The sequence below is a fragment of the Megalobrama amblycephala genome, linkage group LG3 (genome assembly GCF_018812025.1).
Source record: "Megalobrama amblycephala isolate DHTTF-2021 linkage group LG3, ASM1881202v1, whole genome shotgun sequence".
In the NCBI taxonomy this organism is placed as follows: domain Eukaryota; kingdom Metazoa; phylum Chordata; class Actinopteri; order Cypriniformes; family Xenocyprididae; genus Megalobrama; species Megalobrama amblycephala.
In genome coordinates this window covers 23,140,971-23,271,845 of record NC_063046.1, presented here as the reverse complement: position 1 = coordinate 23,271,845, position 130,875 = coordinate 23,140,971, and the positions used below count along the sequence as shown (strand labels likewise).

General features: G+C 37.8%; 7 protein-coding genes and 1 long non-coding RNA gene across 13 annotated transcripts; 3 read left to right on the top strand and 5 right to left on the bottom strand.

Moving 5' to 3' along the window:
* Positions 1 to 36,717: 36,717 nt before the first annotated feature.
* si:dkey-56m19.5 (proteoglycan 4) lies at positions 36,718 to 42,049 on the bottom strand. Its single transcript, XM_048184671.1, has 2 exons — positions 41,839 to 42,049; positions 36,718 to 39,436 (listed from the first exon to the last, which is right to left on the bottom strand). Exon 2 carries the CDS (start codon positions 39,428 to 39,430, stop codon positions 37,529 to 37,531), a length of 1,902 nt encoding a protein of 633 aa, XP_048040628.1. The 5' UTR covers positions 39,431 to 39,436; positions 41,839 to 42,049; the 3' UTR covers positions 36,718 to 37,528.
* Positions 42,050 to 45,767: 3,718 nt separating this feature from the next.
* Positions 45,768 to 72,939, top strand: dync1li2 (dynein, cytoplasmic 1, light intermediate chain 2). Of its 2 annotated transcripts, none has more exons than XM_048184664.1 (13): positions 45,768 to 45,929; positions 46,574 to 46,647; positions 47,259 to 47,375; positions 48,063 to 48,293; positions 58,517 to 58,683; positions 60,452 to 60,545; positions 62,817 to 62,952; positions 63,111 to 63,222; positions 63,318 to 63,377; positions 64,339 to 64,380; positions 64,644 to 64,761; positions 66,581 to 66,715; positions 69,583 to 72,939. In XM_048184664.1, exons 1-13 carry the CDS (start codon positions 45,835 to 45,837, stop codon positions 69,597 to 69,599), a joined length of 1,398 nt encoding a protein of 465 aa, XP_048040621.1. In that variant the 5' UTR covers positions 45,768 to 45,834; the 3' UTR covers positions 69,600 to 72,939. The 2 variants fall into 2 exon arrangements, with proteins under 2 accessions (XP_048040621.1, XP_048040620.1); XM_048184663.1 differs by having other exon boundaries at positions 69,578 to 72,939.
* Positions 72,940 to 74,384: 1,445 nt separating this feature from the next.
* Positions 74,385 to 97,492, top strand: cmtm4 (CKLF-like MARVEL transmembrane domain containing 4). Of its 2 annotated transcripts, XM_048184667.1 has the most exons (5): positions 74,385 to 74,738; positions 74,832 to 75,093; positions 83,522 to 83,698; positions 91,875 to 91,973; positions 95,730 to 97,492. In XM_048184667.1, exons 2-5 carry the CDS (start codon positions 74,908 to 74,910, stop codon positions 95,892 to 95,894), a joined length of 627 nt encoding a protein of 208 aa, XP_048040624.1. In that variant the 5' UTR covers positions 74,385 to 74,738; positions 74,832 to 74,907; the 3' UTR covers positions 95,895 to 97,492. The 2 variants fall into 2 exon arrangements, with proteins under 2 accessions (XP_048040624.1, XP_048040623.1); XM_048184666.1 differs by having other exon boundaries at positions 74,385 to 75,093.
* LOC125264874 lies at positions 94,030 to 94,682 on the bottom strand. Its single transcript, XR_007184151.1, has 2 exons — positions 94,622 to 94,682; positions 94,030 to 94,465 (listed from the first exon to the last, which is right to left on the bottom strand). It is a non-coding gene; the product is annotated as an uncharacterized LOC125264874 (long non-coding RNA).
* Positions 97,493 to 98,020: 528 nt separating the features above from the next.
* cmtm3 (CKLF-like MARVEL transmembrane domain containing 3) lies at positions 98,021 to 103,528 on the bottom strand. Its single transcript, XM_048184668.1, has 5 exons — positions 103,398 to 103,528; positions 100,919 to 101,074; positions 100,711 to 100,806; positions 100,458 to 100,572; positions 98,021 to 99,005 (listed from the first exon to the last, which is right to left on the bottom strand). The coding sequence occupies exons 1-5, from the start codon at positions 103,512 to 103,514 to the stop codon at positions 98,977 to 98,979; spliced, it is 513 nt and encodes a 170-aa protein (XP_048040625.1). The 5' UTR covers positions 103,515 to 103,528; the 3' UTR covers positions 98,021 to 98,976.
* Positions 102,480 to 105,456, bottom strand: LOC125264873 (chemokine-like factor). Of its 2 annotated transcripts, none has more exons than XM_048184669.1 (4): positions 105,279 to 105,456; positions 104,866 to 105,021; positions 104,608 to 104,757; positions 102,480 to 104,513 (listed from the first exon to the last, which is right to left on the bottom strand). In XM_048184669.1, exons 1-4 carry the CDS (start codon positions 105,363 to 105,365, stop codon positions 104,400 to 104,402), a joined length of 507 nt encoding a protein of 168 aa, XP_048040626.1. In that variant the 5' UTR covers positions 105,366 to 105,456; the 3' UTR covers positions 102,480 to 104,399. The 2 variants fall into 2 exon arrangements, with proteins under 2 accessions (XP_048040626.1, XP_048040627.1); XM_048184670.1 differs by having other exon boundaries at positions 104,662 to 104,757; positions 105,279 to 105,449.
* Positions 105,457 to 107,721: 2,265 nt separating this feature from the next.
* On the top strand, positions 107,722 to 111,475 carry tk2 (thymidine kinase 2). 3 transcript variants are annotated; one of them, XM_048184659.1, is made up of 10 exons: positions 107,722 to 107,971; positions 108,218 to 108,255; positions 108,368 to 108,442; positions 108,556 to 108,609; positions 109,570 to 109,659; positions 109,822 to 109,895; positions 110,016 to 110,104; positions 110,214 to 110,293; positions 110,494 to 110,574; positions 110,746 to 111,475. In XM_048184659.1, exons 1-10 carry the CDS (start codon positions 107,815 to 107,817, stop codon positions 110,830 to 110,832), a joined length of 825 nt encoding a protein of 274 aa, XP_048040616.1. In that variant the 5' UTR covers positions 107,722 to 107,814; the 3' UTR covers positions 110,833 to 111,475. The 3 variants fall into 3 exon arrangements, with proteins under 3 accessions (XP_048040616.1, XP_048040618.1, XP_048040619.1); XM_048184661.1 differs by having other exon boundaries at positions 107,726 to 107,971; positions 108,172 to 108,255; XM_048184662.1 differs by having other exon boundaries at positions 107,831 to 107,971; positions 108,051 to 108,255.
* On the bottom strand, positions 111,466 to 114,977 carry si:ch211-189a15.5. Its single transcript, XM_048184658.1, has 2 exons — positions 114,209 to 114,977; positions 111,466 to 113,428 (listed from the first exon to the last, which is right to left on the bottom strand). The coding sequence occupies exons 1-2, from the start codon at positions 114,542 to 114,544 to the stop codon at positions 112,184 to 112,186; spliced, it is 1,581 nt and encodes a 526-aa protein (XP_048040615.1). The 5' UTR covers positions 114,545 to 114,977; the 3' UTR covers positions 111,466 to 112,183.
* Positions 114,978 to 130,875: the final 15,898 nt, after the last annotated feature.

Sequence of the window (130,875 nt, the reverse complement as noted above, 5' to 3'; positions counted from 1 at the left end):
TCATTCAGGCTCCAAACACAGGTTTGTTTAGTAGATTCATAACCAATGCATTGCTCCTTCACAGGCCACACTCCAATGCAAATGGAATGTGCTAGTCAGTCTGTGGACACAGGAAAAAAACACCAAATCAGTTGTGCACTTCAAAAGGAAGAGACTTGATTGAACAAAATATACAAGTGCAAGAATGATTTGTTCACGTGAATGATTCATTTAACACAGAGATTCATTCATGAACAGTTAATATAGCACAGTTCTTAACAGTGATGCTGGCCTTAACAGACACCACTGCACATTTATAGATCAGTGCCCGGTTGCATAAAGCACCTTAAGTTTTTCCCTTAAGTATGACACTTAAGGCGTGATTTCCCCTTAACTAAGGGAATGACTTAAGGGTGTTGCATATAATCTCTTAAACTGTTCACTTAGGTAAGGGAAACCTCTAAGTGTTTAACGACAGCATCCCAGGTTTTGCCGTTAAAAAATTCTACTGTTGCCATGGACACGTTATTTGTTAATACGTATCGTGGTAAGTTTTCACAGAAAACACTGTTAAAAAATTACTGTAAATTTTACAGTAAAATACTGGCAGCAGGGTTGCCAGCCAGTTACTGTAATTTTTACAGTAGTGTTTCTGTAATTTAATTTACAGAATTTTACTGTAATCGAGAATACAGTAAAATTCTGTAAATTAAATTACAGAAACACTACTGTAAAAATTACAGTAACTGGCTGGCAACCCTGCTGCCAGTATTTTACTGTAAAATTTACAGTAATTTATATATTTTGTATACTGCATTTTTACAAAAAAATATATTGTATACTGCATTTAACATACTTCTTTAAATAGCAAATACACACATTCAAGTAGTTTAGTCAAGTAGAATATGTAAAATGCAGTATACAATATATTTTCCCTATTGCTCACTTAATGACTGGGAGCTGAATTTTAAATTTAATCTATTAACTGCATAAACTTTAAACAAATTTTAACTGCATAAAGTGTTGTATAATGCATAACTTAATTCACCCCCCTCCCAAAAAAATGATGCTTCTTAATCTTGAAACAGGTCAAAATGTAATAAATATATCTTTCAAATTTACATAAAAAAATGCATAAAAGGTGTATTATTTTGAATTTATTTTTTATTTAGAAAATCATTCATTCATCTTTGGATAACAAATAAAGATATTTTTAATATTCTCTCATCATTTATGTCCATTTATTGAAAGACATCCATATGATTACGGCTGTGTCGGAAGCTCAAATGTGCGCGCAAGAACCAATGAGGTTTGTTTTTGCGTGTGATGCACGCACGTTTGCGCTTCCGTTGACCATATAAGATATGTTATAGATATGTTATATTTCATCAATGTTTATGTGAATAAACCGCTAAAGTACAATTTGTCTATCCCCAAGACTTTTGGGAAAGTACTCTGTGGACTGACGAGACAAAAGTTGAACTTTTTGGAAAGTGTGTGTCCCATTACGTCTGGTGTAAAAGTAACACAGCATTTCAGAAAAAGAACATCATACCAACAGTAAAATATGGTGGTGGTAGTGTGATGGTCTGGGGCTGTTTTGCTGCTTCAGGACCATGAAGACTTGCTGTGATAAATGGAACCATGAATTCTGCTGTTTACCAAAAAATCCTGAAGGACAATGTCCGGCCGTCTGTTCGTGACCTCAAGCTGAAGCAAACTTGGGTTCTGCAGCAAGACAATGATCCAAAACACTCCAGCAAGTCCACCTCTGAATGGCTGAAGAAAAACGAAATGAAGACTTTGGAGTGGCCTAGTCAAAGTCCTGACCTCAATCCTATTGAGATGCTGTGGCATGACCTTAAAAAGGCGGTTCATGCTCGAAAACCCTCCAATGTGGCTGAATTACAACAATTCTGCAAAGACGAGTGGGCCAAAATTCCTCCAAAGCACTGTAACAGACTCATTGCAAGTTATCGCAAACGCTTGATTGCAGTTGTTGCTGCTAAGGGTGGCCCAACCAGTTATTAGGTTTAGGGGGCAAGCATTTTTTCACACAGGGCCATGTGGGTTTGGTTTTTGTTTTCCCTTCATAATAAAAATCTTCATTTAAAAACTGCATGTTCACTTGTGTTATTTTTGATTCATAATTAAATTTGTTTGATGATCTGAAACATTAAAGTGTGACAAACATGGAAAAAAAATAAAAAAAAATCAGGAAGGGGGCCAGGACTTTTTCACACCACTGTATGTGTGTAAATGAAATGATGATGATAATAGAGAAGCATAGTAAATGTAACAGAGCTCTAAATGACTTACAGTTGATCAAGTTTTGTTTACATTTAAATAAGCCTCAACATGTCAGTATGGCAGCGTGAGTTGATATTTGAAATCAACACAACTGCCCTATTCTTGCAACTGTACAATTTGCTAAATCTCATAAATTTGTCCAATTTGGAAAGTTATTCTTGATTCATCATCATGGAGCAAAGTTGCATGAGAAGAACCAGGGCTTTTCCCACACACCTGAGGGGATTGGTGGAGGGCGTCTCTTCCATTCCAGACCCCTGTGAGCTTTCACAGCTGGCAGCTGTAATCAGATCAGGCTGAAAAAGCCTGTCTTTATCCACGGCTGCACTGTGCAGAGCTTCCAGGACATCTACCGATCTGTGGCGGAGCCCATGATGAGGACATGCTGTGCTCGGCACTGTCCCTACAGCCTTGAGCTGGGCCTGACGATCAAGCAATGGCTGTGGGAGACACTCAACTGCCCTTCACTGGTGGAGATGGAGCAGCCTGATGGATGCATCCTAATCACTGAGAGCTTCTCCACAAACAGCAGAAGCTTCGCTCCTCGAATCCACGTGGACATCAGTGAAGAGCCCCTCAGCTCTGAACCATTTTTAGCGCTTTGCTTCATGGTTGTCAGGATATTTTGGATGGTTTCTTGTGCAGTGACATGCATTTTCCAATGTTTTCTGTGCGGTTGTTAGGCACCTTGTTTGCACCTTGACATGCTGTGAGGGCTTGTGTGCATCAGTGATGCTGGGAGCTACGCCACTGGTACTTCACAACTACTGGTAGGGTCACCCATAGTGACAGGTCTCAGTTGAGATACCAAACAAAGACAAACCACCTAATCTTCTGAACAGCAGCAGATTGGCATGATGCTCCTGTCAGCAGAAGATCACTATCTTGTGACAACAACAGAATTACCCGAATGGAAGAAAACTCTGATTATGTGTGGAAGTCATCGATGGATTGATGGAAGCAACCTTTTGAACAGAACAAGGTAATCCAGAATGGTTTCATATTAGCAAAGGTGTACGACAAGGCGTTTCATCAGCATTTTTGTAACAGTGTTTAGCCAATCAAATCTGAGGACCGCTAATTATATTTTATTCTAATTTCTTAAATGCTTAATACATGTGGTAAATTTTAAATAAATCACTTCTAAACTTCTAAACGCACATGATCACATAAATACAGGTGAGCAGTGAAAATGATTAAAATACAATTACTGTTTATAACAGGTAAACACTATCACAGTAATCTTAACTTTGTAAACTGAGGATTAACAAAACAGACACTCTGTAATATGTTTCTTTGTGCATCAATAATCAAAATGTGCAAGTTAAACATAAAAACAAGTGCTGTGAGTTGATTAAAATAATTAATCATGATTAATCACAGATTTTGAAAGTGCTGAAAATAGATAATATGCACAGTGAAGAGAGAGAGGGGAAAAAAAAACATTTGTTAACTAACTATTGCAAATATAAGCTAATTAAAACCACATTTGGTTTGTTCTACATCATGGATGACCAATCCTGCTCCTGGAGGGCCACTGTCCTGTTTGGAGTTTAGCTCCAACCCCAATTAAACACACCTGAACCAGCTAATCAAGGTTTTTAGGCATACAGGAAACTTCCAGGCAGGTGTGTTTTGGTAAGTTGGAGCTGAACTCTGCAGGACAGTGGCCCTCCAAGACCAAGTTTGGACACCCCTGCTCTACATGGTTCTTTGGTCATGTTGACACAGCTGCATGACATGCTGAACTCCAGACCTTTTTCTTTACACATGTAAGACATCAGGAGAATCATCAGGAGACATGTTCATCCATTCAACAGCAAGATTTTAGTTTCAAAAAGACACTATATTAGAAACCAGGTTACTTTGTGATACTATAATATTAGTCTGAAAAAATCAGAATAAAATCGGAATAATTAAATTTACCTTTTTTTCCCCAAGAAGAATCAGTGTGGTTACTGTTAACTAAAATTAAAGCAGGCTATTAAAAATTGTTACTGTAATTGAAATAAAGCTGAAATAAAATAAAACACACATATAACTGAGTAGTTTAAGTTGAAGTACTGAAATAAAAAAATTAAAGCTATATAATTATACCAGATTTTGACATGTTCTTCTGTCACACAGGATGCAGCAAAGACGAGGAAGAGGATCTAATCGCAGCAGAATCAAAGTTTATAAAACAAAAAACTAAAAAAACTAGGAAACAGAACAACCGGTATAACACAACGTAGAATGGACAACTGAACAGAGGAAACCGAAGACTTGTGCTGTCTTTATGTGCTATCTAAATTATAGTAAAGTTTCCTAGATAAAAATTTGCACATGAATGACCTTGATGTCATGTTTACCACTGGGAAGTACGGAAATTTCCTAATAGGCTGCCACTCACATTTTATGTGCAATTTTAATCTTAACAACACTACAATTACACTATCTTGAGTTATGGTGGCTTTAAGGCATGGAAGGAATGACATGTTTTATGCATTGCTGTGCCCTATTCATCCCCAGCGATTACATGGTTGACATAATGTTCTTTCTGAAATCTGCAGTAAAGCACTTTATGTCTTCACATTAGGCTGTATAGAATCTGAATATCCATGTCCAGAATCCATTCCCTTTAGTAGAACTGCTGAACAGGGCAGCTCTTCTTCATTAATATGGATGACTGAGGCCAGAAACATCCAGAGGCGACACACGGTCTTTCATAAACATGCCTGCTCTAGAGATAAAGAGACAGTGATGGAGCAGTACTATCACCGCATTCATTCACATACATACTGCATTCTTTCTCTATCTGCCATGTGAGCGGGAAAGTCCAGGACTCACACAAATAGAGGAATATAAAGCTGACATGTGAGAACAAATTGAATAGTAATCCATTTTTCTGTAGAAAATTAAAATGAGAAAACTCTGAATCTGAGACTTTTGATATCCTTTAACCCTCACATTCTGTTTTGGTCTTTTTGACCTGGAGAGGGGGGTGGGGTTTCGGGCCTACAAATATTGCTTATAAATCTCTCATTATGCTATATCTCTAAATATTGGATGCAGTTTTTATCTACTTGTTTTGTTGTTGTTGTTGTTGTAGTTTTTTTTTCTTTCAATTAGCACAGATTTTGTATTTCCTTTTGGAACTGTTTGATCATAGGTCTGATTTATCTGAGCTTATGTGCCTCAGTTTTTTGAGGTGAATGAACTTTTTTCACTCAAATCCTGAGGTGCAGAAGCTCAAATCAGTGAGGCCTATGATAAATCAGTTCCAAATAGAAATGCAACATATAATATAGTGATAATATAGCATAATGAGAGATTTACAAGCAATTTAAAAGGCAGGCCATTTTTTACTCAGAACACTAAATTAGGTAAAGTATTTTCAACCCACCACAAGGGTTTAAAGTGCCCCTATTATGGATATTTGAAAATTACCTTTCATGTAGTGTGTAACAGCTCTAAGTGAATGAAAACATCCTGCAAAGTTTTAAATCTGAAAGTGCATAAGTACGTATATAAAGTTATTGTCAATCCAAAGTAAGAGTCGACTCAGAGTCAATTAAACGAGTCATTTGTAAAACGAATCCCAAGCTGTTTCGTTGTGACATCACAATGAAACATTAGCATATTGCCCGCCCACTTATTGCGCGCGCAGACGTCATGGGAAATTATTTTTTTTCAACAATACCACATCATTACAATCTTTTGTTGTGTTCCAGTTTAACGCAGGATTCACAAACGCTTAAAATATGGATCAATGCCCAGTTTATTTGGACCAGCTTGCTCATCTGAATCTCAACCTGTAAGTATGATTAATATTTGATGTTTATATTTTCTAGCGTTCAAAATTTGTTAGTTTTGTATGTTATGTTGTGTCTCATGCTAACCGGCTAACTTACGTTTCTGTAGTTCTGCTATGGGTCCAATATTGTCTAAAAATGTGTCGATTAATGCAGCTTGTCTGTAGGCTACTTGGAGTAATGTTCAAGGATGGAGCACGACTTTTGTTTACAAAGTCTGATGCATTATCAGCTATTCACGTTTGTGCTCGGCTAACGTCTGACTTTACACAAAACAAACAGTTTTTTTCCCTCTGCGTTTTTATTATTACAGTAGAGTGGAGCTCTATTTGTATTGTAATAGGATGTGAAGATGCTAGTCCAGTTGAAGTATTCTCTCTGTAAACAGTTAACACCCCTTGTAATGTCAAACATGATATAGCCTTTTTTTTTTTTTTTTTTTTAATAGTTATGACGAAAAAGTCTGTACACATCTGGCCTAAATGTTTATCTTATGTTAGAGGTTTTCAGCTTCGCTTGGCATTCTGATACAGTTCCCACAAGTGGACTACATAAAGTGCACATGACGCTGCTATCACGTCTTATAAATAATGCAAACTAAGTCGTGATTGCGAATCAGTTTCTGGTTGATCGAATAATTCAGACGTGTTATCATCGGACTCAGGCTCGAATTAATATGGTAAAATTGATGCTATCTTGATAGCTGTCATTCCATGGACATAATAAATACATCTGTGTGTCATTCAGTTATAGCAATGGGCGCGGGTGCAAAGGATTGGGCCATCTGACCAATCAGAGCAGTGTAAGCTCATGTAAAGGAGGGGTTTAGAGAGACTGATTCTTTGAACTGCTTCAAACGAATCGTTTACAAAAGATTGAAAACTCAGGTGAAATTAAATGTACATTGTGAGAAAACGAAAGTGTTTTTTGACCTTGCATGCATGTAAATCTGTTGTAGGAGACTCCCAAAACAATATTAGGAACCTTAAAAAAGGCATAGGGGCACTTTAAGGTGATTCATATTTCTACTTATATATTATTTTACTAATATATATTCGTTTTCTGTTTTAATATGTTTTAAAATTGTAATTTATTTATTTATTTATTTATTACTTTGATGGCAAGGCTGAATTTTCAGCATCATTACTCCAGTCTTCAGTGTCACATGATATTTCAGAAATCATTCTAATACGCTGATTTGATGCTCAAAGTGCTGAAATCAGTTGTTCTGCTTACATTTTTGTGGAAATCGTGATGCATTTTTTTTGTCAGAATTCTTTAGTGAATATAAAGTTCAACTCTTGTTGAGTATAATTTTCACTGTAAATTGTATGGTCGTTTATACTTTTTACTCTTAAAAACTATAATTCACTTACAGTATTTTATAGTAAAAATGTTATTGTACTGTATACAGTACAATAACATACAGTTAACCATTGAACGTTTTTACTGTAGCATTTCAACATTCTTTACTTTTTTTGTGCAGGAACATGATCTTATGGAGTAAAGGACCAGTACACAATGCAATATGTATGTATAACCTCTATACGTATATTCATTAACCTGAATAGTTGAACAAACAGTCATATCATATGTAGGGCTGTAACGATATGCGATATGAAATCGAAATCGCGATACGCAGGTCCACGAACCTGTATCGCGATGTGAGAAGGCAGAATCGCGACACACCCCTTCCAACTCCCAGAGTTATCCTTCCTGTCCAGATCCAATGCTACCACATTTTTAAATTACTATAAGTATTAGGGGTGTAACGATTTATCGTAGATGGTGTGTCTCAATCAGCTCTCTAGTTCAGTAAGTGTTTCGGGCACACATTGAATCTTGCAAGCAGGTTTAAACGTTTCTCATGTCAGTCTCATACATGGTCGCGTGAGAAAAGTCGTGGCTTTCTTTCACCGCAGTGCACAGGAACAGCTGTGCTCACAGAAAAGCAAAAGACGCTTGCGATGCTTTGCTTTAAGAAGTTCTGTGGGGCCGTTCACATATTGCGTCTTTTCCGCGTGCAAGTCAGTTATTATTATAAAAAATGTAGCCGCGCGGCAGACGCGCTCATAATGGGATCAACGCGGTCGCGACGCGCATGCAATTCTCAACTTCTCAGAATGCCGCCAGCGCACCGCAGGTCGTGTGACAAGAATCAACCGATCAGCTATGGCCTTTCCGTAACAAAACATCAAAAGCTCAGCCGAACAGCTGATCATAGCTGTACATGGTGGTTTTTATATCTTATCTCCATCAATATATCTCGTAGTAAAACTAATGCAAGGGCTAGAAATCATTTATCCTTTGCAGAAACATCCTGATCCTCTTGGAGAGCTCAGTTCATGGTTGCATAGCAACGACCGACGCCACGGGAGCGCAAGCGCTTTGGAAAGAAGGAGAAGCGGTGCGGCCGCGCCTTCCACGCGTTTTTAGACGCGATATGTGAACGGCCCCTGTTCATAATTCTAAGTTCATGTTAAATTTAACATTTTTTTTCAGTGACAGACAGCCCTATTCAACTGTTAATTTGAATACAGAAGGTTTTTATTAAAATTTTATATTTATTTATTTTATTGAAATGTTGTATGTACAACATGTATGTACAACAAGGAAAATTATTGAAATTTGTTCATGTTTTTTTAATAAATCTTGTTTGAATTTCAGTTTCATTTTGTTCAAAATATCGTGATACGTATCGTATCGTGAACTCTGTATCGAGATACGTACCGTATCGTGACCTGAGCGTATCGTTACACCCCTAATCATATGCATACACATACATAGTGTCTTTTGTTCCATTCACACATTATCAGGATCTGGGCAAAGGATGCTAGGTGGTGCATTATCTGCACACACAGGAGGAGGTGGTGAACAATAGATGAGTTGGCCATGTTTGTGCATGCGGGCAGTCCTGTAATGTGAAAATCAATGGTCCAATCTTGAGCACTGACACAGCACAAGTGGTTCTTTTCTATCCATTTTCTGTGTACTAATTTCCCATGCTGTTCAGTGAACGCTTATATAAATCAACACATCCGTCCATACACTGCACATATTTGTATAAATCAGATCTATGTCTATAAACAGACAAAGGGTAAAGTAAGTGCGAGAGGTGGGGGTAAGGGGCTGGGAAGAGGCAGGGAGGTTGCTGAAATCTGCTGATTATTATTTTGGATATTTGCCTGGCTGTCTGCCAGCACTGCGCTATGTCTCTCCATCTCTCCTGGGGTCTGGTGGAGCTGGGATGGATTAATAAAGCAAAACATTCCCTGAACATGCTGAGGCCCTTAGAAAAAGAAAAAAATACTGAGGCAGTACTATAATGGAAGAATGGTAAATCCATGGAACTTTGATATATACCATAATATAAAATTATTACCGTTTTCATACTATGGTATTTAAGTGATACTTCAAAGAATTACATGTCTAAAACACATGGTACTAACCCAAAAGCATGGTGATATCCTGATACATGTTTTGTTAGTTCACTCCAAGAGTATTATGGCAAAGTGAGAGTCTTTGAAGAGTCAATTAACATTCTGTGTGGTCACTAACTCACTATGCAGATTGGATTTTAAAGAGCATGTGCAGTAGGAGGCATGAATCAGCCTATAGTGCCTTAACAGTTAGCTTTCAGACTGCATTTGCAGTTAATCAGGTTGGTAAAAAGGGCCGTATTTAAGTACAAAGCGAGGCTCTGCAGTGCCTGTGATGGGATCTTCAGGCTCATCCGTGACAGACAGGCTAGTTTATGGTGTGTTTATGTAACACAGCTGCGGTTACAGACACCCAGGCCCCTTTTCTCAGCTCTATGCTCAGGGTCAGAGGTTGGGAGGCCCAATTTAGATCAATTCCTACAGACTCAAACCGGACCAGAGGATTACAGTAACTGTTAGCTTGTTCAAAAGTTTTCAGTGCTGGTATGCAGAGAGATACAACAGCTGTACTGTTATTACAAGGCCAATATCCAGTAATGAAATATGCTGTTGGTTTCCTGGTGGAGGATTTATTAAGCTTGTCTGAACAATGGGACAGATCATGAACAGACTGTCCTTGAAATTCTAGATTATATAAATCTGAGATGTTCTCTTTATTCATTTTTATAGTACCTTTGATTAGCACTTTCATTGGACAGATGGGTCTCCTTTAATGTGAACTCTTGTGAGTTTGCCCGTTTATTGTTTATTTATCATACCATTTTTGTTTCTCGTTTTAAAGACTTCTGTACATTCATTCCAGTTGGTATAAATTTAAGTGTTTTGCACATTTTGTGCAGAAATTATGTGTACTGTTCAAAGTTTTAGGGTCAGTAAGATTTTTTTTTTTAGTTTTTTAAAGAGAACTCTCTTATGCTCACCAAGACTGCATTTATTTGATCAAAAATATTGTAAAAACAGTAATTTTTTGAAAAATTATTACAGTTTTCTTTTTACAGTTTTTCCAACTGTTTTCTTTTTGTAATATATTGAAGAAAAAATGTAATTTATACCTGTGATGTAAAGCTGAATTTTTCATCAGCTATTACTCCAGTCTTCAGTGTCCTGTAAGATCTGACAGAAATCATTTTTTCATTCTGGACAAGCTCAGAAAGTTTTAGACCATGTTTACACCTGTATTTAGAGCAGTCCACTTGTGATTGGATCGACAAAAACATCGATACTAGGTTTTCACACCTGTAGATCGATTTCGTTGTTCCGAAACAGAGACTTCATTTGTTACAATGTTGTCTTTTCTTCTTGGTTCAGTTCGCTTTCACAAGGAGTACATCAGGAATGACGTGTTTTTGTAGGCAAAACTGAAGCGAGTTAGCATTTTAGGACTTCCGGTTCCATCGCCCTGAAGTCTATGGGTTTTTTGAATGGGTTTTTGCTAAATCGCCTGAAATAAGGTCTGTGGTTAACAAAGCCTCTAAATATTTTCACGTTTTGATCTTGACATAAAACACACCAGTTATAACCCGCTTGTGATTTTTTAAACCTTTATTGTGTCTTAAAAACGGACTACTTCCTTTGGCGGGGACTTTAGACATCATCATGACAAACAGGACATTTGGACAGCATTTCTCGTGAAAATGTGGATAAGTATTCATACACAGCGCAGATCATAATCAGCGAGCATGTTTTTAAATAAAGTTGTTTTTTAAATAAAGTTTGAGGAAGCTTGGTGGTGATGACGTTGATCCGCGACCATGGTGTGCTGTAGTCCGTTTATAGCCTATACTGTTAGCTTTTTATATCTGACTACTTTATTTAGGCTTCAAAATGTATAAATGTTGTGTTAACTTGTAAAGATTATCTTGATAGACAAAACCTGTAAGTGTCATAACCCCTTTGTTAAACACACAGCTTATTTTTTGCGATTTTCCAAAAGTCTATGGGAAAAATGCATAGGCTTTTGATCGAGGGAACCCGTGCGTCGCTAACTTCCGGGTTGGCCTACAAAAACACGTCATCCCTGAGGTACTCTATATTTCAAAGCGTACCAAAATGTGTTTATGCAAGTCACATGCGTGTACAACTGTCCTCTTAATGGTCAGAGTTTCCTCTGCGTCATCCATCTAGATTATTGACAAGGTCGCTTTATAAGCCTATTGTGGCTTTTTTTTAAATTGTTGAGACACACGCAATCACCATACGAATGTAGCCGTCATTCCCACTGTTAAAGGGTTAGTTCACCCAAAAATGAAAATTCTGTCATTTATTACTCATGTTCATGCCGTTCCACACAAGTAAGACATTCGTTAATCTTCGGAACACAAATTAAGATATTTTAGTTGAAATCAGATGGCTCCGTGAGGCCTCCATAGGGAGCAATGACATTTCCTCTCTCAAGATCCATTAATTTACTAAAAACATATTTAAATCAGTTCATGTGAGTACAGTCATTCAATATTAATATTATAAAGCGACGAGAATATTTTTGGTGTGCCAAAAAAAACAAAATAACAACTTATTTAGTGATGGCTGATTTGAAAACACTGCTTCAGGAAGCATCGGAGCGGCTGGAACGGCATGAGGGTAAGTAATAAATGACAGAATTTTCAATATTGGGTGAACTAACCCTTTAACTTATATACTACATTTGTATTAAATTAAGGTGCTAACTGTGTCGAGACGCAAATACTATACGAATGTTATAATGCAGCAGAGCAGGAATCAAGGCTTCGTCGGGACCACATTCTTGCACAGAGAAGCACGATTACAAAACATTTTAAGATGAAAAGGTGCTCTTTGTTTTTTAACTGCAGTAAATAATAGTAATACTAACAGTAATAACTCACAGAATCGGACACTGCTGCATATAACACATTTCCCATTATGAAATAGTATGATATTGTTTGGTCTGTTGGGTCGGATTGCTTTCACACCACAAGCGGACCGCACCAGAGTTTGTTTGCAATCAGGTCGAGACCACGTCGTTCAGGAGGTTTTGGTGCGGATCCGAGCGCAATTGTCGAGCCAAGGGAGAAAACGCACCAGGTTCTGAAACAAACGCTCAGGTGTGAAAGCTGATTTGGTGCTCAGATAAACATTTATTTTCAAAACAGGCTACTGCTTTGATGAATAAAAAGTTCAAAAGAACCACATTTAATAGTAATAGAAATCTTCAGTGTAAAAGTCTTTACTGTCCCTTTTTAACAATTTAATGCATTCTTGCTGAACACTTTTCAATGGTAATGTATATTAAGCAGAATGTGTATATTATTTTAATTGTGCAAATTTTAATTGTGCATTAAAGGGTTAGTTCACCCAAAAATAAAAATTCTGTCAGTAATTACTCACCAACATGTCGTTCCACACCTGTAAGACCTTCGTCCATCTTCGGAACACAAATTAAGATATTTTTGATGAAATACAAGAGGTATATGAGCCACTGCAGTCACGTTGGACCTTGAAAGTGTCAGTTAAATTGCTGTCTATGGACAAGTCAGATACCTCTCGCTCAGATTTCTTCAAAAATATCTTAATTTGTGTTCTGAAGATGAACGAATTCATCACAAACTCAAGATTTTCACAAATCATTACACTTGTATACAGTAAAGTGACCAATTATGCGATCCTATAACCATTTTTCCCCCCTTTATAACTCCCTCACATCCTGATAACTACATTTCAGTGCTCTCCTGTATGTTCTGTCTCTCTCTTTTACAAGGGCCCTCTCCTCAGCCAACTCTCTGTCTGGCCCCAGGTGCTTCCTCTTATCTCCCCCTCTATGGGACTCTGCTCTAGTGTGTCTTGTTACTCTATTCATACAAACTCACATTCATCAGCTCCAGCTCACACTGAGACCAAACATGTAACACACCCTTAACTGGCCACCAGAACCCCGTGTTCATTTTATCTGCGTGTTTCTGTAAACAATGGCTCTTGAGAAGCCATACATTGTAAGCCCTCCAAAGCAAACTACAGCTAGACTATGATAGATCTCAGAGTGTGGAGAAACCCTCAGCATCACGAAGACCCTCATTCTTCAGAGATGTTATCCATGTGGAAATATTTATTTTTCCATGACAGAGCTTTGAAAGTGGAACCGCCATATCTCTAATTTTACAAAATGACTTGCTATTTACAATACTGTATACTATTTAAAAAATAGCAGATTAACATTTGTGCTACAGTTGTAATATGCAAAAATACATTTACATAGTAAAATATTATTCTTGCTGTCTAATCTTGTTGGCCTATGTATTTGCATTTATTGCGGTTTACAGTGAGTGGTAAACACACAGAGAGGGATACATGCACTTCAAATTAAGTCAAACTAAAGCAATCATTTTTCTTTTTAAAAAGTCATATAAAGCTTAAATCTGACTGAAAAATGCAAAGTCAGTTATTGTGATTGTAGATCAGCTTCGTCCAGCATGTATACATATTCAGACAACAGCATGTAAATGTATTTAGTTTAACATAGAGTTTCAAATATTTTTTCTGAACACTAAATATCTGTGAAATCATAATGTGGAATGTGCACAAGCGTTCAAAGGTTAGGGGTTGGTAAGAAGTCTCTTGAGCTCACTAATGCTGCAATTATTTGATCAAAATACAGTAAAAACAGTAATATTGTGAAATATGATTACAATTTAAAATAACTCTTTTCTAGTTTAATGTATTTTAAAATGTAATTTATTCCTGTGATGAAAATCGGATTTAAAGGTGCTCTAAGCGATCCTGGGCGGAGTAACTTCCTGTTGACGTTCGAAGTGTTGTCAAACAAAACAGAGGCTAGCTAGACCCTCCCTTCTCCTCCCCCTCCCCTCCGTGCTTCCTGAAACAGTCATGAACGCGCATTTAAAATCATTCTTGTCGGTTATTGGCTGGAGCATGTTTATTATGATTCGTGGTCCAGGCTGCATCAGTTTGTTTTTAGTGCCGTTTTCGGAGCTTGTGGCGACTACAGAGACCGAGTTTTTTTACAGTGTGTTCAGGCGACAGGCAGCTAGCGGATAGTGAGGAGATGTTTGCTGTATGTGACAAAAAATGTTTTGGCCTAACAATGCGTGACATCACTTAGAGCACCTTTAATAACAGCCATTATTCCAGTGTTACATGATCCTTCAGAAATCATTCTAATCTGCTGATTTGGAAACATTTGTTGTTATTATCAGTGTTGAAAACAGTTGTTCTAGATTCTATGATGAATATAAATGAATATAAAGTAAATTTATTTGAAATTGTTGGTTTTTTTTGGTAACAATATAAAACTCTTTACTGTCACTTTTGATCAATTTAACACATCCTTGCTGAATAAAAGTATTATTTTCTTTTAAAAAATCGTACTGAGTTTTGAACAGTAGTGTATGTAAAGGTTTGATGAATGGAAGCATGTGCGTCATATATATATGCAAAACATTTTTTTTTTTGCATTCCCTTCCTCTGCCATGACTCTTATCTCTTTAAAGTCAAAGGCACACACACACACACACACACACACACACACACACACACACACACACACACACACCTGTGCTCAGTCACACACTTCCTGTTACTCAAACATGCTGTTTGAATTAATCATTCATAATTCACGTGCTGATAGTGAAGCTGTCTGTATTTCATCCTTGAGGCTGAGAGCAGTGTGGAGTGTGTGAGAGTGTGTGTATCGAGAGAGGTGGGGGAAAGTTATCCGAAGCGCAAACCCAGTGACCCATACTGCAGGACGTACCTCCCCACTGGGTGGAAACTTTCTGGAGGCCATGCTGGGAAAACAAGAGCCAGAGATGGAAAAGACTTCAAGAGAAAGGGGCTACAGAGAGAATTCACAAATTCACATGAATTGTCTTTTTCTCTTCCCTTCGAAAGTGGGGCCTCTTATCTTTACTTCAGTAGACTACGGCCTGGGTCAAACTGCCAAATTAGATTAAAAAATCTCACCAATCCCAGCTATGCATGGAATTTCTTCTAATAACCAATGGCACATTCTTGAGGAAACAGTGAGCTTGACAGTGTGCTTCGCTGGGACAGCATCTTCTCCCTCTCCCTGAACCTGTCAGGCTCTACAGTGAGGTGTTGATGAACATGGAGAGACACCGAGAATTCCACAGATAAGTGGTGTGGCCTGCTCTTCTGAGGGTCATGGATGGAGCACGGTTGTTGCTATTCCTTCTTTTGCAACTAAGAGAAATCATAGTCGCAAAACAAGAGATAAAGTAGCTGATAATGAGGCACAACTACCTATACAGAAAGGCAGAAAATAAAAGAGTGCAAAAGAGCATCATGAGGATAGGAAAAAATGGGTAATGAAATTCATTTGAACATTTGAGCATATATGAGCATATTAACGTCTCAGTATAGCACTGAGAGCCCAGGTTATGACTGAGTCATATGGAAACCCGAAGGCTTCATGACATTTTTGTCATCATAGATCAAATAAGCTTGTGGTCTTCCTGCATTCATTCCTACTATGATTACTTTGCCATTGCTGATTTCGTTTCTTTTTTCTTTGAAAAGCACAAGGAAAGACATTTATCATATCTAGATCCTTATCATTTTCTGTAAAAAATCTTAGGTATTTCCTGTGCAAAATTCACGGTCATGATGCTGTTGTGTTGTGTTTGTTTGCAAGGGCATTGCTGTATGGATATTAGCTGTTTAACAAAATTGTTTGCCCATATAATATTTAGGGTATTAGGTTAGCTAATTTGGCTTGCTGTCCACTGATGAGGGGCTCGATGAAGCAGCTTAAACTCGAGCTCTGATAATACCCCCCAGTGAATAAATATAGGATATGATTCCATAGGGCAAGGTACCTGAGATGAAGGTGGAGTTTGGGGAGGTGGAGGGATGCTGGAACAGCTGAGACTGAAGAGAGGTAAGCAGCTGCCTGTATACTCTGGCTGTTGATTGGAAGATTAGATGAGCTCGCTCCTCCCTAAATTACGCTTAGGAACTTCACTTAGATTGGTTTTGGCATTCATGCCATATAGAACCTACTTTTTTTTTTTTTTAGCAATCTTAAAGTACTTGTTGAAAAATAGTACTTACACAGAGAGTATGAGACTCAAAAAGATTCATAAAGCATGCTTGAGTTAGTGGTTTGAAGCTGACTCAGTGAATCATTCAAAGGTATTATTAGTTCACAACTGACTCCATCGCTGAATCACAAATAATTTTTCAGGTATATCTGACTCTGATGTGAAATGAACTGGTAACTCTTTCTGTGGTGTGTATTTTAAGAGTGTGACTGGTTGTGCAGGCCCACATACATGTTTTTATATATTTTAAAAATACCTGTATGTACATCTGTAATTTCTGTAATTACATTTATGATCACACTGTTGGCCCATCCCTTACCCCTTAACCAACCCTTAAACCTACCCATACCACCAAACCTGTCTGTAACTTTACCCGTAACCCACCTCAATTGCAGCAAAAGTGTTTTGGAATTCAATATGAACACAATAACTACAATGTCCTTATTTATTTTTTTTTGTAAGTACATAGTAGTAAAGAACACCTAATATAAAGTGGGTCCAAAAGTTTAAAAATTCCCATATAGAAAACACCTCTAATAATTACAGGCTGAAAAAAGCCAACCCGAGAACAGTAAGAAGCGCTAGACGGACTAATTTCCAACAGACCTGTAAGCTCTGCAGTCACTGAAAGCACATCAGCATTTATGCAACATGAAAAAGATTAATCCAGGGCGTTTTATGCGTGTGTGTGGATACTGTGTGCATATGTGTGCGTAGATTCGTCAGGGTGTCTGGCTGTGCTGCTTTGCATGTGTCAGCAAGCTTGTATACACTGTGCCAGCATAATGCTACAGAGACCCACAATGCAGCAGTCAGCAAGAGAAGAGAGGGGGAGGGAACAGAGAGGAGATGAGGTGGTGAGTGGGTGATGGGGAGAGGGGCTAGGGGAAGAGTCAGGTCAGAACCTTGTTTTTTGTGTGTGTGTGTGTGTGTGTGTGTGTGTTTGTTGAGAGTGTGTAGAGATGTCTGTGTAGTGGACTGTCACAGCCACAGGAGGGAGCCACTTCAGATGCACCACACAGGTTTGAAAGACAACACACATTAGGCATTCCATGCACTAAGGCTAAGCTTCCTGTTTAGAATGAAATACCGTCTTACTGTTAACTGAATACTGTGCACTGTACCTAATACTGTTTAAATAGTAAGTGAAACAGTAGGCATAATGCAACAATAAAGAATTTCAAACTGTAGCTAAAGTGTATGCCCTATTGTTCTCACATGGCCTTAAAACAATGCATGTGAGTGTCATCCAGTTATTATCCTTTAAATAAAAACAGTTATTTTGCATTTTAAATCAAATTTGTGTAAAATTTGGATCAAACATAATCCAAAAGCTACTATTACTCCATCACAGCAGGGTTGTGCACAATTCAGAATTCAGTTGAATTGAATTTTATTTGAGGAAGCACACAGGATTCAATTTGAGGAAGCAAACGGGATGCAGAATTGCAAGTGAGATTTTAATTTCTATGTATTCTATGACTGAAATTCAAGGGAATTCATATAACTGCAGTAAATGGAGCCTTGTTTGAAAGTTTAAAAGTTTTGAAGTTTGTAGGGGGTTTATAGCAGTGGTTCTTTTTGACTTGAAGGACATTCTCCAATGCAATATTCGAATATTTCTGCTTAATTATGACAACACTTTCTTTATTTCTCAAAGAACATTTAAGAAAATGTGTCGCATTCCCTCTTACAGTCCTGACACTGTTAAAAGCCTTTATGAGTAAAAGCCCATTCAAACCAGCAATGATAACTATAAAGATAACAATAAATATATAGTTCTAAAAATCATTCTACATATACAAGAATAGCAGTGTCCACACCACTATACTCTATATCACTATAATGATATAGAGAAACCATATCTTTGGGATCATTTTCAGAACAATTTTTTTTTCCAGCCGTTTAACAATAAAACACTGACAGCCAATCAGAATCCATTCTAATTTAAAGGCTTGCTCATTTAAAATGGCAGACGGCATTGCGGAGAAGTTAATCGTCGAGGTCCAGAAAAGCCACCAATGTTTGACAAGTCTAACCCCCTTTTCAAAGTTAATTTAAAGAAAATGGATATATGGAAAACAATCGGTCATACCCTCGGAATAAATGATGAGAAGTATTAAGGATATTATTCCAGGCTAGCAAACGGTGTAACATAAAATTATCCAGTGCTACTTTCGATAACACAAACAGCAAAAACATGTTGTGCACACGTTGAAACCGCATCGCATGAGCTTAGAATAAACAGACCGTTATTGGAATTATAGTTATCTTTAGAGTTATCGTTCTTGGTGTGAATGGGCCTTAAAGGGTTAGTTCACCCAAAAATGAAAATTATGTCATTAATGACTCCCCCTCATGTCGTTCCAAACCAGTAAGACCTCCGTTCATCTTCGGAACACAGTTTAAGATATTTTAGATTTAGTCCGAGAGCTTTCTGTCCCTCCATTGAAAATGTATGTACGGTATACTGTCCATGTCCAGAAAGGTAATAAAAACATCATCAAAGTAGTCCATGTGACATCAGTGGGTTAGTTAGAATTTGTTGAAGCATCGAAAATACATTTTGGTCCAAAAATAACAAAAACTACAACTTTATTCAGCATTGTCTTCTCTTCCGGAATCCTTTCCATTGAATTGATTCCATTGAATTGATTCCATTGAATCCTTTCATCTGTTGGCATTGCTAATGCACTTTTACATCGCTGTGGCGATTAGGACATCCGCAACATGCACACTTACGCACCATTTTAAAAAAAAATAGAGCAATACCAAAATACAAACAATGTAGAATAGCTTGAATACAGCGTGTGTCTCCCTCAGACTGTAAACGAAGCTCGGGTGCACTACATAACACGTCAGCAGCGTCACTGCAGAGTCGTGAACCACACTCCGGAGCAGAAGGGGGCGGTAATGCACCAATAAGCTGGTTGCCCACCGCCGTAAAACAGGAAAGAAGAAGAAGAAGCGGAGTCATGAACGCGAATGTCCTAATCGCCAAAAACAACCACGGCGACGTAAAAGTGCATTACCAATGCCGACAGATGAAAGGATTCAATGGAATCAATTCAATGGAAAGGATTCCGGAAGAGAAGACAATGCTGAATAAAGTCGTAGTTTTTGTTATTTTTGGACCAAAATGTATTTTCGATGCTTCAACAAATTCTAACTGACCCTCTGATGTCACATGGACTACTTTGATGATGTTTTTATTACTTTTCTGGACATGGACAATATACCGTACATACACTTTCAATGGAGGGACAGAAAGCTCTCGGACTAAATCTAAAATATCTTAAACTGTGTTCCAAAGATGAACGGAGGTCTTACTGGTTTGGAACGACATGAGGGTCATTAATGACATAATTTTCATTTTTGTGTGAACTAACCCTTTAAGTCTATCTATTGACAGCAGTTTATGGGCAAAATATGTCTTTAAACATGTTCTTTCAGCACTGATATTGTGTTCAAACTGCAATCAGTTTTTTGATCAAAAAATTGCAATATGATTTTTCACCAAGTAGTGCTGGGCTACCGTGCAGACAAGGCAATATGAAGGCTTAAGCTTTAATACAGTTCTTTAGCCATGTTTTTAATACTGGCTTTGTAGTTATCTCAGGGTTTGATCACATTGATGGCCAGAACTGAGTGTGTAATGCATGCTTTTCTCACTGCCAAAAAACACTCCAGCACACTCACAGGAAGAGGTCAGTCTGCAGTCAGCTTTGTAATCCTAGTCTATAGAGTGGATAAAACAACATCTTTTTATTGTTTGTTATTAATGGGATGTTATTATTGATGCTATCACTCACCTGCCTGTTTGAAAAACTTCAGATTATCTAGTTTTATGTCCAATTTTGATCAGCACAGGAACAATCCTCTCACTGAAGGAGATAGTGTTGTACAGAGCTATGAGGATGACCTGATTTCACTGACAGCTTTTGATTTTAAAGGAGCTCTGAAATTGGGTAGAGGGGTGTTATCAGACGAGACGTCTACTTCCTTCCCACAAGGCAGACAGAGAGACAGACAAGGACCTCTGTTTCACCCCGCTGCATCAGTGCTGTGTTTGGCATGCCGCAGGGTCATAAAACAGGGATCAGACAGTGTTATGCAAGTGTTTGGGTGGCTGGATATTACTGTGTATGTGTGTGTGCAGAAATGGCTGCGTGTCTTGAAGGCATGAGCAGTCTCTCAAAGTGTGGTCGAGATGTCCTTGTTAGTGTGTGTGTGTGTGTGAGCGACAGCCAAAACACTGTCCGTCGTCATCAGTGTAGGCTCTTTTTTTTTTTTTTAAATGGTTGCAGACTGCAGCAAATCCAAAAAACCAAATCCACCCTCTCCCTGTTTCTTCCTTCTCTTTTTTACTTTCACAAAAAGTACTTCTCAAAAAAAAAAAAAAAAAATTAATTTAATTATAACATGTAATTTAATCCGGTCCCACTTTATATTAAGTGGCCTTAACTACTATGTACTTACATCAACAAATAGGTACAATGTACTTATTGGGTTCATATTGAATTGCAAATCACTTTTGTTGCTATTGAGGTGGGATACGGGTAAGGTTAGGGAAAGCTTTGGTGGTATGGGTAGGTTTAAGGGTAGGGGTAAGGTGTAAGGGATGGGTCAACAGTGTAATTATAAATGTAATTACAGAAATTAATTACAGATGTAATTACATGCAGATGTTTTTAAACTATAAATACAATGTAAAAACATGTATGTACACAATAAGTGCATTGTATCAAATGATTAATTTAAATGTAAGTACATAGTAGTTAAGGCCACTTAATATAAAGTGGGACCTTTAATCCAAATATTTTCAGTGGCTTCTAGAAAAGTATAAAATGGCCTTATAAAATCACATACCAAATTATAATGAATTTGTGAGAGCTTAGATTTGAAAACATCTGTTAATAAAATTACTTTTTGTCCCTGGCAGCCTCACAGAAAGACAAATAAGGATTGTTTAGAGACCACAAAACTGAATTTTTCAGGTTCACATTTCATTACCTTCTTCTTTAGAAAAGCTTGCTGCTCATAAATATTTCCATAATTCTTGAGGATAGAGTTTTAATGTACTTAGTCATTTTGGACTAAAGTGTCTGCCAAATGCATTCATGTAAATGTTCTCAATATTTCCAGAAATGTGTGCCTCATGAGTGACATTGCGTAATATGTTTAATTTGCCCAGGTATCTAGTATGTTCTAGTACTATTTGTTTTGGGGAGTCTGTGTTGTATTACATTGGGAAGTTACTTGTATCCTTTCATTTCCCTTTTTTTGCTTTTGTTTCCTAATTTTCTTTGTTAAACCACCCCTTGTCTATATGGTTTCTCTCTCTCTCTCTCTCTCTCTCTCTCTCTCTCTCTGGAAAGTTTCATTCTCTTTTTCTTGTGCTTGCAGATGTGGTGTATCATGTTTGCATACTTCCTTTATTCCTATGTTTATCTAATTACAGAACTGCTGAGAAGCACTATCACAGTATGTGTATGAGGATGTGTATGTGATAACACACTTCAGTGTATTGCTTTATTGTCAATGCTAATGCACTAATAGTAGGAACTGAGCTGCATCAAAAAAGGCCATAAGTTTTCTATTAAGTCCAAACTACCATTCAAAAGTTGGGGTCAGTAAAAGTTTCTCTCTTATGCTTACCAAGGCTGCATTTATTTGATCAAAAATATAATAAAAACAGCAATATTGTGAAATATTATTACTATTTTAACATGTTAACATTTTAAAATGCAATTTAAACTTTTGAACGGTAGTGTATTTGTGTGCGTATTTATTTAGCATTTTCTGTGATAAAAGTAACACATAAAAACAATTTGTTTGACTAGGTGTCCTCCTAGTTGAATACTTTTGTTTGGTTTTTCTTATACTCAAGATAATGTTTGGCAGTCAAACCAACAACAGTTCATAAAGTTCTCTTTATAAAATTTTGATAATGTTTTGAGATCGCATTCTAGACTTCTTAATGAGGGAAGAACAAGAACATCTGCCTATCAGAAGTTTCTTTCTAATCAGATGATACTCTTTAGGATCAGTAATATTTTGTACAATTCTGTTGTTTTTCAGACAAATTGTTCACCTATTTCAAATTCACCATCTCTGTCATCTTTAAGCATTTGTTCAAGAACATCATGGTTAGCAAGTCTTGCTCAATTTAAAGCTAGTGAATATAAGTGACTGTGTCTTTTGTAGAGGATTTTTTTTATATAAACAGGGTCAAATTGACCAATACACATAAAAAATGGTACAAAAGCTGTCACTGGGACAGTACCCTTTAAAAATGTTCTGATGTGTACCATTTAGGTACTTATTTGTACACTTTTGGTACCAATATGTACCTTTGAGTTACTAATATGCAGTCTTTAGGTACAAAGGTGTACCCTTTGAAAGGGCACTGCCGCAGTGACAGCTTTTGTTCCTTTTTTAGAGTGATTGTAGCATTGTACCTTTGTTTAACAACATACACTATATTGCCAAAAGTACACCCCTCCAAATCATTGAATTCAGGTGTTCCAATCACTCCCATGGCCACAGGTGTATAAAATCAAGCACCTATGCATGCAGACTGCTTCTACAAACATTTGGAAAGAATGAGTCACTCTCAGGAGCTCAGTGAATTCAAGCGTGGTACTGTGATAGGTTACCACCTGTGCAATAAGCGGGGTCAGCGCATGCTGAGGCGCACAGTGCGCAGAAGTTGGCAACTTTCTGCAGAGTCAATAGCTACAGACCTCCAAACTTCGTGTGGCCTTCAGAATAGCTCAAGTACAGTGTGTAGAGAGCTTCATGGAATGGGTATCCATGGCCGAGCAGCTGCATCCAAGCTTAAAACACCAAGTGCAATGCAAAGCGTCGGATGCAGTGGTATAAAGCACGCCGCCACTAGACTCTAGAGCAGTGGAGACGTGTTCTCTGGAGTGACGAATCACGCTTCTCTGTCTGGCAATCCGATGGACGAGTCTGGGTTTGGCAGTTGCCAGGAGAACGGTACTTGACATATATGAGTGAGCAACTCCATATTAAACCCTACAGATTAAGAATGGGATGTCATTAAAGTTCATGTGCACGTAAAGGCAGGCGTCCCAAAACTTTTGGCAATATAGTATATATGTGTATATGGAGATGGGAGAGAGGGAGAGAGAGAAGCAGATGGTAGGGGTTCGCTGACCCCTGGGCACGCCACCATGTGGTCCTCTGCGAGGTGGATGGCTGAGTCCAGCGACATCGGTCGGTGGCACTGGACCCACTCGGCCGTCTTCTTGGGAAGCTGAGTGATAAACTGGTCCAGTACCACACGGTCGATGATCTGTTCAACATCGCTTCCCTCAGCCAGTAGCCATTTGCGGCAGGAGTCCCGGAGCTGTTGGGCCATCACGAAGGGCCGGCCAGACTCACCCAGCTCCAGGGAACGGAGGCGCTGGCGGTGTTGCTCTGGGCTCTGGCCGACCTGCTGGATAATGGCCCTCTTGAGGTCGTCGAAGACCAGGAGGTTCTACATGGGCAACTACTGCGCGGCCAGCTGCGATTCACCAGATAATAACGGTACCAACCGCATCGGCCATTGATCACGTGGCCATCCACTAGCTCCCGCTGATTTCTCGAAGAGGTCCAGAAGAGCTTCAGGATCGTCCTGTGGACCCATTTTGTTTAGTGGCAGGTGGGTGGGCGGGAATTGTTGCATCGTGGCATCGGCTTGAACCTCCCGGTCTATGCAGCCCTGGAACCTCTCGCGGTCCTCCTGCTGGGCGTTGATGATGGCCTGGAAACGCCGCTCTTGGTCGTTCCTCAAGTCCAGCTGGGCTTGATGTTGTTCTTGATGTAGGACCGCGAGGGATGAGATGACATCCGCAAATGGTTTGGAGGACGGTGTTGACATGGCGGCGGCTCACCTTCTTCCTTCCCGGGTTTCGGCACCAGTGTAACAAAGTTTGTTTAAGGAAGGAAGAGGACAGGGTCGGCGTGACTGCTGATGGTGGTTTTTATTCATTAAATTCACACTCAAACAGAACGTTGTGCGCTCACTACATTAACAACTTTCAAAACAATAACTTTATATCTCCAGGTAAATGCAGCGCTCGGTAGATCCACCGGTCAGCAGTCCTTCTCTCTCTCACACACTTCTGTTTCTCCTGGCGTTATATAGGTCTCTCCACGCCAATTACTGTAACAAGACACAGGTGTTTGTTATTTGCTCTTAACCCACTCACTCACCGTTCGTCTCCCAACTCTCTCTCCCGCTGAAGACTTCGCTGAACCACGCCCCCTCGCCACAGACATTATTATATGTATTTTAACCACAATAAGCAGCAAAAAAGAACTCAGTTTAGTGCTGAAAGGCAGCTTTATGTGAGCGCACTTTGGGTGTGAGCACAAAATCTGCAAGAATGAGTAAAATTATGTACAATACTCGCAATCCCACGCCTAAATTCAAGCCCTGTTAGACCAACAATATCCGGAGCAAATGAAACAAGTGAGTGAGGGAGGTGGGTTTGTGTGTTTCCATGCTGTCAGAGAGATGAGACATTATAATTGTTCATGTACAAATCACAGCTGTGGATGATAACATGAAGTTTCAGCAGAAAGAGCTGCTTTTAAGAGGCTTAAAGTGACCCACAACAGCTCGGGAGGGGTTGTTAGGAGACATGGACCACTGGGTTTCAGTGGTTCTGATGGCCTTCTCAAAAACACATCCTGCTCATTGGTTATGGTATCAGGCCAGACCAAAGATTTCAAACATCCAGCGAAAAAGCCACAGCCATTAACTTTACTTTCTCTGGTTTTTCCTCTCATAGTCTGTGTAATGATGTGAAGATAAGCGATATAGCTAAAGCTTTTACTGTGGACTCCAGCATTTACAATGGCCCTTCATGTGGTGCACTCAAGATGCCTCGATATATGAAATGTTCTTTATTCACTCTTTGTGTTCTGTAGTTCTCCTGCTCTTTCTCTCTCTCTTTTTATTATTATTATTTATTTTTTTTTTTTTGTTATGCATCTGCAGGATTGAGGTTGCAGGAGTCTTGACAGACATCTCTGCTCTGTGCTTGCTCTTTGCACCTGGGGTCACAGCTGTGTGGGCATATGGCTGGGCGGTAGAAGAGGAGGTGAGAAGTGTGCGGGGTTGAAAAAAGAAGAGGGAGTGACAGAGAGAAAGGATTTAATGAAGCCCAATCACCAGACTGGTAATCAGATCAGATCGCACTCATAGTGGGCCTTTTTGTTTGAAGCTGCACCGCAGGATCTCCCTCCCTAATGTGCCAACTGCCTTCCTCTCCATTTATTCTCTACTCTCTCGCTCTCTATCCCTTCTTTCTTTCTTTAACCTCTCCTTCCTCTATGACATTGTCTCTTCCTCACTTTCAGTCTCAGTTGAAATAATGAGACATACTCTATGACATACTTTAAATATTTATACACTACCGTTCAAAAGTACAGGGTGAATGTGATTTTTTTTTTTTTTTTTTTTTTTTATAAAAAGAAATTAATACTTTTATTAAGCAAAGGTTCATTAAATTGAACAAAAGTGACATTTATAATGTCACAGGATTTTTAGTTCTTTTAACAGAAATTTGGTTCTTTTAATCTTTATATTCATCAAAGAATCATAAAAAATGGATCACATTTGCCACAAAAACAGTTTCCATGACAGTGACAGTTTTCAACATGATAATAATAAGAAGTGTCAGTCTAAAGTCAGTAAGACTTTTATTTTATTATTATTTTTAAGTAATTAATTCTTCAATTTTGTTTTCCAAAACATATTAAAGGGTTAGTTCACCCAAAAATGAAAATTCTGTCATTTATTACTCACCCTCATGCCGTTCCACACCCGTAAAACCTTCGTTCATCTTCGGAACACAAATTAAGATATTTTAGTTGAAACCCGATGGCTCCGTGAGGCCTGCATAGCCAGCAATGACATTTCCTCTCTCAAGAGCCATTAATTTACTAAAAACATATTTAAATCAGTTCATGTGAGTACAGTGGTTCAATATTAATATTATAAAGCGACAAGAATATTTTTGGAGCGCCAAAAAACAAAACAAAATAACAACTTATTTAGTGATGGCCGATTTCAAAACACTGCTTCATGAAGCATCGGAGCATAAATGAATCAGTGTATCGAATCATGATTCAGATTGCGTATCAAACTGCCAATGGCTGAAATCTCTTTGGTGCTCCGAACAGCAGATTCGATACACTGATTCATTTGTGCTCCGATGCTTCCTGAAGCAGTGTTTTGAAATCGGCCATCACTAAATAAGTCGTTATTTTGTTTTTTTTGGCACACCAAAAATATTCTCGTCGCTTTATAATATTAATATTGAACCACTGTACTCACATGAACTGATTTAAATATGTTTTTAATACATTAATGGATCTTGAGAGAGGAAGTGTCATTGCTCCCTATGCAGGCCTCATGGAGCCATTGGATTTCAACTAAAATATCTTAATTTGTGTTCCGAAGATTAACGAAGGTCTTACAGGTGTGGAACGGCATGAGGGTAAGTAATAAATGACAGAATTTTCATTTTTGGGTGAACTAACCATTTAAGCAGCACTGAAGCAGAACTGTTTTCAACATTGATAATAATAATAAGAAATATTTCTTGAGCAGCAAATCAGCATATTAGAATGATTTCTGAAGGATCATGTGACACTAAAGACTGGAAAAATGATGCTGACAATTCAGCTTTGCATCACAGGAATAAATTACTAAACAGCTATTTTAAACTGCAATATTTTTTTTGCTGCATATTTTATCAAACAAATGCAGCCTTGGTGAACAGAAGAGACTTCTTTTAAAAACATTTAAAAATCATTAAAAACATTACATAAACATTACAAAATATTACCCTACATTTTGAACCATAGTGTATATTTGTTTTTTATTATTATTATTGTTATTTAGGTATGAATACACATTTATATTATGTGTGAAAAATAATAAACATGATATCATAAAGATTAATTAAAAATAATTAGATGTTATATCGTGTTTGTTGCAATTATTTTTATTTTTATTATTACTTCCTGCAGAACCTCTACCAGTTATATTATTGCTCTATATCTTATAGATTGGAATGGCACTGGTGAAACTCAAGCTAGTTTATTTTAGCTTCAACAAACTTATCTTTCTTAGCACAATCTAAGGGGAAGAAAGAGCAGCATGCAATACTTTAGTTAGTGTGTGCTTCATGGAAAAACAAGGTCCGGTTTTCTCTCTTGAGACACATTTGTATGTGTCTGTTTATGTTGAGTGTCACTGCAAAGAGCGCTATGGGCCTGAAAGACTGTAATCATCTAAAGGACTGCAGCTAAGATAACCAGAGGACATTACAACTCACTTTGAGTTTTATAAATATAAGAATAATTAGCTTTTTGCTTTTGTGTGTGTGAGTACTAAACCTAGGTCAATAAAAGGTTGTCACATATTATTTTTTGAGGCAACAAAAAATGTTAGAAAGGCAATTGCCACTTTTAACTGCAAGTTTGTGAAATTGGTTGTAATGTTGAATTGCTGGAGTGCAGAACAGGGTTTGCAGTGGTGTCTGAGGTCTCATGGTCTGATCGACGGCTTTCTGTTGACTCCGTTAGAGATGGTGAATGATAGTGTTGTTGAACTGTAATTTCCCAGCTTTATCAGTGTCAGTTAGAGTCTGTGTGTGATTATGTATAGCTTGTTAGCATGTTAGCATAGACAGGTCACACTTGTTCTGTCCTAAAGGCCTTTCTCTCCTCCCCACATCTGCACACACACACACAAACTCTGTATATTGTACCTGCATTAATGGCCTTTAGCATGTGTGTCAAGTGACAAGGTGTGACAGACCATAATAAAGAGCCTTCAAAAACAAAAAAAAGCCCTGTAGAACAGATAACTGCATCACACACCATACAAACAGACATGTACTCTTATCTGGCAACACACCCGGACACATATTTCTCTCTCTCTCACATACACACACATACACGCACTCTCTCTCTCTCTCTCTCTCTCTCTCTCTCACAGACACACTGGCTGCTGTTTTTTTGCCCTGTCTCCCTCGACTCCCCTTAACTCTCTTCTCTCTGTCCCCGCTAACGGTCATCTTATTGATAAATAATTCAGTGCGACAGGTTCTCTGGCAGCCCTGTCTTAAGTAAGCAAAGCCTCTGATTTAGCAGTGTCACCCTCATGCTCCTAAAATCCAAGGTCATCTCTTGTAGATTGCAAGTGCTGCTGGACAGATTCATAATGTTGTTGCTTTTTTATGGCTGGTAAGTTTGCTCAGAAATTGCAGTATGATTAACAGTTGTGATTCCCCATTGACTTTTGTTATAACATAGGCTCATTGGAAAAATGTGCCTTTATTTACATTTTTGAAAAACTCAAAACTTGAAGAAAATAAAAAGACAACATAGGCTACCTATACACCCCGATTCCAAAAAGTTGGGACACTGTACAAATTGTGAATAAAAAAGGAATGCAATAATTTACAAATCTCATAAACTTTTTATTCACAATAGAATATAGATAACATATCAAATGTTGAAGGTGAGACATTTTGAAATGTCATGCCAAATATTGGCTCATTTTGGATTTCATGAGAGCTACAAATTCCAAAAAAGTTGGGACAGGTAGCAATAAGAGGCCGGAAAAGTTAAATGTACATATAAGGAACAGCTGGAGGACCAATTTGCAACTTATTAAGTCAATTGGCAACATGATTGGGTATAAAAAGAGCCTCTCAGAGTGGCATTGTCTCTCAGAAGTCAAGATGGGCAGAGGATCACCAATTCCCCCAATGCTGCAGCCAAAAATAGTGAAGCAATATCAGAAAGGAGTTTCTCAGAGAAAAATTGCAAAGAGTTTGAAATTATCATCATCTACAGTGCATAATATCATCCAAAGATTGAGAGAATCTGGAACAATCTCTGTGCGTAAGGGTCAAGGCCGGAAAACCATACTGGATGCCCGTGATCTTCGGGCCCTTAGACGGCACTGCATCACATACAGGAATGCTACTGTAATGTAAAACACAACATGGGCTCAGGAATACTTCCAGAAAACATTGTCGGTGAACACAATTCACTGTGCCATTTGCCGGCTAAAACTCTATAGGTCAAAAAAGAAGCCATATCTAAACATGATCCAGAAGCGCAGGTGTTTTCTTTGGGCCAAGGCTCATTTAAAATGGACTATGGCAAAGTGGAAAACTGTTCTGTGGTCAGACGAATCAAAATTTGAAGTTCTTTTTGGAAAACTGGGACGCCATGTCATCCGGAATAAAGAGGACAAGGACAACCCAAGTTGTTATCAGCGCTCAGTTCAGAAGCCTGCATCTCTGATGGTATGGGGTTGCATGAGTGCGTGTGGCATGGGCAGCTTACACATCTGGAAAGGCACCATCAATGCTGAAAGGTATATCCAAGTTCTAGAACAACATATGCTCCCATCCAGACGTCGTCTCTTTCAGAGAAGACCTTGCATTTTCCAACATGACAACGGCAGACCACATACTGCATCAATTACAACATCATGGCTGCGTAGAAGAAGGATCCGGGTACTGAAATGGCCAGCCTGCAGTCCAGATCTTTCACCCATAGAAAACATTTGGTGCATCATAAAGAGGAAGATGCGACAAAGAAGACCTGAGACAGTTGAGCAACTAGAAGCCTGTATTAGACAAGAATGGGACAATATTCCTATTCCTAAACTTGAGCAACTTGTCTCCTCAGTCCCCAGATGTTTGCAGACTGTTATAAAAAGAAGAGGGGATGCTACACAGTGGTAAACATGGCCTTGTCCCAACTTTTCTGAGATGTGTTGATGCCATGAAATTTAAAATCTACTTATTTTTCCCTTCTCAATGGGAACGCCTTCAGCGTGAGCTGGTGTCTGAGTCATGTGTAATGCATGAACGAAGTCAGGTGACGCAACGTCGTGCGTAATCATCTCTATTTTGTCTTCAGAAGCTGCTTTGTCTGTCACTTTATGTGCAAACTTTATGTCTCTGTCTGTTTTAGAGCAGAAGTGAAAATGAGAAAAAAAAAAAAACATGTCACAGAAATTTAGGAGATGTGTCTCCTTGTGCCCCCAATCTATTCCTGGGGACGATGGACATGTCTTTTTTTTTTTGTCTCAGAGAGGAGCATGCTCGATCAGCTCTTGAGGGATATGATTGTTCTCACTGCAAGCGTTTCAGTATAAGCTCTGCTCCCGCCTCACCCTCCTTTGGAGCTGCTTGACAAGCCTGAGATGGGCACTGCTCTTTCTCTTGCTCTGTTTACACACTCCGTAGGCCCTGTTCTAGATTTGGAAGCTCCCTCTGCAATTTGGACCTGTCACTGTTGAGATCGTATATGAGCCATGCTGAATGTCCTGGGGAAATGAGCTCTAAAGATGACTGTGATGGTGGTAAAAAGCATCAGCTCAAATTAAACTTTTCTGAGTCAAAATGTAACAAAATATGCTTTCATCTATTTTTTTTGTAATTGTTATTACAATTACAAAGCGTTTTATACTATTGTGGCAGTTAGAGATCCATCCGTGTTAGAGATCCGTGTCTTTAAAGACCCAAATATGTAATAATGATTGAAACATTAGTGCATTTAAAGGGTTAGTTCACCCTAAAATTAAAATAATGTAATTTATTACTCACCCTTATGTTGTTGGACACCCGTAAGACCTTCATTCATCTTCGGAACACAAATTAAGATATTGTTGATGGAGTCCGATGGCTCAGTGAGGCTTCTGTTGAGAGCAAAACCATTGAAACTGTCAAGATTCATAAAGGTTCTAAAAACATATTTGAAACAGTTCATGTGAGTTCAGTGGTTCTATCTTAATTTTATAAAGTGACAAGTATACTGTTTATGCACCAAAAAAACAAATTAACGACTTTTCAACAGTATCTAGTGATGGGCCAGTTTCAAAACACTGATTCATGAAGCTTCTGAGCTTTATGAATCTTTGGTTTTGAATCAGTGATTCAGATCTCCTATCAAATGGCTAAACTGCTGAAATCACGTGACGTTGGCACTCCGATCCACTGAGTCAATTCGTAAAGCTCTGAAGCATTGTTTTGAAACTGGCCCAGCACTAGATAGTGTTGAAAAGTCATTATTTATTTATTTTTTTTGGCACACAAAAAGTATTCTTGTTGCTTTATAATATTAAGATAGAACCACTGAACTCACATGAACTGTTTCAAATATGTTTTTAGTACCTTTGTGGATCATGAGAGTTTCAATTGCTTTGCTCTAAATAGAGGCCTCACTGAGCCATCGTATTTCATCAAAAATATCTTAATTTGTGTTCTGAAGATGAATTAAGGTCTTATGGGTGTAGAACGACATGAGGGTCTTTTGGATAAAACTGCTTTTAGTGCCACTCACTTGTCATTTCACTTTGAAAGTGTCGCCAAATGTCCACAGGGATGTTTTTCCAATGAGCCTGGGTTATTTTTATTGGATGGGCAAAAACAGTTGAAAGATTTCTTAGAATATCTTTTATGTTCCTCATATCGAAGAAAATAATGGAACAATAGGAGGGCGAGTAAATGATTTCCATCCAAGATCTGATACTGTCCTTATACCTTATAGCTCACACACACAGTGACTAAAATATACACTTCTTTTTATGTATTTCTCTTTTTTTCTTGTTGCCTCTAGGTCATGTTGAAAGGATCCCATTTATAAGAAAAGCTCACAATGTCATATTACCATTGGGAATTTCTTTAAGGCCAAACCTTTCAAATTGTTACTGTGGCAGTTTATGAATCATGGCAGAAGTGAATTTGAATTGGGCAGAATTTAGTTTCAAATGTAAATGTTCTCTGTAAAGATTTTGTGAACTTTTGATGAATAATGGCAATAAAGCCTGGAAATAATAATTATTTGGCTGGTTTACAAGCCAACAGGCTTGTGTGACATTTCCCAGAAGTCTTTGTGGCAGCACAAAAACTATAAAATTCACAGATATTGCAAAGCTACACAGAGATTGTGCTTCATTTGCTCTTTATTTTGTTGCAAAAGTGCAAAAAACCCTTCCTGTCTTTATCAGCAACTGAAAAAGTGATAGAGAGATATTTTTTAAACCAAAATAACACATCACTTCTGAGTTTGTATGTGAGTATGGTCTTTTCAGGATGACTTCACAAAATTAATTTTGGATTGTATGACGAATTCAGTTTGTCTGGAATAATCAAATCATTGACAACTCAGTTTTATTATGATGTACATTTATGACTAACCAGCATGTGAATGTGGTTGTTTTGTTTTACTTGAAGAAGAAGTTCTGATGAGTGAACACTGCTACTTCCCTCTGATTACATAATGACTGTATTGTAGGTTTCGAATACATTGTAACCAGCAGACTGTTTTCTACATGGAAGGGCAGGAATGTGAGATTTCAATGGCTCTCTGTTTCTAACCTGCCTACATTGGCATTTTGCTCAAGGTGACTGAGCTCAACATAGTTTTAATATTTAATCTTAAACACACACACACACACTCCTTACATACCCAGTGCCACTGTTCACCTGGCTTAGTAAAGGGAAAAGCATGTTGGATCATCCAGCTGTGTTCATGGTGCTGATTTTAACTATGACTTTGCAAGATACAGTTTGAGTCAGGGGTAGCACTAGACTAGACCTTTTTACTGGGGCACAAGTGAAATACCCAGTGAAATACTGCCGTGCCCCAGTAAGATATTACTGATAAATCCTTGTCTGAAGGTAGAGATTACCATATACCAGCCCGAGAATAATTTCTCCAGATAAGACAGCAATCATGTCACATGTGTTTTCTGTCAGCTATTTAGAATCAGAATTAGCCATACCAAATTTGCGAATTGCCCTAGTTTAGTGATTTTTTAATCTATAATACCTGCAAAGAGAAGTTTAACAGCAAACACAATCAGTTTGGCTGGATCATTGCACTGTTCAGGGGAAAAATGAGCTCTGCTTAACACGTGGCTCCTTCCTCTGTTTAATGGTCTAGAATGATTGAGTGTCAGGGTATAAAATGCTCTCTCTACTAATGGCTGAGTGGAGAAGGAAGAGAAGAAGGGGGTTGGGCGGCACGACAAAGACACATCTTCCCCCATAGAGGCTCCATGCTGGGGCTGTCACCAGCTTGCACACATACACACACACACACAGAACCCCCACTCTCACACTGTCTTCCCTTTTCTCACCTCTCAAATGTGCATTTGGCTGGGTCTGTTACAAAAGTGTGCTGCAGAGCTTGAATAGACAACTGGCCAGGCAGGGGAACTGTGCAATCTATATAGGCAGGAGGTGGGAGAGAGAGCGCAATAGAGGGGAAAGGGCAAGGAGGCAGACCCAGCCCTCTCGGTGGCCATTAAGCTAACTCGTGGATCAATACTGGTTGTAAGTATGAGTGAGCTCAGGCTGAAAGCCTTCTGCGGACCCGCATATAATGACAGCCTTATAGAGCAGCTGCACAGATGGGCAGAGCATTGCCTGGCCATGAATCACAAAGGGAGTGAGAGAATAAGAGAGGAGTAGTAAAAACAATGGGAATCCCCCGTGGAGTTTTTGTAGTTTTTTTTTTTTTTTTTTTTTTACATTTTGGTTTTTGAACTTGCCTTTCGAGGATAGAATTCAGTATTAGAAAGAAGTCAGTTTATTCTCCAGCGTGTACTGCTGCAATACTGGTGTGACCTGGACCACAGTCACCCATTGACTTTCATCTGTAGGGATCAAAAGGCCTTCTTGTAGTCATGTGATATGGATTTAGAAAGAAACCACACATTTTTTGTCAGTGTCAGGGTGTAAGACTTTTGTTCGCATTTTTCTCGCTCTCTCTCTATTTATTCCTCCCTTTTACTACTTTATCGCCATTCAAATCAATAATTTTTTATGGGCATTTCACATTGCAAAAATCTAACAATTAAAAGTATATAGAAAGAAATAAAAGTAAATATTTGGCATTATATTATTTTCCTGAAACACTGCCAGATCACAACCACATCAAAATATCACACAATGACAACGCATTTTAGCACAATTTGTGAAATCTAAATCTCCCACTACGTCTATTTTTTCCAATTTTTCCATTTTTTTTTTTTTTATTTTTTTTGCCAAAAAAAGTTGTCTTTAAAGTCAAGATCTGAGAGAAATTAAATTGATTATTGAAAAGAAAAAATGTAGGGCAGGGACTTTGGTTGTTGACTTTGGTCTACTGGTTGTTGGCTTGGATAGAGGCAGAACATAATTCAACCTGAAGTTGATTAAAAGGGGCAGCGTTTTTTTTTTTTAGTGATTGGATTCAATGATTGGCAAAGTCATGCATACATCACAAGAGAGTCTGTCATTTCACCGGAAGATTGAGTTACGACATATTGATTAAAAATTACAAGTTAAAAAAAATGAATTTAAAAAAAAATGAAAAAGCATGGATGAATCGTTCACAATAAGATCAATAAAATGCATTTAGAAAATAGAGTGAATATCCATTTCATGCCGACTTTAAATCTTTTTAAGTGACATAATACTTTTAATGCATGTGCCAGATATGGCTTTAATTTTTACCAAGGAAGGGGAATTTATATTATGGGGAGTGAAAGTGAAAGATCAAATGTCCTCGTGTGTCAGGAACAGGAAAGCACGTAGAGTTTTGTGCCAAGGAACCAGTATAGAACACATAGTGCTGGTGTCTCCAAGCACTGCAGCTGCGGCTGCACAACTATGCACTGTGTAGAGAGCCTTTAAATCAAGATGCAGGGCCTCTCATCTGTTGTGCATGAAAGCTAAGGAAAAGAGAGGGGGAATAAGGGAGGAAGGGAGCGAGAGAGAGCGAAAGTTAAGGAAGGAAGGAACCGTGCTCCCCAAGCACAGTAAGATGGGACCAGGAAACTGGACACCTTGTATAGAAAATTCCTCACACTGGACCTCTCCTTTTAAATCTGCAAACCAGAGATTTCTTTTTGGTGATAAACAGCGGTTTGTGTAAAAGCACTTTATAGGAACCCTAAGAACTTACAGTGCAAGATATTATAGCATTTTTTCACGTACAACAAAAAACTTTAATAGATAGTTCATGCTCAACTAAATAATAAATAGCATTTTCTTAACAAAATACACTTTATCCATTCTCATCTCACAAATGTTAAACAGAGAATAAGTGACTGTGACTCTGAAAAACACTGAAGCCAGTGAGTTCATTCACCCATCCCACCCCCACCCCCACCCCCCTCAGCTTTAGAGAACATTCCTTTCATAAATCTGTATGCCTGTGTGTGTGTGTGTGTGTGTTTTTTTTTTTTTTTTTTTTTTAGAAACCTGAGAATTCGTGCTTGGTATGTGGAGGAGCTCATTATGGTGCCTGCGGAGGGCACTTGGGAACCTTCAGATATTTCCAGCATCTTCTCTAGCAAAGCTTTTCTCATGCTTCTCCTCTCATGCTAACAGACACACACACACACAGTGGTACAAACATACCCTGCAATCAGTTCTGTGCATTAGCACTTATGTGCAAAAGCCTCTCTTTTCTTTTAGATAGTAGGTGAGAGTAACTCGTTCACAGTACTTGTTTTTTAGTTTTTTTTTTAGTTTATTGAGCTCTACATGTTCCATGTTCTTAATTTGTTCATGCATTTTCCTTTTTATGTAGAGGCTGTTAATTGTGTGTATGTGTACATGTAAAAATGTCTGAAGGTATTATCTTGTTTGTCATGGCCACTCTCTCCCTTTCTACACTGTCAGAGCTCCTCCTTTCAAGAAGAGACCTTTCTCAGTCCTGTGCCCCCCAGAGCGACATCACCCTCTTGTTATCCTAAAACCTCTTTCCTCCTGTGAAGAATGAAAATACATTCCCCTGTTTTACCACAACCAGTTTGCTGAGTTAAGCCTCTGAACAGACATTTGCATTCACGGACATGTTCCATGTTACTCAAAACAACACGTGTCTGAGGCCCAGCCCCATAGAACAAATTTACAAAGTCAATGACTCTTGGGACATTGTCGAAATGGTGACCTGCCAGTCAGATCTCTACTATCACACAAAATGGAGGAAAACAGGCCTTGAACGTAACTATTGCAGCTGTCTGCAGTACACTACTCTTCTATTAATTCAGAGCCAACACTGCACATGCTGAGCACATGCTATTGAAACAAAATGGGTTTGATCTACGCATGACATTGCATCATACATTTATTTGAAATACTCTTTTAAGTATTACAGGTTCCACCCATTCAGCACAACATTCACAAAAGTGCAAAAAAGAAAAGGAAGAAGAAAAAAAAACATTTTTATGGTATAACAGATTGTTTTATTTTCTAAGCCAAGCCATTAAGTTAAAATGAACATTACCCACTGATTCTCCCAACATGAAAATTTCAAAATGCTTCATCCTCAAATCTCCATATTAAATGGTGACAGAAATGTGGTCTAAATTAGATTATATACTATTAAATGCTAATCCAATAAACCATTTCATTATGCATCAGGCTCACACACAAAAGATGATTCTGTTCATTCAATTCATTTTTTACCATTGTTACTATCCAGCATTTCCGTACTGCCATCTTGTTTTTTAATTTTATTTTCTGTTCATATGTAATCATCATCTCCCTGGCTTACATATTCAACCAGGCCTGCAAGCTCACCCTCTTCGATGACAGCAGGACACCGGCCACAAAGACTTCAAAGACCATCCGCTCTCTCTCTCTCTCTCTCTCTCTCTCTCTCTCTCTCTCCCTCCCTCCCATTTTCTTTTAGGCTTTGACCCTCACTGTTTCATTCTTTTTTTTGTTTCTCGCACTCTTAGCTCTTGGGTGGTTGTATTTCTTTTTGGTTAACCAGAAATTCCTTTGCCTGAGAGAACACAACAGGCATTTTTCACATTTATTTTCAGAAAGCCTGTGTTGTCAGACGATTGTTTCATTTGTTTGTTTGCATCAATATGGGATTCACATTTAAGGTTTGTTTCTCAGATTAAATCGACTCACTGTGGCACCTCTACCATGTCGCCAATTGGAGATGGAACCTGAATGTCAGCAGCCAAACTCAAGTCCTTTTTCATTTCACAGTCACTCAGCTCTTGAGGAGGTTCTTTGTCCTTCACCCCATTTACACATGCCTCAACCGGGGACTCAAGGACATCTGAAGGAGCTATGTCTGGTGCCTGCTCATGGCATTCCCCATTTACCTTAGGGGGAGCTGACACAGATTCCTCTGCTGAGCCAGCACTTTCACAGTCTCCATTATTCAGCTTCTCATCTGTGACAGTCGGGGCAGGTTCCTCAAGGCAGAGATCATTGGTTGAGGTTGATTCTAAGATGACAATAGTGGGAATGGACTCCTCTGCAATATTTTGCTCTGCCGTAGGTTCAGGTTGTGTTGGCTCTGAGGGTGGCTCAGGATTTGCTTCTGTTAGTGTGACCTCAGGAGGTGCAGCAGTTTCAGATTCAGGCTCTGTGACTGGTGTGGGTTTTTCTGGGGAAGGCACAGCCATCTCAACCTCTGCCGCACTCAATGCCTCAGAAACAGGTTCTGGCACTGGGGTAGACTCGGTGACTGGCTCTGGAGCTGCTGCCTCAGTGACAGTCTCTGGTTCTGGTGTGACCTCTGTGGTTTCTGTAATTTTTTCAGACAATTCACTGGTATTTGCAACCTCCTCAACCACCTTCTCTACTACCTCCTCTGTGACAGGTTCCACTGGCGAAGCTGCAAGTTGATGCGATGATACAGGCTCCTCTGGCACAGGTGCAGAATCCTCAAGTGCAGCTGCAGATTCCTCAGCCTTGGGGGTTGTTGCATGTTCCTCAGGTGCAGCTGCAGGTGGCTCGGCCACAACTGCTGGTTTCTCAGATAGTATTATAGGTTCCTCTGCCACTGGTGCCACTGACTCAGCCTCAAGTTCTTCATGTGTAGCTGGAGGTTCCTCTTTCACTGGTGTCTTCGGGGCAGCAGCTGGTTCTTCTGTTGCAGCCAAAGGTTTCTCTGTCACTGCTGCCTCTGGTACAGCAGCCGGTTCCTGGAGTGTAGCTGCAGATTCCTCTGATTCTGGTGCAGTTTCTGGTTCCTCAGGTGCAGCTGCAGGTTCTTTTGTCACTGGTTGCTCTGGTGCAGCTGTAGGTTCCCCAGCTGCTGGTTCCTTAGGTGCAGCTGAAGACTCCTCAGCTGCTGATGCTTCTGGTGCAGCTTCAGGTTCCTCAGCTGCTGGTTCCTTAGGTGCAGCTGAAGACTCCTCAGCTGCTGATGCTTCTGGTGCAGCTTCAGGTTCCTCAGCTGCTGATGCTTCTGGTGCAGCTTCAGGTTCCTCAGCTGCTGGTTCCTTAGGTGCTGATACCTCTGGCGCAGTTATTGGTGTCACTACTGCAGCTACTGAACCCTCTGGTGCAGCTGCTGATGTCTCTGCTGCAGCTGCTGATACCTCTGCTGCAGCTGCTGATACCTCTGCTGCTGGTACCTCCTGTGTAGCAGCTGTTGTCTCTACTGCTGTTGCCTCAGATGCAGATGCTGGTACCTCTGTTGCTTGTGACTCTGGCACAGCTGTAGGCTTTACAGCTGCTGGTTCCTCAGGAGCACTTGCTGGTTCTTTAGGTGCAGCAGTAGATGCCTCTGTTGTAGCCACTTGTTTTTCTGGCGCAGCATCATCCTTCTTCACCTCTGCTTGTGCTGTTGAAGGAGATGCAGTCTTCTCATCTGGTGCTTCAGACTCCACCACTGGTGCTGCTGCTGCACTTACTGCAGCAGCCTCCTGTGGTGCAGCCACTGCCTCAGTCACAGGGGTCTCTGCCTTCTTCTCAGCTGGTTCAACTGCTGCCACAGAACTCTCCTCTTTCTTCTCTTTAGGGTCACTGACATCATATCCCTTCTTCCGTTTGCTTATCTTGCCTCCCATTATGATCTGTGGGAGCAGAAGAACATCTTATGTAAGCTATAAACATCACTGAATTTTAATATATTTATACATTTGGCAAATGCTTTTATCCAAAGCAATATGCATTATCATTACTATTCAAAAAAACATTCTTAAAGTGTTAACGCAGCATGTGATGATTGTATATAATGGGGTAGAATGATTTCGAATAGAAGTACAGCACTTTTAACTTCTGAATTCTTAAAAAGCTCGCCACCGAACCTACTGCTAATTTAAAACCAACAGGTCAGTGTATTTTATTATGTCTTATTATTGTTATTATGTTTTTAATTCTATGAATCTGTATACAGTTTTTCTACAATAAATAAAAAATTATTTAAAAAATCATTCACTTCTTTTGGCATATTTCATGTCTGGTTTGGTTAGTAAAGCCGCTTGGTTTGGGGAGGTAAGAAGATAAAATTTAGGGGAAAGGCTGATTATAGATAACATGAACTGAATCACATTTGGCCACATTTGTCAATGCTACTGATGCTACTTAATTCATTCTTTTGAAAATCCAATGAAAGGTTTCATTATACAACAGTATTCTTTTCTTGTAACTGGCAGGTAATCTAATTAAACTGTAGCAAGTTGATATGTTTTAATTAGGGCTGTCAAGCGATTAAAACGTTTAATCTAGGCTAATTAATTACATTATATCGCAATTTAATCGCACATAAAATTTGGCTGAGAAATTACCCCCAAAAGATTATTTAAAGTTGTTATTGTGTTAAAAGAGAAAAGCATCTAATAGACATTACAAAAAGTGGCTTTAGAAAGAAATATTTTATTTGATTTAACATAGAATTTATTACACATAAACTTTTAGGTTACAACGGTCATGATTTTTTTCAGAAGCTGCATCTGAATTAGTATATAGACATAGGAGCCATGTACACAACACTGTTTTCAACTAAAATTTGCATGTTATGTGTTCAGTCGGTGCGTAGTTTTTATTTACAAAGTGACATCACCAACTACTGGCCTGAGGGTGAGTAATTGTAAATAATTTTCATTTTTTTGGCAAACTATCCCCAAAATATGAAGTTATTATTTTTTTTTATGAAATTATACTCTAAGTAAGAAACAAAATCTGCCAGTAGGTGGTGGTAAATGTCTAAATGAGTAAGTTATTGAGTCATTCATTCCATTCTTTCAAACGGCTGATTCATTCAAGAATGAAGTAAATAGGTGTGTTTGACTTGAAGCAGTGCTGCGCAGACCGATTGGTGTATGATGTCAAAATCCCGCGAGAGCAATTAGACAGCAGACGGCTCTGGGCGGGGCGGGTGCGTTAAATCATTTTAACACGTTATTTTTCCATAACAAATTAAATAAAATAACGCATTAAATCGACAGCACTTAAATATATATGGAATTGCTTTCACATATATGCGGAATTATGAAAGTGTGCAAGGGATATGGCACTAATTGCAACCTTTTAAAAACCTGCAGTTATTGCAACTCAGCTGCAGCATGGTGGGGTTACAATAGGAGCTGTCCATAGTACTGCACTGGGGCAAACAAAGACCGGATACGCAGTCATACCCCAGTCCAATCTGCAAATGAGTTCAACCACTGAGATGTGCTGCCAATGTCAGCTCTCACTAAAGACAGTTTTTATTACAGCCTCTTACAGAGCTCTGTGCCAATAGGCTATGCTTCACAGCCTCCATTATGCCAGCAAATCTAGCTTGATGAACTTATTCATTAATATGATGTAAGGAAATCTCCTTAATGATGGTCTGAAAGTTATGTCCTTGAAGACGTGGTAAAATACCGGGAGCAAGAATGTCAAACCAAGCCTATCCCATGGCTGCGGGTTAACAATGTGCAATGACCTCCCCCCCCCCCCCCCCCAATTTGTGCATATTAACGCTTCCTATTTCCTTAAAACAATACTTTCCATAGAAATACGAAATAGAATTGATCGAAATACAAGGGGTTAAACTGCGTAAGAGCTACCTGTAACCCACAGCTCCATTTGAAAATAAATAAAATTCAAGCTTATATATATCACTTACATTTAGGCTACTTTAACTCATACTCAGTAGCTACATTTGAGACCAGTCACAAAATCCCATTATTATATTAAGAGCAGAAAGATTAAATGTGACATTTATAAAGTGACATTCAGACATTCTATTCCTAGAAATAATAATAAAAAAAAAAAACACATTCAGTTAATGAATAATCTAAATATGGGATGCTTTGTTGTACATTTTTAGTTTTCATGAGTGACATCTGAAAATAACGAGAACAAAGAACGGCTCGTGCAGTCTGCGTTCAGCTAGAATCTCGAGCCCCAATAAAACGCTTTGTTTGGTAAGTGATTTTTCCCCCGTTATTTAAACAGACGATAAAATCGCGACAAACATTTTACTAACCTGTTTCTCTGATTCTGTTGAACTCTGCGCGAAAGAGTGCGTTGAATGTACTTTCTTTTCTCCTGTAGAAGTGAATGTGATTCAGTCAGAGCCAGTCCTACTCTCTCCCTCAGGTCCAATCTGCGACTGGGCGTTTTTTCTTCTTTCACCCCTCCTGTTAAACCCACGGTTTGTGAGACATCTGTCGTTATCACAGCCTCTCCTGCCCACTGCCCACAATCCATATACCCTCCCTCTCCTTCTCCCTTCCCTTCCCCCTCACGTTGGGTGCATATTTTACTAGATTAGATGGGCTTTATAATGGGTTTTGGGAATAATGCCCCCTTTTCTTTCACTTTTTGAAGTGATCACTATAGCAACCGTATTCCTTTGACTTGAAGTTGGTGGGTTTGCCTTTTTTTTCCACCTGCCTGTTTGGTTTTAGCACACATTTCTCTCTCTCAATGTGTGTGTGTGTGTGTGTGTGTGTGTGTAAAGACAGGGGTAACAGCAATTCTCCACCCCCATGGCTTAAGGAGAGGAGAATGAAGTGAATTGTAAGCAGGACCTTCAAATTCAGTTGCACAGCGTTGTTTTAACAGTGATCCACAGACTGATCCTGTCCTAAGCAGTTATTCTGTTAAAGGAAGAACAACTAAAAGACATTTCAGTTGTTCTTATCTCGACAACTCCAAACTAATCAAATTCTCTGCGTGTCTGTAAACCACCAGTATATTGTTTCTGATTGACATTTTGTGTCACAAGGCAGAGAAGTCAAGAAATGTGTCATGAGGTCATTCCTAATATTACATTCCACTTTAAGCGGTCTGATACATGGCACTCTTGTGTAATTTGGCTGCTTGGTGTTAATAGTACAGGCAGAGGTGCAATGAAATTCTACTAGGCCCGTTCATGTGTACTCTAGAAATATGTAAATAAAATGAAAGATACATATAAAATCTTCTTCTTCACCTTTTATAATAGGCTTCAGACTCAACAACCATCGATTATTCTAAATGATGCTCTAAAATGAGAACATTTTGTCTTATGTGCCCTCCAACCACCATATGTTGAATATGTTTAAAAAGACATTTAAATACGAGACAGAAATCACAGTAAAGTTGTAGTAAACACTGTAAGTGATTTTTAACCTTACAATAAACTCAGAATCTTTGAGAAGCAATGAATTAGTAGACTTAATCAGAATGCAAAAACAGAAAAATAAAAGGTAAAGGATGGTCTGTGTCAATAATTATTATGTATATATAGTTTTTTTTTTTTTTCATCCCAGGCTCTTGATTAAATCACACCGAGGGGAGGAATGAACCAGTGCCACTCTTTCATCGCTGCTAGACACATGGAATGCGATGAAACATAGTCGTGAGAAACTAGTTTCCTCTCTCCAGTTCTGCGAGTTTTACAGCACAGCTTGCATTTTTTTGAACTGGGTTAAATGTCACGATTAGAAATCATACAATCTAACACAGGATTTTACTGTCAGATACTTAAAATATGAGCTTGTGGTGTCGAGCGAAAAGTGTAAATACATGTTTTGTTTCTTGACAGCTTCAATATTCTACATTCATATCTAAAAACTGCACAATGTTTTGATTTCGGTCAGCTGCTGGTAATTTGTTAAAATGCCCAGCTATTCCAGGCAGAGAGTTCAAGGTTACAGAGTTCCCAGACTCTGTGTAATGTTGAGAGGTTTATGATCTGTGAGCTTTATGCCCCATAGAATGTTTGGCAAGCGTATCATATGTGATTAATCATAAGTCTCATGTCTAATAAACAACAACAATCATGTTTGATCAGGAGCTTTCTTTTCGGGGAAAAAAGAAGACAGCAGCCTCTAGTGTTTGAAGAATGATGGTGCATCAGGAGTAATGTTCAGATCTCAAAACCTGTGAACAAGAGGATGCGAATATTGATGAAAGACAGAATTACAGGAATAACATTTAAAAATGATACTTCTTTTTTTGTGCATAAATTCAAGTGGAACCCTTATGAAAGCTAGATAAAAAAGCTGAAGTTTAAAATAAGACTCACTGCAGTTATTATCAGGGTTATTATAGTTAACTATATAGACAATAACAACTAATAATAAAAATGACAAAAGCACAAAACAAAAGGCATATAATTATTCATTAAAATGTGATGTTTACAATTGAGGGTTTGGTGCTCCTCGTGTCAGTAAAAGAACATGTTTTCTTGGCAGCAGGGTGTTAATGGCTAAAGAATAAAAGGAAGAAGGTCAGGTTACAGGCCTCTATATGAGTCAGGGTTTTGGCATGCTAATTCTCCCAGGAGACCCCAGTCTTACCCCTCCACTCATGCCAGTGAAGCACAGTTTCAGTTTGCCCGGCCATATGGAGCAGCCTGAGGGAATCGCCTCTAGATATAATTGTGGCAGTGCCTCAGCTGTCATCCCTTCACCCCAACACTTCATTTGGGCCTGAATGATGTGGATCACAATGTCCTTCATTACCTCAGCACCTATGAACACATATCCATTAGTTTAAGGTCTTTATTTTCTATTCTTTCCATATTAGCCTATTTTGCTAGCTTCTTTTTGTATGTTTATATATCTGTTTAACATGGTCAGTTTGATCATTTCTTTAATGGTGTGATGCTCACCTTGTATGATGTTTAAGTAGCCTATCTACTAATGTCACTTTTGTCTTGAGACACTTAAAAAGAAACATGAAGTCTGTTATAACTGCATTTCTTTGTCTATAAATTAACCCAATGACTCTAATATATATATATATATATATATATATATATATATATATATAATTTACTTGTTCATTCACTACTTTTATATTATATGAATTATTTTCGATTGCTTTTTTACAAATCAAAGTTACTAACAAAAACGATGGAGGTGAGATTGACTCGTAATATTCTGTTAGATAAATGATTGGTCTATGGTCTAAACTCACGTTGTCATGTGATCTTTCCACCGGCAGATGTCGTCGCTGCACTTTATCGATAACGAAACATTTCCAGCCACGAAAAAAAACTTAACCTAAAACTCCTTAATTATACTACTTACAGTAGACTACATAGGGAAAACTTGTTTTATTTGATAAAGAACAAAATGATTTACAAAGGGTAATTTTTTTTTTAAACAAAACAAAATATTAAAATCTGCATAAAATAACATGAACAAGTTTGTGACCTCTAAAGAGATTACATATTAAAACTATTTGTTGTTTATAAGTACTCCCCATTCTTTGAAGACAGGTTCAAAATGACTTGGGTTAGGAGTATATCGTACTACATTACTACAACTAGTAGCAAGTCTGTATATTCTATAATAAAATTTGCATTTGATATATGAATAATTCTGATTCAGGCGTGTTCGCAAACCGTCGTCGTCTCATTTGCCGTTCAGTTTCCTCTCCCTACATCCAGAATCAGATCTTCACCATGGAAAAGCAAACCACACAGCTGGCCTCAGATCAGCGCGCGAATCACATCAACGCGCGCGGCAAAGTCTGAAATGACATCATTCAAGCCAACGCGGATAGTGCTGCCTTTTCAAATGCCTGATCATAATTACAAACATCAGGGCAAAAAGTATTTTACGATTCATGTGTTCTGCATACTATTTTAAACAAGCGAAGTAAAAATTATGAGTTGTGAGGAACCATTTGGTGACATTTCGTGCTCTTCTTTCGTGTTTTGTTAAGTTGTGTGTCTGTTTTTTTATCTTTCTAAGAGCACTGTGCGATAATTCATAACTCTTACTACGGTGAGGTCGTTCTTTATGAATATTAATTCAGTCACACTTGCCTTTGCTTTGGAACCATGTTTGGAACCTGTCATGTGCCTAATTAATATTCATACACCTACTTACTAACGTCTGCTTTAACTGGGAGAACGACACGGTACGTAATTAATATTCATGAGCTAGTCCTTCGCCGTAGTAGGATAGGTAATTCTTGAAGCATCTCATGTGAGGTCCTCAGGCGCTCAGTGTGCGCCTCCCTTTGTGCCTCTCCACTCAAGATGGCTCCCGTTTTAGAGAAGAAGCTACTGGGCGCAGCCGGGACAGGCGACACTATGGAAAACAGCAACGAAGATGATGAAGGACAAAATCTCTGGTACGCTGATACCCTTAAAGTGTCCAGAAGTGCAGCGGATTTTGCAAGGAGTCAGTTTATTTGACAGTGTGATGTGCTGCTTTGTCACCAGCCGGGTGCTGCCCAGTTCAGACGCCGGTCCCGGATGAGCCCAAAACACTTAACATAAACTTACAGCAAAGTCTGGATCAGGCTACATTAGACCTTTACAGCGGGCTAAATAATAAAGAAAGTCTCCTGAGACGTTAGATTGTCTCGGTTTTTTTGCCATGTCATGATCACTGGTGTTTGTTGTGTGCTATTGACTAGCATTTGTTTAAACTCAGCTGTTTACATGAGATCTGTAGGGTTCAAGTTGTTTCTAATGAAACTGCTTTGCTAATTAAATTTGAATGCGGACGGTGATTTTTATGATGAGTGTCAGGAAAACTGACTGTTGTTTTGGGTTTCTGGTGGAATCTAACGGTTGATTGACATCCAGCTCTTGTGTGAGGGGTTCATTGTGGTAACGGACTTTTTGTGGATATTTTGTTAACATTATATTACATAGTTACAGTTCGTCTGCAGACGAAACTAAACATCCAACTACTGACTACGGTTTAAAGCTCATGTCTGCTAATGTCATGAATGGCAAGTGATCGGTGCTCATTTGTTTTGTTTTTCAGGACTTCAATCCTCAGCGAAGTTTCCACACGCTCAAGCTCTAAATTGCCCTCTGGGAAAAATATAGTGCTTTTCGGTATGTGCCTTTTTTAATATTTTATATATATATATATATATATATATATATATATATATATATGTGTGTGTGTTCTCAATCTAAATTCATAGTTTATTCAAAGTACTTTTTTATTGACATGTATGCTGCTTCATTTAAATACAAGTGCAACCTTCAGCAAATATCTTTGAATACAATGTATGAAGCTGGTAAAGGGATAGTTCACCCAAAAATGATTTTTTTTTTTTTATTTTTTTTTTTAACCAGTATTTCTTGACCTCATGTTGTTCCAAACCTGTATGGCTTACTTTTTTCTGTGGAACACAAATTAAGATATTTTTGAAGAATGCTGTTATTAAACTGTTTTGGTTATCATTGACTTCCATTGTAATGATCAAAAACATCACAATATCTTGTGTTCTGCATAGGAAAGAAAGTCATACAGGTTTTGAATGACATGAGTGAGTGATTGTATAATGAATGTTTTAATTTTTGGGTGAACTATCTCTTTAACTTTGTCCAAGGCATATATCTGAAGAAATTTTCTTTGTCTTTACATTCTTAGGATTTTATTATTCAGTGCACCAATGTGTCATGATTTATGAGTGATATGATTTCTGGTGATGTTTCAGGGGAGGATGGTTCAGGAAAAACCACACTCATGGCAAAACTTCAAGGATCCGAGCACAGTAAGAAAGGTAGAGGGCTGGAATACTTGTACCTGAGCGTCCAGGATGAAGATCGAGAGGGTAAGTGATTTTAAACTGGGTCAAAGAAGGTTATAAAGAATGAACAGAATTAACAAAGTAATATTTAAGGATTATTAAGCTTTGGTGCAAGATTAGTTGTCATAGCTTTGATTTAACTATTTAACTGACCGTTTGCAAAGACCCGCCCACTTTAGTTACTGTTGCTATGTCCGACAAGCCATGCCGATCTCTTGCCACACATCTTGTTCTCACGCAGTGAAAAATACATTGTGGAACTGATCATCTCTTCCTACTAGTTCATTTATAGCATCAAATAAACATGAATGACCATAATAAATGGTCATATATAAATTCTGAAATGTTACGGAATGTTGTATTAAAGACGTCAGTACGCACCTTTTTTCAATTTCAAGTCCACCTATGTTAATCTGCTTACTCTCCTGACTGCTTTGTCGGACAAAATGGCGGATTCGGCGTTATGATTGGTTAGATCGCCTGTCAATCAAACTCCTGGTGTTGGGTCATTTGCCTATTTTGTGTTAAAAGTATATTGTATTTTAAACAATATATTCATATATTGTTTTGTAAACAAATTACATAAGACTAGAATGACATAAATTATATAATAAATATTTTATTCTCTTTTGGGTACATTTATTCAGTCTGTAGAAAATGCAGTTTATTCCGTTTTTTTTTATTATTATTATTTACGAAAAACTCTTCCAGATTTAACCCGCTGCAGCGTGTGGATCCTGGATGGAGACCTGTACCACAAAGGCTTGCTGAAGTTTGCAGTGACCTCTGAGTCGTTGAAGGACAGTCTAGTTGTGTTTGTGGTCGACATGTCACGGCCTTGGACCATTATGGAGTCTTTGCAGAAGTGGGCGAGTGTGCTACGTGAGCACGTGGACAAACTGAAGATCCCACCTGAGGAAATGAGAGAGATGGAGCAGAGGAGTAAGTGCTGTTTTGCTCTTTTACTACTAGGATGTATTAGTACCAACACCTTACTGTTTGCTTGCAGGGGTCATTCAGATTCAAGTGTGATTATGGGTGATTACGTGTGCATGACATCTAACTTAAGCTATCTTCTTCAGCTATTCTTCTTAAGTGGTCACTGGTCATCATGAATAGCTGCAGGATGTTTGTTCAGCTAGAGGAACTTTTTTGCAGTACAAAATAACCCATATCAGGCAGGTGGGATCTGGGAATATGAATGTTGATATAGCTTAAAGGTGCCCTAGAATTAAAAATTGAATTTACCTTGGCATAATTGAATAACAAGAGTTCAGTACATGGAAATGACATACAGTGAGTCTCAAACACCATTGCTTCCTCCTCCTCATATAAATCTCATTTGTTTAAAAGTCCTCCGAAGAACAGGCGAATCTCAACATAACACCGACTGTTACGTAACAGTCGGGATCATTAATATGTACGCCCCAATATTTGTATATGCCAGCCCATGTTCAAGGCTTTACACAAGGGCAGGACGTCTGGATCTGTGCACAGCTGAATCATCAGACTAGGTAAGCAAGCAAGAAAAATAGCGAAAAATGGCAGATGGAGCGATAATAACTGACACGATCCATGATTACATAATATTTTTAGTGATATTTGTAAATTGTCTTTATAAATGTTTCGTTAGCATGTTGCTAATGTACTGTTAAATGTGGTTAAAGTTACCATCGTTTCTTACTGTATTCACGGAGACAAGAGCCGTCACTATTTTCATTTTTAAACACTTGCAGTCTGTATAATGCATAAACACAACTTCATTCTTTATAAATCTCTCCAACAGTGTGTAATGTTAGCTTTAGCCACAGAGCACCATCAAACTCATTCAGAATCAAATGTAAACATCCAAATAAATTCTATACTTACATGATCCGACGCATACATGCAGTATGCATGACGAACATCTTGTAAAGATCCATTTGAGGGTTATATTAGCTGTGTGAACTTTGTAAATGCGCTGTATTTAAAACGCATTTACAAAGCGCGCAATTTAAAGGGGCCACAGCCTGAATCGGTGCATAGTTAATGATGCCCCAAAATAGGCAGTTAAAAAAAATCTATGGGGTATTTTGAGCTGAAACTCCACAGACACATTCAGGGGACACCTTAGACTTATATTACTTGTATGTTACTTGTTATCTTGTAAAAACTGGTTCTAGGGCACCTTTTAACATTTAAGCTATGTCAGTTTACAAATGTGCCTTCTCTGGCGAAGTTCTGATTCTTTTCTGGTATGTTTTAAATGATCATATGTTAATGTTTAGATTCAATAGCAGATAGTGACACTTACATTTTGTTGTGGTGCGGTAGTAAATACACTAATAAATACGTTGTAACACAGCAGGTGCAGAGGTTAATGGTTTTGGTTGGTTGTTTTTTGATACATTGAAGAATGAACGTTAAACATTAAAGAACATTTTTCTGTTGTGAATTCAGCGAGTAATATAGAAAGTCATGTGAATCTAGGGCATCATATGCTTTTATTAAAATTGTTTTGTTCATGAGTGCTGATCCAGTTTTTTTTATGAGCGTTATGAGAGCAGGACCGCCTGCACTGTAGGATGGTTTGATGACAGTCTGGGTATGAAGCACTCTTTGTGCTTTGAATTTGCATGACCTGTGTTGTCAGACTCTTGCTGTTAGAATCAGAGTGGTCACAAATACTGCCTCACTAGTAAGTGTTAGTCAAAATTATGTTTATTAATTAAAAATGTTTAATTAATATGTTTTAAAAATGTTTTAAAAAATGTTTTAGAAAACAGCCCCTTACTAAAGCTGCATTTATTTGATCAGAAACACAGTGAAACTGTATTATTGTTAAATATTCCAATTTACCCGTTTTCTTATTTTAATATTTTTTAAAATGTTATTTTCAGCTCCGGTCTTCAGTGTCACATGATCCTTCAGAAATCATTCTAATATGCTGATTTGGCGCTCAAGAAACTTTTTTCTTATGAATGTTAAAAACAGTTTTGGAAACCGTGAATTCTTTGAATCCAAAGGGGAGGAAAAACAGCATTTATTTGAAATGGAAATCATTTGCAACATTACAAACGTCACTTTTGATCAATTTAATGTGTCCTAGCTGAATAAAAGTAATAATTTCTTTTAAATTGTACTGACCCCAAACTTCTAAATAGTAGTATTTATTAGGGCTTGAAGTGAATATTTTGGATTTTAAAGGTGCCCTCGAATGAAAAATTGAATTTATCTTGGCATAGTTAAATAACAAGAGTTCAGTATATGGAAATGACATACAGTGAGTCTCAAACTCCATTGTTTCCTCCTCCTTATATAAATCTCATTTGTTTAAAAGACCTCCGAAGAACAGGCGAATCTCAACATAACACCGACTGTTACGTAACAGTCGGGGTGTACGTCCCCAATATTTGCATATGCCAGCCCACATTTTCAACATTATAAAAGGCATTAGACAAGGGCAGCCAGTATTAACGTCTGGATGTGCACAACCAAATCATCAGACTAGGTAAGCAAGCAAGAACAATAGCGAAAAATGGCAGATGGAGCAATAATAACTGACATGATCCATGATAACATTATATTTTTAGTGATATTTGTAAACTGTCTTTCTAAATGTTTCATTAGCATGTTGTTAATGTACTGTTAAATGTGGTTAAAGTTACCATCGGTTATTACTGTATTCACGGAGACAAGAGAGCCGTCGCTATTTTCATTTTTAAACACTTACAGTCTGTATAATGCATAAACACAACTTAATTCTTTATAAATCTCTCCAACAGTGTAGCATTACCCGTTAGCCACGGAGCACTATCAAACTCATTCAAAATCAGAAGTAAACAATATAACAGTATACAATACTCACATAATCCGACGCATGCATGCCGCATGCATGACGAACACTTTGTAAAGATCCATTTTGAAGGTTATATTAGCTGTGTAAACTTTAAGGCACTGTTTAAGGCAAGCGTGAGCTCTGTGGGCGGAGAGCACGGGATTTAAAGGGGCCGCAGCATAAAATCGGCACGTTTATAATGATGCCCCAAATTAGGCAGTTAAAAAAATTAATGAAAAAAAATCTGTGGGGTATTTTGAGCTGAAACTTCACAGACACATTCAGGGGACACCTTAGACTTATATTACATCTTTTAAAAACATAATCTAGGGCACCTTTAAAAGTTTAAAACTTTTGAAACTTTTTTTCAAACATTTGATTACCTGAGGTGTTTTGCGTTATGAAAACATAACATACAGCTGGTACAATAGCGTTTGAGAAGTCTGAATGTTTTTGTAGTGCAAGTGAGAGGCAGAGTGCTCAGACATGAAGTGAGAGGCTATTTCTGAGGATGACTGTTTCTGCATGTGCCCTATAAACAGGGCTGTGACAGCAGAATGGGGAAGTGGTTTGGCAATGGTATTGTTTTTTAGTTTGCGTATGAAATACAAAGCCCAGTGGTTTTACAACACATTTGATGGCAGTTTGAACCACTAGCTCTGTGACCACCACCTTAATGTATGGTGTTTATCTTTCTAATATATATATATATATTATTTTTTTTTATTTTTTCATCATACAGAACATGCTTTCTGTGATGATTTTCAATGTTTATTTTTGGTTCGTTTTAAATGTTTCATTGAAACATTCACATCATCCCATATTTACAGTTTTGTTGTGAATAGCCTACATTCCCCATTTTAATACATTGTCTATGTTGAAATAGTTGCTGTTTCAATATTAGTAACCTATCCACTGTTCCTCATTTGCTAATTTCTGCTCAGAAATTGGTTTTATTATACTCTACCATTCAAAATATGCAACCAGTAAGTATTTATTTTTCCTCTTTGTCTATTCATCAAAGAATTCTGTAAGGTTTTCAACAGGTTTTTTTTTTTTTTTTTTTTTTTTTTTTTTTTTAAATGTATCAATATTTCACATTATTACTGTTTTTACTGTGTTTTTAAACAAATAAATGCAGCCTTGGTGAGCATAAGAGACTTCTTTCAAAAATCTTACAGACCTCGCACTCTTGAGCATGGTGTATATTTTATTTTTTAACTTCACATCCCACAGTTGGTAAATGTTGGATGTATTGAATTAATGTCCAAACACATTAAGCCTTAAGCTGCTCTCAGTTTCGTAAAACTGACCCACCCAGTAAAAGAGCCGTTGCTTCCTTAAGAAGCACAAGAAGCCTCTGCTCACTCCTTACATCTGACTGGATTCAGTGATGTCAGCAGCACTCTAGTGGGAAGGACAGTTCAGCCTCTCTTTCAAGGCGTTGCATCATGGTCTGCTCAGTCAGACGTTCCTGACATTCGACTCATTGCTGTAAGCAGGGCATGAGCACAACACCCGAGCACAACTCCAAACCACTGCGCTAAAACATACCGTCTCACAGCTCTTAGTCAGCTAACACATTAACTAACCTTTTTTTTTTTTTTTTTTTTTTTTTTTTTTGTATGTATTTTTGTTGTTGTTGTTGTTGTTGTAGACTTGTGGATGTGCTTGGGAAATCCTTTTCTGTGTGGCCTTATAGCTGTTTTTTTTTTTTACAAATACAACACTAATTAATTGGTATTTACAACTTAGTTTTTTGTCATCATGATTTGATAGATACACTTGTTAGCACTCTGATGACTTAATACCTGCAAATGCACACTGGATGTGTGTATTCTGTTGACCGTCCCCACCCTTGTTTGTGGAAGCTGGTCAAAGTCGACTGTAGAAAGTGATTGTAAACTGGTGCTTCTTTTGATTGAGGTTAGTACAGTAATACAGTCATATTGATTTAAGAAGAGGTCCCAGATTGATTTAAGAAAGTTACAGATTACCATAACTTTAATGTTGATTGTGTGGTGAAAACAGGCTGATCAAGTTATTTAAAAAAATGTTCACTATGTTTTTCAGCCTGAGTTTGTTTAGAGAACTGTGGAAATAACATGAGGCAGTAGAATCAAGGCTATTATTTAAAAATGTCTGCAGATTGTGCCATGTGATATTTAACTCTTGCCTATTGGCTATTATAATTTAAGATGAATCACTAGATGGTAAACGCCTTGCCTTCTGGAAAAATTAAAATTTCCTAATGGACTCTTTGTCAAAAAAAGAACACAGTAGTTTATTGGTTCGCAACAGATTATCTTGTTCACTGGCTCCTGTGAAAACATTTATATAAACTCCACATCACAGGGTATGGGTAACTAAGTGTGATATGATGAATCTAGTATATACACTACAGTTGAAAAAAACCCCAAAAAAAACACTAATATTGTGTAATATTTAGGGGTGTAACAAAATTAGAAGCGAAAAACCGCAATACACCACCCATGGTACAGACCGCGGTACTTTCATGGCGTACTGAACGTCCTCTGATGCACCGGGCCAGCACTGGCCCATTGTTGAGGTTGACCTCACTTTACCTTATATCACAAATTTTTCTTCCTTGACATTTCATTAAATAGTAATTAGGGGTGTAATGGTATGTATTCGTCCCATGAATTTTCGCATTGTAGCCTAACCACCATTAATCACCAAAAATCACAATAAGCTCCACGTTTTGTTACTTTTGATAAGAAACAGTGTTATCTTCCAAATTGTCCATTTTGTCATGAAATTCAAACAAAAAATGCCATTTTGACGCTCTTCAATGTTCTCCTCAGTTCAAGCCGCAGCATAGAGCGCGAGTGAACGCGACCATCACTTCTTTAATACTAGTTACAGAATATAAACATGAATGAACATCTGAAGGTATGTTGAAAGAAATCGTATAACTTACTGAAATGTATATCTCGTGAAATCGCTCAGTGTTTCAACTGTGGAAAGACACCAGTTTAACCGCTTGTAAACAATGTCTTGTAGCATTACATTTACCTCAAGCAAGTCATTGTGTCCACAGCTTGTCAGTTCACTAGAGAACTGAACTCTTTCGCTAAATATATGCACTATATTAGCTTATATATTCATTATGGATATTTTTCTTACAAAAATATAACATTTTTATAAGTTCAGATAACTAGCTTCTGGCAGACGACCGTACGCAGAATGCGCAAGTCGATTTTTGGCGGAAGAGTATCCTTTGACTTGACGCACAACGTAATGATGAACATGGAGGCACAGAGGATAGAGCAAAACAAATCATCGGTCATGGATTATAAGTCTAAAACGATAATTTTTAAAGAGACATTTCGGAGGATTTCGATATAAGAGAAGAGGAGCTTAAATTTGTTGCACAGCCCTATTTGTTTGAACCGAGAGAGGTGTCTAAGCTTACGATACTCCAACATTCTGCGTCATACATCGCGTCAGAGGATTACTCATTAAGCGCATGTCGATTTGAGCATTCTGTGTACGGTCGTCCGCCGGAAGCTAGTTATTAGGGCCCAAGCGAATTAAGCGCGCAGGGCCCTCTTGTTCTTCTAAGGATTATTATTTTTTTTTCCGTCTTCCGGGGCTTTTTGGGGGCCTTAACATGCTCAAAAACTCTTGAAAATTGGCACACACATTGGAATCCGCGGCCATTAGGACACCGGAGAGGCTGGTACCCGGGCGTGGCAGGGGGCTCGACAGCGCCCCCTTGAAAAAAGTCTGAAAACTTTGTCCATATATTGAACAAACTTGCACGTATTAGTATGAAACTCGGTACACATATAGACCTCATCGGGCCGAACAACTTTCGTGCTCTAAGTTAAACGCCACGCCAACAGGAAGTCAGCTATTAAGGGTTGTTTGAAAAACGCATGCTCTGGAATTTGATATACTCCTCCTAGACGATTAATCCGATCGCCACCAAACTCGTCAGCATGAAGTCAAGACATTGATGATTAAAAATTGCCAGCGGATTTTTGATATCTCGAACGGTTTGGCCGTGGCGAGGCAGCGAATTTATGGCGAGAAAAAGGAAACAGGAAATGTGTTATAACGTCTGCATACATATATTGATCTTTATGAAACTTCACGAGTGTGTTGCTTGTAGTAGTCCGATCACATGGATGTGACTATTGTGAGTCAAAGTTATAGCGCCACCAACTGGCAGCAGGAAGTGTATCACTTTTTGAATTGCTTTGAGATCCCCCTCTTATTTTTACCTGATTTGCTTCAAACTTCATCAGTGTAATGTCAATACACAGCAGATGTAGACATATGACAGGATTTTTGATATTTGAAAATATTGTTGCCATGGCAACAGGTCAAACTGTAATAATATTCTTGAGTGTTTTTGAGGCTCTTAACATGCTTCAAATTGCATGAAACTCGACACACACATCAATATTGTCAACCAGTAGACATGGACAAAGCCATAGAAATGGGCGTGGTGGAGGGGCTCAGTAGCGCCACCTTTTGACAAAAGTGGGGGGGTTTGTTTTTCCTACAGTCACCAAACTCGGTACACATATTGTTCTCATCAAGCCGGACAATTTTCTAATTTACATTCATTAGCTCCGACCAACAGGAAGTCAGCTATTTTGGTTTGAATGTTAATTTTTTGAAAAAACAGGCTATGAATTTTATACTACTACTCCTACAGGGTTTATCCAATTTACACCAAACTTTTTTTAACTTGTTGCTAACACATTGAAGTTGTTTAATTGCAAACGGATTTTGGATATCTCAAATGGTTTGGCCGTGGCGAGGCAACGAATTTATGGCAAGAAAAGGGAAACAAAGTGTTATAACTTCTGCATACATTAATTGATTTTGATGAAACTTCGGCTTAGTCTTCGTTGTACAAGGCTGATCACATGGATGTGACTATTGTGATTCAAAGTCATAGCGCCACCAACTGGAAGCAGAAAATGTGTCACTTTCAGCATACATTGAGATCACCCTCTTATTTTTACCTGATTTGCTTCAAAATTCATCAGAATAATGTTAAAACTTGGCACATGTAATACTTTGAAAATGGGCAGGGAGGAGGGGCTCTATAGCAGCACCTTGTAGTGCAGTAAATGTGGAGTGAATTTGACATAGTCCTTTGATGTTTAACCGTTTTAAATGCCTATTGCCCGCTGTGCACAGTTGCCCTGAAGCCACCGGGGTGGCGGTGCCACCGGGCTTGGGCCCGCCATCGCTGCTCGCAGCTATATTTTGAATTGAAGTTTTATATATGGATATTTTTCTTACAAAAACTAATCGCATCGCTTCAGAAGGCCTTTATTAACCCGCTGGAGTCGTATGGATTACTTTTTCTTTTTTTTTCTTTTTTTTATGGATGGATGCATTATTTTTTACTTCAAAACGCGGCTCCCCCATTCACAACCATTATAAACCTTGGAGGACTAAGGATGTTTTTAAATACATCTCCGATTGTGTTAATCTGAAAGAAGATAGTCAAATACACCTAGGATAGCTTGAGGGTGAGTAAATCATGGGTTAGTATTCATTTTTGGGTGAACTGCCCCTTTAATGCAAAAAAAAAAAATAATAATAATAATAATATCTAAAAAAAAATAGCAACTGAATTTAGGCTAATAGTTTGGGCTCTGTTAACCTTTAATATTATAGTAATGTGCAAGTAAGGGCTCCCTATTTAGTTTACAACATTAGCAGAGATATTTATTTTCCCTTAAACTTTTAATTATAATTGAATTAATTTAAAGACAGAGACACAATTTGTTCAGTAAACCACTTTTTAATAATAATAATTAAAAAAGCAATTTTATGTTTAGTTTTCTCCCCCATGCTGTACTGAACCCACACTGAACCGTGATTTCAAAACCGAGGTATGTACCGAACCGAGCAGAAGTATTAATTTCTTAAAAATAAAAAATAACAAAAAAATTCTTAGTGACCCCAAACTTTTAAATGGTAGTTTATATTAAACCTGCTTTTAAGACTGGTGTGTCTGTTATTCCAGCAGCATGTTGTTCCTTTAACAGTACGTTAAAGGAAGTTGTGCAGCTTGCCTGGTTTCTGGGTCATCTGGAGCTGCATTCTTAAGGTTCCTGAGGAAGTTCCTCCCCCTTTCCCTCCCTCACCACCCCCTCTATTTACAGCCAATAAAAGACCATTCCAGCCACCCTGCACATCACCACCATGCCCTCTTCTTATACTGTGTATCAGCCCAGCAGTGACTAACATTGTTTTTGGTTGATGTTCCTGTGTTCTGTAGTGCTTTGTGAGGATGAGGAGTTATGTAGGGCACAGACAGGGTCTTCTTGAGAATATGCTGTCAGATCTGTTCACATCTGAGCTGCTCTTCTACAGGCATCGGCTGCTCAAATGTGTCCACAACAAGTCATCATTTCTGGCAGTTTGTTATACAACAGATAATGAACTGTTGGGGCCAAAAACCATGCTACAAATCCTTGCCTATGCTAAGATTTATTTATTAATTTTGTAGTGTAATATTTTTTTTTTTTTTTTTTTTTTTTTTTTTATATATATATATATATATATATATATATATATATATATATATATATATATATATATATATATATATATATATATATATATATCAACTTTTATTAGACTATCTGTTTTGGTCTCATGTAACCTGACTGGAGTGTCCTAAATCTGTGGATGTTCTCTATATTTGTATGGGTTTTTATTGGTTGAGGCTATTTAAGACTTAAAGGGATAGTTCACCCCAAAATTACAAACCCTGTATTTTTAAATTTCGCTCATGATCTGTCTATCCATTGTGGTCCAAATATGGTAAAAAATGGCAGCTCGGACGTGCTTGCTTGATTCACGAGAACAAACATCACAGGTTCTTGTGTGTCAAGCTCCATGTTTATAAAGTTATGTCACTTTCAAACGTCAGTCATTTCATTATTGGTAGTAAGCTAACATTAGCCTGGATGCAGTCGTCTTTGTAGATTATATAATTTTAGCAGGTCAACTAAGACATTTATTGTTGTGCCATTTAAAGAAATAATGAGTCAAACTTGGAGGTATAAATGATTTTTGTTGTCATCATCAATCCAGTATGTTGTTCAACCCCCATTGTCTGCTTATTGCAAAAAAATCTTATTTCTGCATGATCTGTAGCCTTTGCTTATTTAAATTTCTTTAGAATTTTTTTGTAAAATAATATGGTTTAAATTGCAATATGATGTAAATAGTAATGTGTAATGTGATGCTTCTGTTGTCAACTGTATGATGTACCTCTGGACACTGTTTACTGTAAATATATGTATAAAAGTTTGACCCTGCTTTTGTCTTTCTCTCTTCTCTGCAGTGGTTAAGGCCTTCCAGGAGTATGCAGAACCAGAGGAAGCCACGCCAAGCTCGCCCCAGAGACGAGGGCCAGCAGCTGTGGGAGAAGATGAGAGTGTGCTGCTGCCCCTGGGAGACAACGTCCTCACACACAACCTGGGCATTCCAGTGCTCATAGTTTGCACAAAGGTGATAAAATCGTTTGACCTGTCACATTGGGTCCAGTAGGTGTTTTATTTTCTTAACATATCAGTATAATAAATGTAATAAATATTTCTAAATTAATCACATTATTGAAGCACACTTTTTAATTAAGTTTTAGGAGAAAACTACTAGCCTAACTCATATTAATTTTAATTATTGTTAAAAACAGTCAGTAATAAAATAAGAACAAATAATCAAATTGTGAGCAATAGCACAAATAAATACAATAGAGCAAACATATACAACTGAAATAAACAGTTCTTTATGTAGGTCTAAACTAGATTTTCCGGTACAGGAATGGTAATCAAATGTAAAATATCACTGCACAGTCTTCACTGTATTAAAGTTATTCAGTCAAGAGCAGTGGGCGATTTTATTTATTTATTTAGGTTGTTTGATTAACATTAAAAACAGACTTTAAATGGAAAACAGACAGATTTTAAATGGAAAACATTATAAACTGTCACTTTTGATCAATGTAATTCATTCTTGCTGAAAGTCGAGTCGATTTCTTAGAAGAAAAAAAAAAAAGCATCTTACTGACCCCAAACTTTTGAACGATAGTGTATGTCCTGTGTATAAATAGGAGTGTGTAGGTATACAGTTTTGGAAATTTGAGTAGATATTTTGAGTTGTTTTGCTCAGTGTTAAGGGAATTTTGTTTCTGATGCATCATTGAGTGTCTTTAAGTGGATGAAAAGCTCTCTTTATCTCAGGAGTCTCAGTAGCCTGCAGGTCCAGAGCTGCAGACTCACCATGCTCCCCTCACATGCTCTCTCGGATCAGAACATGCTCAGTGTTCTCTTCTATTGTTAGCCTCCCTCCAGCCCTGTGTGCATGAAAGACAGCCCCTTTTTAAATGAGGTGGTTTAGGTCTGAGAGTAAAATGTTCGCTCTTTGTTCTTTTCAATAACAAGAGGCAAAGTGATCAAACAGCCTCACCCTGGGATAGAGGAGAATAGAGCCTGATTGAATTTCAGAATGCAGTTCCAGTTTACTTGAAAGCACAAAAATCGTTTTTATCAATATGCATTAGTATCATTGTTACAGATCTGCAAAAACGGCAGCATTTCACTGGCCTACTGCAACACAGTTAACTCAAAAATGAACATTGTCATTTACTCCCTTCTTTCTGTTAACATAAAAGATATTTTGAAGAATGCTGAGGTCCAGACAACATTGGATGCCATTGATGTTCACTGTATGGAGAGAATTATTTTCAGATTTTTCAAGATATCTGGAGTAGGTTTAGCTTGCTATATTTATAAATTGCATTGCTGTGTTATCACATTTTTAACTTTTTTTTTTTTTTTTTTTTTAAGTGTTCTAGACAGGATGTGTTTATTATTAAGTGAGATAGTACGTCCTGTGGTTCAGTAGAAGGTCAGCGGTGTCTGTGACATGCAGAGATGAGTTTGCATTTGCAGTGATGGTCATGGCAGCCGCAGCCTCCTGGATTTTTAAGCAGCCTAGTCGGCACCTCCTCTTCCTGCCAAAATGATTATGGCTGGCAATCGGCCACAACCTGAGTCATTCACAAATATGGCTGCTGCCTCATAATGAGTCCCATTAAGCATGTGTGCGCTTGTCTGCTATTTTTAGGATTTTAAAAGCAAACAGGATCTTAAAGGTTCAATACACTTAAAGGGGTTGTTCACTCAAAAATGACAATTTTCACTCTTGTGTTTTGATATATCAAATATGATGTTAAGACAGTTTTTCCTCCTGAATGATTTCTGTCTCTGTCTTTTAGTGTGATGCTGTCAGTGTACTCGAGAAGGAGCACGACTACAAGGAGGAGCATTTTGACTTCATTCAGTCACACATCCGACGGTTCTGTCTACAATGTATCCTACACACTCAACATTTGTGTTGTTGTAATATTACACTTTCCCTATAAAGTACACTGTAAAAAGTCCTTTTAAATTTACTGCAAAAAAATGGCAGCTGTGGTTGGCAGAAATTTACTGTAATGTTTCAGTATTACGTGGTGGCATATTGGTCCTGTACATTTTCCAACTTATAATCGTATATTTCATAAAGTTATTTAACTTTAATATACCAATCTACTTGAAGTACAAAAATCTGCTCTTTACCTTTCTTTTTACCAGGTGGTAAAAATGAAAGCTACATGATGAGTGAGAGTTCATCGAAAAAAAACATGGCCAATGCTCATGTTTAGACATTAACTCAAAAAAAATGTAACAAACTCCCCTAATGTTCTTTACTGATAACAATAAGAAGAATCCAAATTATTTACATAAAATATGTGATGTATCATGCAGGGACTTCTGGGAATGTCCTTTTTACTGTTGTTTTTTTTTTTTTATTGCAAATTGTACAGCTGTTTTATGTTTTTACTTGCAAAAAATGTAATTAGATATTTTTTACATTTAAAGGTGCCCTCGAATGAAAAATTGAATTTATCTTGGCATAGTTGAATAACAAGAGTTCAGTACATTGAAATGACATACAGTGAGTCTCAAAGTCCAGTTTCCTCCTCCTTATATAAATCTCATTTGTTTAAAAGACCTCAGAAGAACAGGCGAATCTCAACATTACATGTTATGTAACAGTCGGGGTGTACGCCCCCAATATTTGCATATGCCAGCCCACGTTTCCAAAATTATAAAAGGCATTAGGCAAGCGCAGCCAGTATTAAAGGGATAGTTCACCCAAAAATGAAAATTTGATGTTTATCTGCTTACCCCCAGGGCATCCAAGATGTAGGTGACTTTTTTTCTTCAGTCGAACGCAAATTATGATTTTTAACTGCAACCGCTGCCTTCTGTCAGTCAAATAATAGCAGTGGATAGGAACTTCAACTATAACAGTAAATAAAACTTGATTAGACAAATCCAAATTAAACCCTGCGGCTCGTGACGACACATTGATGTCTTAAGACACGAAACGATCGGTTTGTGTGAGAAACCGAACAGTATTTATATCATTTTTTACCTCTAATACACCACTATGTCCAACTCCGTTCAGCTTGCGGTGTGTGAGGTCTGATCGCGCTCTGACAACGGAAGTGATGTCTCGCGCTCATTGAAGTATATGGGCGAGACATCACTTCCGTCGTCAGAACGCGTTTTTTGACCTCACTAACAGGAAGCTGAACGAAGTTGGACATAGTGGTGTTTTAGAGGTAAAAATGATATAAATACTGTTCGGTTTCTCACACAAACCGATCGTTTCGTGTCTTAAGACATCAATGTGTCGTCACGAGCCGCAGGGTTTAATTTGGATTTGTCTTAGCAAGTTTTATTTACTGTTATAGTTGAAGTTCCTATCCACTGCTATTATTTGACTGACAGAAGGCAGCGGTTGCAGTAAAAATGGCAGATGGAGCAATAATAACTGACATGATCCATGATAACATGATATTTTTAGTGATATTTGTAAACTGTCTTTCTAAATGTTTCATTAGCATGTTGCTAATGTACTGTTAAATGTGGTTAAAGTTACCATCGGTTATTACTGTATTCACGGAGACAAGAGAGCCGTCGCTATTTTCATTTTTAAACACTTGCAGTCTGTATAATTCATAAACACAACTTAATTCTTTATAAATCTCTCCAACAGTGTAGCATTACCCGTTAGCCACGGAGCACTATCAAACTCATTCAAAATCAGAAGTAAACAATATAACAGTATACAATACTCACATAATCCGATGCATGCATGCCGCATGCATGACGAACACTTTGTAAAGATCCATTTTGAGGGTTATATTAGCTGTGTAAACTTTGTTAAGGCACTGTTTAAGGCAAGCGCGAGCTCTGTGGGCGGAGAGCACGGGATTTAAAGGGGCCGCAGCATAAAATTGGCGCGTTTATAATGATGCCCCAAAATAGGCAGTTAAAAAAATTTATAAAAAAAAATCTATGGGGTATTTTGAGCTGAAACTTCACAGACACATTCAGGGGACACCTTAGACTTATATTACATCTTTTAAAAACATAATCTAGGGCACCTTTAAGAATTACGTGTAATGCGATATTCAGCTATGTAGTGTTTTACAATTTTTTTTTTTTTGTGTGTGTGTGTGTGTGTGTGTAAAAAAAAAAAAAATTACAAACATTTTTTGTGTACTTACCCTTAATCAAGTCTCAAAGATGGAGCTGGCTTGATTTACACTTCAGTCAAAGAGGAGAAGAACCTGGACCTTCTCTACAAATACATGGTGCACAAAATATACGACTTCCAGTTTACAACGCCTGCCTTAGTGGTGGAGAAGGACACTGTGTTCATGTGAGATCTCTGAAATCCCCTAAAAACATTGCATTTATGTTTTTATTATCTTATTTATCTTTTTATGCAAGAGAACCATGTCTAATTCAATTTAGTACGAGTCCGTCAAACCGGTTTCTGTTTAAACATTTATTTTTTTTTTTTAAATCTCTACATAGTCCATCCGGATGGGACAATGACAAGAAAATTGCCATCCTGCATGAAAACTTCACAACAGTTCGAGCTGAAGATCCCTTTGAAGACTTTATAACAAAACCTCCTGTACGAAAGGTGAGAAGAGAGAAAACCTTGGACTGAGAATTTCACCTTAATCGGCTACTGCTTGTGTAAAATTTGCCTTTTTGTCTCCTTTTTTGACTCTAAAGTTGGTGCATGACAAGGAAATCAGTGCAGAGGATGAGCAGGTCTTCCTCATGAAACAGCAGGTATGAGAACAGACTTCAGTTTTAGGTTCAGGTTTCTTTCGTTCAGTGCTGAAGTTACACATTAAAAAGGCAGCCAAGACGAACCTCCACCAATCAAGTGATCTCTTCTCTGACGTCATCATGCATCTCTCACAGAGCTCTCCTGCTGTCCCTCATTAGTTTGATTAGATACAGTGAAATCCATTTGACTTGTTTATTTTCCCTCATGGTTCCACAGTTTTCTGACCAGCCAGGAGCTGGTGAAGCCTTTTCATTGTTTAATTGGCTGACCCAGGGTTTTTGCTGCATACTGTTTACTTGCGCAATATTTGGTCATTTTAAAACAATAATTCATTCCTAATGGACATTATAAGCAAACTTCTCTGGATGCTCACTGTGGTTCAGATATCTTGAACGGCTCCATGTGGTTTAATCAATTGTGAACAGTGTTTATGTGAGGGGCTTTTATTGAGAATGGTCCTTTAACACAATATTAGGCTGCATGTAAACACTGTCACCGTTATTAAGCGGCTGCTTTTGATTTCACCAAGAACATTCATTTTTTTGTCTTTGAAATAAAAAGATCACTGTGTGTGACATGGAATACAAACAAAGTGTTGTGTATCAGCTAGATAATAGTTGTATAATAATTTAAGTATCTTTATTAAAATGTCATCATAGTATAGTGTCAGTAAAATACTCACTTAAAATACTCTACCATTCAAAAGTTTGGCATCGGTAAGAAAAGTCTTTTATGCTCACCAAGGCATATTTATTTGAATATGTCTTTACTATCAGTTTTGATCAATATAACACATACTTGCTGAATAAAAGTACTAATTTCTTAATAAAAAAAAAAAATCTAACTGATCCCAAATGTTTGAATGGTAGCATATGTATTTCAAAATAATGATTTAAGCTTCTTATTAAAGTTTGGCATAGCAGTATTTCAGCTTTCCTGTCTTCCCTTACTTTATTACAGTCATTGTTAGCCAAGCAGCCAGCCACACCCACAAGAGGAACAGTAAGTGTGACTTCGGACTGCACGCTCACCTCACACACTTAAGTGTGACACTGTTATGCTGCTTTGAGGATTTTGTGTGATAATGTTTTGACACTTACGCTTTATCATTTTACAAAAGCTACTGAATCCTTTCGCTTTGTTTAAATTGCATTTTAGATTCCTCTTTAGTAATAATTTTGTGTAGTGTGAAATCTAAATCTGCTGAATTGCTTTGCAATTTCCTAACACCTGTTTTTTGTTTGTTTGTGTGCATTTGTATATAGGAGTCTCCTGCCCGAACAACATCTGGTTCACCCAGGCCGACAGGCCGAACAGGGCCCACCAATGTGGCTAGTGTCTCACCCATGACTGCGGTGAAGAAACCAGACCCCAACATGAAAGGTAAGATTTGTTGCCTCACAAGATTACATGCACCACTTGATGCAGAACCTAAATGAAGCTTTGTGATCTCATGGCTCTCTGTTCATCAGGATGGCACAAATAACACATGATTGTGCAGTCAAGTCTAAATATGAGCACTTTGTTCTCTCTCTTTCTTTCTCTTCCACACTCATCTCATTTTGCTGGATCACCCCTCTGCCTCTGTCTTGCAGTGTTCTTCTCTTTAAAACACTGCCCCCCTGAGGAGACCATTGGAACAATTCCCTAAACACTATATTCCTGCTGGTTCCAGTTGGTGAAAATGAATTTTTCCCATCATTAAGCTCAGCTGGACAGCATTTCAAAATCCAGCAGGAATAGATTCAGTCACTTTAATTAAATCTACTTTAATTGAATCTTTCAGTTAATAGCCAGTTTGTGAGCATTGTAGTTAGTCATTGAAATTAAAGGGTTAGTTCAATTCTGTCATTAATGACTCACCCTTATGTCGTTCCACACCCATAAGACCTTCGCTCATCTTTGAAACACAAATTAAGATATTGTTGATGAAATCCGAGAGGTAAATGACTCGTCCATAGACAGCAATATAATCAACACTTTCAAGGTCCAGAAAGGTACTAAAGACATCATTAAAACAGTCCATGTGACTGCAGTGGTTCAAGCTTAATTTTATGAAGCAACGAGAATACTTTTTGTGCACAAAAACAAAACAAAAATAATGACTTTATTCAACAATCTCTTCTCTTTCACGTCAGTCTCCTAGGCTGTTGACGTAGTGCAGATCTTCCGTGTTTACGTCCGAACGCCGGCTCATTATTGGCCGACGCTGTACACGTGAGCAGTACGACGTATGCATATGATGCTGACACAGGAGCCGGACAATAATGAGCCGGCATTATGACGTAGAACTTGGAAGCGCTGAACATAAACAACGTTTGAGAATGATACAGAAGAGAAGAGATTGTTGAATAAAGTCGTTATTTTTTGTTTGGTTTTTGCGCATAAAGTATTCTCGTCACTTCATAAAATGAAGGCTGAACCACTGCAGTCACGTCGACTGTTTTAACGATGTCTTTAGTATCTTTCTGGACCTTGAAAGTGCTGGTTAAATTGCTGTCTATGAAGGGGTCAGAGAGCTCTTGGATTTTAAATGATTAGTTCACTTTAAAATGAAAATTACCAAGATTTATTCACCCTCGGGCCATTCTAGGTGTATGTGACTTTTTTTTCTTTCTGATGAACACAATCTGAGTTATATTAATAAATATCCTGACGCATCCAAGCTTTATAATGGATGTGAATGGGGGCAACAGGTTTGAAGCTCAAGTAAGTGCATCCAAGTAAGTTGAATACGGAAATCGGAGCTGTGTGGAGTACGTTTATGATGGATGGATGCACTTTCTTAAGCTTCAAATTCGTTTACCCCGTTCACTGCCATTATAAAGCTTGGACGCATCAGGATATTTATTAATATAACTCCGATTGTGTTCATCTAAAAGAAGGAAATCATATACACCTAGAATGGCTTGAATAAATCTTGGGGTAATTTTTATTTTAAAGTGAACTAATCTTTTAATTTGTGTTCCAAAGATGAACGAAGGTCTTACCGGTGTGGAATGACATGATGGTGAGTCATTAATGACAGAATTTTCATTTTTGGGTGAACTAACCCTTTAAGGAACCATAACCCTTTCACTATTATAGTAGTGGTAATTCTAATTCCGGATGTGCTTTTGAATACCTCCTGTATACGTGAATATCAGTTGGGCCTCCCCATTGTAACTTGCAGTCATGATATTTAATTTGTGTATGTTTATAGGAGCAGCAGCAAATGAGGGAGTGCTGGCCAACTTCTTCAACAGTCTGCTAAGTAAAAAGACAGGCGTTCCAGGCAGTCCTGGGTCGCCAGGGGCAGGAGCAGGAGCGGCTGTACAAGGTTCTGCCAAGAAAACAGGTAAATTCTTCCTTTGCCAGCGTCATGTCTAGGAACAGGTGAATCTCACAAAGTACTGCCATGTATGGGTCATATCACCCCCCCCACACACACACACACACATACACCCCCCAAAAAATATATATTAACATACTCTAGGACTGTCAATAGATTAATTTTTTTAATCGCACACTTATTGTGAAATTAAACATACACCATTTATCTTGTTTTAACAATTCCATTTTGCCATCATTGCATATATCCAGCAAAGTAAACCATCAGATTGAACTGTGATTTTCACAAAACATGTTTTTTTTCAGGTAAATTTGTAAAAATGTCTTTCCAAAATAGGACACCAATTTTTTTTTTTTTTATATAATTCATATATTTATGTTCACCAAAGCACCCATAAAAAAAAAAACGTTTCAGAATTCAGTGTATAGTATTTGCAACAGCAAAGAGCTTGCTTACATTTTAGACAAGTCAAGTTGCAATACTGAACAGGACCACATGGAGATGCCAAAAAAACCTAAACCAACCGCCTTGACCTGCATATATACGAAGTACACAGCAACGTACACAGGACAAATCCAAACATTATCCTGAATGTGTGTGAAAACAACGTGAATGCACTGAAATGTGTCTGTGCACAAATACAATGTTCGATCAGTGCGTCGAGAGTAGGGCTGCACGATTAATCGCATGCTATTCTCACGCGCATTTCGTCAGTAAAGCCGGTTCCCTGATTACCGCTAAATCGCCATCACCTGCTTTCAAATGAAGCGGCATTTAATAGACAGAGCCGTAGGTCACTGAAAAGCCACGCAATATCGCGTTCATATCGCAGATGAATCGCCTGCGATAATGAACGCGATATTGCGTGGCTTGTCCGTGAACTACGGCTCCGTCTATTAAAAGGCGCTCCGTTTAAAAACAGGTGATGGCGATTTAGCGGTAATCAGGGAACCGGCTTTACTGACGAAATGCGCGTGAGAATAGCATGCGATTAATCGTGCAGCCCTAGTCGAGAGTGCTTATACATGATTTCATGCTGATACATGCACATCAACATAACGGACTCACGTGTGCTTAAAGGTGCTACAGAGGATGTTTTGTTTTATACATTTTTGCAATATTACTTGAAACTGTCTTTACTAACTGATAAAAGACTATTTATTAGGTGCACTGAAAGGAATAATATTAATATACATCATCTGTGCACGAGGTAGGGCCTTAAAAACATCAGCCAATCGTTTACGCGATCATCGCGTAAACGATTGGCCCCCTGGCTTGTCAATCACTGCCATTACGTTCCTTGTGAGCGACGTGCGCGGATTGGCCCTCTAGCTTGTCAGTCCACTGCCATGACGTTCCTTGTGAGAGACGTGCGCGGCTGCGCGCTCCAGTAACTTTCCACACTCCACAGGCGACGCATGCAATGTTTTTGTCAGGAGACAAGAATAACAACCGCAGATTATGAGTTACCTGCGGTGAGTCCGACATAATGAATCCACTAACACGACACAGCGAATGCCGGTGGTAAACACTCATGTTCCAATACTCGTGCATGAGTTTTGGGAGGCGTTCCCTCGAAATGAGCTGTGAAGGAGGGGGGTTGTTCTTACGCATGCACTCATTTCAAAAACTCAGTAACAGTCTTTGGTTTCTCAGTCAACGAAAAGATCCTCTGTAGCACCTTTAATGTACGACTCCTGTACGTCACCGCAATCGTCTTTACTTTGATTGCAATCCTCATCCATCAAAACTTTCAAAGCAAGAAGCTGATTTGCTTTATCCAGCTGAGAAACATAGTTTTCATATCATCTGGCCTTACAGCGGTGGGATGTTTCGACGTTCCGTTCAGACAGGAACAGCGCGATGCGGGAGGGCTCGCACTCTTCAGATACAATGACACAGTATGACAGAGTTCGTGTTTTAAAGCGAAACAGACACTGGAATGAATAATTCTCTCTGCCTTCTCTGATATAATCAGCATGGACTTTAAGATCATCTAACGTAGTGACATAAATTAGGTTATGACGCAATTTCACATGCTTCAGTAATTGTGTGTCATATTGTGTGTCATAATATTGACTTCAGTTTCTTTATGCAAAATGCAAACAAAAAGTCATCCCAATCCATTTGTCTGATTGGGTATGCACCCTTTTAAGATACTCCTAACAATGAGTATGGCCCATAGTGACTGATATGCCTATATCTTTTGAATGCAATGTCTCAAGTTCTCAAAAACTTGGTAAACATGGAAAACAGGACATTCTGAGGATGTTTTTTTTTTTTTTTTTTTGGATTTTGGGTTGAATTATGACTTGTACAATCCTTCATGAGGTTCACCTGATCACCTTCTGTCATGTTTTTTGCTGGAAAATGCTGTTTATTTTGGAGTTTTACCCTTTAGAGCCAGAGAGAGTATCCAGAAGGAATGGGCTGAAAAGCCTGTGTGAGTGACGCCACCATGGATGGTGATATCTCATACTCGCTGGTTTTCATACTTAGAAGGATGTGAAATTCACGCCAACTGCACTTTTCATTCATGATATTTTGTTAGTTGTTTACATGAAGTTCTAATATATTAACACTTTTCTGTTCTTTACCTGCTATTATGGCCCAGCATGTAAATGAAATTTCCCTTTGATAAAGAACCCCATGCAATTTTTTTTCTTTCTTTCCTTTTTCATGTCTTTCTCAGTAAGTTTGCATTCGTGTAGCCACACGGCATGCTGCTTTTGAATGCATACCAGCATGCAGCACTCATCCACATCCACCGAACTGGTTCCCACATAACTAGCATGTGTTATTTTTATATACAACACAGAAACTACAGGAGATTACTCTGTTTTTTTTCTTGCTCTCTTTTTTTCCAAGGGCAGAAGCCGGGTTTGACTGACGTCCAGGCAGAACTGGACCGAATGACTCGTAAACCCGACTCAATGGTAACGGCCAACAACACCCCAGCGACGGAGAACGAGGCATGAGCGCGTCAACAGCATTGTCCAATCTGGAAATCAACATGTAAAGACATAAAGGAGAAAAAAAAAATGCTATTCATGACCAAAATTCCCCCCACCTTGTGTATCAATCAGCAAACAGACCGAAAGTGTTGGGATTCTATCAGATGTATAGGCTCTGATGTTGTGGGGGAAAGAGAGGTAGATATTTGAAAAGATGCAACTGCTTTTCTTTGTTTTCATTTCCAGACCCCTTTCTATGTTTGTTTGTTTATTTGTGGTGATTAATTTTTGATGTGGCGTGGCAGGTCAGGTAATGGGTGCTCTCTCCTTAAGGAGGCAGTCAAACCTCTAAAGTGTGGGGCCTTGCTTGGCTTGGGACACCTTTAACTGCACCCATTCCCCTCCTCCTGACAAGAGCAGAAACGCACTGCTGCATTCAACGAGCAGTCGCTTCGAGTGTTGCAATCTGCTACAACTACTGCTAAAAGCCTAAACATATTCATCGAAAACAAGAAGTACTTGCAAAAAGTATATAGTGTGTACAAACGTAGTTGCATTTATGCTGATGTATTTATAAAGAAGAAAGCAAATCAAGCTTTTATTTTCTCTCTGTGTTTTATCAGTGAGACGTTAAGCTTCACTTAACATGGTTAACATCACTGATGTCATGACACTAATGACACATACCCATTGGCCTTCAGCATACAGGAATGGCAGATATTGCCACACCGCCTCTTTGAATTATGTAAATATGCGCTAAATATTTGCTATACGAGCTTTGATTTGAGTTTGTATTAAATTGAATTATTTTAACAATTTATGGAGAACTATTTCAATGAAACAAGCATTGATGAGTATCAGGCTGAGCATTTTCTTTTGGCTATGGTTGTTTTTTGGAGGAGAGGGGCAGGGCAGCATCTTTCCTAGTATAACTCCCAAGTGCCTGTGTTATAGTGGAGGTGCTTGTCTCTAGAAGAGTAATTGCACTGTAGCATCAACAGTCAATAGTTCTTTTTTGTTTTGTTTTTTTTTTGGTCCAGCTTCATGTAATTTATTTTTGTTTTGTTTTTTTGTCTGTGGTCCTTGCTTTTTTGCTAAAATTACACATTTTGCTTACTTCAGTGGCCTAGACTCTTTTTTTTTTTTTGCTGCCATAGGGAGCTTGCCTTTCTTTTCATGAATGTCAGTGTCCACATAAAACGTGTTTAGCATCTTGCCGGGACATTTCGTCCCACCCTCAAGTTTGAAATTGTGGTTTAAACCACTACTACCATTCTCATGTGGCCAAGTGACAGACTGTACGTCATGTCTTTTGTCAGTCCTTTACAAATGAGATATCAGATTTGTTTGTTAGCAGTTATATATATATATAATAATATAATATATATATAACTTGAGGACTGTTTAACATGAAACATTCCCGGTTTCTTGCGCAGTGTAGGTGTTTCTGTAGGCGACGCATGTTTGTTTTGTGTGCCCTGCCTCAGTGCCCACTGGAAGTGACGACTTTGCCTTCAGTGTAGCATTCACTGTTGTCACTCCACATGCTCTGTCTCTTCACTCAGGGTAGGTTTGAGTCCATACAACAGCCTTGTCCGTCTTCATAGTAAATTTCTCAACATTTTCTTCCACTACTGATACTGTATCATATTGAATTTCTTGTTTCAAGCAAACCATTTTCGGTTTTTCTTTTTTGGCCCTTGAACATGTAACTAAATTAGTTGATTTAGCTTGACAAATCATCCACAGGCATGATGTAATGGTTTTCTTAAGGTTTTTAACCTTGATGTTGTAGTGGAGAAACTGTAAATGGAGCAGCTAAAGTGGCTTTTAAATGATCATTACATTTTCAGATGAAAAAGGAAAAGGCAGAGAATTGGAATCTGGAACCAAAGATGTAGAATCCACATGTTATGTCTATGTCGAGTAGCTGCTCTAAATTTCTCCCAGGTGGCCACTCTTGGCCGAGCCTGGAGAAGCCATCATTCCAAAACGGATCCTCTGTTTACTGTGGTGGTCTGTGTACAATGTCCGATTTTTCCACTAGAGTTTGAAGTCTTTGTCCTTCTTTTTTTTTTTTTTTTTTTTTTTTTTTTTTTTTTTATAAAGCAAGGGAATAGACCACAAGATGTGTAGAGTTTACTGTTGTTTTGCATGAACTTGTGCTAGAAATATGAAAAGAAAAATCTCATACCAAACTAGAGAGAAGGAATTTGAATGAAATTTGCATTTATTCTGCATAATATTGCTTAACGGTTTCCATTTATGATGGGCAGGGCTAAAGCATTTGCTGATATTCAAGCACAACATTAAGTCTGGACTATATACCTCTTGTTTTAGTGGTTAAGGTTTTTCATCTATTCAGACTGTAAGAATTTCTTGGGCTGTCACTAATGAAGCCTCCGATCACATAACATTCTGCCTGCTTTCAAAACCACTCATATAACCTTAAATGCACTTAAGTATTTCATTGCATTCTGCATTTGCTGTATGACTGAAATCTCACTAAGTATCACTGACACATTCCTGTTAACGGCTCCTTTTTTTTTTTTCCACCAAAAGACGTGGCGTTGTAACCGTTTTTCTGAAAGTGAAGTGCTGTTATTAATTTGTCTTAGTTAAATTTTCAAAAGCAACACATTGTTAACATTTAAACATTTCTTTTTTTTTTTTTTTTTCCTGCACAAATTTTGGCGGTTACTGATTTTACTAGTAGCTTGGTGCAAATATAGACAACAACTTAAAGGACTAAGAAATTGAAAAACTAACAAGCTGCTGAGATGCCTGAAGTACTTGAAAAAGCTTCCTAACTCAGAACCCATCTGTTTTCCCAAAGGAGACACACAATGGATACAAGGTTTAAGGGTGGCCACCAAAAGAAACAGGTTACTTGGCTTCAGCTTCATTGATTTCTTTCCCTCGGTTAGGGATGATTGCAATTATATAATGAACAGCACATTTTGTATGTATTTCATTCAGACTAGGATGGAAGTTGACCGCTTTGTTCTGTATAATTCTTCTAATATGCACTTACCCCTGTAAGTAAGAAAATGTTGAGAAAATGCTCTGGCTTCCAAAATTTTCTATACAGGAATTGAAAGACCTTTCTATTCACACAAAGGACTGTTTGTGTGCTATACCGTAAAGTGAGTCTGATTGTATGGCTTTAACTTGATGCAGTATGTGGCCATGTGAAATCTTGCTTTTAATGCAAACAAGATAAGGAAATGTCTTTTTTCAGTCCTGGCTTAAATAAAATACAAATCCAGACTACAACTATCTTGTGATAGTGGTTTTTTTTGTTTATTTTGTTTTTTGCTTGTCATGTCATTCATTTTAGAAAATGCACAGCATTTTAGAAGACAACAGCATTACAATACTGATTAAGACCTACAAAATATTTTGTCTGTCAGTACATAATTTGGTACTGATCATTTGAAACATGGTTTAAGAGACATTAGTTTTGGGAACCAAACCAGTAGGGGGCAATGCTGTTCTCCCATTATCTATCCATTTTTTTGGTGTCAGTGTAAGATGTTTGATGTAAATGTGTACATGCATACATTTCCAAAATGTAATCTTAAGGCTGTACACATTCTATGCAAGTTCACAAAGTCATATATCAAACTTTTTTTTTGGTAAATATATATATACATACTTGAGTGTGTGTATATTCTAAGTGTATGGTATGTATACTACTGTCAGCATTTTTTGGTTAAATCAATCTACTAGCCACTTACTAGTTGTCTCTACATATTAAGCTGGTAGAAAGTATTTTAACATCAGAAAAAGTAGCATTGTTTTCTTGGAAGGCTGAGTACTAGGGTTTAAAAATATGCACAATGTGGCAAGCTGAATTAACATTTATTTAACTACGTTGTTTTTTTTTTTTTTTTTTTTTTTTTTAATTTCATTAATTTCATACGTGTAGTAAAATTATGTGGTCTTGTTTCATTAATACTGTGTATACTTTTTTTCTTATTTACCTCAACAACATGACAACATGCCCCATAGGGGTGTCATTTAGGAGTTTGACAATGAAAACACTGCAAAACACAACGATACAACATAGTTCAAAACAATGTAAGCAAACAGATAAAGAATCTCATTCAAACCATCAGAAAAACAGCTGAACACATCCTTCCCCTCCCTCCACACACAGCTGTCACAGAACAGGAGACAAATAGAGAAGCCATAATGCTTTAAATTTCTTGAAGTTATCATTTCTTAACGTCGAACATGGACTCTGTTTGGTTTCTCAATAGAATTCATAGAAATTATATATGCAAATTACATTGCTAATGTCATAGAATAGAACAGTTTTGATAGTAGGGTATAACTGAAATTTCATGCCCCACAATCCTGTTCTTCTGCTAGTTTGCTAAGCATTAAAAAATAGCAGATTTGTCTAATTTTAAATAAACACTAAAATCTGAGAATAACTTCAGTAAGGTATTCACTATGGTTAAATGTTCAGCAATATCTTCCTTTCAAAAATAAATAAATAAATAAATGGTGCGGTTTTTTGTTTGAAAACATTTAAACCATGTGTTTCGACTAGCCCCGCTCATCCCTATCTAATAGAAAAGCTGGAACACTTACCAGAAACAACTGGAATACAGTAGTGAACAGTATGCCTGTAAAAATCAATGTCAGATGGTTCCATTTGAAGTTGATTTTAAGGAATAAATGTTAAAACGGCTTGCCATAGCGACACTTTAATCTACCGTGTGTCGTCTCCTCATTTGATGAATCTAACGATCTTCACCTGCATACGAGAAGACGAGAACTTAAAGCTTGACGTTAGAAATATGACTGTTGTGTGCTTTTGTTTCTCTGACATCAGTCGTAAAGACTTTACTTGAAAGCGTCTTTCCAAACAGGAATGTAGTTTGGGGGCGGAGACTCGCAGCAACATTACATTCTGCATCCAGAAACTGTGAAATATGGACACTGCCATGAGATCAGTCGTGACCATTCGAGCTCGTTCAGCTCTATTCATAACAGAATCCAAGCACAGCGCAAAGGCAGGAATGGGATTGGAGAGGTGGATGTAGTGTTTGGGCTCGGGATCTGTAGGTCATACACACGGCTGGAGTTTACGGTCAACGTTTTGTAACAAGGCTTGTTCTTTGTTGAGACATTGTTTTCTGCCTGGCTGTTTTCAGAGGACCAGCGGATCGCTGTTTCAGCCCCAAATCTGCTCTTGTATTTGGGCGGGACGTGGAGATAAAAGAGTTCAGCATGAGGAATAACCAGGAGGCAGAGGGCTTTGATGGCGAGGCCTCCAACACCTCGATGATTTCAGGAGCCACTAGTCCGTATCAGCCGACCACTGAGCCCGTGCACTCCAGAAACGTGTTCAGGTCCATCAGGTGTGACCTGGACTATCTCAAATCAATTTTCGGTATTTTAAAAGTTATCGAAGTGGTAAGTTCAAATAGTCATGGTGTTTCACCATTCCATGAAAAACGTATCTAGAAATGTTTTCATTACTGAACTTCAGCAAGGTGTATTCCAACAGAGTCTTGAGCAGGACAGCAAAAGTAAAGATGACTTAATCAACAGTGCCATTTTCTTTCTTTCTTTCTTTCTTGCAGAGATTATTGTAATTGTTATATTTATATAATTTACCATTTTTTGGATTTTATTCAAGGTAAAATACTTAAGGCAAAACGGATGCCTCCATCATCCAAACAGTCATCATTATCATCATCAAAAAAAAAAAAAAAAAAAAAAGCAACTTTTTCTGCATAAGATGACACATCTGCTTTCCACATATTTCAGTTAGATATTCACTCCTGATAACGTTCTTCTCATATTGGATTAGTGTGAGGAGGGCAGATTTCCTCTTTTTGGGGGATTTTAAATACAAATATTTCCTGTTGGATACATGCCGATAGGCATCAAAATCTCTGGAATGCATTGATGACGGAGGGGAAAGATGTCTGGAGTCTGAATGAATTAACTTTCAGATTGCACTTTTTTTAGGTATCCTTGATTGGCAAAACCCCCAAAAAGCTACAGAGTCACTGTGGTCAAACAAAACAAACTCATATAAGAGCTTTCTGCCTGTGAACCTCAGCCAGATGTCGAAAAAGGAGTGGGAAGCGTAAGGAGAGAGGAAAAAAAAATGTCTCTCTGTTGTTCTGCTAGCTCAGCAAAAGCAAAGCATCTCAGATTGGGCCCTCATGGTGATGCACAGTTAAGAAAGTGCATGCACAGGGGGAAAATGGAGTGAAACTAAGGAAGTCATTATGTGAAACAAAGTCTTGTGTACGCTGCCAAAGGAAACAACCTGTGTGCCAAATACAGAAGATAGCTTGTCTGCTCAAAGATTGCTTAATGAATCAAGTTTTCTGCTTTTATGTGTGTCTCAAAGCAAATTACTTCACAGACAGATTTTAATCAGATTTATTAAGTGATAATACATGGAAGCACACGTACTAGCTGACAGAGTGGACATGTGGAGTACATGCGACGCTTTTATCTTTATGAGCATAATGAGTGTCGTTCTATCTATGCTGTTTTATGTGAACCCAGAAGCTTTATTTGCCCGTAGAGTCAAATTACAGACAGGCACGGGTAGTACGTTTCGTATTGAATTAATGAACAGGTTAGTGAGAGGGAATGAGTTAAAATAAAAATACTGAACTAAAAACTAAACAGGATATGATTCAGAATGTTCCCACATATCTTTTAAATTGCAATATTCCAGTGATATCCCTTGAGGTGTTTTGAGCTGCGACCATAACATTTCTGACTTGTTTGAATATGTGATCAATCATTCCTCAAAACAGAGATTTAATATATTACCCATGCACCGCATATGAGAGAGGCTGTATCGAGCTCCGCTAGTTAGACTTTAGTTTTATTAGGTTCTTGCTTTTGTCACATTATCGTGTTTTTGTGTGTGGCGACTCTGGGCGCTGTGCGCTGGATAAGTCCCCATTCTGTCCTGCTAACAATCTGAGTGCATTTGGATTGTTTAGGATGTTTTTTGGGCAGATTGATCTGTAGCACAGGACTTTTCACATGGCTGCATGTTTCCTGCAGCTGGCTTGCCAAGGATATTCAACCATGGCTGTTTCTCCATGTAGTGGCCAATGATTTACCTAAGGCCCCCGTGGGATAAGGATAAGGAGGAGACTTTTTGACTGTTTAATCTTTGTGAAATGTTTTGTCCATCTGCAGATGTGGTTTTCTTGGCTAATGTCAATGGATAACCCCATTCCATTCACAAGAACAAAAATAATCATTGGACTTTTGTATACAAATATAATCTGTTGGGCTTCTACAAAAATATTATTCTTAGTGGGCGTTTCTTAGGGTTTACATAACGTGTTTTTGCAAATCTAGACAAAAGATTAATTGAGATGCAAGCTGTCTGATATTTACAGTAAAGCAAAAGCGTACTAATTAAAGCACCACTGCTAAAATACATTTTGAATTAACAGTAAATAACTATACAATAAGCATATTCTTATCACTTGGACGGTAACGTTTTTTAATTTAAGGTTTTGAAAGCCTCTAATGCTCACCAAGGTTGCATTTATTTGATTAATAAAACAGTATAACATTTTATTTACAGTTTAAAATAACTGGATTTTCCACAGCCATTACTCAAGTTTTCTGTTACATGATCCTTTAAAAATCATCATAATACGCTCAAGAAACATCTCTTATTATTATCAGTGTTGAAAACAATTGTGCTGCTTAAATGGTTAGTTCACCCAAAAAATGAAAATTCTGTCATTTATTACTCACCCTCATGCCGTTCCACACCCGTAAGACCTTCGTTAATCTTCGGAACACAAATTAAGATATTTTAGTTGAAATCCGGTGGCTCAGTGAGGCCTGCATAGGGAGCAATGACATTTCCTCTCTCAAGATCCATTAATGTACTAAAAACATATTTAAATCAGTTCATGTGAGTACAGTGGTTCAATATTAATATTATAAAGAGACGAGAATATTTTGGTGTGCCAAAAAAAACAACAAAATAACGACTTGTTTAGTGATGGCCGATTTCAAAACACTGCTTCATGAAGCATCGGAGCATAAATGAATCAGTGTATCGAATCTGCTGTTCGGAGCGCCAAAGTCACGTGATTTCAGCCGTTGGCAGTTTGACACGCGATCTGAATCATGATTCGACACACTGATTCATTTATGCTCCAATGCTTCCTGAAGCAGTGTTTTGAAATCGGCCATCACTAAATAAGTCGTTATTTTGTTTTTTTTGGCGCACCAAATATATTCTTGTCGCTTTATAATATTAATAACGAACCACTGTACTCACATGAACTGATTTAAGTATGTTTTAGTACCTTTGTGGATCTTGAGAGAGGAAGTGTCATTGCTCCCTATGGAGGCCTCACGGAGCCATCGGATTTCAACTAAAATATCTTAATTTGTGTTCCGAAGATTAACAAAGGTCTTACGGGTGTGGAACGGCATGAGGGTGAGTAATAAATGACAGAATTTTCATTTTTGGGTGAACTAACCCTTTAATTTTTTTGTGGAAATATGGATGCATTTTTTTCAGGATTCTTTGATAAATTGAAAGTACAAAAGAACAGCATTTATCTTAAATAGAAATCATTATAATTGTTGTTATATAAAGAAACATACTGCCATTTCTTTACTGCCACACTGCTAAATAAAAGTATTTAATTCTTTAAAAATAAATAAATAAAATCTTACTGAACCCAAACTTTTGAATGGTAGTATATAAGAAAAAAATCTCGGTAAACTAGTTGACCTCACTAATCAACTAAACAGTTGCTACTTGTTGTCCTTAAATTAAACTCCTTTAAATGTCCTTTGGTACAGAGACTTTCCAACCTTTTGTTATGTTTTCTTTCAGTTTGACCAGGAAGGACCCTGTCTATTTAGAATGTAGTTTCAGCCCTGAAGGGCAAAACTATTGACCTTTCCACTGTCTATGTGAGTTCTGAAAATGAAGCCACTAGGGGCCGGTTGCATAAACCGCTAAGACTGGTCTTACAAGTTAGACATTATTAAAAAAAAAAAAAAAAAATCGGTTACATAAAAATGTAGATTTGCCTAATTTGATACAAAAAAAGAGTAAGACTGAATGCCCCATTGATGAACTGATAGTGGGTCATACTTGATCTTAAGACACTGTCTTAACATAATGGCTATGTTTATGCCACTGGCATTTTACCTTAAAGGATAGAGTTTTTGATAATGGAGAGTTAAATATAATGAAAGCTCTGTAATTTAGAGAGTTGATGGACTTACTAGATGCTTTTTGCCTGTGCACTTCTCCATTCACTCTTGTGAAACTTATGTAATGTGGAGAGTTTGCTTGTCTGCAAACATGTCCAAGGTCAAGAAGCTTTGGAATAGTGGTTTAAATTTTGTGCAAGGAACAATTCCCTTTAGGCGAGGAAAAGACTTGGGTGGGAGCTGAAAGGCTCATTTCCGTTTCAGGAGGAGCTCTTGGAGCACAACGCAAGCTGTCAGACCAATCCTCCCACCATTAATTTTCTGGGCACAACAGATGGCGTGTGTACAAACTGGGGATTTGACTCCATGTGGCCATTGCTACAAGCAACTTGCTGATTGCCTAATGTAGGGGGGGCTCTGAAGGATGACAGGAGGAGTAGGGTGGGGAGTGACATATAAACACTGTTTAAAATCTTAGGCTTTCTGTGCGCCTGACACCTGCTGTCTTGTGGGACACGCGCTCTACTGCATTTATCAAGATCAATGACCTCATCTCCAAATACACATCTTTAGCCTGTCTTTTTGATGGTGCATGACAGTCAACTACAGTGATGCTGGCTCTGCTGGCACTTTGACAGGAAAGTGATGATATGAGCAGTCATTTATCATTGGTCCACACTTCCCTAATGTGATCAGTGCAAATAAGCCGGATGAATAAGCTGCAATAATCGGTTGACACTTTGTGATAACATTCAGCCTTCCTCTGAAATTCTGTAGAATATGTAATTACAGAGAATTTTTGGAAGAAAACTACTGCTGGTGGCTATTTTAACTGAGTGCATTATGATGTAGCAAATTAGATGTGTTGCCAACTCCAAGGTTGGGGCTCTTAAAGGTAAAGTTCACACAAAAATGAAAATTATGTGATCATTTGCTTACCCTCATGTCATTACAAACCTGTAGATATCTTTTTTTCCCCTTTTTTCTTTTATTTAGTGCTGTCAAAAGATTAATCGTGATTAATCGCATCCAAAATAAAAGTTTGTGTTTACATAATATATGTGTGTGTACTGTGTATAATTATTACATATATATAAATACACACACATACATGTATATATTTAAGAAATATTTGGATGTATATACTGTATATATATAATTTATATTATATATAAATATAACAGATTTTTCTTAAATATATACATGAATGTGTGTGTATTTATATATATATACATAATAATTATACACAGTACGCACACATATATTATGTAAACACAAACTTTTATTTTGGATGCGATTAATCTTTTGACAGCACTACTTTTTTTTTTGTTTCTTCCATACAACAGAAGAAAGGAATTCATACAGGTTTGGAATGATTTAAGGATGAGCAAATGATGACAGAGTTTTTATTTTTGGGTAAACTATCCTCTTGAGATTTACCGTTGGTTGCTTTGATAATGGTTCGGACAGAATAAATCAACCATCTGGAAGGGGAAGTACTAGGAAGAGAATGTAAATCGTAATTTGATTTAGTGTCTTCATGCCTTCACAAGCTGCTCTTCATGCAACAGCCAGAAGTTAAAATAACACAATTTATAGCAATGACATTAACACATCATATTTTGTAGTAAATTTATTTAAGCCAATAGTAAAGCAATAAGGAATTATCTGTCTTTATAAAACTGCTAATTCAGTTTGATAAGTTGATATGTATAACAAATGCTCTTTATCTTATTAAATGTTTTATTTTTGATATTTGTTTTGTAAAAGAAAAGAGGAAAGTCTTTTTGCATTGTAGATCAAGTGACTGCTGCTGCCATGGAAAATCTCTGATCTTTTCAGGTCTCATACAGTAATTGCATCATGTTGGCTGTGCTTGACTTGATTTGCATTTCAAATGCACAGCATGAGCTTCGGAGAAAGAATGCAGAATTTTGTTGGGTCTTATTTTCTTTATTGTTTGACAAGTTGATTGAGAGGCCCTGAGCATTCAATATTTTAGTCCACTAATTAAAAAACTGTTTTTGGTCCCTCTCAAATGGGACCCTTTACAGTTTTCCACAGACTCCACACTTTGGTCATGTAATGCATAAACTGTTGAATAGCAGCCCAACCATCAAGTTAAAGGGTTAGTTCACCCAAAAATGAAAATTCTGTCATTTATTACTTACCCTCATGCCGTTCCACACCCGTAAGACCTTCGTTAATCTTCGGAACGCAAATTAAGATATTTTTGTTGAAATCAGATGGTTCCGTGAGGCCTGCATAGGGAGCAATGACACTTCCTCTCTCAAGATCCATAAAGGTACTAAAAACATATTTAAATCAGTTCATGTGAGTACAGTGGTTCAATATTAAAGGTGCCCTAGAATCAAAATTTGAATTTATGTCGGCATAGTTAAATAACAAGAGTTCAGTACATGGAAAAGACATACATTGAGTTTCAAACCCCATTGCTTCCTCCTTCTTATGTAAATCTCATTTGTTTAAAAGACTTCCGGAAAACACACGGATCTCAACATAACACGTAACAGTCGGGATCATTAATATGTATGACCCCAATATTTGCATAAATGCCAGCCCATGTTCAAGGCATTAGACAAGGAAAGGCAGTATTAACGTCTGGATCTGTGCACAGACAAGGTAAGCCAGCAAGAACAACAGCGAAAAATGGCAGATGGAGCAATAATAACTGACATGATCCATGATAGCATGATATTTTTAGTGATATTTGTAAATTGTCTTTCTAAATGTTTCATTAGCATGTTGCTAATGTACTGTTAAATGTGGTTAAAGTTACCATCGTTTCTTACTGTATTCACGGAGACAAGAGCCGTCGCTATTTTCATTTTTAAACGTGCAGTCTGTATAATTCATAAACACAACTTCATTCTTTATAAATCTCTCCAACAGTGTAGCATTAGCCACAGAGCATAGCGAGAATCAAACGTAAACATCAAAATAAACACTTTACTCACATAATTCGAAGCATGCATACAGCATGCATGACGAACATCTTGTAAAGATCCATTTGAGGGTTATATTAGCTGTGTGAACTTTGTAAATGCACTGTAATACAGTCGAGAGCTCGTGTGGCAGGGAGCAGGCGAATTAAAGGGGCGGCGCGCTGCCAAAATCAGTGTATAGTTAATGATGCCCCAAAATAGGCAGTTACAAAAATTAATTAATAAAAATCTATGGGGTATTTTGAGCTGAAACTTCACAGACACATTCAGGAGACACCTTAGACTTATGTTACATCTTGTGAAAAAGCATTCTTGGGCACCTTTAATATTATAAAGTGACGAGAATATTTTTGCTGCGCCAAAAAAAAAAAAATAACAACTTAAATAGTGATGGCCGATTTTAAAACACTGCTTCAGGAAGCTTCAGAGCATAATGAATCAGCGTGTCGAATCAGTGGTTCGGAGCGCCAAAGTCATGTGATTTCAGCAGTTTGGCGGTTTGACGCGATCTGAATCATGATTCGACACAGAAGAATCATAACACTCCGAAGCTTCATGAAGCAGTGTTTTGAAATCGGCCATCACTAAATAAATCGTTATTTTGATTTTTGGCGCACCAAAAATATTCTCGTCGCTTTATAATATTAATATTGAACCACTGTACTCACATGAACTGATTTAAATATGTTTTAATATATTAATGGATCTTGAGAGAGGAAATGTCATTGCTGGCTATGCAGGCCTCACTGAGCCATCGGATTTCATCAAAAATATCTTAATTTGTGTTCCGAAGATTAACGAAGGTCTTACAGGTGTGGAACGGCATGAGGGTGAGTAATAAATGACAGAATTTTCATTTTTGGGTGAACTAGCCCTTTAATTCCAGTGTGGACTTCACAAAAGGTGCTTTGTGGCTTCACCTTGAGCACGCTTATGAACCATAAAATGACAAAATGGATGCCCTGTATTGTCATGGTCTAGTGGATGGTTTGGCTTTTATTTTTCAGCATCAGAAATTTGTTGGCTGACTATCACTGTTGTTGTTCCATTAGCAATGCTTTATTCATCACAGAAATCATTCATACTGCTGGGAGGTTTCCACATTGTGCTTCCATTTCTAGATGTGTGCATCTGCCGTATGACAGCATCCGGTCCAGGCCAGCTGGAAATGGCCCCCGTCTGGATGTTGGAATGTTTTGTGGCAGTAGTTCTGTCTCCTCTTTTGGAGCGAGCCAACCTGTAATCTGTCTGAGGTTTTATACTGGAGAGTCAAGGCTGCATAACACCTAAATAGCATTTTAACCTCAGAATTCTTCCCGTGCTGTGGTCTACTGACAAATGCGGCAGGAAAACATTGGTGAACCCTCTGCGACTTCAGTAGGGTTCAACATACTCTGCAAGGCCCTGTTATGACCATGTGGAAAACGCATTACAAAGTAAGCCCTGAATGTAGATGAGTCATTTATACCTTGAAACAGCCTTTCGAGAAAAATACTTTCTTGTGGTTTTTCACAAAGGACTACATTGTATTATATTGTGGTCTTAAATCAGACACCATGATTTGCACAGAGATAAATCAGCATAGTTGTATCGTTTAAGTCAACATCAGATGCTGGCTTTGATTTTCTGCATGATAAAATAAAGTGAGTTGTTTATTGCTGGGACAAATGCTTGTTGTTTTCTTCTCTCTGTTGCAGGTCCTGGCTCTCATTTCTTTCATCTTTATTGAGACCATCATGATGTGCTCGCCCTGTGCCGGCGTCTACCTCTTTGAGTTTGTCAGCTGCAGTGCCTTCGTTGTCACAGGCGTCTTGCTCCTCATCTTCAGCCTGAACCTGCACACCAAAGTGCCGCATGTCAACTGGAGTCTAACAGTATGTCATTCTTATTAACTTAATGATTTGATTTCCACACAAATCCTTCACAACTTTAGACTTTTAAAAGGATAGCTCGTCCCAAAAATGAAAACTCTGTTGTCATTTATTCACCCTCATTTTGTTCCAAAACTGACTATCTTAGCATTACTTCATTTTAAGTCATTATTTAATTGTGTTTTCTGTCATTTTCTGATGTGGAGCAGCATTTTTTCCTTCAATCAAATTTTTTATTGCATAATATATGGTCCAATCCTGCTCCCGGAGGGCCAACATCCTACAGTTTCTAGCTTCAACCCCAATTAAAAACACCTGAACAATCTAATCAAGGTCTTACTAGGCATACTAAAAACTTCCAGGCAGGTGTGTTGAGGCTAAACTTCGCAGGACAGTGGCCCTCCAGGAGCAGGTTTGGATAAAATTTTAAGAAACACTTGTGATAATAGATTAGTTATTTGTGGCAATCAGCTGCCTACATAAATAAAACAGTTTTTCTGTTGCCATGACATGCTGATAATTAGAAAAATAAGCTGCTCTCTTGTGTCTAGTGCTGCCGCGGAGGAGGCCATGCGCACAGGGTTCGTATTGCTCAGAATGGGAGCTTGTGTGCTCACAGCTCTCATTAAACCCGCTTCTAGCAAACACTGAATGGCTGCTCTTGGGAGATGAATTTACTGATTCACTGAAAGATTAATAAGGCATGGTTCCCTTTGTCCCCCTGCCTATACACACACTCTCACTCACAAAGTTCAGCATAATTGGACCTCAGTGCTGTGGATCTATTACAGAGCTTATGATGGAAAAGGCTGTGTAGAGTTTTATTTCCAGAGCTGTGCATGTACCAAGAAAAGTAACAGCAACTCACATCCAACGATAACTATCACGTTGCATTATGGTATACACAAGAATATGTGCTTAACCTCACACAGACAAGAAGAAAGTGCCTCTACCAATTTACGTTCAAATTTCGGTGTTTTCTTTAATATTTCATTTGCCCTCCCAGATGAACAGTAGATGGAAAAAGTTGAACCCTTGTTTGCGAACTGGTTTCAAAAAGTCCTTAATTTATGCTTTTAGCATAGGGCTTTTTAATCATGATCACTCTTGAGTTATTAAGCATCGTTTGTTATATATATATATTTTTTTATTTTTTATTTTTTTTTTCCATTTGACATTTCTTTTATCTTGCACTGGTAACAAGCCTCCACAAGCTTTCATGCTTGAGGTTGCCAGATGTCATGAGCTGAAATCCCCCACCCAGTGTTTTATGAAATCTCAACCTGGTAACTGCACTGCAAAAAAGCACTGATGATCTGGATGAATACTGACAAACATATGTGTTGGATTTTAGGGATCTCCATTGCGATATTCTGCTCAAATAAAAGTATAATACAGCCAGTCTGTTTGCTGTGACGAAACCTGTGAGCAAACCTCAGTGACGAACTGTAATAAATCCAAACATGAATCTTGACTATATTGTTTGCGATTATTGGTGCTGTATAGATGCATTCACACAACCTTTGTGCTAATACAAAGTCTTTTTGTTGTTTTAATAGAAAAACGTTAACATACTTTTAGATTTTAGGTTTCATAATGTAGGGAGTGTGTTAATGTATATAACAAGTATAATAAATCAAGAAACTAGAAGAGGTAAAACTCTCATGAGTTTGAGCTGATTCTCTCTTGATTGTGCTTATGTGAAAGTGCAATAATTATGATGAAATGTAAAAAAAAAAAAAATTCTCAAATGAGAACAATCGTCAATAATTGCAATTATAATTTTTGAGCAAAATAATCATGATTATCAGTTTAACCATTTATTGTGCAGCCCTAATTTAACATCAAGTATACATGTATAAAGAAAGCACAGAGCATCACATTTTGATTTAGGACTAGACCTTTACTCTGTCTTAATGCTTTGACAAGTTGTTTGTTTTGCACTTTTTGACTTTTTTTTTTTTTTTTTTTTTGTATCATTTTATTTTATTTTATTATCAGTGGAGAAATAAGAAGAAATGGTGGGGGATAAAAGATGGAATGAGATCAAGAAATGTTGAGAGCCAGATTGTGTAGGTCATGGGGGAGATGTTAAACAGGGTTTTCGAGATGTCCATTCGATGAGTGTGAGTATGTATGCTTGTGTGTATTTTGAATACTGACGAGTTGGGGTTTTCTTGGTATTGCCATGGCTCATTGGGAGAACTGTGATCTTTAGGACCATTTCAGCTGTGGTGGGGCTTTGGAGGTTTTGGACTGAGCATCATCTCCTGCCAGGCGAACCCTATGGGCCCAGGCCTCTCATTTGTTCTGGAATGAATGCACAGGGACGGGGGTTTGTTCAGTAACAGCCTTGCTCTCCTGCCCTCCTTCATGTTTGTATCTCTTGACTTTCGTAACTTCACCGCTGCTGTGCTTCAGGAACTTTCACATAACACAGTGCTAAAAGTAAACAGTACTTTTTGGTCCTGTAATTGTGGTCTCAAAAGAGGGTTTTTTCCCCCCTTTTTTTCATTTTGAGATAAAGTCCTCCCAAACCCAGCAGCAATTAAACTTCTCCCTATAAAGAGCAGAACTGTGTGTTTTAAGTCTTAAAATCTTTTTTGCACTAAATCAGTGCATGTCTACTAACATTGATTTACTTTACATGGCAGCTGATCGGGGCGCGTTTCGGCAGTTGGCTACAGAGGGGGCGGTTGTGAGGGACGGTCCGTCTATTGTACAGCACCCCCTACTCCCGCTGAGTGCTTTGATGGTGTGATTCAGTGCCAGGCTCAAAGGGGGCTGGCATGATGACTGACATTATTGAAAGTGATAGGTCAGTAGAATGAGCGCATTCAGTTCGCGGTGGTACTCTGGCACCATTGTACCCATTCACAAACCTTCTTTAACCGCACACATATACATACATACACAGAAAAGCATGGCCAGTGTTCACTAAACACAACTAGAAATAGATGGTGTATTTTAACAGGAAATGAGGAGAGATTTGACTTTGTGAGGTGACGGGATAATGATTGGTTTTACATTGTGTGCTTTGATAGAATGGCCTCTCTGAGACTTGAGACGCCTTGCAGTAGACCTATGATTATGTGTCATTACTGAACATGAGCTACAGAACGATTGCGAGAGGGCTAAAGATGCAATAAAGATAAGTAATTTGGAAATGGGACTCATTAAGACTTGTAAAACAGCAAAAATTATTATTATTCTACTAACTATGGCTGCACCCAAAAACTGAAACATGCTGCCTCCACAGGCAGCATATGGGAGGTAGGGAGGCAACATGGCACGTCTGAATCCTATGATCGTGTCACATCCTGTCTACAGAGATACCTTCATCTGATCGATTTTAAAAGGCAGCATAGATATCCTTCGCTGCCTATAATATAATAGCTGGTGTGTTAGATACAGTAACAGTTTGGCTATAAAATAAAAATGGCAGCTGAAAATTGAAGTTGTTGGTCAGTTTGTGTATCAATGCACGTTTTTTTTCATTTCTGTAGTTTTTGTCAGTTTTGTAGTGATTAAATATTTGCTTAGTTATCACCAAAGCTCTCTCTTTTTTGTTGTAATTCATTAAACCATTATGCTGCCTCCGTGCCTCGGAAGTCTGTCCAAAATCAGTGTTGAGAGGTACCTTCGGGCGTAAACACTGCCTGCGAATTCATTGCCTGATCGGGCAGCAGGGCGGGCTATCGGACGCAGCCGATGTAGATGTAATAACTAATTGTATAGGGAGCATTTCCAGATGGAGGACAAGGGTTAATATAGCAGCATGCGTCTCTCTACACAAAGAGCATCAGCCCCAGCACACCAAATAAAGACCTAGGAAAAGCTTTTAGCAGCTTCATTTAAAGCTAATCTCACCACCGAAGCGGATGAAGAGATATGACTGAACCTTCAGGATTCAGGTTATTTCGCACTGCAAACTTGGAATGGAATTAGTTTTTTTTTTTTTTTTTCTTTTTCCTTCTTCACATTTCCTAGATCTATGAGCCTCCTGTTGCCTAAAGCAGTTTGTAACTCAGTATTAACGCACCACTGAGAATATTTGGCACAGGCCGTATACGGCGCAGAAGCTCTGCTAAGACCCCACCTAATTCTCTGTTTCTCTTTTTCTTACACACATATGCATGCATGTTTTACATTGATTCTCTGCTTGAATATGGCTCCTGTGCATAAATATCTTTTTTGGGCAACAGTTTGCTGTTTTCCCCCACTTATTCACTGCACTTGAGGGTGATACTGCCCAAGTGTACACAACTTTTCAAAAGTTTGGGGTCGGTAAGATTTTTTTAATGTTAACAACTTTTTTAACAACTTTTTTCTATTTAAATATATTTTAATTAAAATACAATTTATTCCTGTGATGGCAAAGCTGAATTTTCAGCATATTTACTCTAGTCTTCAGTGTCACATGATCCTTCAGAAATCATTCTAAATATGCTGATTTGTTAGTCAAGGAATATTTCTTATTATCAGCATTGAAAACAATTGTACTGTTTAATATTTTTTTGAAAACTGATACTTTGTTTCAGGATTCTTTTATGAATAGAAATTTCAAGAACAGCATTTATTTGAAATAAAAAACTTTTGAAACATTAAATTACTATACTGACAGTTTTGAGCATCCTTGCTCAATAAAAGTATTTATTTCTTCCAAAAAAGTCCTTGGAGGGCCGCAGTGGCTGTTAAATACATAAGAGATCTGAACCCAGTGTGAACACTACATTTCCCAATTTTAGACCCCATGAGGCCAGGCCAGTTGCTTTCTCTCCGTGCCGTCCGCCAGTACACACACACACACACTCCTGCTTTTCAAGGTCACTCATGACTACTTTTGTGTACAATTTCATATTACTTACATGAACTTATTATGTAAACCTCCATGATTATTTGTATGAAGCTATTGTGAAGTATGTTCATCATTAAGTAATTCTGTGGACTTAGTACTTTAGTTTAACCTCAAGCGTATGCTTTGTATTCTTACACTTAGAATATTTTAAATGCGCCAGCAGTTTTTAACATTATGTGTGTTTCAGAGTTTGGTTTGGCTTGCATTTGATCCATCTGTTGAAGTATGTGTGAAGGCAAAGGCTGGCTTGGCAAGTGTTTGAATGATTGAGACCTTAGCCTGGTTTTGGCGTATTAGTTAGTGCTCTATATTGCGTGTGTGCATGGGCATGGTTTCGCTTGAGTGAGTGAGTGTGTGTGTGTGGATGAGAAAGAGCGAAAGACAGTATCATGTGAGACAGTGTGGACAATCACTCCCATCATGCATTTTGTCACATGGGAGGCCATGCCTAAGTCACGCTGGAGTGCTTATTGGCTGCACACAGACAAACCACCCATGCAGCTTTATCCCTTCTCTCCTCTCAGAGTGTGTATTTATGTAGGGTTTAAGGATAAAGAAAGAGAAACTGAGACTTTAAAGTTCTGTATATATATATATATATATATATATATATATATATATATATATATATATATATATAGTCTTCAGTCTTCAACTAAATTATAGTCCCACTTTATATAAGTGTTTAATATGTACTTGCATCAAAACATACTTTTTTCACTTAAAGTGGAAAACCATAAATATAATTAATTATATATTAAATATGTCCTTTATTTTTAAACTGTTAAGATTTGTTTAAAAAGATTTTTGATATAATACAAACAAAATATATTTTTTTAACTCATTTTTAATGATACATCAAAGATTATCATAAATAATTTTTGCAATTGTTAACTTATCTTAGTGCAAATGTTTAATTCGCAATGACTGTCCATCATACTGTACGTCACAGAAAACGAAATGTTTAATTTTCTTAAGACAGAAAAACATGTACGAGGTCAATTAATGTTAGACAAATGTAGGGAAGGCAGCACAGTTCAAAAAGTCTTTTACATCTTTAGTGGTTGAACCGTAGTCTGTGATTAGATCACACAGTGCATCCCTTCCTTATCCAGCAAATTCACGTCTCACTGCCCACAAGCGTTATACTGCATGTACAGGAGCCGAGAGGAGAAGACGTCTGTGTTCACTTGAAGACATCAAAGCCAGACGCAAGTTCATTGCGCGTCGGCCTGGGATGTGAAATTCGAGGTGCCGGCCAGTGAGGTTCAGTTTGTGATGTGCTTTGAAGGGCTTGTTACATTTTACCTCCCACAGAGCCAAGGCTCAGACAAAACCCACGTCTATTCCAGACTCTGAATGCTAAGGAGGAGTGCGCAGAGTACGATTTGGCCTCTTCTCAGAAACCTCCAACTGGTTCCTCTCATTCTCGCTCTCTCCTGAAAGCTTAGACTCTGATTCGTAAAAGTATTAAAACTAAACTGTGACGCTATCATTGTAAAGTGGTGGGTGGATTAATTGAGGGAAAACTGTTACAGCAATAAACAAAAATGGGAAAGAAACTTACATACCTCTACCAACGCACAACCGTCAACTCATAACCTCAAAACTGTAAATAAATGACTTTATGGCCCAAATAAAAGGTCTAACATAGTTGTGCAGATAGCAAATACAGTAGGTTGCACACAGCTATATTTCCATATTTTTGCATTTGGTAGTACTAAATGCAGCTCACTTGCGGCTCTCACAAAATCCTAGGGTTATACAAGGTTTTGAGTTATGGGGTTTTAGTTATCATGAAAATTGCCAGTTTACACTTGATAGACCCGAACTGGTTTCTGAATGATTTCTTTAACTCACAAGTTACAAGGAAACTGACATCTGAAAGAAGCTATGCTTAGTACACTGTTATGAGATAAGCTTGGACACTTGTTGCACGTACTATTACATTTGTATGTTTTTTGCATATGCAGACCTTTAGTCTATATACAGTGGACCTAAAAGGTAGTTGAGCACTTAAGCCACACTTAATAAAAATGTACACTACTGTTCAAAAGTTTGTATTTATTTTTTTGATAAATTAATGTTTTTTATTTAGCAAGAACACATTCAGTTGATCAAAAACAACAGATAAGACTTATGTTGTTACAAAAAAAAAAAATCAATTTCATATAAATGCAAATACATGCAAAAAATGTATGATTGTTTCCACTAAAATATCAAGCAGCAGCACAACATGGATAATGATTATTTTCCTCCAAATCAGCATATTAGAATGATTTCTGAAAAATCAAATCACACTAAAAATTTTGTTTTTTTTCCCCCTAGTAATATTTAATATTGCTGTTTTACAGTATTTTTTTTTTTTTTAAGTCAAAATGCAGCCTGGGTGAACAAAACAATTGGTGTAAAAAAATTCTTGCATCACATGACAAAATATATGTAACAAATAGTTCACAGAAGTACACTGATAGTGTAACCACAGGTATAATTCATCACATGACAACAAAGTCATTCTGAGAATGAATATAGTAAATAGTTAAAAAAAAAAATAATAATAATAATTAAAAAAAAAGTAACTAGTTGGTGCATTTGGCTCCCCCTGCCTGTCAAACTGCACCACTGCAGCATGACCACGCCTCACTGCCAGCTCCTCTGTTGTGACTCTGGGTTTTCTGAAGTACCATATTACTTAAAACTTGTGAATGTGAAAATGTTGATATGACCTCCCTCATGTTATTTTTTATTATTTCATGAGCTAACATCCATGGCCACATAAACACTGCAGATAAATACAGTTTTCCTTTTCAATCTGTATGCTAAGAATTTGTTATTTGTTGGAGATGTGTCTCTTTTCTCCTGGAACAAATCACAGCAATGAAAGTCTATGTCTTACGTGTTTGTAAATTTCAACACCACTCCCACATTTAAATGTGTTTGTCACTCCCAAAACTTTGCATTGTATATGTCTGTTTTAACAGATCAGAGATTATTTTGAATCTGAAAACATTATGTGCAAATTTTAATTTTTTTTTTTTTTTTTCAACAGCTATTATTCCAGTTTGTAGTATCACATGATCCTTTAGAAATCATTCTAATATACTGATTTGGAGCCTGTCACGCACATTAGATCAAAGCAATAGCAAACCACAATGATCCAATCAATTCCTGATGGACGAAATCAAGTCCCACCCTACATTTGTTCTTATTCGAGAAGTCTCATAGTTCGTTTCACTTGCATATAATTATGACACAATAGAGAAGAAAAGACAACTTGTGTTTTAGCCAAGTTTAATCACATTCTCTCTTTCTCTCTTGCAGGATCTAATCAACACTGCCACCAGCACCTTGTTCTTCTTTCTGGCTTCAGTGGTTTTGGCAGCTCTCAACCATCAAACCGGAGCAGAGATTGCAGCTGTGGTACCTATCAAGCTTATTCAGCTCTTTATTTCATGAATTCTGTCCCTGTGGTTGAATTCAAATGTTTAGTCATTTCTCAAGTATTTTAAGTGGGCCCTAATCTGGAAGGGTTTTGCTGCCCTCATGTGGCTGAAATGGAGCACATAGTCATTCCTGGAGAGAGTCCCGGACAGGCAGATGGCGGGAAGTTCGGAGAAATCTTAGTCATGATCCATCTGAATGTTTTGCATTATTTGCTTTGCTTCTTTGATTTTTAACACTGAAAATATCACTGCTTCCTCTTTTCCTCTTTCTCCATCCAACTCTCTTTCTCTTTTCACTCACAGTTTTGCTTTTACATGCTGTTTCTGTCTCAGAATTTAGAATGTGTGTCAAGTTTTTACTGCATCACTTTTTACTAGATCCACAGAAGCTCTGCAGATTCCCACAGAATTTGGACAAATACAGTACTGTGCAAAAGTCTTATTTTTTTTTAATATTTCTCTCATTATTAAAGGGTTAGTTCACCCAAAAATGAAAATTCTGTCATGAATTACTCACCCTCATGTCGTTCCACACCCGTAAGACCTTCGTTCATCTTCAGAACACAAATTAAGATATTTTTGATGAAATCCGAGATGTATATGACTCGTCTATAGACAGCAATATAACCAGCACTTTCAAGGTCCAGAAAGATACTAAAGACATCATTAAAACAGTCGGCGTGACTGCAGTGGTTCTACCTTAATTTTATGAAGCGACGAGAATACAAAATTAGCAAAACAAAATTAACTACTTTATTCAACAATCTCTTCGCTTCTGTGTCATTCTCATGTTGTTTATGTCCAGCGCTTCCAGGTTCTACGTCATAATGCCGGCTCGTTATTGGCCGGCTCCTGTGTCAGCATCACACACGTGTCGTGGTGCTCACATGATCAGCTGTGGCCAATACTGAGCCAGCATTCAGACGTAAACATGGAAGCTTTCACTATGTTTACTGTGTCACCTGCATAAGGATAATGACAGGGAAGAGAAGATATTGTTGAATAAAGTTATTTTTGTTTTGCTTTTGCACACAAAAAGTATTCTCATCGCTTCATAAAATTAAGGTTGAACCACTGCAGTCACATTGACTTTTTTAATGATGTCTTTAGTACCTTTCTGGACCTTGAAAGTGTTGATTATATTGCTGTCTATGGACGAGTCGTATACCTCTCGGATTTCATCAAAAATATCTTAATTTGTGTTCCGAAGATGAATGAAGGTCTTACGGGTGTGGAACGACATGAGGGTGAGTAATTCATGACAGAATTTTCATTTTTGAGTGAACTAACCCTTTAAGATACAAACAGAAAATACAGAAAATATGTACAAAAAATGTAAATAATGATAATAATAAACAAATAAAATTTCAGAACAAAATGGCTTAAGCAAACTCAGTATTTAGTGTGACCTCCTGGACTTCTTCCAGTTTTTCAAAGAACTCTGAGAAACTTCTCATCAGATTTTGAAAGTTTTCTTGGCCTTCCAGTCTTTTTCCATTCCATTTAGGTTTAAGAGAGCCAGGTTCCTGCTATTGCTCAAGTGTACAGGGATGTCACTAAATACTTGCCATTTTAGCCCATAGAAGCCTTTTCTCTCTCTCTGTCTCTGTTTTTTTGATACTGCATATACATTTTCTGTATTTTCTGGTTATATTCTAATAAAGAGACTGAGAAATAATTATATATGGTCATTATACCATTGCAAAAACAACATCTAATGGTGGCCTAAAACTTTTGCACAGCAATGTATATTATATATATATATTTTTTATATAAAATAATTGTATTAATTTGAATGTTTTCAACTGTTTGTAAAAGTGTGGCACTCTCAGATCAGTCCATTTCACAGAATTTATGGAAGTAAAAAATAAAACAAGATAGTAGTGAAATAAAGTTTAAAATAATAAGAAAAAAAAAGTCACATTGTGACAAAAAAAAGTTTTTTATTTCCTTTTTACTTAAAGGCAGAAACAGGCTTCCATAAGAATTCCATTGATTTTCCTCCAAAATCCCCAAAGAAAATGCTTAAAAAAGAAAAGAAAAGACCACCAACTCCATTTGGGATTGCGTGTTACAGTTATGTTCAAGATTATGTTAGAACTGAAGCTGCCATAAGCATCTCGTACTATGCACATACCTTTCCAGTTAGGTTGTGTGTTTTGGTCGAGGCTGTCGACATGACCTCTGTGAAGAGGTTTGTTGTAAATGCTCAGTGAAGAGAAGAAGAAGGCCGAAATGATTCCCAATATTGAAACAGGATCAGATCTCTTACTCAGATCCTAACATTTATGATTTCTGACACTTTTAGAACCTGAGCTCAGCACAATATCCAACAACACCCTAGAAGTCAAAGACTGGGGATTTGTGCTGAGTGTTTGATGATACAGATGTTCTCAGCGGGAAACCACTTTAACACCTGGGGATTTTTCTGAACCACAGGGCACTGCAAATTCCTTCAGCTCTCACAGCCTGCCAGAGAGAGGGAGAATATTTGCTGTTATCAGCCTCATTCACTTAATATTGCCATTTACTTTAAAACATATGCATATAATTTAGAAATACAGTAGATTTAATGTTAAAGGGATAGTTCACCCAAAAATGAAAATTTGATGTTTATCTGCTTACCCCCAGGGCATCCAAGATGTAGGTGTCTTTGTTTCTTCAGTAAAACACAAATGATGATTTTTAACTCCAACCGCTGCCGTCTGTCAGTGGTATAATGCAAGTCAGCGGGAACTTGGACTATAAGAGTAAATAAAACACGACAGACAAATCCAAATGAAACCCTGCGGCTCGTGACGACACATTGATGTCCTAAGACACGAAACGATCGGTTTGTGCGAGAAACCGAACAGTATTTATATCATTTTTTACCTCTAATACACCACTATGTCCAACTGTGTTCATCACTCGATTCGTGAGGTCTGATCGCGCTCTGACAATGGCAGTGATGTCTTGCGCATATACTTCAATGAGTGCGAGACATCACTGCCATTGTCATCAATTGTGTTCTACTGAAGAAACCTACATCTTGGATGCCCTGGGGGTAAGCAGATAAACATAAAATTTTCATTTTTGGGTGAACTATCCCTTTAAATCTATACTTTAACATTCACTTAAAGGGATAGTTCACCCAAAAATGAAAATTCTGTAATTATTTACTGACCCTCAAGTCAAATCTATAAGACTTTGGTTAACCTTTGAAACACAAATTTAAATATTTTTAACGTTGGAGGTTTATATCCCTCCATTAAAAGTTCAGGTAACCAAAACTTAAACGATCCCAAAAGGTCATAAAGCCTTCATAAAATGAATCCATATGACTCTAGCTGTTTAATTCAAGTTTTGTGAAGAGATACGATTGCTTTATATGATGAACAGATTTAAAGTAGGCTTTTATTGACATATAAACTTCACGTTTGATCTTCTGTGTTTACCAAATGTGATGTGCCCTATTTATGTGTTTCATTTTATAACCTTTTTGGATCTTTTAAGTTTTGGTTACCTGGCCTTTCAAAGGAGGGACAGAAACCTCTGAGGTTTCATTAAAAATATCTTAATTTGTGTTTAAACGATTATCCAAAGTCTTAAGTGCTTAGAACAACACAAGGCTCTGTAAATGATAACAGAATTTTCATTTTTGGGTAAACTATCCCTTTAACATTCATAGTTTAAAGCTGAAAACATCCCCCTCCAGTCCTTTTTATAGTTATTTTGTGTGTGTTTTCTCCAGATTTTTGGGTTCCTGGTAATGGGAGTATATGGCCTGAACACATATCTGGCGGTACGGAGATGGCGTCTAGGGGATTCACGAGACGGACCCCTGCAGACGAGCGAGTACATCCGTGCCCGCACAGCCTCGCGGGGGGAGGTGGAGTCACGGCCTGAACTGCATTAAACCACCAATAGAGACTGAGACAAGCCAAGCCCCGTCTGCATTACTGTCACAGTGTGTTCTTCTGTGTATCTTCGTGATGAAAGTCAGATGACGGGCGGTAAGGATGAGCACTTACAAACAAACAGTTGTGTGAACAGTCTGAAGTGAAACAAACTTCTGGCATCTTCATTATAATCAGCCTCAGGCTACCGTCATTCGACTGTATACTTAAATACTGTATCTTTCCGCTAATTAAGGGCTTTACGTTACTATGATCTGGATGAATATTGACAGAAACTCACTCCACTGTGTTCCTAAACTTCTCCCATTAGAGAATCTGAAAGTTTTTTTTTTTTTATAATGCCTGCAATAAAACAGACCAAGCCTGTCAGTCACCACTTGAAACCACTTCTATTTAGCTCCATTCCAAGCTGGCTAATATGAAAGGATTGCGACTGTTTCTAAAAAGTGTCTTATCAAAGATCAGCTGATTTAAGTGATCTTTCTGACTGAAGTGGAATGGGAATTTGTGGGAGTGTTTATGAACAAAAAACTGTTTTTCTCTCTGCTATTGTGTTCCTGTATCAAACACATCTGAGTAAACTGCAGTTGGATTGGACCGTTTGTCTGTAGAGATGAAGTAACTAGATGTTAGGAGCACCAGTATTTATTTTAATGTAAAATATTTTTATAATACCACAGCTTTGGTAGCTACATTGTACCAAATGTAGTCGTGAATGTGACCCTGTGTTAAAACTGACAACAACAGCTTTCAAATTGTGTGTGTGGGTGATGGGGGTGTGAGTTTTATGAAACCTTTTAGATACTAAACTTTAGATACTTCAGATTTTTAGATACTAAATCTTGTGTGCATAGTCTATTGTTTTTGTGGTTGTTTCTGTACTCAACCCTGTCCAGTTATCTGTATATATTGATTTAAGCAAGGATAGAGTTTTTGAAGAAGGTGTATATATTACGTATCTGTGTGTATGATATGACATTCATGAAGGGTTCCTGTTTGTATGAATTCTTATGACTGAAACTAACAGACTGTATTTGAAGGAACAAGTGTACTGCAGTACATATGAATGCATTAGCTAAACTGTGTATCTTTTCTGTGTGCCTTAATTGTAGAAGCTTGACTAGTCAAAACGCTCAACTTCTGAACACTAATGTTATTACAACGTTAGCAGAATAACAGCTTAAGTGGGTGTGAAATTCAAACATTTGATGAACTGATCCTTGGTATTTCTAAAGTGCTTTATTGATCCTCTAATGGGTCTTTTTAAAAGGAGTGTCATGGAACGACATTGTGAGGGGAACGAAATGTATGTTTTACCACAGATTTTAAGGTGTTGTGCAATTAGTGGAATGATTTTTTACCCCCTAGAAAACGATCATTCGCTATATTCGTTTATAGTCATACTTATGTCTTTCTTTCTAAAGTTCTTTAGTGAAGTCACTTTTACGTTTTGGAATAAGACCAATGTTGAAATGAAGTAATTTTGAGGTGTGGACTCACATTATAGTCACAGATGAACACTGTGTGGGCTTGAAAATGTTGAAAGACAATCACAAGAATGATTTAAGTCTCTGCATTAAAGTGCTGAAATCATTGATATTTTTTTTTTCTATTTTGAAAGCAATACTGTGTGCTTATGCTTTAATAACGTGTAAAAGCTTTCACTGTGCTTCGACTATGCTAAACTTCTTATTGGAAGATTTTAGCATCAAAATAACTGGTTTGGACTGTGTTTTCAACTTATAAATCATTGAAGTATTTCAGAAGGAGCTATGCTGACATTTCGAGGGACTCAAATTTTGATTATGATTGTACTGTTTCTTGCTGACATTGCCCGTATTCAAGAAAGCAATGTGTTATTCCATGTAACAGTGCTATAAATTTGTATTTTTGTATTTATAGAGTTGTGCATAGACTTACAAAATGCTAATTGTTTGAAAATATTTGTGATGGCAATCTTTTCCTCAAATAAATGGATGGATGGACGTTGATCTATAAATGAAAGAAATATGGTATACTGCATTTATATGGAATCCACTGCATTTTAATTCAGATCTACGGAAATACACCACATTTCACCACCACATTCAAAATGACTGGCTTAAAACAAACAATACTACAAAAATTGCACACAAAAAACATATTTATTGATGTGGCAATCTGACAGAGCATGTTCTTAAAGCATATCCACTCTTCAGAAACACTAGAAGGTGGTTTACATGTGGATGCGTGCTGCATGCCTTATAATACTGTGGTAAACCAGGAGACGCTCCCTTATGCACTGCTGAAGCTCACATTTATAATACAGGTTCAATAGCTGAGCAGTGCCACTGTAAGAAAACTACATTGCAAGGTGAACACGATGAGACAAATCTTGCCTTTTTTTGCAGTACTTTGGCAAGACATTGGAATTATATCGACATTACAAGAATAACACCAATGTGTAGACGTGTGGAAATGAGACAGGTAACTGTGACCAGCCAACCACCTGCTAATTTCTTTTATGATGTAAACTTATTTTGTTGCTACAAAACATTCAAATTATTATTCCCAATACAGGGCTTCATCACCACGTCATGCATTATTTTTTAAAAGACAATTTAAGAGAACGTATTTTGAGAAAACATTCTCCCAGAATAGTTCTAATTAGTAAACATACACACACAGAGCTCCCAAATAAGGAAATGTAAAAAGACTCGTACATACTGTAAAAACTTGAAGCGATCACATGTGTAATCATACTATAAGTACACCTAAGCTGTTGGAGGCAGTACATTAACATGATAAATGGTACAACACTGCCCTTTTTTCCAAAAAACTGTCAACAAGCTTGACTGATGTGAATCTGTAACTGGAATAATTCACAGCTTTGTGAAAATCGAATGAGAGGGATTTTGATTGTATGGATGCATATACTATAGAAAACTCTATAGCTACTATTCTGTGATGTAACAATTGAAATAGACTAGTCACAAAAAGCTCAAAATTATGTACAATAAAAAAAGAAATTATACCAAAGTCTGTTTTGGTTATCAGGCACTGTAGTGGTCACACGCCAGGATTTTGGACACAAACACAGCTTTAGTCCGAGTCAGAGTCTGAGTCATCATCTGTGAGGAAGAAGAATATGTTATTCTGGAAGAGAAATGAAGAAGCATAGCCTCTGAATAACAACAGGAAAAAGAAAAAATAGACGGGAAATTCCCAGTGAAAATAATTTGCCAGGGAAGTTTAATGCATATGACAATGCTAGAGGATTGCTACTACAGATTGCTTGTAGCAAGGGTCAATTCATGATACTGAAGGAGTTCAGCCAGCCTGGTCACATAACTACAATAAATGCTACACTGTGGATGATTATTTATGAAGTTATGAAATCACACTTGATAAGAATCCACATCACCCTTCCACTTCCTGTGAGTCTTGCTAATTGTTTTGCTGGTTTAGTATGATGTGGAGATCCCCCATCCCTTTACATTTAAAAAATGACTGTTTTCTATTTTAATATAATGTAAATTACAATATAAATTCTGGATTTTCAGCAGCCGTTACTCCAGTCTTCAGAGTCACATGATCCTTTTGGAAATCAATATTTTTGTCGACACTATAACAACATTTTTTTAGGATTCTGTGATGAACAGAACGTTAAAGGGATAGTTCACCCAAAAATGAAAATTTGATGTTTATCTGCTTACCCCCAGCGCATCCAAGATGTAGGTGACTTTGTTTCTTCAGTAGAACACAAATGATGATTTTTAACTCCAACCGTTGCCGTCTGTCAGTCAAATAATGGGAGTGAATGGGAACTTGGATCAATAAGAGTATAACCTTGCATAGACAAATCCAAATTAAACCCTGCGGCTCGTGGCGACAAATTGATGTCCTAAGACATGAAACGATCGGTTTGTGCGAGAAACCGAACAGAATTTATATCATTTTTTACCTCAAAAACACCACTATGTCCAACTGCGTTCAGCAATCGCTTAGTGAGGTCTGATCGCGCTCTGACAACAGCAGTGATGTCTCGCGCATATACTTCAATGAGAGCTAGACATCACTTCCTTTGTCAGAGCGCGATCAGACCTCACTAAGCGAGTGCTGAACGCAGTTGGACATAGTGGTGTTTTTGAGGTAAAAAATGATATAAATTCTGTTCGGTTTCTCGCACAAACCGATCGTTTTGTGTCTTAGGACATCAATGTGTCGTCACGAGCCGCAGGGTTTAATTTGGATTTGTCTATGCAAGGTTATACTCTTATTGATCCAAGTTTCCATTCACTCCCATTATACGGCTGACAGACGGCAACGGTTGGAGTTAAAAATCATCATTTGTGTTCTACTGAAGAATAAAAGTCACCTACATCTTGGATGCGCTGGGGGTAAGCAGATAAACATCAAATTTTTATTTTTGGGTTAACCAACACTTTAAAACAGTTCACATTTGATCAATTTAATGTATCCCTGCTGAATAAAAGTATTCATTTCTCTCTCAAACATAAAAAAGAATCTTACTGACCCCAAACATTTGGACGGAAGTGCAAATAAGAGCCCTGTTATAATACCTTGTGTGTTTGGTGGTTCTTCACCGGAGTCACCTCCCTTGAGGAAATTGGCCAGATCATTAAAGATGAAATAAAAGTCCAGGGCAAAGATTATTGTGGCAAAGAAGCCAAAGACCTAAGAAGTGAAAGAGAAAGAAAAACAGAGGCCAATCTAAACATCACACAAGTCACATGTAGTATAACTATAAATCATGAATGTGCTGTCACTGATGGTGCTGATAAAGAGAATTTGACTGAACTGATGTGAGCCTACCCCAGCAGCCTTTGAGGCTCCATCCGGATATTTTGACACAGAAATTATAGAAATGATGAAAAAGATGATGGAGGCGCTGACACAGCGCAGGAAGTCCTTGATAAATCAACAGACATGGAGATTTGAAAAGGAGGACAGAATTTTGGTATTCATGATTAAATATTATGATTTGATCCAGCACAGTCATTTCATAGGTCAGTAAACTTACCATGAGGGGCCAGTGAAAGCCCTTAAATCTCTCATTGAACTTTGTAGAATAAGCAAACAGCAGGAAGAGAGCTGCCAAGAACTCAATGAAGGGAGCCGTGACGAAAGCAGCGGCTGTTGAAGCAGCAAAACACACAAAGCTGATGAACGACAGCACCTGAGGAAACATGAGGATGCATTTTTATTTAATTATTGTTCTTTATTTTGTTTATTGCTCAGTATTTGTGATATGGTGAGTGTACAAAACTTTTAAAAGACAAAAACATCAGACTTACAGTTAATTAATGAAGCAGAAAAGATCACATTTTATAACATATTCATAAATTGTGTTCATATTGTATTGGAAAACACATTTGCTGCTATTGAGGTGGGATACGGGTAAGGTTAGGGGCATTTTTTTGTTGGTATGGTTAGGTTTAAAGGTGGGCTAAGGGGTATTTGTCAGTGGTTAAAGACACTTATTAGACAGAAATTAATGTTTGAATGAATCATAAATGCTGCTGTAATCTGAACCTACTGTATCCGGAAAGACTGGTCAATCTGGCTTAGCAGGATGCTGCTTCTGCCACTTTATACTTGAGTGCCTGATCGGCTGTCAATGTTTTTAGCATTCATTAGCTGGAAAAAATCATTCTGAAAGTGATTCCAACTATATCGTTTCTCTGTGTAATTATGTGTAAATAAAGGCGGCCTGATATAACAGCAGTGCATGAGTTGGATTTGCTTAATGTTATCAAGCAGCATTTAAAAAAAAAAAAAAAAAAAAGTTGAAATGTCGGTTTTCCCACATTAACAGAAGCAGGATTATTTTGCTTGCATCAAGGAGCAGATTTTTGAAAAGTCATTTGAAGTTAGTTGTCATTCTTATGTTAAAAGGTTGTTCCAAGAATTTGTTGCAAGAACCTTTTCTCCAAACATTATGAGAACATTTAGAAATGATATCAACATAAGAACGTTCCAGTTCCATTAAGTTTTTCATCCCAAAATTTACATAGTGAAACATTAGTAAACGTTGTAGGAACATCGGAAAGTCGGTCTGTGTTCTGGCTTTGTGATCACTCTCGTTGGGTTTCACTAATGAATAGGGAGAGGGAAATGATTTTACTAGATCTTTTCTGTCACTACTCAAACATATTTTGATGTGTATCGAAGTGTAACAGCTTATCAGAAAATTAAAAAAATGCAGGGTGGAGACTTGGTTCTATTCATCGGATATTCACTGGATTTTGGATGTGGAATGTGGATGTTGCACTCAAAAATGGAGGCAGACAAACATGAATTAACAGAGGTGAGTTTAAGCAGATTAAATGATTGGAGAAGTCCAGCATACGTCACCAGAGAGAAGTCTGTCGTTTTCACCAGAAGATCCAGTTATGACATTTTGATTAAAAATTACAAGGTCAAAAAAAAAAAAAAAAAAAAAAAAAAAAATGCATGGCATCATTCACAATAAGATCTATAATATGCATTTGGAAAATAGATTGCCGTGAAATTTCAATTTAATGCTGACCTTTTTTTTTTTTTTTACATTGGCGAAGAACAAATATAGCCTAACAACAATATAGCCTCAATGTTCAATTTATTTATAAAGCACAATTAAAACAACATAAGTTGACGAAAGTGCTATACTAAGTTGGCATAGACCCATTAAAATGTTCCCATCATTTAAAAAGTACACAGTCACAAAGCAATAAAAGCATGGGAAAAGAGATGGGTTTTTAAGAGGCTTTTAAACTCAGACACTGTAGAAGCTGTTCTAATAGATAATGGCAATTTGTTCCATGGCCTGGGGCTAGCAACTGCAAAGGCTCTGTCACCCCTGCATTTCAGTCTGGATCTGGGAGCCTGTAGCAGATGCCTAGTCTGTGATCTGAGTGATCTGCCTGGATTGTGTACAATAATCATCTCTGAGAGGAATGGAGGAGCAAGATAGTTTAGAGCTTTGTACACAAACAGCAGAATTTGAAATTCAATGTGATAATGGATGGAACAGTTTTGTCTGAACTGTAAATAACACAACATTAATTACTTGTTTAGCACACATTTATAAGAAACCCAGTAACCTACTAGCCTTGATAAAACTCCCCCTTCAGATGAATGAGGAAACTTGAAAATCTTTGACCTATATACTGTAGAAAACAGCTCATTTACTCGTTCTCGTTTACTTTATTCATTCAACAAAGCAGCAGAAACTTTTCAGAACAAACATTAAAAGATAATAAGGCCTAAAGAATAATCAGTGAAAAACATACAGATACAAAAAGAAGAAGAAAAAAAAAAAACTCAAATCAGAAGAATAAATGGCAAGATTTATGTCGCAGAAAGCACTTCTGTGTGAAGTGACTGCATCCAGCTGCCAACAGCACAATAAATAAAATACAATAAAACATTAAGCGGATAATAAAATTCCACAAAACAATGCAACTATGACTTACACACTATCATGGATGGATTAAACAAATAAAAGTCGAAAAGCGTACCACTTCACCGAGCAGCAGTAGTCCTTTTCGGGAGGAGATGAATTCTTTACTAGGGAGAAGAGAATGAATTACGGTCTGTCGTGATCGGTTACTATCCGACGCCTCGATGTCCCCCATCACGCTGACGAAACTCTTCTGTTCCCGAATAAAGTTCACAGTGGTGCGTCCTACTATCAGCTATGAGACAGCTAAGTTACTCTTCGCAAATCGACATAACTTTCCACGGAGTGGAAACGGAAATAATGACTGCGGAAACGAAGCGCACAAAAGAGCAGAATCTGCATTCCCGAAATCTGGAGACCGTTAATAAGTTAACAGAGCATGTGGGCGAGACATCTCTCACAGGACTAAGAAGCAACTGTATAGATATCCGTGCAACAACTGCATACAATTTACATCTGAACGAATGGACAGATTTAACCCTTTTTGGGGCATGGACTGTAAAACAGGTTTGGGGTGTGACTTCAAGCCCCTTTCAATAGGCTAGTTCAAAAACATGGAAGGTTTTTGATACTTTATAACTTTGGCTAACGTGTTGTTCCTAACAGATAATAGAGTTTTCAGAATGTTTTTAGAAGTTTATCATGAAAAAAAAAATGTATTTGAGTTCAGTCAGGCATAAGTCATAAACGCAACCACTGAATGTAGCCTATAATTTTGTGAATACTTTTCTACAACGTTCTTAAATATACACTGTATGTGTTTATAGGCCTATTGAATATGGTTTGAATAGATTGTTCTTGCTGCGGTTGACCCCAAATTTGCATAATAATTCTGGTAACAAGAATCTTTCAGAAAGTACATTTTTACTCATGGAATCAGGAAATAAAATCAATCGGGGTTAACCGTTTTGAGACAATAACAATGTGATTCTCAATTTGATCCACATGGACAAATGTGAGAGAAGTAAATCCACGATTACTATACAAGCCTATTTTACTATCTTACATTGGTTATAAAAATGGTCTGTTCACAAAATGAGAGAGCTGGTCCTGCAGAGCTTTAATTTTTCCCTGTTTGGGCCTCTGTGGTGGTTCTTGACTTGTTGAATGTGATTTTTTTGAAAAGGATACATCCATCCAAAGACCAAAAGGCTGCAGCCACAAAGCCCACGATCTGTCAACCAAAAGACAGAAACATAATGTTTGGGTCATTCACAATGATGGAATAGGTTTGAAAAGGTCTGATATAGATTTAAGGCTTACATAACTATTAAAAAAGATAAAGAGAGAGTTCCAGGAATGGAGGATGTGTACATTCTCACCCCTCCGCTCAGAGTGCCCTTCACTGTGTATGTAGAAACTGCTACCAGGCTAAGAATACACATCAGTGCAGCTGCAAAGAATGAGTTGAACACATCCTGTGAAAGCAAAAGTGCATTACCAACAGTTGTGTTTGCAATTACAACTGCAGTTGCAGATATTTGCATAGTGTTAACACTGCAAATGTATTAGATTTGTGTTCTTACAATAAGGGGCCAGAAGAAGAAAGTGAACATCTTGTTGAGTTTCAGTAGGTAGAGCAGAAGAAAACCAAATGTGATGAAGAACTCCATGCATGTTACGGCAATGTAGGGGGGCCTAGATGCCACCGCATAACACACAAAAGCCACAAAAACACACACCTGTCAAGACAATAATACATAAGAGTTTTTCAAGGGATTTAAGTAAGATTTTTAGTAAGAGGTTAAGTAAAAAGCTTTTAGACCAGATGTTACATGATTGAAATTGTTACATGACTGACTCAAAGTATCAAGGCCATGCCTGTGCACTGTACTATTTAAATAAGTCAGTGATTGTCTGAGCATTTGTCCTTCCCAAAAAGTATTAAAGAATAAAGTATGCAATTAACTACCATGTTAAATGTTCATAAATGTCTCACCATTTCTGCTATTTTCAGTAGACCTTTTGTAGACTTCAAAAAGGGCAAATCAACTTCCATTGTGGCATTAATACGGTCTTTGTTCATATATTTTATGCCGTTGAGTTGTTCTCATAATAGTTTGACAGACTTGAAACATTACTTCCTGACTGAGTGTTTCCTCTTAGTCTCAGGAAATGACTAAATTCACTTTTTTTTTTTTTTTCTTTTTAAATGCTGTAACTTTGAACTCAACAGTTTTTCATCAGTATAAACTGATTCTCAGCATTTAGAAAAATCTTAAATCTGGTGATAATGTTTCTGGATGCACTGAAAATTAACAAGTAAAAGTAAAGTGAATGCAAAAAAAGTGATATATTGTCTTTAGATATAGCTGGTATAGACTCAAGAGAGCACTGTGATTCTGCTCAGTGATTCTGGCTGATCTAATTACTTGGTGACATATATTCATGCCAATCAAAATAAAAGTCGACTTGATTTCACTCTTTTATTTGAGCAGTCACACATTATTTTACAGACCATTTAATCTATTCTAATGTGACAGACAAACAATATGAAGCAAACACACTGCTTCTAATGTGTGTGGTTTTTCTGCACTACTTCATTAAAGGGATAGTTCACCCAAAAATAAAAATTAGATGTTTATCTGCTTACCCCCAGGGCATCCAAGATGTAGGTGACTTTGTTTCTTCAGTAAAACACAAAATATGATTTTTAACTCCAACCGTATAATGCGTGTCAATGGGAACTCCATCTATAAGAGTAAAAAAAAAACATGCACAGACAAATCCAAATTAAACCCCGCGTCCAACTGCCTTGAGCATCCGGTGTGTGAGGTCTGAATGGCCGATGCCGGAAGCGATCGCTCGCACTCGTTGACATATACACGTGAGAGATCACTTCCGGCATCAGAGCGTGTTTTCAGACCTCACCAACCAGATGCTCATGGCAGTTGTACATAGTGGTGTATTAGAGGTAAAAAAAAAATATAAATACTGTTCGGTTTCTCGCACAAACCGATCGTTTCGTGTCTTAGGACATCAATGTGTCGTCACAAGCTGCAGGGTTTGATTTGGATTTGTCTGTGCATGTTTTTTTTTTACTCTTATAGATGGAGTTCTCATTGGCACGCATTATTTGACTGACAGACTGCAACAGTTGGAGTTAAAAATCATAATTTCTGTTCCATTTTTGGGTGAACTATCCCTTTAATGTTTTCAATAGGCTACACTTGAGCCCAGTTTCACAGAGGGTTTAGGTTAAGCCAGGATTAGGCCTTAGTTCAATCAGGGCATTTAGGTAGCTTTTATAAATGTGCCTTAGAAAAAAAATTACTGTTGTGTATCTTGAGACAAAACAATGGCATTGACTTGTGTTAAGATATGTCAGTACAAGTTGCTTTCAATTAAAACATTTTTCAATTGAAACCGGGGGTTGAAGAGCTGAAATAAAGTGCTGCAGGGATGATGTATTGTAGGTCAAAACCTGGAAATGAATGATCATTTAGCACTTCCAGTTCCACTGTCCTGAAGTCAATGGGGTTTTTCAATTGGATTTTGATTAAAAGCCTGAAATAAGGTCTGTGGTTAACTCAAGCTATATTAAAATTTTATTCTACAACATAAAACACACCAGTAAGTGATTCTTTCAAGCTTTTACGTGTCTTGTAAAAGGTGGTTGCTAGGAAGTTGCTGAATGGGACTACAGAAGCTGTTGGGGACATTAAATGTCACCAGCCAAATAGGTAAACTCATTTACGAACTAGCCCGCTTTCACTATTGCAAACTAACTCTGGTGTAATTAGTTTATAGCCTGAGGTTAGCCTGTTATTTCTGGCAATTGTATTTAGGCTTAAAAATTCATAAAAGTTGTGTTCAGTTGTGAAAATTATCTTGATGGACAAAACATGTAAGTATCATAAACTTTTGTTGATCACAAAGCTTATTTTTGCAATAATTTAAAAGCCTTTTGAAAAATCCTATTGGGTTTTTGTCGAGGGAACCAGTGTGAAGCTAACTTCTGGGTTGTCCTACAAAAAAATGTCATCACTGCAGCAATTTTTTATTTATTTTTTTCAAATTAGTTTTGTAATTTGGATGTCTGAGATACCATTATGTTCAGATAAGGAGCAATATACAAAAGAAAAGGCTTTCTGAAGTGAACTAACAGAGAGAACATGCAATTGTGCAATTGTAATTGTGTGTAAGGAACACCCACAGTATTGCAACTGTGCATAATAAAGACAATAATGTTTGTGTAGCATTGTGAATTCAAGTAATAAATAGAATTTTCTTAAATTATGCTTAAAGACTTGCTCGAAATTTCTGTAGGCAAGTATAATGATAATAATAATAATAATAACAACAACAATAATAATGCGTACTTATTTTGTCATTTATATTTTAGTGACGATTTTAAAATTGTGACTTTTATTTTGACATGTTTTGGTTGCTCATTAGTGTAGCACGTAGTTATGCGCATCATCACGCTAGCATATCTGTATATGTAACTACTAAACGTCGATTAAACAAGCGAGATGATTGTTAACTCGTTAAAAAAGTTTTGCCGCGTTGTTTTGCCTCTGTGTTCACACAAATCTCTGTCAACAAATGTACTTGTCCGACAAACACCTGCAATGGAAACACATTTCATCGGACATTCGCGCAGCAGCAGCAGCACATCTCTCACTCACAGTAAGTCCTGCGCCAGCTTCCGTTCTACGTAATATTACGGCGACCACAACATTCATTCATATCCATTTTTATTATTTAGAGATTTTCTTCATATCTTCACTAACCGAGCTACATTATGCAGGCAGCTTTGCTTTAACAGTACTGACATGAGCTTAAGCTTGTTGCCTTGTGCACCCTCGATCCTTTGACTGTTGCCATAGAGATCTGAATCCAAGAAGAGATTCATTATGTTGTCTTCTTCTGAAGGAAAACTGGTTAGAAACGGCGAAGAGAAGAAATCAGTGGTGAGTTACCAGTGATGAATAGATCCAATTTTCTGAAAGAAACGGCTGAGAACGCAGCGAACATAATAATTGTTAAAATGTTGTTTTGAAATTTACATCCACTTTTGTTCAGATTTGGTTAGAAGGAAATATTGCAAGTGGAAAGACAACATGTCTGGAGTACTTCAGCAAAACCAGTGACATTGAGGTAATGCAGTAAATGTATAATAAATAATATTTCTCACAGTACCTGTAATCTCTCTCCCTTTATTCTTGTTATTCATTTATTTAATAGACGACTAAACGTGTCTTGTATTTCAGGTGCTGACAGAGCCTGTGTCTAAATGGAGAAATGTGAAGGGTTGCAATCCATTGGTAGGGATCCAGTAGCACTTTACTATGGATTTAAAGGGTTAGTTCACCCAAAAATGAAAATTCTGTCATTAATGACTCACCCTCATGTCGTTCTACACCCGTAAGACCTTCGGAACACAAATTAAGATATTTTTGATGAAGTCCGAGAGGTATATGACTCGTCCATAGACAGCAATATAATCATCACGGTCCAGAAAGGTGCTAAATACATTGTTAAAACAGTTGATGTGACTGCAGTGGTTCAATCTTAATTTCATAAAGCGACAAGAATACTTTTATACAATAGAATACAATCTCTTCTCTTCTGTGTCATTCTCATACGTCGTCCATCGCTTCCAGGTTCTACTTCAGAACGCGGACTCATTATTGGCCGGCTCCTGTGTCAGCATCACACACGTGTCCTGGTGCTCACGTGATCAGCTTTGGCGGCATTCGGACGTAAACATGGAAGCTTTCACTGTGCTTACTACGTCACCTTTATAAGGATAATGACAGGGAAGAGAAGAGTGTTGAAGAAAGTCGTAATTTTTGTTTTGTTTTTGCACACAAAAAGTATTCTCGTCGCTTCATAAAATTCAGGTTGAACCACTGCAGTCATGTCGACTGTTTTAACGACGTCTTTAGTACCTTTCTGGACCTTGAAAGTGTTGATTATATTGCTGTCTATGGACGAACCATATACCTCTTGGATTTCATAAAAAAATATCTTAATTTTTGGGTGAACTAACACTTTAATGTACTTTGTCTTTCTTCGTCTTGTTCTGTACTTTTTTTGCATTGACGCATCGTTACACGGACAAGTTAAGGCTGCTCTGTGCCTGCTTAACATTCTGTGTAAAGATGCAATGCCGTATAAAAGCCAGACTTAAGTATGCCTGCTCTGACCCACCTCAGCCCCTAGAACTGTTCCACCTTTGCGGTGTAAATTTGGCATTATAAATGTATTCTATTGTGTCACAGGGATTGATGTACCAGGATCCAACCAGATGGGGGCTCACTCTTCAGACATATGTGCAACTCACAATGCTGGATCGGCACGTCTCACCAATGGCATGTACAAGTCTTCTTTCACATCCCTACAGTCAGTTTTGTTTAGTTGCTTTACATGTATCTGTTTCTGTTCCGCAATACTGAAATGAGCTTCCGTGAACAGAGGAACTACTAATCATGACTGCAATAACCTGTTGTTGTTTTTTTTTTCTATCATCACAGTCACAGCCAATCAGAATGCTGGAAAGATCTATTTACAGCGCTAAGTACATTTTTGTGGAAAATCTTTTTAAAAGGTAGATTTTATTAGAAATCTGAAATAACTTTATATGCTAACTATTTGACATAAAATACTAATCATTAAATGTTTTGCTACTAACGTTAAAGAAAACTGTATTATTTGGTTTGGATGACAGTGGAAAGATGCCTGAGGTGGACTTTGCTGTTTTAAGTGAATGGTTTGAGTGGATCATAAAGAACATTGCTATTCCTGTGGACCTTATTGGTATGGCAAATATTTCTGTATTTCACTGCATGTTGCTTGTTAGATGTGGATAAATTTTTTGTTGCGTAATGTTACTAATACATGTGTGTTCACGTTTGTTTTTATTCAGTTTACCTGCAGACTTCTCCACAGACATGCTACGAGAGACTAAAGCAGAGGTGCAGAGAAGAGGAAAAGGTTATTCCCTTGGTGAGCTGATGTTGAGCTATAATTAAACTATAGTGCATTCAAAATAAATAAAAAACAAATCTGAAACAAAAACCAAAGTAGTCTCTTTTCCTGCTGGCAATGGACGACTTCACGTTTCATGTTATCAGAAGGCTAGATTACAAATATTACACATTATATATATTTTGAAAGATATGCTTTCACTGATTTTCACACTTTAGGAATACCTAGAATCTATCCATAACCTGTATGAAGACTGGCTGATTCATCAGAAGTCATTTGAAGTTCCTGCTCCAGTTCTTGTGAGTTTCTGGCTGCTAATACTCATAGGTTAAAAAGCCTTACTGCATCAAATGATATATATTGTGACATACTGTATAATTCACCTGTTGACAAGATGAACTCATGAATAATGTTCCATGCATTATATCTTCTTCTTTTCTTTTTTTTTTTTTTTACACATTGGTGGGCAGGTAATCCCAGCAGATCATGATCTTAAGAAGATGCTGCATAAATATGAGGAGAACAGAGAGAAGATACTAAAGGTGCATTGCTCTTGAGTAAAGGATCAGAGAGAATGATGGTCTTATCAGTTTATAAATGTCTTGAGCTTTCTCAGAGACAGATAAAACAAGCACTGTTTTGACTTGAAACTGAATTCACATTGTGCAAACATTCCTCCTGCAATAGAAGTTGATTTACATAGTAGGATTTGTAAATTACATTTATATGATGGGTTTTATTTGAATGCTGCCTTTTATGGTTATTATTATGTGTATTTGCATTTGTAGTCCTTGTAAACTTGGTTTAAGCATTTAACAGAAAATTCTTTTTATTTTTAGTTTTATGGAATCATTCCATATGATATGAAAATACTGCACTTGGAAATATTTTTCCATCAGTTCTTTTGTTACGCGAGTGGACATTTTTAATTCAGAATGGCTATTTCAGGGCATGAAAATGTATTATATGTGATTTGGACAGGTATTTTACATTTACATCATCATACTCGGGTCTAATGAAAGATCCCTTCCTCTTTTATTTCTTTTCATGTTCAGTTCTGTTCATTCTGCCACTTGCAGATACCATCACTAGCAAATACAGATCCTGATTGTTAATTTGTTACTGAAGGTGTTACTGTGACCAATGTAATTTATACTGCATAAGACATTGTTTTAATAAACCTCATGGAATATTTGAAAATATTGATTTTATTACATTTTAAATCCACAGTCACATCATTTTTATGACATGCTCTAATGTAGCCTCAGTAGTACTGTAAGATCAATACAAAAAATGTTTGCACCTTATTACTTTCAATAACAGGCAGTATAAGATTCACCAGAACACCATATTTTAACACTTACATTAACCTACATGAATCCAAGGTTAGACATTCCCGCAGAACAAATGTTCCATTAAGACAAGTAGGTGCACATTTAGCAGTCTCTCTACATTTAGTAAGGCACAGTATCTAAAAATTAAGCTCTAAGAATCATTTTGACTCAAGCAAGCTCCCAAACAACATTTCATGGTGGGGCCAATGTAGGTATGATAAGGGCTTGAGATATTGGCCCTACTGGGGCTAATTCACATAGGACAGACAGAATCCATGGACAAACCATGAAATGTTAGCTGGGTTCATGAAAATTATAGCAGCAAGAATCCTTCACTTTAAAATCTATGATACAAGTTAGGGCACACACAGACATTCTTCCCATTACCTTCAGAATTTGTAAGATACCAAAGCTATTCTGAAATTGGCTTTATTAACTTAAAAACTTGCTATCAATAAAAATGCTTCATACATTACTAGAACAAAGATATAATTTCGAGATTCACTGCACTGTCACACTGTAGCACACTTTAAAATCTCTGGCATTAAGGAAAAACCTTGAATACTTTGTGTCTCTAAACCATCACGTATGTTTGGTCTAGCTCGTCTTCTGGTTGTTGAGATGTGGGACTCTTGTGTGCGCTTGAGCCCTCATTGGCAGTCTGACTGTGGTGAGTTGGTGGTCCAAACACTGTTGTACATTCTTTAGGGATGTATATTGACTGAGGAGGCTCTTTGATAGTGTCGTCCTGTGCAAGATCGCCATCAGATCCAGCACAGCTCCCGCAACCTGCAATGCTGCAGACTGGCTCCTGGGATGGGCTGCAAAAGATGGGCAGACTCATGCCATCTGGGGATTTTGTGGGTGGGGTTTTGATGACCTCATTATGTCCACTGAATGGCTGGGCCTGTGCGGTCTCCTCTATGGGGTATTTAAGGGGTTCATCTGCACTGAGGTCCTTCATGTGCATTTTCCCCATTCGCTCAGTGAGTTCAACCAGGCAGTCATCCGTTGAGCCTTTACGGTTTCGTCCTTGCAGCGGTGTCCCGACTTGAAGCACTAACGGTTTGTCATCTAAGGGCTGGGCCTCTACAAGTGTGTTTGAGATGTGTATCTTTCTATGACCTGGGGTGGTCTCATTGTGTATGGTTATGGACTGGGGGCCACTCATGTCAGTACTGACCTCGTGAAACAGGCCTACATTGTGGCCCTTGTATCCAGCCCACTCCTGGGCCTTGAGAGGCTGCATAATTCTTTGAGACTTTTGGAAAATGGGCTTTTGTCGGATAGCCAGGTCTGGGTAGTTCTCCCGCATCTCCAAGATAGACTTATCATCAGTCATGAATGAGCTGGATGGTCTTTCTACATCAGATATAGTACTGTCTTGAGACTTGTCGTCTTCCTGATTTTGAGGTTCATGACTTTTAAGTGATTCTTGTTGCTGTTGTTCCCCTGGGTTTACCAGTGAACCACCTTCAACATGTCCATCATCCTCATAATCATCCTCATTTAGATTACAGATGCCATTTATAGGTTCTGAAACGTCTTCCCCAGCACTGCAGGTCAAAGGAGAAGCTCTTGTATGGAGGATCTCCAGACATTCTACATGTGATCTCTGGTTCATGAGTTCCAGAAGATACTCACACTCTAACCTGGCAAGGAACAGGTCGAATCCCATACTCTTGGCCTTCTCAGGGTCAAAATTTTCAGACAGTCTGTACTCAGTGTCTGTTTCCATGCAGTATCCGATAATCTGAAGAATACTCCTGGCAAAAGGCAGTACAGGCTTGATGTAATAGACAAAGTGTCCAGTAAATGTCTGAGAGAACAGGAAGAAGAAAAAAAAAAAACAGTCGAAATTAATGGTATAGTATTTAAGACAAGTTTCAGATCTCTTTTTTCACTTCTAAAATAATTAAACCTTATGTCCTGACTTTGTGTCAAATGAATGTAACAGAACCATCCATAATAACCTTCATGTTCTGTTGAGATTAAGAGTGCAAACACCAGTCTAAAAAATGTAGGATTTTAAATTTCACTGAATTCTTTATTTTTATACCCAGTGTCTTTGAGACCCCAAATAAAAGTAATAGAGGACTGTCGAGATATGTTATTGAAATTTAGCCTCATATATAGGCTATATATATATATATATATAGTAATATAACGGACACAATATAATGATACATTTTCTGCTATAAAAGTTATGCCAGAAGTTTAAACCAGGGGTACTTTTCATTGGTTTAGACTTGTCAACAGACCAGCAAAACCATCTTATGCTGGTTTAAGCTGTTTTCCGCATAATCCGCACTAAAACAATAGCAAAAGAAATTTTAAAACTGGTTTAAACTGGTAAAATCCTGGTTTTAACTGGTCTCTGCTTGCCTTCCACTCTGGCTAAGTTGCCTTTAGATTGTCTAACTGATCTCATAGCTGGCCTGGCCAACTGAAAAGTACTCCAGACCCTTCTAAAACCAGAAAACAGACCAGACTAGGAGACCAGAGAAGAACAGCATACCATCTGTGGCTAGTTTAAGCAGTTATTGTCATCAGATGGAAGAGTAGAGAGAATAGACCTGTCGATAGCAGCTTTATTTACCTTTAATGTTTTAATCTCTTTCTTCCACGGAAACAAAAACAGGTTGACACAGAACATCTCCAGTAACTCGGCGGCTTTTCTAAAGTCGTGGACGTGTCTCTGGCAGTCTCTGTACTGCGCGTACTTATACAGAGTCTCGTAGAAGTCCAGCGTGTTGAATCTCTTCCGCGGCTCTTCCTCCGACAACAGCAGCACGCGCCTGGCTTCATCTGTCACCTGTGTCTCTGAACACACTTTCAGATCGCCTTCAGAACTAACTTTGTCGTAGTACTGTAAATACTTAACGAACACTTCTTTCCGCGAAACCGGCGTTTGATCGTCGACGCTGTTGGTCATGTTTGTTTCAGAAAGTGATCAAGTTGATCAACTCCTGTCTCCCGATGAGGAAGCGAAAGTAGTAGGCTATGCAAATAAGGAGTGATGATGATGAATATGCAGGTATCGCGAACGACGCAAATACGGAAGAACATCAATAACCTATATTTTCTGATTCTAGTTTAATCACGGACCAGTTTTACTTTAATAAAAGGATTGCATGTCTATAAATGTCCATGACCATTAAGCGAAACGGTCCTGTATCACAGGCATAAGCGATGTAATAGCGATCTCATGTTCATCTTGGCCTCAACAGACATCTGAAATACGTAGGCCTATATAGTAAACATCTTTAAGTACACTTAATTACACCAGCTGTATTTGTCCGTGATTTGTCCGAGAAACGGTTGATGATCTACCTAGTCACCATTGTTATTCTTCCTTCGAATGTGGGTAACATTACTGACATCTAGTGCAGAAAATAAATAATTCTCATGACTTCAGTGTAAGAATGCCCAGAAGATGGCGACGTAATCACAAAATTAACGCTTATTCAGGTCAAAAACACTTTTTAGTCATGTCACAAAGGAAAATACCTTATCCATGAATGGGTATCCCTGGGGAAAACCCAGCTTAACCTGGAAAATCTTATGGAACATTTTAAGTAGCCTACTCTTGTGTAAAAACACTCTTGGTGTAGTAAACATTCAGTAGAATAGTATCAAAATACCATGGTATTACCATCTGATGACAGTCACAGTACTTTTTGTAAGATCAGCCTGCAAAAAATATTCATCATAGACAGAAAAAGAGTACCACAACTGATTTTAACTGATAATAAGAAATGTTTCTTGAGCAGCATATGAGATTTCTGAAGGATCATGTGACACTGAAGACTGTAGTGATGATGCTGAAAATTCAACTTTACCTTCACAGCAATAATTTGCATTTCAAAATATGTCAAAGTTGAAAACAGTTATTTTGAATTGTAAAAAATATTTCACAGTAATAGTGTTTTTTTACTGATTTTGATGAGGATAAGATTTCAAAAACTTTAAAAAATCTTATGACCCTAAACTTTCAAATAATAAATGAATTTGTTTGGAATATGAACTCAACATTAATATACTTTGTACTGTATAACACACAATCAACTTAACGCGTCAAAACATACACTGAATACAATAAATATTACAGGATCACAAAAGGCACAAAACTTATAGTAAGCGCTTATGTCACCAAATAAAAAATGTGTTATTGGTGCTAGAGAATAATTAAAAACGATTTGAATATCAGAAATTAAAGGGACTTAAAAGCTACTTCCATAATCTCACTTTATTTACCTTTTCTGACCTGAAATAATTGGTAACACTTTATTTTAAGGTGACATAATTACAAGTTAATGTGCTTACCATACTAAAAACAGTAAATTATCCCTGGTTTCACAGACAAGGCTTAGGCCTATAGTTCCAGACTAAACTGCATTTTTGAGTTGGTTTCACTGAAAGCAACTTGCACTGACATATCTTAACATAAGGCACATTTATAAAAGGTACTTAAATGTCCTAATTGAACTGTGGCCTACTCCTGGCTTAATCCACCCCTTTCCGTGAAACGGTCATAGTTAATTGATGTTACTCAGTATATCAGATCAAATGCACATGATGTTATGAACAGCAGCTACACTAATTATTTTCCATTTGCTTTTCTGTTTTATCTTGGGATGCCCATCCCGAGGTCACTAGAGAGTACGTCAGCTCCAGTTTGGATCCAGCCTCTTATGAAGATGCCTCAACACCCGTGACGGACGACCCCAACCCCTGCGAGGACTTCAGATGACGCAACTCTGGATCAACATGCACCAATGCAAAATTTATCTATATATCCTAATCATTTGTTAACATGCATTCATTAGTTCAATGAGCTCATTGTTTCTGCCTTAAATTAATACATTGTTAGCTAACTGCGTGATTTGTATTATGTACATTTCTGAAATTATGTAACTTGCACAGAATGACCTCTGTTAGCAGATCACTCTAAATTGTAATGTTGACATGGAATTTTCTGTAAAGCTGCTTTGAAACGATATGTATTGTGAAAAGCGGTATACAAATAAATGTAAATATAGTGTTAATACACTGTAACTTCACCTTGTAACCAAAAAAAATGTGCAACTAAATAATCAGTAGATGGTAAAATTAATATTAATTAGATGTAACAATACATGTCTCTTTAAAAATAACTTTTACTTCTGTAGAGTAGTTAGTGTGATATAGTTGTGTGGATCACGTGTGTCAGCTCTGGCTGATATGTATTCCTCTGGTATAGTTTAATAGAAGAGGAGCTCTGGGATAAGAGGCTAATTAAGGTGAGAGCTATGGCACAGGCCATCTGTTCAGGACGCTTTCTGTGAGCCCACCATGCAAACAGGCAGGAGAGAGAGAGAAATATCCACATCAGTGCTAGTGAGAGGCTCGTAATGCATTATGAATGACAGGAGTCAATGAGCAAAATGGTTCAGGAAACATTCTGTCCATCTGGAAGCCCTAAGTGTACAATTTACATCTGCTGGTAAACTGCAAATTCTCTGAAACTTGCCAGAGTAACTGCACAACAAAATAGCATGTTGCTGTCACTGTAAAATAAAAATAAACATTAAAAAGAGTTAAATGCATGGCAGCACAGGGTGCCAAATGTTTATCATTAATGAAAATAACAGTTAAAGATCATTAAAAAAATGAAATGGACAATGACTGGAAGAAGCGTCTGCCAAACAAAAACTGTAAAATTAAGATACATTATCTTATTTTTCCTTGAATGTTTTATAAAAAGTTGCTTGACAGGTATTTCCAGGATTATCATTATTGTGAAAGTAAACAATTAGCTAGCAACAGTACACATGCATGAGCTGATATAACTATCACTATAACTATCAATGATATAAAGCATCAGTGTTTCTGGGCTCATCACTGACTGAAGCACAGGCTCTACTTTCCAGCACAATGGTAACCTCACAAAACTCAAACAGAACATTGAACACTAACAGATCTCTCTAGATCTCAGCATCTTTATTTCAAACCACTCTGGCTTTATTTCATTCTTTCAAAGCTTCTTATTAAGAATTAACTGATGCTTAGATGTTGATGTTTTACTGAAAATAATAAAGTTTGAAGTCACCGTTATGGAGGTAAACATTTGCTTTATTTGGGCCCTTGACTTTTTTTTTCTGGTTGCTGTAACTGTGTTTATAAAGTACATTTGTTATAACAACTTTGTGAGAAGAAAAACTGATCAGATGCTGTTGGCTACTTATTGATGATTCAATCATCATGAAGCAGCCAGATTCACTGATCTCTGAGAACATTGTATAGATTAAAAAATTTCTCATAATTAATGAATGTAAAACCTATCCCATTACGCATGAATTATTTGGAAAGTGTCATATCGACACACACAGACATAAAGAATCAGCGTATGAACCTCAACAATGGTGACAAAATTTTCAGATAAACAGATCAACCTCTGAACATCACAAAACAAGATAAAGTCACAAAAAAGCTTTTTATTGATTGTCACCATTGTTGAGGTTCATACGCTGATTCTTGATGTCTGTGTGAGCCTAAAAGACACAGCTGAAAACACTTTCTATATAATGAATTAAATGTCAGAATACCTGTTTTTTTCTGTTAATTTCGTCACAAGGCTAATGGAAATAATACAAAACTAACAGCTAATATATTCAGAGATCAGTGAAACGGGCCACAATGTGATGATTGAGTTCTCATCAAATAAGCTACCAATCTCATCTGACCAGAATTTAACTTGCAATTTTTGCTATAACAATTAAGTTTCAGAAACACTCAGCTAAAACAGCAAGAGAAAGACTGATGTTAAAAAGTCAAGGGTCAAAAGTCCAACTAAAGCAAATGTTTACCTCCATAATGGTGACTTCAAACTTTATTATTTTCAATAAAACATCAACAATAAACCTCTGTTCATTCTCATTAAGATTTTTATTAGAGAAATAAAGTCAAACTGGATGGTAATAAGTGAACATGCTGAGATATAGAGAGATAATTTTCTGTTATTGCTAGTCACGTGACAGTGTTTTCAGCTTTTTAAATAAGCAGAATTTATCTTAATTTTATAAGGTTTTTGTTTGACACCCTGTGCTGCCAATCATTTGATCATTTTTTTTTTTTTTTTTTTTTTACAGTGAAGGTGTTTGATTGTAATAATTCAGGAAATACCTGTAAAATAACAGTGTTTTTCAGCTTATTTAAATAAGGCAATTTTACTTTGATTTTGTATGGCAGCTGTTGCTGCCAGTAAGTTGACCATTTTATCATCTGTTTTGTTATTGTATTAATTACAGATTATTCTTGTAATTTTACATACATTTGTATGTAATTTAAGAAAACAAAAAATATTGTATTTAAAAAAAAAAAAAAAATTCTGTGTAAAAAAATATAAAATTACTGTAATTTGTCATTAATGTCATAATACTTAAAAATCAAATCAAGAATCAAGAGCCCATCTAAAGTGACTTTAAACTTTATTATTTTCTATAAAACATCAACATCTAACCTGTCGTTCCTAGAACGTTCAGAGATGGTCACGATGTGGAGTTCTTTTAAGGTTTGGGGGATGTTATTTGGTGGACCTTCAGGGAACATTCAGGACATTCTGGGAATGTTTAGGGGACTATTAGGACGTTCTGTTAACTTTCCAAATGTCCTCTTTGTAACGTTCTTATATGACCATAAAATTAACCAAAATGGAACGTCCCCCTAAAGTCATATAAGGAACCTTGAACTGCAGCACTTTCATTACCAAAAGAGGACGTTTTAGGAACGTCCCAAATGTTCTGTAAAGGTTCAGAATTTTAGTCACCTTTAGAGAACTTTTAGGGAACGTTGTGCAAGGTCACGAGAACGTCGCCTTCTACGTGAGTGAATATCACAATAAATGTTACAGTAATAAAATAATATAATCTCTGATTGTTTGAGCTGGACATACCAAAACAAATGCCTAAAAACATTTGTATACAAATGCAAGGAAATGTATATAAGAGGTATGGTGTGCTAAATAAATATAAGTATAAATAGTGTTGTTCATTGTACGTTTATTGCTCAGTATAGGGGCATTTAACTGTTCATGAAGTAGATGGTCTGAGGAAAGAATCTTCTTGTGGCAGTTCTGGTGCTCTGCTTTGTAGCAACAACCAGATGACAAAAGTTCAAAGAGGAAGTGGCCTGGGTTTTGCCAGCCCTTTTACTCACTCTGGATGAGTGTTCTTAGAGAGTGGGGAGGGGTGTATGATTCTCCCAGCAGTCCGGACTATCCGCTGTGATCTTCTAAATTCTGATTTGGTAGCTGAGCTGAACCAGAAAGTTATACACTGTTAAAAATAGATATAATTTTACAGGTCAATGGTCTGTCATTATACAATAAAATACCTTTTGTTTTACAGATATTTGTTGTAATTTAAATAGTAGCTAATATACCGTACAACATAATGGATTCTGGGTAATATTTGTTGTTTTCAAGAAAGTAGTCTACAGCAGTATAACTTGAATTAGCACTCGCAGGCTGTGTCCCAAATCACACCCTATACCCTCATTCACTATTCCCTACATTAGTTTACTAATAAAGTCCACTTGAGACAATGAATTCATCTTCATCTGGTCAGATGAAGTTGATGACTGAGTTCTCATCAATAAGTAACCATAGTAGTCTGTTTTACTGATCTCTTCCAGAGTCTGATCTCTGATTATATTAGCTGTTAGTTTTGCATTATTTACATTAGCCTTGTGATTTTATAAAATTATTGGATTAAAAAAACGAATTTAAAAACGAATTTAAAAACGAACGGATTTAAAAAAACGATATTCTGATGTTTAATTCATTACGGGGCAGTTTCCCAGACAGAGATTAAGCCTAGTCGTAGAATAAAATGGCCCTTTAAACCAGAATAACAGAAATCTGCTTTCTCTGTCATGGTTTAAAATAGTCCTAGACTTAGTCTAGTCCAGAGTTTAATAAGCTGATTTCCTGGAGGAAGACTAGCTACTCCAGGACTAAATTGAGGCTTAAATTAAACCTACCAGGAGGCAGGTTTAACTTCAGATTAACGTTGTGCTTCAAAGAAGACACATGTATTACTTATATCGATATTGATATACACCTTGTGTGTATATACATATACATATATATATATATATATATAGATAGATAGATAGATAGATAGATGCTGTTCCCTTTATTTAAATTTATTTTGATTTGAACCAAAAACAGTGGCATTTAATGTGATTGCTTCATTTTAAATTGACTTGAAATGGTTACTAAAACTGAAATAACGTTTCAGTCAAGTAACCCAATCAAACAGGAGTTTCACTTCCCATCATGCTTTGCACCGGGCTGAAGTGGGAGAGTAAATGTTGAAAAAGTGTTATTTTATGCATTTTTTAAAAAGATGTAAATATGGAGAGACTTCTTACTGTTTAATGTTCTATTATGTAAAGGTTTTTGTTATGTTAGTGTTTTTTGGAGATTACCGTTGTAGTGAAGTGTTGAGCTTGTGCTTGGGTTGAGGACCTGCTAACAAGAATTCCTCTACCAAACCAACCACACAAGTTTGTGATGCAGTTTGTGAATGTTCATTTGAACGATGGTTTCGGGAAACACCAAATCATTGAATGATGTAAGTAACAACGGAACGATGTTAGTTGGATAACGATGCAGTTGAGAAATGTACCCCTGCATGGTTTTTCAAAACCCTGTTAGCATAATTAAATGACATTCACTGCAAAAAAAAAAAAAAAATGTTTTTCTTACTTAGAGTTTTTGTCTTGTTTCAAGCCCAAATATCTAAAAATTCTTAAATCAAGAAGCTTCTAGATAAGTAAAAAATATATTTGTTTTCAGAAAAAACATTGAGTTTTTCCTTAAAACAAGCAAAATAACAGCCAATGGGGTAAGCAAAATAATCTTATTTCAAACCGAAAACAAGGTTGCTTAGGCTACCCCATTGGTAGATTATTTTGCTTGTTTTGTATTTTATTTTTTTCTGAAAACAAGACAATAGTTTTCTACTTGTCTAAACAAATTCTTCTTGGTTTAAGAATTTTTAGATATTTGGACTGGAAACAAGGCAAAAATGTTTTTCTTAGATTTAAAAATCTAAATAAGAAAAGCATTTTTTGCAGTGTTAAAGTTAAATTATGTAGCATGTAGCCTATAGCATGAACCTCTACTTTCGCCAACAGGACCCCGATTTCAGCCTCACTTTTTCTTGCCACTCGCCATTCTCAAGTAAAGAATTTGGACTTTGAATGGTGCTCTTTTATATGCTAATGATATTAATTAGGGGGCGTTTACAAGACGGAGATCTGAAACCATTCATCTGCGCTCAATTTCACGATCATTTGCGATTTATATATTTCACATGTGAAAGAGAGGCATACGCACGTTTTTTTTTTTTTTTTTGTGCGTACGTTCGTTTTTCGGAATCGCATGTACACACCGGGTGTGCCTCATACGTTCTGAAAAGTGAAGCTGCGGGCTCTTTGATCGCCCCCCTGGTGGCTGGATGCAGTACAGGTCACAAACCTCGCCCTCTCCATTCAAATGAATGGGAATGAGTCAAAACAAAAAAATAAATTATGCTTCAAATAAAATTCTCCGAAAGATGGTTTTGGTCATTTAAGGTAGTTGTTTCACGCTGCTATATATTAAATTGTTCGTTTTTGTTATAAGTTTGACTTTAGCTAGCAATTTGATGCTATAGAAATGGGGCGTGTCGTCATGATTGACAGTTGTGACTGACAGCTTCTCTGAGGACTGTCGGAGCTTCGAGGGGAAATTGAAGATATGTAACTAACTATTAATTTTCGATTTCTGTGTTATTTCACACTGACAAAATGATTTGTTCAGCAGTAAACTGTACTAACCGACCTACAGGATCTGACGGATCACTGAACTTTTTTCGGTAACGTTAAATGTGGACTTTATAAGCTAATTAGTTAAGGTAACATGCCTAACGTTAGCCATGACGGGAAAAAGCAGGTGATCGATATCTGGCAGTTACTAATTATTTTTATGGGTATAAAATAATAATTAGCAAGACAAAACTAATGATAACCTACTCTAATTTATTATAGAGCACTGTCTACAGCAATCAATCTCCTGTAAACGTTAGTTGAACGTGATTTAAAATGGCAGGACCATTTCTGACAGTTTAGAGTTGTTTCTAGTGGCATATTATATTGAGTTTATCTACTGAATTTGCTGTTTCAAAAATATTATTGCTCTAGAAACAGAATAGCCTATTTTTTCATAGGTAGAATTTTAAATTGTGTATAATTTATATAGCCTATTTAAAATACATCAATGATGACGCAGTCATCTGGGCGGAAGTTTGATACCGCGCCTCCGCCTCCGGGCTCCACTGACGATTCCTTCTCCGCATGCCCAGGCACCAAACTGACATTTGAGAAATGATCTTAGATTAGAGCCCGACCGATATATCGGCCGGCCGATATTATCGGCCGATATGAGCTAATTGCATTTAAATCGGCATCGGCGTTTATAACGGCCGATGAAACATGAGAAACAGAGTCTCATGCTTCACTCATGTTATGAGTGTTGCATAGTTTGCCCACCAGAGGGAGCTCTGCAACTCCCCAGTTGACAACAGCGCCAGAAATCCACTACAGAAAAAAGCTACCAGCCGAGCCACGGAGATGTACTCTTTTGACAGTGAGTCTGTCGTTCGTCATGTGAAATGATTGTAGATTTAGTTCATACTGTATATAAAAACAGTGTGGTAGTTCTAGCTAACGGTCCTATCATTATCACTTCTAAATAGTGTTGTCAAAAGTACCGGTACTTCGGTACCAAGTCGGTACTGAAATTTTGAAAATGTGACGATACCAGCATTTCTGTAGTACCGGTAGTACCGAGAATCCGGGTATATTCGGTACCCACTGATAAGGCTGTTGGCAGCATTTACTTGAATATGACACGAGTGAAGCACAAAGCTTTGTTTACAGAAGAAATAATAGGTTAGCAATTAAATGTGACATCGCAGCCATGGAAACATTTTGGTCAATGCCGAATAAGAGAGGTGCGTGAGTCCATACATTTAAGCTTCGTATTCTGTTTTCCGAATCGCGATCTGGTCACCTGATTATCAGAGAATTTAACAATATTCCATTAGTTATTCCACTGAACATGGAATCTGTTTCTTTTCCCAAATCTTCACTCACGCAGGGGATTATAACGTTTCTTTCGTTCGCATTTAGGCCTATTATAGGCTATTCGCATTCTTTACTGTGGTAAAGTAGAAAAAACACTGTAGGACAGAAACCTTTTTGCTTGCACGTCAGTTTCTATTTATCAGAGTTTGTGCTTGTTATTAGACTTTATAAGGCGCGTCAAGTTTATTTGTATATATCGCGTTTCACGCTGGTAATTTTTACTTTCGTTTTCTCTGGCAGCGCTAAATCAAACATAGCCTGAATGTCTTGCCCCTGCAGAGGATAAAACACGCTCTTCAGACCTTTTACAACAAGTGTCAGTTGTTTGTAACATCAGGAGATAACGAAGATATTATTAAAGAGAAATGGTCTCTTTCCTGCTCGTGTCCCACATCCCTCTCAAAGCGCAAAGCGGCTATATCAAAGTAATAACGGGACTTTGGCTATATATGACGCGTCTTTGTGTGGAAATAAAAAACAAATGCTTTTTGAAATAATATTTAACTTTCTTATTATTTAGGTTACCATTATTTACCGATATTTATTTCATAGTTTTACAGACTAGTGTGTTGTTTCACTGACGGAATAGCTAAAATAAACACGCACGTCTGTTACCCCTGTTGAAAAAACGAGCATATGCTGGTAAAGTAGGTTTTGAAGCTGGTATGCTGGTTTGAGCTGGTTTATGCTGGTCCAGGACCAGCTTAGGACTAGTATGGACCAGCAGGACCAGTTTAGGACCAGCATACAGCTTCAAAACCTACCTTACCTACCTACCTTTTTTCAACAGTACACAATGGATGTTTGAGCATTTAATTTTTTTTTTTTTTTTTTATTTCAAAATTTATTTCATTGAGGTAGCCTATATATACATACACAAACACACACACTCCAAATCATATTTAATGTTTTTAAAATAGGCTATATAAAATAGTAAAATAGTTCCAATAGATTTTCTGTGGTACCGAAATTGGTACCGAGAACCGTAAAATTTTCATGGTATCGGTACCGACTACTGGAATTTTGGTACCGTGACAACACTACTTCTAAATATTCTGTAACATCACTTACAGCCGCTAATGCATTGCTATATTAGATTAGCCACAAAGCTAATACCATGTTTATCAGTGGAAGAGCGCGAACGTTAATAAGAGGTCAAACTGTAACGTTAGCGTTTAACTTATTCTAAATATATCTGCAGTGTTTGTTGTATATATATTGAGAACATTCTACATTGTTTAAATTATATTTTGGTATTATTTATTTATTTTATATTTTATATTTATTTATTTTATATGTAGCTATACATTTAACTTATTTTAATTTTATTTTCAATTCATTGACATGGTTTTGTGGAATATTGAATTTGTTTGGTATAGCTCTTTTACTTTAACTTTAGTATTATAATTTATTTACAGTACACACACAGACTGTTAAAACCAGCTTCAACTGGAAGTAAGTAAAACTGTTAAATGTTTAAAACCAGACTGTTTTTTGATCATTAAAAAATATATACTTTTGATGTGCAATTGTTTAGTCATTGAGACTGTAATCTAAGGCTTTTTTTTAACATAATCCCTTCTGGAAAATGGTTTATACAGCCCACATACATAGAACAGGCAGATATTTTGCTATTGAATGTTGTGTAAGTGTAGTTTATAGGAAATGGGTCTAATATCCAATTTATTTTCAAAATCAAAATATCGGCTTATAAATCGGCTCTTTTCGAGTTAATATCGGCATCGGCCCCCAAAAATCCATATCGGTCGGGTTCTATCTTAGATCAAACGTAGGACAGTTTCTACACAACATTTTATAAATGAGGCCCCAAGTGAATTCAAATAGTAACCATTTCAAGTAAAATTAATATGAAGCAATCACATTTGAACCAGAAACAATGGTTGTAAAATATATATATATATATATATATATATATATACAGAAGGCAGCTGGGTGATGCTGAGGTGATGCTTAACACAGGTGACAAAAAATGATGCACATATAATAAATTATACAAATCTAGATGATGTAGATTCTGTTCTAGATTGTAACAGAGTCTTATGTCTCCTGAAAGAATAAAACTGGTCAAAATCATAAAATGCCTCTTGTCTGTTGTTTGTTCATAGAGCACAGACAACATAGCCTACTATAATATTTATCACTTTCACCAGTGTTTTATGTAACTTCAAAGGGTTGACACCTAGATTTTGTATTTAGACCACTGTATGAGAAGCTTTTCAATTTGGGTAGGCCAAATCCAGGAGGAAATCCCCAAATTGTCCACAGTGCTTAGGAGTTTAATGATCAGACAAGTTTAATTTATGATGGTGGTCCGCCAGTGAGCCTGAAGTGGTGGCCCGATATCTTACTATCTGTGCTTTTGCTTACAGTTTGGTCCCCCCCACTTTGAAAATGTCTCCTGCGCCCCTGCTCACAGCTGCACTTAAAAGTTAGTTATCAAGCACCTCAGTCGTAATTTAAGTTATGCTGCAAGTTGTTTTATTTAAAGGCAGTAACTGTGTAGTTGCTGATGCAGTGATAGTTATCAGATCATGCATGTGTACTCTTGCTAGCTAATTGTTAACTGCAAGAGATTTACATTTTACAGAAAACGTTTCACAATAATAATCCTGGAAATGTCTGTGAAGCAACTTTTTTTTGTAAAACACTCAAGGAAAATTAGGATATCTTACCTTAATTTTACTTTTTTTTTGTTTCACAGATGCTTCTTCCAGTCATTGACCATTTCTTTTTTAACAATCTTTAATCGTTATTTTCATTAATGGTAAACATCTGGCACCCTGTGCTGCCATACATTTCACTGTTTTTTTTTTTTTTTTTTTTTTTTTTACAGTGTAGGAACTAAATTAGCTTCTACTTCAGAGTAGGGTCTAAACCACCACTATAGGAACTATCAGTAACGTAAGTGTACATTGGTCAAATGACAGACTGACCGATCTCGTAAAAGAACAAAGAAACAAAACCGACAGTGTTTGAAATCTCGTAATCGAACAAAACTGACCAAAACTTTGGTCAGTTTTGAAATCTCTTAATGAAAAAAAAAAAAAACATTATTGAAATCTCGTAAAGGTCCATCATTGAAATCTCGTCAATAAACAAAGCCAACAGTTTGAATTATTTCCAATTTGACTGTCTTTGAATCTCATAATGGAATAAAACTGACCATCGAGATCTCTTAATGAAACAAAACCGAGTGGCTTTTAAATCTTTTAATAGAAAAATTTATGTCCATTTTTGAAACCTCATAAAGGAACAAAATCGACTGTCTTCGAAATCTTAGATTGGAGCAAAACCGACCGTCATTGTAATCTCATAACCCGGCAAAACTGACCGTTACTGAAATTTCAGAAATCAGCAAAACCGACCGTCATTGAAATCTTGTAATAAAACAGAACTGACCATCACTGAAATCTCATAATGGAACAAAACAAACTGTCATTAAAATCTTGTAAAAGAAAAAAACTGACTAACAATGACAACTGACTGTCATTGAAATCACGTAACTGAACAAAACCAACCATCATTGAAATCTCGTAATGGATCAAAACCATTACTTGGTTACTGACGTAACCTTGGTTCCCTTAGATATGGAAGGAGTACTGCGTCGTATGCCGTTAGGCAAGACGCAACGGGGAAAACTCCTTTTCTCAGATTTCTGAAGCCTTTTTCAATCACACAGTAAAACTGCATGGCCATTGGTTCATGTAGTTGTATGTAAACGAACCAATGACGGTGCGGCAGAGCCGCGCGAGCCAATGGTGAGCAAGCCTGAGGGGCAGGGTATTGGCCTATATAAGGGCCGTCTCACCGTGGCAGACTGATTTAATTCAACTGACGCAACAGCATGAGACGTCCTGCGAATAACATGGCAAAGTACGCAGTACTCATTCCGTATCTAAGGGAACCGAGGTTACGTTAGTAACCGAGTACGTTCCCTTTCTATACTACTCTCGTACTGCATCGTATGCCATTAGGCAAGACGCAACGGCAACAATACAATCACTCCGTGCTATAAAGGGAGGAGGACAGAGTATTCGTGCAGAACAATAAAAGGGCTTACAACAGATACGAATAGGACAGGATGACCCAGATGAATCGGGGACGGAAAGATATTGTAGTCATCCCACTAACCCCATACAGCCTAGGTGCCAGTGGGGCCTAGAGCACATAAAGAGAACACAAAGATATCGCCATTACTCAGACTTGGTCGGGGTCATAGACAGGAATTCACAAGCTGGTCACAATAGTGAGGCTTATGCAGAAAGGACCTGTGTCTGTAACGCAGGGACATCTAGGTTATAAAACCTGACAAACGTGGACGGCAAAGCCCAGCCGGCCACGGCACAGATTTCTGCGATGGACCATGCCCAAGAAGAGGCCACGCCTCTTGTAGAATGCGCTCTAATACCTATAACACATTATAGTTGTAGTCCTAAAGAGGAGTAAGCGAGCAGGGAAGGAGGAAGTTCGGAGAGAATGACTATCTGCAGCCTAAACGGAGTGGATAGAACTTTAGGGATGTATCCGTATCTTGGTTTCAGGACGACCTTGGAGTCCTTAGGCCCAAATTCAAGATAAGAGGGTCTCATAGAGAGCACCTGCAAAATCTCCCACTTGCTTAACCAATGCTAAGGCTAGCAATAGGGTGGTCTTTAGTGGCAGGGGGTGTAAGCAGGCAGTCTGGAGTGGTTCAAAGGGAGGGCACTTGAGGCCTCTAAGAACCAAGGATAGGTCCCAGGTAGGGACCGTGAAGGGGCAAGGAGGGTTCAGCTTCCTGGACCCTTTCAGAAAGCGAACAATGAGATTGTTCTTTCCTTCCGACTGCGCTGTTATAGGAGCATGAGAGGCAGCTATAGCTGTGACATAGACCTTAAGGGTAGAGGGAGAACGGCCCATATCCATTAAGTCTTGAAGGAAGGACAATATCTGAGATATGTCACAAGTAAATGGATCTTCGCCCCGGGCTGTGCACCAAGCCGCAAAGATTGACCACTTAAGGGTGTAGAGACGTCTCGTAGACGGAGCTCTAGCTTGCAAGATAGTGTTCAGGACGCTCTCAAGGAGGCTCGCAGACTCCCATTGAAAGGCCACACATGAAGGTCCCACAGCTTGGGTCCGGGATGCCATATTGTCCCTCTTGCTTGAGAGAGGAGGTCTTGTCTCAAGGGAATCGGCCATGGGTCCATGGACGATAGTTGAGACAGATCCGAGAACCACAGTTGGCTTTTCCACAGGGGAGCCACCAGGAGGTCCCTGATTCGTTTAATAACCTGGGGAATCAGAGCGATTGGGGGAAAAGCATAGAGGAGAAGGCTGGGCCAGTCGTGGGCCAGCGCATCTCTGGTTTTCGGAAAATAAATTGGGCTATAGTAATTGTCTTCTGAGGCGAAGAGGTCGACCTCTGCCCTCCCGAAGATATCCCAGATTTTCTGAACTGTGTGGGGGTGGAGCGACCATTCAAGGGAAGGTTGCTTTGAGACAACATGTGCTGGTCTCAGTGAGATCAGGTTGTGTTGGGCCCACTCTAGGATGTTTTTCACTAGAGTGAAGAGGGGTTTTAAGGAGAGCCCGCCCTGGCGATTTATGAAGGACATGCTGTCTGATCGGACTAAGACATGGTGTCCTGCCAGGAGAGGTAGGAAAGCTTGGAGAGCTTGATATACCACTAACATTTCTTGGTGGTTGATATCAAGCTTGCTTTCCAAACTCGTCCAAGTGCCAAAGACCAGGTGGCCATCGCACAGAGCTCCCCAGCCCATCTTGGAAGCATCTGTGAAGATTACTTTCCTCCTGCCCATCATCCCTACAGCCATGCCCTGCTCGTACCAGCAGGGGTTAACCCAAGGGGCCAGGGTTGCGATGCACGCCTGGTTCACCTTGAGCAAGCAGCGGCCATGCTGCCAGGCTTGGGGCGGGACTCAAGGTTTCAGCCAGAACTGCAGTGGGCGCATATGGAACAGGCCCAGCTGTAGAGCTGCCGATGCTGAGCTCATGAGACACAGCATGCTTTGAAATGTTTTGAGCGGCAGAGAAGTCCCGGGTGTAATAGATCCCATGAGCTGCTGAATGGCCAGAGATCGCTCTGACGAGACTACGGCCCTCATACGGGTTGAGTCGATAATTATCCACAGAAACGCAATATGTTGGCTGGGAGATAATGAGCTCTTGGGAAAGTTGACTCTGAGCCCCAAGCATTCTAAGTGGCTGAGGAGGAGGGATCTGTGTGACACTAGCTCCGCCTCTGATTGTGCCAGAACGAGGTAGTTCTGTCTCAGAGGGGAGAGAGCCGCATCCATACACTTCGTAAAGGTGTGGGGAGCCAGAGATAGCCCAAACGGAAGGACCGTGTATTGATATGCCACCTTTCAAAGGCGAATCTCAAGAATCCTCTGTGATGGGGGGCTATCTGGATGTGAAAGTAAGCATCTTTCAGATCCAGGGAAAAGAACCAGTCTCCTGGGCGAATTTGCGAGAAGAACTGCTTCAAAGTGATCATTCTGAATGAATGCTTTATTAGGGCCTAGTTCAGACATCTGAGATCGAGGATGTTCCTGAGACTGCCAACCTTTTTGGGAACAAGGAAGTACCGGCTGTAGAAGCCTGTGCTGGGGAACCACTCCTGTGACTCTTTTTGCCAGCATGGTGTTCACCTCGGAGCGCAGGACATGGAGGGTGGGACCACACCGTTGAATAACGGAGCCCTTTGAACGAATTGGAGTACAAAACCTCGTTTTATTATGTCCAGCACCCATTTTGACACTCCGGGGATGGCCTGCCAGGCCTCTGCCCATGTGGCAAAGGGCTGGATTGGTTCGGGCACCGAGTCGCTGTGAGGAACTCTTTTTTGAGTATGTTTGGTTTTTATTGTATCCACTATAACAGCGGTGCACTGCCAAGGTGTTAGAACAGGCCCTGTGCAGGCAACAAAACATTGTTTCTAGCACCTGGAACTAAACGGGGAGACAGGAAAATGAGGCATTTTGGAGGGTGGTCCGGCCGCAGCGAGACTTAGCTTTCTCCTCTTCCTTTCTGGAGCATCAGGCTGACTTCTGAGGCGCAGGGTCCAGCACT

Bases quoted from the DNA above. Each gene is read 5' to 3' on its own strand.
- cmtm4 (XM_048184667.1), top strand. From the start codon at position 74,908: ATGAGGAATAACCAGGAGGCAGAGGGCTTTGATGGCGAGGCCTCCAAC. The intron at 75,094-83,521 runs GTAAGTTCAAAT...TCTCTGTTGCAG, and splicing joins TTTTAAAAGTTATCGAAGTG to GTCCTGGCTCTCATTTCTTT. The intron at 83,699-91,874 runs GTATGTCATTCT...TCTCTCTTGCAG, and splicing joins ATGTCAACTGGAGTCTAACA to GATCTAATCAACACTGCCAC.
- LOC125264873 (XM_048184669.1), bottom strand. From the start codon at position 105,365: ATGAACAAAGACCGTATTAATGCCACAATGGAAGTTGATTTGCCCTTT. The intron at 105,022-105,278 runs GTGAGACATTTA...TTGTCTTGACAG, and splicing joins TACTGAAAATAGCAGAAATG to GTGTGTGTTTTTGTGGCTTT. The intron at 104,514-104,607 runs GTTATGTAAGCC...TTTGGTTGACAG, and splicing joins TCTCTTTATCTTTTTTAATA to ATCGTGGGCTTTGTGGCTGC.
- tk2 (XM_048184659.1), top strand. From the start codon at position 107,815: ATGATTGTTAACTCGTTAAAAAAGTTTTGCCGCGTTGTTTTGCCTCTG. The intron at 108,256-108,367 runs GTGAGTTACCAG...ACTTTTGTTCAG, and splicing joins GCGAAGAGAAGAAATCAGTG to ATTTGGTTAGAAGGAAATAT. The intron at 110,575-110,745 runs GTGAGTTTCTGG...ATTGGTGGGCAG, and splicing joins AAGTTCCTGCTCCAGTTCTT to GTAATCCCAGCAGATCATGA.
- si:dkey-56m19.5 (XM_048184671.1), bottom strand. From the start codon at position 39,430: ATGGGAGGCAAGATAAGCAAACGGAAGAAGGGATATGATGTCAGTGAC.
- si:ch211-189a15.5 (XM_048184658.1), bottom strand. From the start codon at position 114,544: ATGACCAACAGCGTCGACGATCAAACGCCGGTTTCGCGGAAAGAAGTG. The intron at 113,429-114,208 runs GTAAATAAAGCT...CTGTTCTCTCAG, and splicing joins AAGAGATTAAAACATTAAAG to ACATTTACTGGACACTTTGT.
- cmtm3 (XM_048184668.1), bottom strand. From the start codon at position 103,514: ATGGGGGACATCGAGGCGTCGGATAGTAACCGATCACGACAGACCGTA. The intron at 100,807-100,918 runs GTAAGTTTACTG...TGATTTATCAAG, and splicing joins GCTTTCACTGGCCCCTCATG to GACTTCCTGCGCTGTGTCAG. The intron at 100,573-100,710 runs GTAGGCTCACAT...TTCACTTCTTAG, and splicing joins GAGCCTCAAAGGCTGCTGGG to GTCTTTGGCTTCTTTGCCAC.
- dync1li2 (XM_048184663.1), top strand. From the start codon at position 45,835: ATGGCTCCCGTTTTAGAGAAGAAGCTACTGGGCGCAGCCGGGACAGGC. The intron at 47,376-48,062 runs GTAAGTGATTTT...AAACTCTTCCAG, and splicing joins CCAGGATGAAGATCGAGAGG to ATTTAACCCGCTGCAGCGTG. The intron at 66,716-69,577 runs GTAAATTCTTCC...TTTTTTTCCAAG, and splicing joins AGGTTCTGCCAAGAAAACAG to GGCAGAAGCCGGGTTTGACT.